The sequence below is a fragment of the Phaethon aethereus genome (assembly GCF_964289735.1).
Source record: "Phaethon aethereus genome assembly, chromosome: 9".
In the NCBI taxonomy this organism is placed as follows: Eukaryota; Metazoa; Chordata; class Aves; order Phaethontiformes; family Phaethontidae; genus Phaethon; species Phaethon aethereus.
The window spans coordinates 11,726,025-11,837,651 of record NC_138585.1 but is presented as its reverse complement, the minus strand read 5'-3'; the positions used below and the strand labels follow the sequence as shown (position 1 = coordinate 11,837,651).

General features: G+C 37.9%; 2 protein-coding genes across 2 annotated transcripts; both read right to left on the bottom strand.

The window, feature by feature from the left end:
• Positions 1-1,071: 1,071 nt before the first annotated feature.
• On the bottom strand, positions 1,072-44,869 carry RASA2 (RAS p21 protein activator 2; the record flags this gene model as incomplete). Its single annotated transcript, XM_082003671.1, has 24 exons — positions 1,072-1,102; positions 1,989-2,178; positions 2,764-2,867; positions 4,135-4,343; positions 5,255-5,337; positions 5,627-5,733; positions 6,999-7,072; positions 7,538-7,615; positions 7,697-7,783; positions 8,703-8,809; positions 10,184-10,307; positions 11,040-11,114; positions 11,556-11,670; positions 13,058-13,206; positions 14,359-14,515; positions 15,729-15,827; positions 17,178-17,254; positions 18,267-18,339; positions 20,207-20,290; positions 28,538-28,614; positions 33,034-33,128; positions 34,051-34,154; positions 38,079-38,184; positions 44,809-44,869. 24 exons carry the CDS (start codon positions 44,867-44,869, stop codon positions 1,072-1,074), a joined length of 2,466 nt encoding a protein of 821 aa, XP_081859797.1.
• A 5,099-nt stretch (positions 44,870-49,968) lies between these two features.
• Positions 49,969-53,830, bottom strand: ZBTB38 (zinc finger and BTB domain containing 38; the record flags this gene model as incomplete). Its single annotated transcript, XM_082003847.1, has 1 exon — positions 49,969-53,830. One exon carries the CDS (start codon positions 53,828-53,830, stop codon positions 50,252-50,254), a length of 3,579 nt encoding a protein of 1,192 aa, XP_081859973.1. The 3' UTR covers positions 49,969-50,251.
• Positions 53,831-111,627: the final 57,797 nt, after the last annotated feature.

Genomic DNA, 111,627 nt, shown 5'->3' with positions numbered 1-111,627 from the left:
GCATTGCTTAAAGACAAAACAATGGTTGATCATTCAACTGATCATAACAAGCAGATACTACAAAGTATCTAAAAATAATCTGGGATAGTCCAGATATCTAAAGTGCTTGAGTGATTACAATAGAGATTATTTATTAGATTTGTAGTCAAAAGGTGAGCTGGACCTAGTTATTACTTAAAGAAAAAAAAAAAGAAATAAAATCATACATGGGATGATGTAAATTGATCAGCACTTAACCACAATCTGTTCACATTTAAATTTTTCTATCTGTAGGCAAACTTATTTAAAAAGATTGTTGCTACCCTGCATTTCTTTAGATTAAGAAAAAAGTATGTACGTTAAAAAATCTTAAAGAAAATAGATAGTGGTCTAATGTCACTCCATATATTACTCACCCCAAATGTAAACAAGAGGTACAACATAAGTTCCCTGACTACTTCTTCTTTAGTACTTAAAAATATAACTAACACTGGTATCTGCTGTCCAGATTATTTGCAGCACACTGCATGATTTTGTAAGACTTCAGCTGTAGATAATCAAGTCCTGACAACACCTAATACAAGGAAAAAAGTCAAATGAATCGAGTGTGAAGATTCAGGTCCTTTCCATGTCATGTTATCTTGGGATTTCTGTTTCAAGATCCCTATCAGCAGGGCAGGCACCCATGGTAAACTCATGCAATTCTGCAGTGTATGTAGAGAGATGTAATCCAACCAACAAATGCCATGTGGATTTTCTTCCCTTAAAAAGCTTATTTGTTTAGAAAGTTCTTTCCAATAAGACAACAATGGCAAAACAACATTTACATTTATTCACACCTGTCACTTCAAGAACCTGGAACTTCAAGTTCTTCAGCAAAATGAGAATAAACCTTAAGACCAGATTTCCAAGTAGATATTTTTCTATTAAATATTAAATAGATTGTCAACATAACTAGCATTTATGTTCATTCTTAAATACTTTGTAAAAATCCACAATGAATTTTAAAAAAACCCACAAAACAAAAAACCGAAACACTCAACAACATTTCCAGTTTCTTTTTTCATCCAAGTGAGCCACAGTTTGTTTTGGTTAGGAAACTTTTCCAACAATTGGATTTTCTCTGGAAAAAAGAAAATATTACATGTAAATATTTTTAAGGTTAACATTTGCTTTCTAGTTCTCATCATACAATTTTAATTTATAAAGCAAACCTGTATTTTTTGCATAATCTCTACCATTACTTGTGAAATTTCATGATTTGTGGAAAACCTCACATACTTTCATGTGAGATCTCTAAATCAAAGTCAATTTTTCTAAACAACTTGGGTCAAATACTAAGCTAGACAAATCAAATCAGGGTTTGAGCATTCTTTTTTCTGGTGAATGAAGCCTTAGTGATGCAAAAAAAGAAATCAGAAAACTTGCTAGTGGCGTTCCATAGATATCAGCCCGGACTGGAGAGAACTGAAGGAGCCTGCTCTGGAACAACAATGTACGTCAAAGAAAAGATTTTTTTTTTAATTTCACCAGAAATAGTATTTATCATTGAGTAGGGCAAGTGAATTACAAACAGGAAATATACTGCATGGAATATAAGTTTCTGCAGTGCAATATTTACAGTTATATAACTTGATATTTTAATTATTTCTCAACTGAAATTTGAAAAATAAAAAAAAATTACAAGGTAGGCAGACAGTCGAGGGTAAATTTGGTGTGCACTTCAGATACTAAGTTGCAAGGAAATGACAGAGTCATTGCACCCACTTATGGGACTCTCAACAGGAACACAGATGAATCTCACACCAGAAGAACTTCTTGTATCCTCTAACAACTCCTAAAAAGCTGCATTGCTCCAAATGATGTACCTTATTTTCTCCACGTCTTTGTGTTGTCTAAATCTACCTTTAGCTTAATTATTTCTACTTCAACAAGCCTGGCCCTGCTCTGTGATTTAGTTTTTTAAAAATACACATTTTATGTATGTCAAAATTACATAAGATACTTACTCACTACCATATTTAGCACTAGATGATCTCTTCTTTCGGTATTTTTCATGCGATTCATTCAGCTTTTCTACTATATCTATTATCTGTTTAAGTGTATGAAAAGTTGCTACAGAATCTTCAATTGTGAAGTTAGAATAATCATCTGGTTCTTTCCGTGGACCTTGATAGACTGCTATACTTCCGCAAGCCTCTACAAAAATTACCACAATTACCCCAATTAGATTTTTGATAATTAACAAACGGATCTAACTCTTATGGTGACTCCGAAATTCTGAAATGTAAAGTTACTCTAGCTTATACATAAAATAGGTTAAGGCAAAAGCAGAAGACAGTATCAACTAGACGAATTTACAGTTCTGTGGCTTATTCTCCGCTGGTTGTGTTCAGCATCTTGCGCATCCAGCTCTCTCCTGTTCTCATTAACAGAAGACCAATGCTTTCCTGCAACTCCACCATGTTCAAAATTCACTCCATAGTCAGGAAAAGGAGAGCAAAGACAGAAGAGCAACCTGCTATAGTTGCGGTCTCTGTTTTAAGACTATTAAAGATATTTCATGTATGCAAATTGTATTAGAACAATGTGCATGCCTCATGTCTACTGTAAAAAAAGACTGAAGAATGTCTGATACCAGAACACTAAGACAACAAAAATATAATCTGTGTCTCTCCTCTCTATTATTTTCAAGTAAACTGTTAAGACATGAAAATGATGTTATGGGCCTAAAGAATTAAGAGTTGAATAATATCAGTATAATTCTGCTGAATTATTGAGTACCTTCCAACTTCTGTAGTTTAGACATGTTGATAGTGAAAAGTGAGTAAATTCTTTCTGCCTCTCTGTCTCCGTCAATCTCAATTTGAGTATCAGCAGGAACATCTCTAAAAGACAAAAAAAACGAGACAGGTAGTCAATATAAGTAATTCCTGAAAGGTTGGAAAGCAAGTAAAAACTGATTCTGTTTCAATATAGTTAGCCTTTTAACATGTCTATATTAGCCTTTTAATATGTCTAATATGTCTCAAACAGCTTCACAATTGCTACACAAAACAGCATTCATTGCAAGTGTTCTATGGAAACAGGCATATACAGTTTGGAGGGCACTGAATACAGCAATACTAAAAATTGCTCTTTTCCATAGAATTTATTATTCAGTATGTCAAGAGAAAAATATTTTTTAAAATATCAAAGTAAGGATAATTTGTTGTTAAATAACAATTAAACATTAACCAGAACAGAAGGACAAGATACATTCCTAAACCAGAAAGTTAAAAAACCCAGAAAGACAAAACCAACCAGAAGTTATTTAGTAACGGGAATCTTTAGCACTGCTGAGAAACCTAATACAGGAATGAACTGAGTAATACAAAAGTAGTATTTTTTTTTTTTTTTTTTTTTTTCTCAGAAAGTTATCTTGTAGGACTTGCACTGAGTTTTAGAAGACTGACTGAGACCTTTACTCTGTAAATTATGCAACCTATCCAGTTAAGGATAAATTTTTTAAAAATATCAGAGCATTTGGTTTTTGTTTGTTTTTTTTTTTTTCAGAAATCAGCAGCTTAATGCATTAGTGCTTTTTAAGATGTTATTCGTTTTCCTGACATACCTACAAAACCCAAATGATTTGTTAGAATCTACATCCAAGATTATTTAGCTGATGTTCTTAGTACACTGTGTTTTAAAATATGTGAGGTTAAAATAAAAGAAGTGAATGTATAAAACAAGACAATGTCATTAGGGAAAGAGATACACTTCCGGGCTGAGCAGTCCGCAGCAAGGTATTTCAATTATTCCATATAGATGACCTAGGCATGTCATATTTCTGCATTCAGCTTGGCATCTGAATAAATGTGAGCTATTAAATCTGTTATTCAGTGTGGAAAGAAATCAACCATTCAATATTTCTGGTTTACATGCTGAATTGGTTACATTCATTTCATATGGTGGCTGACAAAGTAATAGACTTAGTAAAATCCAGTACTTCAGGCCTTATTAGTATGGCATGTTTTTAGTAGCATAACTTGCTGAAGTAGACAGGGAAAGCCTTGCCTTCAGAGTCTCAAGTTGTATAGGAAATCATACATTATTTGTCCTACAAAACACACGTATTTTCATTTGAGAACAATTCATTTTGAGAACACAACTTACGCAGTGCAACGAGCACAGCCCACTGTGTTCTCTATCGTAGCCTTGCAGCAAAGCCAGTTCCCATTCAGAAAAGCAGAAGGATGGTAAAAACTAAGCCTCTTCTGGTTGCATCTCGTTACCCGGCAAAGAGCTTCTATCCACTCACTAGCTTCTACACAGTTATTTGCTTGGATATATAGTGGCTTTTCTCCATGTAGTATTTGAAACATCTGTAGAAGGAACACAACATTATTCTGCTCAGTAAGAAAAAAAAAAGATCCAGTTACTGAGCAACTTTGGATATGTCAAAATAGATTTCAGAGGCTCAGACAATTCAACAAAGCCAAATTAAGACAGAAAGTAAGACAAGGGAGGAAAGAAGCTTTTTCATCTCTTTCACATTACTACACAGCTCTATTTAGGAGGGGAAGAAAAAAAAGCCAAAACAGCTCCCTGTGTTACATCTACACCATTTCCTCATCCAAAAAAGAAACCTTAAAGAGTTAGAACATGATGCATTTTCTGTCCTCTTCATTCATGTATCTTTAAATATGACCTCAGAACTTCATGCTTCATACCCTGAGAATAACAGAAGATTCCCAGAAGTCTCTCCTTTAGCCATTCTCAGCCTAAGTAACAGCTGTGCTTTTATCACTGCCTCAGAATTTTTAATTGAGATAACAGAAATACTGATGTGTTACAGGTCCAGAATAAGGCTGTGAGCAGACAACTGTCTCAGCTGATGAAGGTATTGTAGGAAGTTCTCATCAAAAGGAATAAATACAAGTTTGGTAATAATGTATTTCTAATAGAACATAATATAATACATACTACTAATACCTTACATAAAAGCGGTTTGTAATAAGGTCACAGTAGTTTTAACCTTCATTCCAGAAATTTGGAAAGGGGTGCAGAAGTCACAAAATCAGTCAAAAACATTGATAGAGAGATCCAAATCTCCAGGTTAAGTTCCATGTTCAGAGTACTTGGAAATACTGTATACAGCTTTTTATTCCTGATCCAAAAAAGGATTTTTTTCTGAAATTTTTAGTAATGGGGTTTCAGTAACTCTATAGGCTAATTATAATCTTTTATCTAAAGAACTCATCAAGAATTACATATAACCTATCTTTTGACTCACATTTTTCTTGTTGAAGGAACTCTCATCAAGTTTCTCCACTGCAAGGATGTTTTTGATTGGAATAGTGAAAATTGGTTCTTTATCTGTAAAAAATTGTAAACAGATGAGTGAAGTAATTTTTTAAAAACTGGGTTTTTTTAACCTCAGTGCACTGATACTGTAGGTTAAATTCTCAAAATGTGTATTCTTATTATTGAGGAAAATGTACATGAATCAGACAGAAGCATTTGGTAATCAGGGCAACAGTAACTAAAACATATCATATGCACTTCAGGAAAAGAAAAAAATTATGCATTTTAAAAAGCACCAGATGCAAACACTTAGATAATATTGAGGACATATAAATAACTATAAAAAATAAACATAATTTACCTTGCTGTTTGTGGTAGGTGAATTCTCTACTCGTTAGACAGAACCACCGCTTCTTGAAATTCTTTTTACCAATCCGAGTTCTTCCTTGAGCTCTTTTGTACATTTCTCTGTAAAGACAGAATCAAATGAAATGCAACCATTAGACTCCTGAAGAGCTTTCAAAACAATTTTTAACACATTATTGTTTATCATGCAGCCACATAAAAACCTACTTCATTGTAGATTAAAAAAAAAAATCTACTAGTTGTTCAAAACAGATCTTCAGGATTACCTCCCAATAGGATGATTGTGTACAGAGTTCCGTAAACAGGAAAGGACTTTGAAAAATACATAATCCAGACTCGTGTTTGTAGCAGTAAATTTGGAGTGGGTACTTACTTATTTGGATCCAGAACTCAAAATTTTCACAAAAGGGAGTAAGGTGTATTCAACTATAAGATTCTCTCTCTCCTGCCACTTTCTACATGTCAATGTACTTGGCCTTACCCAGATCAGAAACTGGATATAAATGAAATGATGCTGAACAACTCAATAGCAAGAGTAGACACAAACTGTAGTCAGGACTCTTTAAGTGTACTCATTGGCAACTATTTTTTTTTCAGCTAACAGCCATCAATACAGCTTAGCTTCCAAATTGCTGTAACTAAGTGTTGATCCACTACAATTGTCTCCTCCGTTTCTATTTAGTATTTTAGTAAGAGGTACATTTCTTCCTTGTTTGAAATCTGGATGCTTGTTTCACAGAAGCATCTTTACTTGTTATGAATCTGATTCTCGGGTAAATACAAATATTTTTTCCCTCATAAATGTTGTTCAAATTAATTCATCAGCTACTCTTGATCAATGTCAAAAAAAGACAGTTCATTTCTTAGAAAGAGTTATTATCACGTAAATTTTTATTAAAGCATTCTATCATTTACTGTTAGGTATTCCAATTACAGGGTAATTTTTCACTGTACTTTAAAGGCAGAACATTTAGCTTCCTAGCCTTAAACAGCATGCAAAGTAATTCTAAAATAAATTAATAAGTTCTTTTAAAATACACTTTCACAATCCTGAATAAGCCATCACAGAACACACATTGAATTTTAACAGAAATGCAGACAGGCTTTAATACATTTTAAGCTGCTTTGAAGTATTTTTTCCAAAGTATTTAAGAGATGAATTATGAAAGTTTACAGCTGTTAAACTAATTCTGCAAACTAACAAAGAATTATCACAGATTACAAATACCATAATTTCTACAGTGTATCAAACATTTTAATGAGTATTAATCTGACATTAATAGCAGATTTTTTTTATTAATTGGCATTAATAAAAAACCAGTAAAGTCAATTCTGGTTTGCACAATATAGACTCAAGATGTATTTACCCTTCTTTTAGATGTACTGGCTCACTCAGACCACTGGGCTCTTTACTTTCAGTAGAGGACAAATCATCTAGAAACTTAAGGAAAAATACAGGGAATATATACTATTCAGAAACACAGAACAATCAAAAACTATTTCAGTAATATACATGTACAGCTTCTTCTGGAACATAGCAATTACTTTATGCAACAGATGAAATTTAAATGTATTGCAGGGACTTGGAACAATGTAACAAGGAATGCCCGTAAGCCACACAAGATTTCTTTAATTAGTTCCTAAACAGCAGATCTAATAAAGTCTGTTTCAAAAAATTTATATATATATATTTTAAACTAAATTAGCTCAGTCCATTATGTATAAGTCTTTTGTATTCAATTGTGTGGATGTTTGGTTTTTGTTTTTTTTTTTAAAAAAGTCTGAAATGGACCACAACTTTTCTTTTTCTGTCTAGTAGAAAACTGAACAACACCACAACCTTCTAATAATGAAGACTGATCAGATACATCAACCATTAAAAAAAAAAAAACTAGTCAAAAGGTACCTTTTTAACAGATTCAGTAAATTTTTCTTCTTGAAATGTTTTGAAAAACTCACACATAAACGTCTCCTTGAAACTTGACTGAAAGAAAAGGTATATTGACATAAATAAACTTTCATAGAATGCTGTCTATGAAAACAGAAAGATTTTTAGTAGCCTTACAAGTTTGCTTTTGGTCAAACTTCCCCAACTCCCCAAAGTCTGGATGGCTTTTGATATAAGAGTTAATGTTCTAGAAGTCTGTGCATCCTAAAATAAAGAAACAAAATTCAGAAGTCACATTTTTTCACAATTCCACGTAAAACCTTGATTAAAATGAAAATGTCACTAACAATATTATATCACAATGTAGTAAACCTGACACATCTTCATTCCTTTTTTTCTTCGCCCAAAGAGAAGAAATGTGTATGCAGTATTGTCCTCTATTAGCGCTTCTGCTTTGTGAATATATGTATATTTTATAAGCTACTCCACAGTGTTTAATACTTCCCTCACTACAACTAGAATTTAATATTAGTACTTGGAAAAAATATTTTTACCTATAAAACATCTCAAACACCTCAAATCCTGTAATTGTTACTACACATCTAATGTTTCTCAACTATTCAAAACTTAACACTAAACATAATGAAGTACTGCTGGACCAATGGTAGAAATTTTCATAATACAAAGTGAACTTAAAACTGTTTTTAAGGGTTTTGCCTAATTTGTTTGCTACCTCACTGCTTGTATTTTAGTACAAGATTATAAACACAGCCACAGAAAGGGGTCTTGCTGTTCCTTTTAAAATGTTTAACCCTCAAGTGATAAAACCGTGTAATCTTTTTACTCAATGAACTGGATAATGTCAAAAGGAATGAATTTGAGTAAGTAGATTTTTTCTGTTCAAAGTACAACACCATTAAGTAGATAAAATAAGCTAATAAAGATAATCTCTGGAGCAGAAAATTTCATACTTATGTATTTTATGTGAAAATAACACAGTATTTTTTCTAATCTCCATATCCCTGTCTTGTGAAGATTTTTTTTTAAATGCATATCTACCTGACAATCTGAAAACTGAAATCTTATTTCCCAGTTACGGACCCACCAAAAGTAACTTATGCCTTCCCAGATAAAAAGATCTGACCGTTATGAATAAAACAGAACAAAGCTTCACAAAACTTACTGGATGGTGAGGTCGTAAATGAAAAGTATGAGGTGAGACTACGGCTACAGCAAAGAAACGAAGAAACACAAAGCTGCTCACTGCAGAATACTGTACATGAGGGTCATCTGCAGAGAAAAACCATGAAATGTAACATGCACTAAACTTAATAGGAAATAATGAAGACAGTCAACATAAAAATCCTTAAGAAGATAACATCAGAGGAGACGTTTTAAAAGAGAATAGAAAAATCAATGAAGCGCATGAAATGAGAAAGGTGATCATGGTAAGAAATGTTCTACTTATAACGGAGGGTTTATTTCTCTGAAAAGAAGTTCTGTTCTCATAAAACGGGCTCATCAGCTCTACTACTAGGAACAATGAAATTATTGCAAACATTTATATACACAGTGTTGATTAGGTACGGCTGTATGCATGTTGAACCAAAAGCTAAAGCAGTTAGCAGTTGCCTTTAAACACTAGGGCTATTGGGTTCATTCACTTGCAAAGCTCATCATTGATCAACTCTACATAAACGCTGCACAACGAATGCAGTCACCATGCAGAAACAACTTTAACTCCAATTCTAAGTTGCATCATAAAACCATGGTGTTACATAATTTTGATGCTGTAAATGCGGGTTTTCTCATTTAATATTCTGGGTATATTTACACCTTTATACTGGGAAATATAGTGAGATCACATTCTTACTCCAATGATCACGTCAATCTCACCTGCCTGGGAAGTTAGCTATTCTGAAAGGACTCTCACAACTAGAGGAATTTATGGCGTCAGTTCCAGTCACAAACATGAATCAGAGAAAGGCTCCAGATTATGAGAAGTATATTCTTCCTTTGTAGCTTATTATTGATTTCAGATTTTAAGTGACTGAAGTATAAGAATATTTCAGACCTACCACATTATTCCTATATTAAAACCATTCAGAAAGAATAAAACTGTTCTAATATTGTTCACATTACAGACGCATTAAGTATTTTACGTTACCCACCCTCCCCAAAACTACCCCTAAGTAGTAAAGCTGGACATTTAAGTTACAGATGTGCTAGTGATAGTTAATGTAGTTGCAGTTCATGTAGTTAAGATGTAAACTTGAAAATAAATTCGGTATTTACATCTCTCTTCTTTAGAAGCAATAGAGAGATCAGTTCTTCCAAATTTCACATATCTTTCAACTAAATCACTTCCTGTATTACTTGTGCTTTTCTTCTAGTATCTCACACTTTTGTTGGTGACTTCTTTTTTGCAGCTGTCTTGCTGTGTTTCTGCTCGTTACATTTTTGTATCAGAAAATACAAAATTCTTGCTGTTTGACCACAAGACTTTACTATAACTTGCAGACTGACAAACAAATGCTTGATTGTCAAGGTTAGAAGTTCAGCTTGGAACAAGGCAAGAATTTTAACAATTCCCGTAAGGTAAACTGCAGAAGTTAAGTATTTCACTCTGAACACCATTTCCAAAAGTTTTTAGAGAACACTTACTTGGAAATCTTTTTGCAGCCAGATGCCTCAAAGAATAAAAAACATCACACATTAAGGTAGGACAACTTATACTTGACCGTACAATTTCACGGAATACTTTGTCTACATAATAGCGTAGATTTTCCTGCAATTATGAAAAAAAGGGTATTTTCTTCAGACCATTAACATTTGCATTTCTATGTTTTTTTCCTGAACACAAACATAACACTACAATTGCTTTTTTCAAAACACTGCCGAACTATTCAATTATGTATTTTATTACAGTGTGTATTTTTAAAGCCTCATAATATTTATATGGGATTACTAGTGTTAAAAGATAGTTTAACGATATTCATTTGCATTAAATTATATGCGCAGTGGCTGGCAATATACAACTATCTATCAAAACCCATTTTTGTAATTTGACAACAACATGTTACAAAGCAGGAGCACTTCCCATGCATACATGGTGAATGTTAATTTACCTTGTTGCAGCTACTATTGCCTTAAATGTAAAAGGCAAGTGGCATGCAAAACTTCAATGAAAAGTGATAAAGTAGTCCTAATTAGCTACTTCTTCATCTAGATGCTAAGTACAGAACATGAGGAATCACAACACCCAAAAAATTGGTAAGGAAGACTGTAATCCTCTTTAGTTTCTCCTCCCCATCCCATTTTCTGTTGGACTCTTCCTTTGCTCTTTCCATAAAGAGGAGTAAGTAAACACAACTTTTCCTTTTTTTTTTACTCTGGAATCAGAGAATTATATTGCTACGGTAAGTTACTCATTTTCCATTACAGAGATCTGCTTTTAAAAGTGTTTTTCTATCAGATTTTGAGAAAGTTTTAATTCAGAAAGAGAGATTAGGAAACTTACCATATTAATTTCTACATTATCACCTTCTCTTAATTTGATGGGATCTATTTCACAGGGTTTAGGAGACTCACATATCTGAAACAAACAAACAAAACTGTACGAGTTCAATTTAAAGCATGGAAAATGGACCTACTTAGAACCAGATTCTGTCCTAGATTTAGCAGTAAAACTCTAAACAGGTTCTAACGAACCATAACAGCACGCAAGAATCATTCTCGCTTATTGTGTGCCTTTTTACATGTATCAGTTACAAAGCATCATGTAGGTAAATTCTGCAGTGTGTTAGAGGCTGGAGCAACTGTCATTGTTTATTTTCAAGCATATGGAACACAAGGAACAAAAAGCAGCTCCTCCCATTAAATTTGACCATTTATTGCTCAATTTAACTTTCCGCCAGAATTTCCCCAACTGAATGATTACTACCACACAGGGAGCTCCAAGAAGAATGCCTATCAAAGAGACAGGATACCCCAGGGGGCTAAGAGTCCTGAAAACAGTTTCAGTAGGATAACCTACCTCATCAATAACAGATTTCAAAGTAACCTTTAGGTAGTGCTTCCCCACTATTTTCATCATTTCATCTACACACCGAGTTGCTAACGAGTTGCCTCTGAAGATTGTGTTTGCTTCTCTGTAAGAAAAGAACTGATTTTTAATGAACAAGAAAAAATAAGCAGCTCAGTTACAAAATCCAATTAATATTCTATCTTGACATTACATAATTAATTTTTTTAAAACTGCCCCCCACCCCGCTTATATTTCAGTCAGGAATTCCAGAACCTAGACACCCAGCTTGCAATGGTACTGAGGAACAGAACGAGAATAAACAAGAATATTATTACAGGTATTGCCAAAACCAAGAACAGTAAATAAAACCGCAAGGAAAAGCTTAAGAAACGTTAGGCAAAGGAAGTTATAATCTAGTGCCAAATGCGAGAAAGAACAATTGTAGAAAATTCCAAAATAATGAAGACTTGTACCTCACCAATATACAATTCTTCCTCCAGTAGTCCTGGTGAAAAAAATCTCAGAGCTACAATAAATAGCATACTGCTACGCTACACTGACAGACTCAGACACTTTAACCAAAACATATTTAATCTAGGCTTATGCTTTTATTCATTACAGCTGTTGAAGAAAACTGAGAGCCAGCTGTGCAAAGTAAATCTGTCTAACTGTAGAGATTTAGTTTAACCTTTGTTACAGTTCAATTATAATGGAAATTGTGTGTACTAAAAAGCAGTTTAGACAATTATTTTCCAAGAATCACCTTCTTCTACACCGTTAAATTGTCTCACTTTAAGTCTGGAAGAAGTCAGTTTTGAAATGAACCATCCTGTGGTGACAAAATCCCTTCCACATCTCCACAGAACGTGACTCGGAACCTCAGTGGCCACTACTCAGGTCTACTTCACTTCTCTCCTAACCATAGAGCTGCAAATTTACAGGTCATACATCGCTACTTGGAAAAACTCCTGTGCTTGCTGCTTTCAAGGCATGCAGGAGGCATGTAATGTATGTGTATGTATGGCATATGTATGCATACACACCTTACAAGGCATGTACTTACAAGACATCTTTGCAGAAAACGAGTATCCCTCACTTAAGTCACATACTAAAGGAAACAGGATAAGATTCTCAGCATTTTTAAAAATGTTAAATACCAATCTAAGGCCCAGTAAAATTTGACAAGTGGCCAAATTATGACATCTTAAAATAGAAACTATGTGCTCTTAGACACAACTCTAGGCTGCTAGCTTTCATGTTTTCTTCAGCCTTTCTAGAATGAGAAAATTTACCAAACAGCACACAATCATTAACTCTGACTCTCAGCTTCAATATGATTTTAAGGAATGTTTTTATAAACTAGTATTAGAAGAAGAATTCATTTAGTCAGTTTTACATAATGAGAGAAAGAAATGTGACACGCTTACTTATCAATGTTGTACCATGAAGCCCTTTGAAACTCTTAAGAGTAATTTAAAAAGGCATGACATCACTAAACATGAAATACATACTGGGTGTCCTTCAGGTCTAGTTCTGCCACTGCAGCAACAAATGGAACTAGCTTATGGTGGTGTAGCAATAATCGTACAAGAGGCAGAACAGCATCATATTTGTCTCGACAAACTTCACTCAGTATATAGGCAGCGGATGCAGAAATCGGCTGTGAGAAAGCAGAATATGAAATCACGAGTGAAGCAGTTAAATGTTCTTCATGTATTTGGCAAAGTACAGATCAAATCTAACAAGACTATAGACATAGCTTCTTAAAAGAAAGTGTCAGTATTTGCTGTATAACATGGCAATTAAAAGTTTCCATTCTATAGAAATACTTAATTGAAAACTGGTATTATCTGCTCTATAATTGACATTTAAGAATGAAATTCAGCATCTGTTCACTCTTCTCATTCTCCCTAAAGGGTTAGGGTATGGCTTTGTCACAAATCCAAGTAAGAGGCAGTAACCAATTGCTTTACGATAGTGTCATACATCTTTATGAGACTTTTAGAGGTATAATCAGAGCACTTCAAAATACAGTTCTCACTTCTAAAGTGTCTGTCGCCATCCTACAGTTGGGAATTTCAATAAAAAACTGATCAAGTTATTTTATTTAAGTAAAAAAGACAACTGCTGACTGCTGCTAGTTACATACGCAGCTCTTCCTGAATTCCAGTTAAGTAGAATTTGAATAAAGGCTAGCAAAAATGCTAGTCACAACCTGCTTCCTCTTTACCTTTCTCCCCTTCCGCCAGTACTTCACTGTAAGAGACCTAGGAATATAAAGCCTAGTTACTATAATTTGATTCCTGTCTCAATGCTATATTAACCATGTACCACACTTCCCTCTTTGTCACCACGTCCACGTGAGAAATCCAGTCATGCTGATTAACATACTGGGGAACACAGAAGCAGTTCAGAAGAAGTGGAATTAGAAATAAATTCTCAAGCAGACCATTTTTGGTAAAGGTGATTATCTGCCCCTTCAGTGCAAATAATGCTCCGGAAACCTGCTAAATCCAGGGAGCCAAAAGACAATGTTGAAAAGAGCAACCAACGAGAAGAAAGTATTTATCTCTTCCAGTCACACAGCACACATTATTTCACTGTCTTTGCTCGTTCTTCTAAAATAAGAAGAAAATCTTGGTATTTGGAGCGGAAGTAAATGCTCTACAAGCTGCTCATCTGGTTATAACAGATGTAATTCATGTAAAAGAACAAAAAAATTCTCTAAATATGCATAATTCACACTGCCTCGTATAGGACTGCATAATTAATTTTACATTTTCATTTTAAAATAAATTTTCAATAAAAGTACCTGAACATCTGATGATTTTAGCAGCAAGTTTCTTAGAGAAGCATAGTATTCAGATGGAAGTACACAGTCTTCCGTATAACAAATATTTAATCTAAGTGATCCCAAATCATCAGTTTTTGAAGTCTTGTTTCCATTTTCTCTTGGTTGAAGTAAGTACCTGAAAGCAACAGGGCAATTGTAAAATACTAGACTCACATTTCATCAATTTGACTAATTTACAATAAAGCAAAGTATCACTTTTAATTATTTCAAAAACTGAGTCTGAAAACTGGCAACAAAATTCACATAAAAGAAGCTTGAGACACAAAAGAAAAAAAAAAAACAAACAGCATTTGATGCACCTTTAGCACATAATGAGACATGTCTTTATTTTCTCATATCTTTCCAAACAGTGAAATAGGATATATTTCTTGTAGTTCAACTAGGATAGCAGGAATAGTTAGAAATGATGTTGAACCTTCTCATTTTACATCTATGGTATTTAAGTTGTTGGACATTGCAGATAGAACAGCTAGTGCCAAGAATGTAAATGATCTAGTCTGAAACCAGTAAAAGTACATAATATTAAGAGGCTACATTCTTGAGACACAAGCAAGATTAAAGGGAAAAAAATCATGCTTTTTTCCTACTCTCATTACAAAAGACATTAAGCAATTCTTCATTGGCTTTTGCTGTAGTTCAACTGTATTCCAACAGGAGGCGCAGCCCTACCAAAATTTTAACAGCTTTTGAGTAGTGTCGCAGTATAGCTTCAACATTCAGCCTGACAAACTGAAATCATATCTTCAAATATTCTTTTACAATTGTTTATATTCGTATTTCTACAATCAGGCAATCAGACATGTTTTAATAATCAGATGCATTGCCCATGAAGGCATGCTAATATAAAGTAAAACAGATTTACAAGAAGAACCTGTACACAGAAGAACTTGACAGCATGACTCCTAGGCTTATTTTCCCAATATTTAGTACTAGTGAGTTGGTTTCATTTGCTGTACTTCAGCTGTATTCAAAAACATTTACTGTAAATTAGTAATAGTATTAAAAATCCATTGCAGTCATCACTTCCTGCTGCTAAGCATTTGGGACAGTAGAGATAGTTAACGCTCAGTCTTCCCTTTCCCACTCTCTGCGCTTTCCCCTGAACGGCATGAACTATTCTGTGGGAGTGGGCAGACTGAGGGAAGAGAAGAGCGAATTGACCTCTGGCAAGGTCAATTCATTGAGCAGGGAAACTCTCTAGAAAGACATTTTACCTAGACTAGAACAGGAAGACATTATTTTAATGGATAGTTAGAATAAAACATCTCCTCTGCAAGGCAAGATCTGCAAGATAAAAGCAAATTCACTTCTGAGCCACCATTTCTCACCATGCTTGAAAAGAATCATTTCTTAACACCTTCACAGGAACTTTAATTTCTCCTAGAAAGACATCTTGCACCAAATTTCCATTATTCCATAGGTCAACCCTGAAAATAAGAACATTGCTTTATTTTTTTTTCTCCCAGAGAGAAATAAAAAACTTCAGTTAACAGTAACTGCCTTACAGCACTAATCCACATGCATGCAGGCAGGAAATGTTAGAACACTCCATTCTAATTAAATCAAGAAGAATCAAACGAGTGGCTTATTAACCCATAAAGAACAGATAAAGAAACAAACAGTGAGAGTTAGACTCGCAGACCTTGCATCAGTAAAAAAAAGTGATATTGGCAACATATATGTATTGAGCAGTCTCCACCCCCAAAACTGTGCACATTTCTTCTCAGGTAATTCAAGTGACCTTTTCAAACTAAGATATTTACGTACCCCTATCTAATTGCTAAGATTTGGCACACTGCAATGCCACACCAACACATGCGCTTCTTTTCCAAACAGCAGCTCATATGCTTACAACCTCAAAAGGAATCACAGACTCCAGACATGCACCTTGGGTTTTTTCTATTACTTCTTACCTCTCTGACATTTCTGACAGACAGCAGTTGTTAAGAAGAATAAAAACAATTAATACTAGATTTGTTGGGGCATGACTATTTTTCTAAATATATTTGCATCTATAATGAAATACACAATTCTAATTAAGGTATTCATGAAGCTAATAGTTAAAAAGGCACATACCAAGTTAGTTCTATAATGGCTATAAAAGCTAACTACTAAATTCTTCTTCTGATGCCTGTTAGGAAACATATGCTAGCCTTGAAGACTTTTTGTCATTCAGCAGATTTGGCGCATGTGTGTGCACGAGCACCATGTTCTAACTACAACTTCAACTATTCCAACTACATAGCACAGACAGACCTGCTCTAAGGGTAAAGGAGCAGAAAAGGGGAATATACCTTGAAGTATTCTTTGCATTTGCAAGGAAAAGATGCAACACAAATGTTCTTCTAAGCAGCAATGCAAAACCGTAAGAATCTCATAAAAGAGGCTTTTCCCTCTGTTTTTACTAAAACAGCCAACTACAGCTGAAAACACGGACTAGCATCAGGTATGCTGTTATCCTTCAGTCCAAGTTCTAGTATCAATAATCTGCCCAGACTAATACCTATTGATAGAAGGTCCTCGTGCCTCTTTACTCACAGGCACAGGAAACAGGTTTAGGCTGCTAGATACACTCTACCACTATTCAGTTAAAAACAAAAAAACTAATCTTCAGTAATCTTTTATCTCAGAAGGATCTTTTCTACATCTTTTCTACAAGTCTAACGAGTAATTATCTGGAGTAACACTAAAATAAAACCTTTCTTTATTGTCTTGATGAGAAAATATTATGATTTATTAAAGATAAAATAAATCACTTTCTAATCTACATAACTTACCTGACTTCTAGTTTCTCAATATCTTCTTCTTCCACCTGAAACTGGGACTTTTTGGTGTAACTGCTGGACCTGGTTACCTGCAAGTAAATTCCTCCTGTTCACACAGTTTTTACTGCTGTATTATGGATGTCAAAAACAAGTGAAAATCCTGCATCTTTAACATTGGTAAATAGTTACTGTTCCTTTTAATAAAGGAAAAAGTTCAGTTCACCAACCTGCCTGTTGACAGAAAGGCATGTGAAAAATGGGTCAAGAAGGGTTCATGGTGGAATCCCTCAAAGTTATCAGACTGGTTTGGATCACATTTTTATCCTAGTATCTTACTTCTTAAAAGATTACATTCAGTTATCTTGAGCAGCTCAACAGAAACACATGCCATATGTAGATACTCTATACGTAAGTATGGAACAATTTCTCACTGAGGTCCCACAGGAGGGCCACTATCTATATAAACACAGTCAAATATAGTACATTTGAGGCATGTGTAATAGTTGAGCTACTTCCAACTCTCAGCTGAACAGTATAGTATACTGACATGCAAATGTATTTTTAATACAGAGACAAATCAGATCAAAAATCAAACTCATAATGTGGTTATTGTAAGGTAGCTCACGTAGAATTGAAATGAAATCCTAAATATCAGAAAAGTTAACTTTTTTAAAGAAAACAGGAATATTAGCCTTTAATGGGTATAATTGCTACATTGTTTTATTAAAGTAGTAAGTTATGGGGTTTTCTTAGCTCAATGTTCTTGAAAATATTTAAATTGAATTCCACAGGATAGGTTAAAGTTCTCCCAGAACTCCTGATGGCAACAGATGCTATATGAAGTGATTCAAAGCACAAATTACCTTCACACACGTGCTTGTGAGAAAGTCATTTTTCACACAGCAATTGAAGGGGAACGCTATTGTCTGGCAGGCCCCAGAAATTTAAGTATGTCATTCCCTTATATTTGAGAGGCTAGTAAAAGCTCCAATTTACTTGGAGAGAACTTTCTGCATTACGTACTGTTATGCAGCTAGCTTAAGAACAGTTGAAGGGTTGCATAAAACAGATAAGCAGGCAGAATACCACACAAAAAGTTACCTCAAAATAAAATGTTTCATTAAACTGCGGATTGCTTGTTTTCTTCTTTACTTTGGTCTTCTTTTGGTCATTCCTGTTCCAATGTGGTAAAATTTTTACCATAGACAACTTAAACACACAATTATAAAGACATTCTATTGTCAAGAAGGACCCATGCATTTAAGTTAAAACATTTTTTATTTTAGAGATCACTTTGATCAATGAAGAAAATCTTAAAACAAAATGAGTTCATTTTCACAATATAGTTTGAAAAGCTAAATTTTCAAGTGCCATACCTAGTTAATTGTGCATCTGTCCAGCCCAAAGCTTCTATTTCATTTCACAAACGAGTAGAACTTACACGTATCAAGTAAAAAATATCAACAATTTCTAAAGCATTTCAAACTTAAGTCTGCAGACAATTTCTTTACCACTGCTTGCAGGTTATGAGCACAGTTCTCCTCATCTTGTTCAACTGACAGTTTCTGCTTTTCCCACCCTCTTGTTGGAGAAATACCCACTACTTCTTTACACAGAGGCTTACACCAAGCCACTGAATGTTTTCTTTGGAAAGAATCACTGCTAATACTCTATGCTAAACAGCATAGGGTCGGACAAAACAATTGCTCCCCACTCCCTTATGTTTTATATATTTTTTTTTTATTTTCCACATTTTATAAAATAATAGAGTCTTATTTAGTTAGTAAAGTTCTACGATAGTATAGAAAATGCTTTCTAAACAAAACAAATATAAAATGTGGAAGAAAAATTGCCGTAGACATCAACTAACTGTTTTCAGGCACTGGCCATGTAAATATTCCAGTCACAGTACATGAGTCACACATGCATGAGATTGGAAAACGTTAACCAGGAACTTCTGTCAGATTTGCACATATATTCCCGTACCAACAGGGCAAATATTGTGTGGGACCGACATTCACCCAGTTCCATCTGTATCACAGGGCTCAAACAGGAAATATATGTTGATTTACCTTCTTTGGCAATCAACACCACGCTTCCTAGGTATAATGCTTGAATCTCCCTAGCCCTCTTAAAAAAAAAAAACCCAACCAACCAAACCACAACAAAAAAACACCCACCAAAAACCCCCAACCCAAACCTAAAAAAATGTGATTGTGTATTACCAAGGAGGGAAAAAACGCCCCATTCACTCAGAGCTTACTTGGTGACAATCCTCTCAAAGTCTTTAAAACACACAAGTTTGAGAGAAGATATTCTGGTACTATGCTCACAGTGGCAATTCTTCAAGTACTGGGGAAAGTAGATGGACTTAGGTTTGATGTTGCAAAAAAGAAACAGCAGAAACCTAGCCTACTTTAGATGTTATTGGGCAAGGACTTCCTGATAATGCATATGTGGGATATGGGATTTTTCTTACATTATAAACCCCAACAGTTACTCAGGATTACTGGTCCAGGATTATCGATCCCAAAAAAGGACACTGTTGAACTCTGGGGACTTTGGATGTAGCATCCTGAAGGTGCTGGCATTAGAGAGGTCTCACCAGAACCTCCACTCTCTTGCTTCCTCCCAATTGCTAAACATTTGCTGCCAAGAAACTCATGCATTATGAAAAACGGGGAATAGAGGAAGGTGGATGAGCAATTGACTATATCGTTCCATGCAGGAATTTGACAAAAAATTAATAGGAAGTACAGTGCAGATATCAAGAGGCCAGTATAAAACCTGAGAAGACAGACAGAACTGAGTGACAAGTGGTTCTTAGCTAGTGCAGGCCATTGAGACAGACCAAACACCTTCCCAATCTTGAAGGTATGGTAGGGAAGGGGAGAGTACAGTAACAATGGAAGATGTGATGTATGCAGAAAACATTTCAAGATTTTTCTGTATTTTAAAGATTTTGCTTATAACTTATGACTTTCTTTCCCAGTTTGAGATCACAGCATTTAAGATTCATTAATTTTATACTAAAATGTTACCTGGAAGGCCCCACAAGAGAGACTGTTGCATAAGGGTCACAATTCTGTCCATTTATAAGAGGCAACCCATGGCACTCCTTTATGCTAAAACGAAAAGGCAATCAGTAGATCAGTGAGTCAATGTCTTTGTCTTAAAAAAAAAAAAAAACAAACACACAAACCCAAACAACCTTTTCTTTTTTAAAAGATTTTCTTAAGTCCTTCTGTATTACACAATGATATATACATTGATCTAATGTAATGTATGTACATGAAGTAGATGGTAACTACAGATCTCTGGATGGTAATACTCAAGTGTAGAGTCAGGGGATTCCATGAGAACAAAATTCTCAGAATTGCTCCAATAAAGGACATTGCAATATCACACATGCATTGCAAAATCTTAACTAAAATGAACTGCTATGTTAGTGGAAACTGCAAACTTCATTAACTTCTAAATTTGATTTCTCAAGGCCCACAGAAAGCTATTTGGCCTCATCCACATGTCAGCGACTACATATGGAAGGCATTAAAATGCATTTAAATATTTTGTTTCGGCTAAACTACATTCTGAATTGAGTAAGCTGAGAAATGCAAAGTCGTATCCTGAAATGCTATTTAAAATTAAGCATCCAAAACCATTAGCATGTAGTCCTAGCATGTCTAGGTTCCATTCATACTATTCATCCAAAAAGAGAAAATCAGTTTACCTTTGAAATAGTGTTTAAAGTTCATTTTCAGACTCTTTTCACAATAGTACATGACCAGGGTTAAACAGCCCTTTTCAAAACACTGTTTTCTTCCATAATTCGTACAGTAAGTTGTAAGCTGGTGTTTAACAGGTACATATGCACACTGTTTACCACTCCTGATGCAAAAGGGATGGGATGGTTAGAAAGTAATGCTCATGGGGACAGAGACATTTTCTGGACTTTTTTCTGAAGGCTTGCAATCTTTTTGAATCACCACAGCAACAACACTACTGGAAACAGACCTGGGTCTGCAAGCTGACTAACCTTCAGATGCTGCCCACATATGAGTATTAACTAAAACCAGTTGGAATAACAGAAGTAAAGCAAAACAGTTTGTAAATTTACAGCAGAAACCAGACTTTCTATCTAAATGATGCTCTAATGTAGCCATGCACATTGTAGTATTTATTAAGTCCAGAAACATTCAGCAGATTACAAAATTTCATAAACAAGTAAGAAACAAACGAGATCCGAGTGTTACACTCCTGCTTTCTCTTTTTAATATTATCTATTTTTAAATAATGTATTGCAGGTATTTAACTAAATTAATGCAAGTAAGTTTTGGTTGCCTTAATTAGGCAGTTTGAATAAAATCCAAAACCTACGTAACTTAAGGAGAAAATAGACTTTTCTGCTCTAAGTTCATATAAACAATCAAGTACATGTTCTAATACTATAATGTGGAACAGTAAGTTGTGCATATCAAGTTAAAGTTACATAGCAGCAACAGTAGCTACACGCTGTTGTTAAGAAAATGCTTTCTGTACTGCAGAAAAACAGTGTTAAAAGAAGAACAAGAATTGCAAACTCAAACACAAGTGGGGAAACAACAGACACTAACAGTCCTGAGCTGCCTCAAAACTCCAGACTCTTTAGAGTATGCATCATTATAAACCAGATGGTATTTTCCCCAAAAAAAGTCCCTTTGTCTTAGTCAGTTCAGAGAACATTTAGTGCTGAACCACTGCACAATCATTTATTTTTCTTCCAGTTTTCAAGCACGTGGCCTTCAGCATTTCAATAATTTTTGAATCACAATAAACCCTATAGTGATTTCAAACCCACCATTTGTTGTTTCATAAGCATTAAATGATTCTTCCTCCAACACACACAACATAGAAGAGTGGTGACAAAATTAAACTGTCTAGACTTTTCAGTCATTTGGGGTATCTGATTTGAGGCAGATAGGACTTGGTTCTTTCAGACGATCAGACATTTTGTAGCACTAAACATTCTGTCTCTGTAGCTCCCAGGGATTTTCAGTTTCAGGTGCGAGTGCTGAGTGTACCTGTAAGTTAACTGCAACTCGAATCTCATAGGAAATTCATAGCAGATGGATCAAGTCCAACTTATCTGGATAGAAATCAATTATTTTCACAAGAAAACCACAATTTCTCTTCCTACAGCCTGTGTCATGTTCACCAAGCTCCTGGATTTCTCCAGCAAACATATATAAGTCCTACAGAAAGCAGTTTCTTTCCCTATGTACAAAGTTTCTAACTCCTTCCCTGATCACTGTATGAATGACCTGCATACTTGACATAATGATCCTGTGGGAAAACATGCATTATCATATCAAGAAAAACTGATCACAATGCCCTACTTTTGGTTACAGAAACAGCTTGTTCCAGCCTCCCCTGTCTTCTTACAGTTTGACTGCACCACACACAAACTAAAGGAAGGCTTGTTTGTGATTTCCCGCAAGTTGAAAAACATTTTACTGACAACTACACAGCCTTGCAGCAGAACTAGAATCTCCGGATTCATCATACAGATCTGTCACTTCAGACTGATTTCATGCTCAATCCAGTCAGTCTCCCTGTGTAGGCAGTTCTAGAATTCCCTTCTCATCTGCCCAAGTCCCAGTTCTGTTGCCAGCAAGTAAGGTCTGCCTAGCTTAGACAGCCTACCCTGTTACAACATCTCTAAAAACAAACAATACCCCAGTCCCCCAACCATCAACTCCTAATATTCCCAAATCCTTCCTTTTCAGACCCATCAGGCTCAAGAATGTGTTTCAAATTTATCTCACCCCCTCCCCTTCCATCTCTCACTCCACGCTAGCCAGTCATAACAATCCCTTAACACTCCAGTTACTGCCTGGAGTCTGCTTTAGATATATTATCTGACAGCACAAAGTCAACTAAACTGCACCAAAATGGTGGATCCTCCTCCTCCTCTTACACTCCTGCCTAGCATCTGTCACCCATGGTGATTCTGTTTACTAACCTTACAGAAAGCTATTTAGGTTTTGAGCCAGTTTTCAGTCTGTTTGGTGACCTGAATTCTCACAAGCTCCAAAGACAGTGCAAGGCAAGTAGCCATTAAGGGTAGGAAACCATTAAATCAACTCAGCACTATCAAACTGGATTGTTACTCCCTAGGGACTGAATACACAAGACTGAATTATTGTAGATAGTTTTAAGCTACTAAACAAACAGCCTCTGGTAAAATGTTTAAAAATTGTTGAAGATGTTTGAAGTGGCTCAATTAGAGTAGACAACAGAAATGCAAAAGTGCAACCTCAACAATTTACCAGCTAGCAAATCTCACAGGAATACTGCCTTTCCCCAAAGAATCAGGCCAAGTGCTAGAACCACAACCTTCTACATCAGGAAAAAACAAAAAGCCTCCACCAAATAAACAACAAAAACACACCCCAAACACTTTCACCAGTCAAAAAAGAAAGTAACACTAAATATACATTCCTATTCTGACAACCATAATAAATTTATTTCCACCAGATGGTAAACATTTCAGCTTTGACAAATGGTTTCATCTATCTAGGCTGGCACAAGCAATTTTCATTCAAAAGGTATAAATATGCATAGTTTGAAGAAGTAGACAGGAACTTAAAACCCTTTTATTTTATATTTTGAACTACTACATCTTTATGTAAAGTCTAGGCAATAGCTAACAAAAGGACTTTTGTTCTTTTCTCAAACTACTGATCAGTTACGGTACAGTGTAAGAGATCTTCAGTTTACATTAATTCTTGCTTCACATCTCAGTAGTTTGTTCTGCAAGAGGAGTTTCATACAGGAAATATGAGCCTTTCAGATACAACTGGCATATATTCAGCTCATAAGGTGGAAATAAATCCTTAAAAAGACAGCCCACAATAAATCCCCTCAGTGGCTGAGGGACTCTACCTCCACCATTCAAATCACAACTGAAGTCCTCCAAGTGTAGAAGCTAAATAACTGCAGCCATTAGGATTTGTACACTTCATAAAAATTGTTGTGTTCCCTTAGAGTGACTTCCTGCAAGCAGATAAAACAGAACAGTAACAAACTGGATAGTATAGTGTGTAATTTATTTAGAAAAGTAAGTGCAAAAAAAGACAAAATCTAACTGTAATAAGCCATTTCTGGGCTTTCAAGTATTCACATTGTAAATACATAAAACTTTCTTTCAGAGTTGAAATCACGCCAAACACAGAGAAGGCAATTACTACCATCCAATAGCCTAATTTGGCAAGAAACCATTCAAGTTATCATCCGTTTCAGCAGCTGCAAATATGCAAGCAATGGTCACGCAAACTTGTTTTAACAGACTCCCAGAAAGGAGAGCTGCAAGCATATATTTTTGAAATGTGCTACTATACATGCCATTGTGGTTTTGAAAAAAGTGCTCACACTGAGTCAGCAGCTTATCTATTGCATTATCTTTTTCCCCTCCTCATTCACACATCTGAAAAGGAAACAACTAGAATCAGAGACAAAACAAAATTCTAATTCAGAAACGGACTGTGGGTGTATCTGCATGAAATTTAACAGCAAGTTTCCAATTAATACAAAAATTGTATGTAAAAATCAGGGCTTAGCCCACTGTCGGTGGTCTCCAAGACAGCCCTTCACCAAAGGAAGATTAACTTTAAGCTTGTATTTCAAAAAAAGTGCAAGAGCTTCATTGATATAAGATAAGCAATTACAAGTCTTAGTTTGACTTTCTCCAGGGAAAACTGCATTTCAATATGATGTTTTTACAGTGCTTATACAACCTGAAAGCCCTAGCTGGCTTCAGAAAGTTACACCTTAAGAAAATTGGCCAATATTTCTTCCCCCCGGCCCCCAGCATCAAGCAAGACCAGATCAGTCAGTTGTGATGTATCTTGTACATGACCACTTTTTGTCAACTTGAGGAAGAGAAGGAAACTTTCAGTTTTTAACAAAGGGGAGAGGGGTGGTGTGACTGTTACCCACAGCTTCGCCAATATAAACATAGTTTGCAATATATTAATATTTATCCTTCTCCAAGCTTACTTTCCTTACATAAAGTTGGGGATTAGAACCTTAATGAAGATCTAAATCAAAAAACAAAAACAGAAGGGGGCAGGCAGAGGGACAGAGGACAAAAAGAAAGAAACATGAGGAAGCCCATTCCTGGTTGCATTATGCAACAACTGACCATCATCATATGCAGCAACACTTATCTTTCTAAAAATCACACGCTCTTTTCCCAACAACTTCTTGTTTGGAAAAGTTGGCTTTACTGTAGACACCAGCATGAAAAGTGATGCCTGCCTTCCTCCCACATTAGCTGTAAGAGACTAACATCATCAGCAGCTCTCTGTTGTCCACATTTAAAAACTACTGCCTACTGGAATCACCTTCAGTTTTTAAATCAATCTTCATCATAAAGCCCATCTAGAATACCAGCAAAAAAGGGTTCTACAACCATACCTACAGAACCAAAATAATATGAATCCATCTCAGGACATCAGGTGTAATCCTATCGCTTTGGTTCAGCCACAAACAACAAGGTAACGGGGGACTCCAGGTAATGCTCAGAATCACAGCCCTTGAATTACTTGCTGTTGTCTGTGCACTTAACACAATCTTTAAACTTGTGTTGTGGAAGTTATAGCTACTGTTTTTCATCTTTGTAGAATTTCTGGACTGTCAGGGAATATATGGTGGAAATCCATTAGAGACTTACCTATGCACAGAAGCCAGCATAAGTGTCTAGAATTCTCTATCCTACAAAATGTGGAACCAGTGAAAGTTTAAAAGGTTCCCTGTCTGACTACATTAAGAGACTACTAATTTCGACATGAAGTAAAACATGGCTCTCAAAGGCAAGTATTATAGCCTGTATTTTAAGAACTGTTTTTTCCCTTTTTTTTTTTTTCTCCTTTGGCTGATACTTTTTTAGTTTTGGACAGATCAAGAAGAGGCAGGGACAGAAATATACATATATACCCATTCTTTGGGTTTTTTTTACTCAATTGCAGCCCTGCTACTTCATAACTTTCAGCTTTGTTAAAGGAGTTACTAATACAATGATTTCTCAGGGCCTGGTGACTAAGAAGACATAGCAACAAGTGCATCCCTGACTTAATTATCCTTGGGAACTTACAAAATAAACAGGCTTTAAAAGAGTTGACATTTTCTATTAAATAATCTCACGTGTATTTCCTGAAAGTTCCTCATGCTTTAAGATCAAAAGGGTCTCAAAAATGCCCTCAACATCCATTTCTATAATACTCTATCTGGTGAGAGATTTCTTATTTCTCATACTCTCACATGTACATCCAAAAATATATCTATGTACTACTTATACAGAAAATTATTTCAAGGCTATCAGCATGTGTGATAAAATACTACTAAACATTTTTAGTTTAAGGAACTCTAGTGCATTTCATAATCTCAGATGTAGACAAAAGTACTGATGTAATACTGCAGTGTTTAACACACAATCCTCTTGCACATGTCAGTGAGTGGATGAGTACAGCAACCACCAGAGAACCCTGACTTCCTTTCAATCATTTATGTGTGTCATAAAGAGATCCTAAGAGAGGGCACAGCAAGTAACCCACTTCCTATTCAAAACTGCAATCTGCAACAGTAACTTTCTTAAGCAACTTTTCTTCACCATATGAAAAACCCAATTTTTTTATTTTTAAAACATGTTTAACTTAGACTAAAGTGCATGGATATATAAAAAATTGAATTTAAAAAGTTAACATCTATCAGAAAGTTAAGTCGGGAATAAAACAAAGTCATAAAGCTCCAGCCAGCTTTTGGTGGTGAACAGTCCATGGGGGAAAAGCTGTTCTAATTCTGCTCCCAATGAACGACACTGCCACCCACTATACAAGTAGAAACACATTCAGAATTATCTTTAAGTTACAAATATACATTGATGTACAGCAAATTCCCGTACCTCACCTGAATTATCAGCCTACAATAGCCACTAAAGCATTACCAGTTTCACAGAACTAGCTTCACTTTTTATACCAAGTAAGTAATAGAAAAGCAAAGAGATTATTTTGCTAGGTCTTGCTACAATTAAACTACCCATCTTGGTTTAGATAGTTGATTAAGACAGAAAAAAAAGTAATTCAAACTTCATAATGAAAACTACATTAGCAAAATTGACAGTATAATGGTCTCCCCCTGCCCCCCTGAGCTGATCTGACCATGAAGTCACTGAGACAAACGGAAGACCACACACCATTTCCTCAATAGTTTTGTAATACAACCCTTTCTTTCATACTTTCATAGCTTTTTCAGAGAAGATTTTAAAAACAAACAAAAAAACCCCAAACCCTCACTCGCTAAATAAATATGTCAGTTAATGAACGATGTTGGAAAGCAAAATTAAAGAATCTTACTATCTTTTGAGTTTTCAATTTTAATTTCCCCTTAGTCTTTATAATCCTTGTCTGTACCCTTTTCTTCACATGGCCTATCTCACAGCCTGTTAGGAGACAAGTGCAGAAAAGCCTTTATTTCTGAAGCTTTAAAAATAAAAACCATCAGTAAGACTGGCTTGTTCCCATGAACCTTACTCACGCTGAGAACGCAAAGAAGAGTCACAAGAGAATGCTGTCAATCTCACTGAGTTTCTGCAAGTCATTGGTTTCCACTGGTCTGTTCAATGAAAGGAAACTTGTCTCCCACAGGCAAGTAACACAGAAGGCTGTCAGCCTTCTTCCAAAATAAAGGCTAGGATTAGTTTCTAGAAAGACCGGTATCTTCCTGTAATGTGCCCTGAACAGACAAACTTTTTATGAGAGTGTCAAAACATTTTGTATAGCTATACTTGCGTTAGCTTCTTACCAATTTCTAGCCCTAAATGTACTGCTTAATAACAAATAATGAGTAAGAAGAAACAGAATGACCAGTACATGGAGAATTTTTAAAATTGTACACGTAACATAAAATGAAAATTGTACATGTCGAATGAAGACATTTCACACTGTTCGCAACACCACCAGCAGCAGCTCAACTCCATCGGTAACAGCAGTACTGCAAGTTCTGCCTGTCAGCTGCAGTGGGCATTTCTAGGTTTCTCACCAGACCCAATTCAGTTGGAATTACAAGATGCTGAACTACTGATACCGGATGGCCATGCTGAGTCCTAATAGAAGTGAGTGCTTTGGGAGCAACAGGGATGAGCAGCTGTGAAAAACTTCTGCAGGAGTTCCTTAAACATACACCCATTCCCTCAGCAAGGTAGGCTCCAAAGAAAGTCATATAAAAAGAAAAATGTTATTGGTACCAGGATGTGCAGACATTCAGTATTAAGACAGACAAATCATACCACGTTCTAACAAACAACTAAATATTCAAGGATTAATGTATTTTCTTACTGTACTACTAGTTGCTGGCACACAGATCCATTATCTGTTATCAGTTCATTCAGTTTTAATTCAAGGTGAACTTTCCCCTGAAAAAAAGAGAAACACAAAAAGTTTTAAAAGCCTTTCTTTTAGAAGTAGTAATTAGAACAATAATACAATTTAGAGTTAGAAGCTATTTAAGGTAATTCCAATATACCCACTTCAAGCAAATATGTATTCTAAAGCATGTATCCTACAAATAGATTATAATGAATGCATTTGAACTTGGACAGACAATGATAAAGAGAAGTATTATCATCAACTGCAGACAGCACACGAATTGGTCAAGCCTCCATAGACCTAACACGCACAATATTTCCTCCAGCATGAGGAAGTACCAAGACCAGAAGTCCCTCTCAGCCTTTTTGTCCTAAGCATGGGATGAACCCTTGAGCAAGCAAACAGCGAACTTATGAGCGAGCATTTCAGGAGCAAGTTCTAAAATGATCTTGTACTCTGAAGGCAGTTAGGTGTATTTAGAAAAATAGAATAGCATGCAGTGGCCATAATCAGTAACATTTAATATCCAGCTGTGAAATCCTGTCCATCCCACCAGACTGAAGATCATTTGGAAATTTATTATGCATCCCAGTGTAGATTTCAACTAATCTCATTAAGTACTCATGGAACTGTATGCACAAGGAGAGGAAAAGGTGGCAATAATTGCTAAACCTGGCTTACTCCTTTTTCTGCTATGGTAGGATGTACTAAGAAAAAGAATCCATAAACGATGGCACAGCATCTATTAACTTCAGAACTCAGCAAGAGCCAGGCTACTCTACCCTCTCAATAAAAGGCTCCAAAACCTCTAAACCATGATGTGCAACTTTCTTGGGATGACCAAGATTTGGTACTGTAACTTTGCTCCAGACCTCTACTGCCTGAACAATACTGCTATTCCCTTCAGTGCCTGGCTATTCATGCTGGCTTTCACATCTAAGATAACCAGACACTGACACAGTCTTTCCTCTAACCCATATTCTCCTTAGTATTCTTGGAATTTGTCTATTTGCTAAATGGATCATCAGATGACACTGGTCTGACCACAATTGATTCTTAGGGAAGGGACCTGGAAGGTCATTTTAAAGTGTGGCAAAGGAAGCAAGCTACAATTTGAACTATAGTTTTGCTGTACAGCAGTAAAATGGAGGTAAAACCCTTAGACGACCTTGCACACATTTCTAAAGCACTTATGTTTTGACATAAAACTGAAATGTTTTTATTGTAAATCCCCTGGGGCAAGGGCTGTGTTTCTCTCTCTGTACGTCACATGGGAGGAGAAATGAAGTTTCTTTTATAAGGAAGTTTTAAACGTAACTATTTTGGGATGCTTGCCAAGTGTTTTGCAAACTGTTACTACATGCATTGGAACACAGGTACATTAAGAAAGTATTTGTCAAGCAGAGAAACTCAATTACAAAAATAGATTTACTGGATAAAAACAGGATACTGAGGAGCATGTCAACAGCCTTACAAGGCAAAGGTTTTGAATAAAAAAAATGAAAGGACAACATTAGTAGTTATTTATTGTAATAATTGACTTAACTAGTGTTAGTAGGCAGACAATGTGAATGGCCTAAACATCTTCCTTTTACTTTTGTAAAAAAAAAAAAAAAAGTAAACACAAATCATGTGTTCTACACTGATGTTCTACACCGTAATGGCTACAGTAACATGGTTTTAATTATTTCCCTGACATGGATGGAGAGTTTCAGGTACATTTTTGCTGTTTTGTTTGTTGAGAGCAGCGTGATGATTTCCTAAAGTGATTGATCTCAAGATCTCTATCAGACCTTTTGACATAATACGCAACCAGGTTTTAGACGTGGTTGTACAGATTGGTTTCAGATCAAACCAAAGATAAATCAGCCATTCTTACACAATAAATAAGCAGCTCACTTTATGTGAACACAATTTTTGTCTGTAGATCTCAGGGTTTTTCAAAGGCAGGTAGGTACCATTTTAGAGTTACAAATGGATTAACAATCAGTTTGCAGATACTGACTAAAGGAAGATGGAGCTCTTGATTATGTGGCCAAGATTGACGTAGGAACAATGGAGTCAAAGTCAGAATGTCCAAATCACCAACCTGAACTTCAGAACTACAAAAACAATTTAGGTAAACAGTTTTGTTTTTTAGAATGGCTACTGCATTTTAAAACTTTTTTTTCCCCCTCCCCAAAGTTTTGATATTTTGATCATTTCCACATTATGAAATATTACAAGTATCTATAGTAAATAGAAGTTTTCTAGTTTTCTAAAGCTCTTAAGGGGAAACTGGGCTAGCAAACATATTTTAAATACTTACGCCAATAAGCACTCATATACTGTGCTTCAAGATATGCTTATTAGTAAAGAAGATGACAACCAGTGCAAAAGCACTTATGACTTGGTATGGATTTTGTACATTTACAAGCTGTATACCACAATACTCAATATGCATCTCCACCACTAATGTACCTGATATACAGGCTGCTCATGACACCAAAGTTAGCCTGCATGAAAAACAGATTACTGGTACAAAGGAAGTACGGTTTTCTTTAAGGGGAAAAAAAAAAAAAAAACCCCAACCAAGCAAACTGCAGTATGTCCTCCATATAGCCAAGGAACACAAAATACTTCTAAGCAATCCTAGTGCCTTGTGCCCATCATAAATTCTGGAAAATACTCACATGGCGGGAACTAGAGGAAAAAACATCAACTACATGTATGGTGCCATAAGGAGAAGAGCACATCTGAAAGCATTTTTTTTTCTCCAAACTGTTATCTAGCTTTATAAACATCCGTGAACTTTTTCTGCACATATACTATGTAAAAGCCTGCTATTTTCAGCCATGTCCCCACCAATAATCTTGGGAGTCTCCTAGGAATACATTTCACTATAGTATGGCACATCCAAACCAACAAGATTTCAGACAAATCTGGCAGTTAATTCAGTTAGAATAGAATATAGAACTGGTCTCAGCTTGGCTCTTACAAATTTAATGGAAAAAGGAAGCAGGACAGAGGAGAAACTTACACAAATGCCCTAACTCAAGGAAAGATTAACATGAGGAGCACACACCTCAGCAGCAAAGTTCATCCTTTAATGGAAATGTCATGCAGGAGAACGCTTTACACATGTCCCAGCCATAGCCTAGTATCAGTAAGAGCTTACATTCCACTGTGAGCTACAAACCCATGGAAAATTAAAAACTTTTTATTTCCGATATGTAAGAAATTGCTAAATTCCATTAATGGAATTTTGTAATTGAATTTTCATACTTACTCATATAGTATTATGACAAAAAGTAATCTTTCATTCAGTACAGTTTTATGACTCAAAAAACATAGCATGCATGACAATTTTTAAGTCAAAGCAGAAACTGCATTTCAGTTTATATTTGGAGAGGACTTCTAGAATGTTCAGAGTGATTAGATGGAAGAATTGGAAGAAGAATAAGACAACTGGCAGTTGGACTAGATGACCTGTAGGTCCCTTCCAGCTTAACTGTTCTACTATATTCTATTCTAACTGAATTAGTACTGATTTTCAACAAACAACAGAAAGTGGTATTCAGATGTTTTGAAAAATCTGTCTTCATCTAAAGCAATCATACGCCCTCCTATATACCCAACTGCTGCATGCTAAGTTTACAGCTCATAGGTGATTAATCCTGGAAAATAATGTGGTTTGTTGTTCCCCCTGCCCCCTCGAGAATGCTGTATGCATTCACCTCCTGTAAAAGTAGACAGTATTCTCCCTACCCAGAGGGACTTCCAAGTTACTAGAAAAATACAAACATTGACAAATCCAAGACTTTTACCCTCAGGCAAATCTGAAAAAAATATTAAAATCTAATAAAATGGTAATCACAGCATCAAGACTAAGAGACTCCCAAGAATACTTTTCTGTTTTCTTCCTCAAACCAAAAAGAGGATTGCTAAAACTTCTAGAGCCATCTCATTTTTACATATTACTAGAACAATCTTGTCAGAAGAGCCTGAACCTGAGAACAAAATACAAATCTGAAGTGCAAATTATTTGATGCTGAATGCATAAAGTATTTCAAAATAAGGTAAATGAGCACAGCACAAGTACCTCCAGTTTTGAAAACTTTAACAATTTCAGGTAACACCAAAACTGACTAAAAAAAAAAGATTCAGTAGTTTCCTAAATCATTCACCTGTCTAAGTACATAGCTCCTCTTGCATCAAAGATTTGAGACATCAAAATACCTTTAAGATATTTCCCAAACAGTTGCTTCAAGTCTTCTGCCAGTTTTAAGTATCATGAGGAACAATATAGCCAGTTTAGAAATACAGAATATGCATTATTCTCTAAGCAAGCTGAAAGACACAACTGTTTCACAAGAATTAAGACAGATGCTAATCTCTGTCTACCACAGCTCAACATAAACTTCTACCATTACATGCACTTATCTGTATTTAATTTTAAAAAGGTAAATGTGCAATTTAATAGTTACCTGAACCTCTGAATTAGAATCAACAGGTTGAAGCATAAACCAATTCTCTTTTCCTGTGTAGTTACATAAATCTTCTTTTTTGATTGACACCTTTCCTGGGGAATGGGAACAGGGATAGGTAAGCATAAATACCACTTTCATCTGAATGGGACAAATGTTTAATAAATTTTGTTTAAACTCTCTTTTAGCCTTTTAAGCTCATGATACTCTATGAAAAGCTTATGGAAACAAGGAACATGAAGCATAAGTAATCAGAAAAATAGTTTATATAAAGTCAAATTAAGCTAACTATGATGTGTTATCTTGGATATCACTAATAACAAAATTAGGTAAAATCAGGAACACACTCGTGGCTGGAAATAACAAAATAGAGATTTGAGAGAACAGTAACGGTGCTGAAGAATGTTTAAATAGGAAACTGAGGGTAGATGCCTTTTGCTCTTCTGATTGCTGTTTGGAAAGCTGTTATTATACCAAATTATCTGGCATCCGGGTGCAAATTATTTCCTTCCTCAATTCAAGTAATGTGAAGCCTACTTCCACAGCAGACTGTTAGAGCTTTATAGCTACTATAACGAAACAGCAGCTGCAGCACAGCCATTATGCAGTAGAAAAAATAAATTCACCTCCTGTAATTTTTCACTTAAGCTACACAAAGCATTCTGCAGCAACATCTAAGTCACTAAGTTACAGGTTGCACTGACAGAGGAAAAAATTATCTATAAGTAGCTTTAAGAATTATTCCACAATTGCAATTATTGTGGAATTAATCCACAATTCATCCTTTAAAGGCCTACAGGTAGTGACTATTATTCAAATATTCCAATGAAACAGAAGTGGAGAAAAAACAAATAGGATTTTTAAAATGTATTGAGCCTATAATTATAAGACTATAAAATGTCAGACTATCCTAAAAGATAAACATACTTTAGTATAATTGAATGAAGCAAGGAAACAAAATCCTGCTTTTCAAACTTTAAATGTTATGCAAGATGTAGATGGTATCCCAGAACTTACCTATACGCAGGTCTTTTTGTAAAACACTTTTGTCATAAATGTAGAAGGACAACCACTGGAATGTTCTTGGAATTTCAAAGTAAAACTCTTCCCCAAAATACGGGCTGAAAAGAAAGACTGAAAGTTAAAACAGAAAAACCCTTTATGTCATTTATACAGAAGACAAACACTAAAATGCTACCTTTTTACTGCAGTCACAGACCTTGGCCTTCAGCACTATACTTATCTATCAAAGCCATCCAGAACCATTTAATTACAAGAACATACAACAACCCTGTAAGTTAAAACTTCATGAGAATGCTTCAGGTATGTTCAAAAAAAGAAAAAAAATCAGAGTGCACACAGAGAAAGCATTGTCTTCCCTGCAATTTCAATTCTATTTTTCTGTCTTGAAATTATTGCAGTGGGTTCTCCACCAACCCAAAAGACCTCCTGAGACACAAGTTTTGTTTCTTTTTTTCCATTCTGTGATTAAGTTACATTGAAACACAATTTAGGAATTCTCTCACTAACTGACAACACTTGCTTAGCTCTAAGTTCTGTGTCAGATGTGATGGTCACATTCAGACCTGTAAAAAGAAGCCATAAGCATTAGCAACTATAAACAGAACAGTGGAAAAGAAAAGCGTTGATTTCAAATATACATGTTCTCCTGCACGCTGAAATGGTCACCACATTTCTCCATCTAATGAGGTCCAACATACCATTTACAGTTCACCCTACTTAACGGCCACTTGCAGAGCCCTCTACATAAAGAGACTCTGGGTTCCTCTATGTTACAGTCATTTCACACAAGGTGTTGGTATCTTCACTCAAGAGATTTAAATATTTAATTTAAAGAAAATATTTTTCATTACCTAAATTAACACCACTGCCTTATGAATCAGTTGTTGATTATTCTTTAGCAAAGTATGAGGCACAGAGAGAAAATTTAAGGTGGAGAATACAAAGGATTAGTAAAGAAATTCTTATGTGGATACAGAACTGGCTGAAGGGGTACAATAGATTATACCAATGAGGAATAATTAAAATGGAGAACTTACTCAACCTGTTCCTCAGGGATTCAGTCAGTTTAGTACTTTCATTTGTGACTTTGATGCAAGAACTTTAAAGACTGTGACAGATACAAAATTAGAAGATAGTCCTAATTCAAAGGAAGGCCAGACTGTCATACAGGAAGAACTGGATTACAGTAATACAGGAGATCTAAATTTAAATGTGTGACATTACTTGTTTGCTCTTCCCTTCCTTGTTACATTAAACTGCCAGTTCTATGATGGAACCTGACGAATGCCCCTAGATCTGTCACTCAATAAAAGCAGCAGTTATATCAGCAAGAGAATTAATTTTTGCTATAACCTTGCCTTCACACAAAGTTCAGTTTGAAAAAAAGAAACTGAATTTAGTTTAAATAAAAAAATGCAACACATACCACAACCCCTCCTCTCCCCAATTCCTCATATTAGACCATGGATATTTGAGGAGGCTCACAGATGTTCTTTAAACTTTCCAAGGGAAAAAAAATTATGTTTCTCCAGAACATACAGAAATCCCACACAGTGTCAGAAAATATTTCTTGAGTCCTTAGTCAAAATATCCTTCTTCCACTTCAATATTAATTCATGTTTTTCTAACTTTGAAAAGTTATTTGTTTCATATCTGCACTCTAACAATAGTCCCAGTGCTGGCCAAAGCCCAAACCTATTTGCACATTTAAAAAATAGATTTCTTCATTAGTTTTCAATCACTGTAATCAAAGATCATTTTAATTCTAGTGATAATTACGTCCACAGATATTTAACTAGTGGATATTCGCAAAATACGATTTAGATTACAGCTAGTATAAATTTGCAACCCAGAATACGGTGACAAAAACAGACTGAATTATAAATGTGTGAGAAAAAGCAAATACAAAACAAAACAATTAAATTCAAAGTCATACTTATGACTAAAATTATACTGTACTACACCTTACTGAAAAGCAATTTATAAAGTTTTCAGACTAATAAGAGATCAGAGCTTTCATCTTCCTTTCCAGTACCTCTACGTTAGTACAGGTATTCTAGCTTAACACAGTAATAAGCAACAAAATGGTATAATTAAGTTTCCAGAACAAGTGTCAGCCTCCATAACTGCATACACACTAGTAATTAAGCGTAAGCATCCAACTCTGGTTGGTGCTAATAGAAGATGACTTATTTTCCTATTTTCATCAGTTTGTATGGAACCCTACTACGCTTTGAATCTAACAACGCAGCCATAATTCAGAGGATGAAGGAGTTCCCTACACAGTCTGTGGAGCCAGAAAGGCACGTAGGGACAAAGAGTGATTCAGAACACTGACTTCTAACTCCTAATAAAGTGTTCTCAACATAGAAGTATTAATTTCCTATCACCTGAAAAATTCTCAGTTGGGAAGGAGTGGGGGGAGGTGTCACTTAAGACCCTCCCCAAGTTGTTATTTTGTTCTAGTGAGATTTTGCTTCCTTTCCTCTGTAAAGTACTAATGTCATTGTTTTCATTTAATCACGTTTCAGTTAAAACTTCAGTACTATTTAAAAATTTTTGATGGATCTAAGGTGATTTATTTTATCAAATAATTTACTATGCAGTTAATACTTCTTTTATTATCACGGGATTAAAATATATATAAATTTAATAATTCTTAAACAAAATATAATAAAAATGTCTGCATAAACACTAAATGTAACAGGTCTTGTTTCTAAGCATAGCAGTAACTTTAAGGGTTTCAATTACTAACATATCAAAAAAGGGCAGCAAAGTCTTCCTTTTTAAAAGATATGCTGGGTTCCCTTTTACCATCAAACTGCTGTCCATTTGAAAAGGAAATTTGAAATTTCTGCTTTATCAGTACAGTCTCTTTAACATTCTTCTCTGAAGGATTACTCAGTTCAGTTTGTTTTCGTAATCAATCTCAATTGCAGCCAGTTAAATTCTGAAAATTTTCTGGATCTGACTACAGCAGTTACAGCATACTCAGAAGAGTATGAGTAAAATATTTGTTCCTGATTGCATGTATGTGACGTTTACTTTTCATGCAAAAGCATAAGGAGGCTTTAAAATGATGTTTTGAAAAAGTAATATTCCCTATTTAAATTTGCCTATGAGCAGTATGCTGTTCCTCACCTGGGAACATCTAGACAGATAGCTTGAAGAACAAACTAACAATAAAACCACCAGAAACAGCAAGAATTAAGAAAATTTTCAAGTGTTTGAACAGGCTTTCTGAGTTTTAAGAGGAGTGTTTAGTATCTCCTCCAGATAACTGAAGCTATCACTCAGATATTCTGAACAATGCAGCTGCAATGATGCTTCAGTATTGGTCATCAGTGAACTTAAGAGTTTTGAGATGTAAAAGCACCTACACTATTGCAGCTATGATCATGACTTTTTTGTTTGATTGCTTTAAGGTTCCAAGACAGTAGCAGAATCGACAGCTAAGCACTACTCAGGGAGGCAAAGCAAGCTATTCTATGCAAGTACAGGTTATAGTCCCCAAAAGAAGAATTGCCGGAGAGAAAGAGGCCTATTGAGAAGGACATCCCACAGCACAAAAAAACTCACACCTGGAAAAGTTCCGGTCTCTTCATTCTAGAAACAGGTTTTACAAGACAGACACTAAAAAGCGGAATTCCATCCACCAACTGCATGTCAGAAATAGAGAATGACATGGAGAGTAAGCATCAAGCAGATTGCTTTCCCTTGAAAACAACTTGACAAGAAAAAGAATGTCATGCTGCCCAAAGGAACAGAATAAAGTAACAGTGAAATGCTTTAGCATGCCTCATTTTAAAAGGACTGTACTACTCATCAGCCTCAATTTTGTCTTCTTTCAACTACTTTCAGCACAATTTATACATTGCTACAACATTTCTGAGTAGTCACCGCAAGTCAGCTCTCATCTTAAAGAGGTACAAGCAAAAGCACAGGCACGTTGATACATATCTTGTTTTTATTCTGAACTGAGGCAGTCTTGCTTATCATCTCCATTTAAAAATTAAGCTTACCTTAAAGATTTTTCAACTACCTGTGTACGAAAAACTTCTTCTTGGTCCAAGTTTATGGTACAGAAAAAGTCTCTCATTTTGTTGGGTACTAAGTGTTTGGCATCATCTGTAAATAAAAATTGACTGTAAATATTGAGGGGAAAAAGCCCACAAGACATTAGGCACAAGAATTTTACAGTTTTAATGTGTGCCCAAAATTTACTTTTCCATTCAGTTAGCATGCATTTCCATATTAATTTTCAATCCGTAAGATCAAATAGCGCACAGAAATTGCCACATCCAGCTTCACATGGAACGAGAGTCGACAGGAAGAAGACAGCACACTGACTCATGACCACCACCACTTCCTGCAGCACCTGCACTTTCCCCCGAGAGGTCTCATCTCAGGCCTGACCCTGTGTAGCTTGCTAAATCCGAAAAGCTTGCAGCCTGAGGTGATACGGCATTAGGTCATAAGACCGAGACATGATCTGGCTCAGCTATTGTTCACTTGGTATTTTCTCCAAAAGTATTTTGGCTAAAGGAAGCCGATTAATAAGAACTTGCCCATCAAACCTTTATTGCATTTTCCACAATGAACAGTTGATTTTATGTTGACTGATACATTTTTCAAAGGTTCAGCTACGAGCACTGTTTATTTTTTCTCAAATGTCTGGTCTAGTAGAAGGGGGAAAATCATCTACTGACTAAATGCAACATGGATAAGAACAAGTTAAAAAGGAAGTTTCTAATGAGACAGAGTAATCGTCAACAGAGGAATACAAAGATTTCCTGCGTATTGAGTCTAGGCCCCTGCAGTAACACATGCTGGACATCAGGCAGCCCTTTTCGGAGATGGCTAAGTCTCAGTAGTTACAGCTAAAACCAGTTCCCAATGCTCAAATTGGAAAGCTCTTCCAAAATCTGAATGCTGCAGACATCTACATTTATTTATGGCAACACTGTCCTTTAGCTTAAACAGTTATTTCCCCCGGATGTTTCCTTCCCCTCTGAATGTCTTTGAAGACAGCAAACAGACCCTTTTCACCTGCTGAAAAAAAATAAATCTGCTTTTCTGGTACTCTCTCCTATTGGTCTCCTAACCAGTGAGTAGCCACTCTCTGTCCCTGTTCCACTTTAATTCTTATCTTAAACACAGGCAACCAGAATTGTATTCCACATGAGCTCTTAACCAGGACCTTTTACAAGAAATATTCTCCCAATGAATTGTGGAATCAACATTATCTAAACTTTATATCAGGTATTAAAAAGTAATAGGATGAAAACTACATCAAAATATTGTTTTTTAATTACTTATCGTGTCTGAATAACGTTATCACCTCCACTTTCAAAGACCACAGCTAGAAACTAGATTTGAAGTGTCATACACATGTTCCTTTTTAAAAAATTGTAGCTATGAAGCACGCTGGAGTAAGCTTTATTGTCTATGCTGTTAAGATGTAAAAATCAGCATTTTGTTTTCTCTCTCTCCCGCCCCTGCAGCCTTTTTTTTTTTTGTTAAATACATTATTACAGTCTTGAAAGGTAAGTAATGCCTGGCATTGAAAAGGCTACCACGACTGTATACGAGCAGAGAACATGACAGTTCGACAGGAACAGAGACTGAACTTCATGCATGATGTTTTCCAAATGAAAGGTATGTATGCTGACGGAAGCATGAACACTTAAGTAACTTCCACAGTTAAAACTTGTGCTCTCAGAAGCATCAATGATCTTTTCACCAACTTGGGTGTGGGAGAGCAGGAAGTATACATATTATTTTTAAACACCACACAATGTTGACAGATTGAGAGACATGAACAGAACCGGTTTTCAATGCCATTACACTCCAAAAAGAGACTAAACTCAAAATTACTCTTAAGTGAGATATTGCAGAAGAACCAAGAAAAGCATCAAAGACTAAACATTGCCTTAAAAAAAACAACCAAAACCCAAACTGTTATTTTAATAAAACATATGAAAGAAAACATATAAATTCATGAAAGGCTGGTAATCCCCAGAGAGCTTCTGATGGTGTACTTTGTAATTAATAAGCATGAAATGTATGTGTCAGTTGTTTCTGATAAGAACACTTATTTTTAAATTAATGCTGTGTAGCTTCACCATCCTATTTTTACATAAAATATTTGAGATATAACATTATTTAATCAGCACTGTAAAGGCTGTACAGTGGACTTTGAAAGGAAATGACAATTATTATATTTTGTACTCTTTTAAGAAAATATGCAATTAAGTATTTCCATGTAATTCACAATTTTTATGTCTACTATACTGCAGTCTTCCAGTATTAAAAGAAACTTTCTATGCAAGGGAGTAGAAGAAATATAACTTTTCATTTTCTAATGAGATAAAATACTTTATTTTGTAGCTGAAGTGTTTAGCTTTAAGGCATGGACAAATTTACTGAGGTTTTTGGGAGGCAGGGGGGATGATTCTCAGTTCTGAATTAAAAATAACCTCAGAGCACTTCTCGGGTCAAGTACAGAGCATGAGATTTCACATCTTTTCAAACACCTCTTAATATCTGTGATTGTGGAAGACTTTTCAGCCATATAGTGGTCCAACTATTCCAAGGAGCTTACTTTCTTTAAAAAAAAAAAAAAAAGCAAAAGTCTTTGAATGATTACTCTGCTAAGTCTTACTTTTTCCTCAAAAAACTAAGATTATAAATGGTTGCATAAAAATCAAGTATGAACAACACCAGATATCTGCTTAAATGTTTAGATTTCCAGTGCATTCATCAAGCATGCAATTCTGAAGACCACACACATTTCACTATTCAAAGGATGCACAGGAAGAAAGGTGAGAAACGTATATTGAGGAAATATACACCAGTGTTTCCAAGGGTTTGTTTAGAATGTGTAGGTGGTGTGAATGGTCAGCCAGAAACACCAAATTAAGTCGTTTTGGGGAGAAGGGAGAAATTAAACCAATTTTAGATCTAGCTGTGGAACTGTATTTCAAGTCTCTTCACTGTCACCTAAAACTATGTAGTGATACTTAAGCTTGCAGCTCAAGTGGTGAAACGTGCAAGTGATGAAACAGCAGCAGTAAGAGACTTCTTTATTTTGTATCATATCAATTCACCAGTTTCGGTCACCAGGCTAACTTAAACCAGAAATTATTTTCACATGATACATTCAGTACCCTAATTCAATAGGAAAACCATGAAAAGCCTCACTAAAATAATAAACATCAATATTTGTATTTTGAAAAGATGCGAGTTCATAATTGCTGCTAGTTACCTGATTTTTAGACTATCTTTCTTCATTGCCACTCTGCTACTTTAGGAAAACAGCAAAAAATAATAGTAGTAATAACAAAAAAACCCCACCATTCCACACTTTGGCCAATTATGCATATTGGTTTGGATTTTAAAACACTTAGAAAACATTGTTTAGGTTCTCTATATAAATATGTAGTAAAACTTCAAAATAAGATTAGATCAAACCCGAGTGAAAGGAAAAAGCTGCACTGCTCATAAAAACTCAAGTGTTAGAGCAATAGGAATTCAAGTATACATCATCTAACAAATTCAGACTGTCCACAGTACTTTAATGTTGAGTTAGTAACGACAGTGTTAGTAGCAACAGCAATGGAGCAACCTACCAAATTCAACAGTTCTGTCAAACTCCCTTGTCCTGCACATAATTTGTTAAATACAGACACTACAGGAAAACATCAAGTTAAAGCTTTTTCACTGTTAACAGTGCATCAAAAACTAAGCAAAAGCAGGAGGTGGGACAGATAAATGCGATTCACTCTGTTGAGTGGAAGTGTGCAGTTAGTGTACATCCTCTGACAGGGACGCGGAACAAAGACATTTAGAAGCCATTTATACACATGAACTCCAAAGTATTCATTTCACAGGACTAAACATATTACATAGCAATGACTAAATCCACTCCAGCAGCATAATCAGAGATAACCACACAGTGTTGAAAACCATGCAGTGTTAACAACTTGGTGCTAGAAGTCTGAAAAAGACCACATCCGAAATTTTGTCAAATGAGCTCTGGGAGACAACAGAGAGATTCTCTGAGTGCTCCACTAAGACAGGTTTCAGTAAAACACACCAAAAATCAGAGCAACTAAAATCACTTACCACCTAAAAATGTACTACTGTATGTCATAAAATGAAAACAGAAGCTAGCTACAAAGCTTAAAACACTACACTGTGAGATATGTCTAAAACTACCCGATATCCATGTACCCTTGTAAAGTGCTTTTGCCATTATTATGATGCACAGAATAGAGCCACCAACACAAAAGGGTCATCATAAAGAAAAGACAGACCTTCAGTGGATTTCCGATGGCAGCCTGCTGAAGTGTATGTAATACCATGTTTTAAAAAAATAGTATGGGGTCTTAAACTGCTAAGACCAGTTCATCTTGCCTCTGGTTTTCAAGCAAGAGACAGTAGACTGGCTGCAAACACCGGTATCCCACAAAACAGAAAGAGTACCAGGGACTGCAAAAGTGTTCCTACTCTTTTTTTCACTGCTAGGTATGTAATAGCTACATAAGCCACCTTCAAGTATATGCCTCAATTCTAAATCTGCTGTGATGATTTGTATAACATCACTGACTTTATATTTTACCACTAATTTGTGTATTGTAAAACAACAGTATAAGTAAGAACTTACTGCAGATGGTGTTTTCTATATATGCAGAATTACAGAGAACTGACATTACCTCATTAAAACTACCACCCTCTCTCATGCAACACACACATAAAATGAGTCAGTGTCAAGTCTTGTAGTAGTTTAAATGCCAACAAAGCTTAGGCACCAAAATGTATTCCACATCTAAGAAACACGTTTCAAGGAATTCTTACAAACTGTGAACATCAACTTTCCAAACTGAGGTCTGCTACTGCTAATCCCTCCAGATCAAGGGGAATTACCTTATTACATCTGTTTATTATTGTTCATTCAGAGGGTTTTCCCCTAAAAAACACATTAGTAAAATACTAGCAAGAAGTGAAAATAAAACAGTATGGGCTGTACAAAGAAGCCAAAGAGCATCTAGAGATTTGAGGGTTCACAAGCTTCCACAGCTTATTTAACTCATACCAGTTTTTTTGACAGTGTTACTGCTTTGTTAGAAGAAACAAGTGTATTTGCAAAGTGATTTTCACACTGTTTCAAGGCATGTCTTTTATTACAGCTACTACTTCCACTCATTTTCCAAATGGGCTCCTACAGTTCTTACAGGTCCACGTTTGGCAACTAACTTTTTATGTATTTATTCCCTAGGAAGCGGGTCATAGTCCTCACATTACTTTTGCCAGATAACTGAACATTCCAAGTTATGATACAACTGCAGGCTCAATCCAGAATACATATATGGGACAATAAAACTAGTTTCAACATAAGTCTCAAAATGTTTTGGGTTTTGTCTTTTAATGCTTAATGAAAAACTTGTATCAGGCTCAAGTATCGCAAAACGTAAAACTCCTTGAATGTTGTGTTGCCCAGCACTGACAAAAACCTTATGATAAAAGTCAGGAAGCAGAATGGTGTCAATAAGTAAATCAGCTTCAGTAATCAGTGCCTCAGCCCCAAAACTAACAGTATTCTTTTTAAAGGCAGGCTGACATGTATTATTTCTGTGGTAATTGCTAGCAACCCAGGATCTCAGTGTGTGTTCAGCCTTGTCTACTCAACCAGCACTCACTCTCTATCGCCAACGTGTCTCCTATTTTCATGACCTAGTCTTCTATTTACTGAGGACGTATTCGAGTCTATACTGCATGACAATATTTAAGTAAACGCGACTCCATTCCTCCACCAAACCTAATTCTTCAAAAGATTTTCACAGCCAGTTCTCAGTCCCAGCGCCATGCCCAATTCAACTTGTTTCGCTTCATTCTCAAAAAAGGCGATCGACTGCGTGAGAAAGGAAATAAACGGGTTGCATCTGAACCGTATGAATGTATGTCGATACCCCTTCAGGAAGCCGCCGCACATCCTGTTTCTCCTACTTGCTTTGAAGTCCTCCCCAGCCGCACCACACTATCTGTTTTCCTCCCCAGCTCATCCTTTGGTTTCCCACGTTGCTGAATATATAGGTATTTTTAGTCAGCACTTCCTAACCACCAAAATAAAGTCACAAGCCTCTCCCCTCTGCCTCCCTCTCACTCGCACACACGCTACACAAAGAAACAGCATCACTAATGACCGTTTCCAGAGCAGCCCTCTACCACCAGCTTCCTGCACATCAATAATTTCGCAATTTCTGCCTGACAAACAGACTCCGAGGCCCGAGGTCGGGACGGGAGGGGGCATTTCTGCCCGCCCGCTGCCTGAAGGCAGCTCTCGGAGCAACGGGTGCTTCCCAGCCGCTCCGGGTCTCCAACGGCCCCGCCGCATCCCGCCCGCCCGGCCCGGTCCCGGGGCTGCGCAGACCCCGGCCCCGCCCGCCCCCGCCAGCACGTGCCGGCCGCGCCCGCCACAAAGCCCCTTCGCGGCGCCGCCGCAGCGCGGCCCGGCGGGGCGGCTTCGCCCCGGCGCCCGGCCACAGGGGCACGGCGGTGAGGAGCCGCTGCCCCCTCAGCGCCGCCCCCGCCCCGCGGCCTCAAGGGCCGCCGCGCGAGCGCCCGCCCCGCCACGGGGAAGGAGCGAGAGTGGCGGCGGCCCGCGCCGCGGAGCCAGGGCAGGAGCAGGCAGCCGAGCGCGGCGGCCCCGGGCGGTCGCCCAGCCCAGCCCCACCGCAGCGCCGCACTTACAGATCTTCCCCCGGAGGTTCTGCAGCACCCGCACCTCGTCGCCGCCGTCCCCGGCCGCCATCGCACCAGCGCCGCCGCCTGCGCAGTACAGTGCGCCGCGGGGGGGGGAAGGGAGCGGCCCGGCCCGGCCCGGCCCCGCCACACGCCCGCGAGCCGCCCCGCGCGCCGCTGCCGCCCCGCCCCCGCTGGCCGCCGCCCTCGGGGGGCACCAGAGACCGAAGCGGGGCGGGGGGCGGCGGGGCGCATGCGCGCTGGCGTCCGTCTCCCAGCTGGCCTTTGCGCGGCGGCTCCGCCCTCGCTGCGGCTCCCGCCGGCGGCGGCGGCCGCCCCCGACCCAGGGGGTATTGCTGCTCCGTCTCCGCTCCGCTGGGCGCCCGGCGGTCTCGGCCGCGTCCGCAGCTTGCCCTGTGCCTTCATGTACCTCCTGCAGGGGCAGAGGGGCTCTGGCTGCGAGGCGCGTTCAACGCCTACACTTAGCAAATTCGTTTCGTCGCATTAAACGGACGAACCGAGTGACGGAGCTTGTTCCTTTGGTTTCTGGTATGCCGAGTGCCTGTCTGTGGAAGGCATAACATGGCTTCTGTTGAATCCTCCTCTGCTGTCACCTGTTTACGCTTGCCGGCTCGGCCACGTAAGAAATGCCATAAAACAGTAGGAAATGGTTCCGCTTCCAGTGCTGCCTGAGAAAGCAGGTGTAGTGCCGCCGGCCAGCTGCAACCCGCCACGCTTCACCCACTGGAGCCCCAGAACCCCTGAAGGTGCAGGTAGACTGCAGATAAAGTGGCGCCGCAGCCTGCCTTCATCGAGAATTAAAGGGCCTTTGCATCATGTGTTATACCAACGTTTCTGTAAGATGCAGACCCTAATGTGAAGCTCCCTGGGATCTTACACCTGGAGCTCGCCCCAGTCCCACATGGGTGGTGGGTGCTTTTCTTGGGTCTGCAAATCCAGCCAGCCGTCAGCTGCAGGTGGCATGTCCAGTTTGGTGACACTCGGGTGCGTGCTGAGGGGACGTCTCAGGTAGCAGGCCCTGTAGGCACACAGTCTGGTGAAGGCCTAATTTAATGACTGATGTATCCTAAAACAGAGGTAGTTCAGTGGGTTAAAGCTGTTTTAGAAAGCAGTAGAGGACTGGGATTCTTCACTTTACTCCTAGAAAGGCCTCTTCAGTCTGTCTTTCTGTTAAAGGGAAGTTTGGAAGGTTTCAGGCCAGCATCTGTCACTTGTCTCTAATTGAAGTCCTCTGCCGTGGTGCTCTGACCATTTTTTATTTCTCCTGCGCAAATCTTGCCATTAGTATTATGATAGGGCATCGAGCCATATAATCTGACAGTCAGGCACTGCTGTGCCTCATTCCCTGGTGGCTTTTCCGGCATCCAGCTTCTCCCCTGCTGCTCCTTCGGCAGCGGTGAGGTTCCTTCCTCATCCCCACGCTCCACACTGTGGCTGGGGGCGGACAGGTATGTGTTTAAAGGTGGAAGGCAGGGGGTTGGTGGGAAATAGGCTGCTTCATCACACCAGTAACGGGTGTATTTGTATACATGTAAACCCCAAATCAGCACAAAGACAAGACTTTGCATAAGCTGAATTTTAACCTGTTGGAAATGAGAGGTTCCTCTACAGAATAAATTAAAAGATTTGGTTACCTACAGTTGGCTATGTAGGCTGGCTGCCCTGTCTGACCGGTGGCTGGTGAACTGAGTCTAACCCGGGCAGAGTGAGAGTTTTCATCTGAGAAACGGAGCAGGGAAGCACTCCCGAGAATGAAGATGTGTGCTTGAACTGTGGGTTGCAACATTTTAAAAGTTAGATCGTGTGACTCTTGTTCTTCCACACTCTCTCAAAAGTTATTAGTTGGAGTTTACTGTTTTAACTTAGCTTTAGCTTCCTTCGAAGCACAGACCTCCTATCAACATTATCAATGCAACTTTTAGTTTTGCCATTATCTAATTCCTGACACTCCGTTTTATTTTAAAAGTGCCTTGTTTTAATCTAACATACTGTTTCAATTGCATAATGTTCATTTTCGGCCTCTCTTTATGTTACCCTTTAGGAGCATCTCTAGGACAGGTAGGTCTGTTCACCTAAGGACATAGTTCAGACAAAGTGTGCTCAATTGCAAACTTAGGGGAAAGATCTCTTCATTCAACAATGAGGATGTAAAGCAGGGGGTTCTTCTTGGCTCCTTTATATGTCAGCCAAGGTATTGAATTGTCAGTGATAGCTGCTATACTAAGGAAGTTTAGAACAAATAAAAGTGATGATGACACTGGCTTACTTCATATGCTTCTGCCTGCAGTTTAGCTGTGTCACCTCATTTCACAGAGGACAGCAATATCATTCAGTATATTTGTTCTAATTTTGGGTATATCATAAATCAGGATTGACTGACATTTTGTTTAGCTGCACAAACTTTGGGATGATCCACTTGTCTTTTTCATTAGCACTTGAAGTAAGAGAAAAATGTATTTGTTACATGTAGCAAACTTCTGAATTTTTGTTAGTTATACATCCCTCCAGAAGACCTTCCCAAAATGACCTGCATAATTCAGCTTAAATTAATGCAAGTTATAGACTAGTGACACCTAGCTGAAGGAGGAAGTACTTTGAATATGTGTAATGTTCTATTTTGTATGCAACTTTGTATTTCCTTAGGCAATTAGATATTTGCATTCTGTACTATGTTTCTTGACAGGAAGTACAGTGTGTAAAATACACAATCTACACTGCAAGGTAAGTATCAGAATTGAAAAGAAAAGAATTTTTAAAGTTTCGGTTCCTTGGGAAAACATGTGTAAGATGTTGCAAAGTATTAAACACAGTTCACCTGTCTTCCAATTCCTTTAAAATACTGAGCAGGTAGATTCTGTTCACCTCAGCATTGCATTCACCCTTAATGGTACAATGCCAGGAGATACCATCACTTCCCTTAAGCTCTGGCGTGTTCTCAATTCACTGTTCTGACCTTAACGAAGGGAACGTTTGGTAACCATGTTGCTTAATCTTCTAACGAAATAACTATTAGAAGATACATATCTTTGCATCTTATAGATTATGTAAGTATTAACGTAACTTAAAAAATTGAGACTTACAGAAAAATAGGAAGATGTTATTTTAATTAAGCAAAATCAGAGTTATAATCACTCTTTCTAAAAATAAAATTAGACTCTTTATCAATCCTTAACATCTGCATTTAATATTTTCTTCTAAACAAAAATACAGATGTGATTATGTAGCAAATTACAGTCTTTGACAACAGTATAGTATTTACCTTCTCTTACACTTACATTAATTCTAATTTGGTCATTAATACTTGACTCATTACTGCAACGTGTTACTTGTAGTAAAAGTGCCACAATTGAACTATAAACATGACATTGCCATCTTAAAACTGCTTTGCTATAAACTGTTGAGAATATACAGAGTTACAAAGTCATTGTGTTTTTATCAAAATATACAAACCCCCCCCAACCTAACACAAGCTGTCAATGGTCTTCTTATGAACTATACAGTTATATAAAATATTTGTAAAATTATCTTTATATTTATAAATATTCTACCTTATTTGCTTTGGTCTATAATTATCAGTGTACCAGTCCACTTAAAAGTTAGCTTTGTGTACTTTCTTTGAAACATCATCGTACTTCTGTATGTTTATTCTTCTGTTATCCTTATTTAAATGGAACCAAAGCTGCCATGAAACCAAAATTTCTCAAGGGGTTCACAGCATTCACCAATGATAGAATAAATGAGTGGACTATATTATTACTTCAATCAATACTGTATTATCATTTCAATTGTAGTTTTATTGTACCCAAGCTATAGTTTCTTTTAAAATGATCAAGAAGACGAAGCAAGTAAACTGTGTACCATATTTGCATGTAGAATGAAGTTGAGGTTCACTAACCTTTGTCCTCCCTTAATTTTTTAACACTTCATAGAGATGAACATACATTACTAATTGGATATATGTTCATATACAGTACAACACAGCCCTATCATATAAACTGCAACTTGTACACATACACCCTCTTGGACTTTTTAAAAATCTCTTCATCTCAGTTAAAATTAATCCCATTTTCACAAAATAGTATTAATTGTAATATTTGGGTAACGTCTTTCAGAAGCCTATTCTCCCGATTCTGAGCAAACCGTGAAGCCGTAAGGCTCACTATAACCCTTCGGTGGGACAGGATGAGGGAGGCGGAAAGGCCAATGCTTCTTCTTCCAGCAACCCGTGCCAGGCACCTCTCTGCTGTTGGGCCCATTTGCTGGCCAAGGGACACGGCGACAAAGCTAGCCTGGTGCGAGATGCTGGTATGGTTAGGGGGATCACTGAGAAGGGACATCCGAAGGCTAGCGGTTGTATTTAAGGCATGGGGATGACAGGGAACTCCACAAACTGTCCCTGTTTATACACAGGGACCGCCTCAGGGGATAGATGTGGAAGCAAGATCTGAGTATTTACCTACTCCTCTCAAAATCAAAGTATTTATGGGGAGTTGCTCTGTTGTCTGTTTTCCAGGAGGTATTCCAGGACAAGGAGGAAGACTGTCTAAATCTCCTCTTCTGCTGCTAAGAATGGTATTTCTAAAAGACAGGAGTTGCAGACCCAGGAGGAGGTGAATGTTTATGTACAGGATTTCTTTAAGCTGGGCTGTTTCATGAGAACAATTTTCTTTAGACATTGGGATTTATGCAGTTCGGAAGACTGGCTATTACAAGTTCCACTGAATCTTTATTAAATGTCTCAGAGATATCATAAATCTGGAATACTTTCCACACAAGCACTCAGACTTAACTTATTACGGTAACTACAAAACTGAATATGGAAAGGAAAAGAGGTTTAAACTCCTGAATATGTTTTGTAAATGTTGAGTTACAGAAAAGCACGCCAGAACTCAGCTGTACTTCAGCATACCCAAGTTCATGAAACATTTCCCACCTCCACTTTAGAATACACTAAATTACAATTATTTTGTTTATAAACACATTACTTTTGCTTAAAAAAAATGCAATATATGGTTTCTGCAGCAAAAATTCCTTCTACAGAATACACTGAAGAACCTACATATTTATTTTGCCTAGAATGATTCTGACTCAAAAACAGCACTGTAAAATAGTTCAGTGACTAGTTTCTGGTAATGCTAAGCAGAAGGATTTTGGTTGGTCTTTTTTTTTCTTTTTTCTTTCTCTCTCTGTTAGAAGTCTATTGTGGCAAAAGTATTTTGGATCTTTCTCATTAAGTTTGTATTATTGCAAATACTAGTTTTTCTTTAATGTGTTATTTTTCTTTCTTTTGCATATATTGACACATTTAGATGAAGAAACTTGATCTCAGTAAGTGATACTAATTTCGGTGGAGACGTTTCCCCATTAAATGCATCCATATTTTCTCCAATATATAGTTTTTGATTTTTCTTCTCATTTGCACAACTGTCACTCAGAGTATAACTTCTGGAGTTACGTTTTGTATACTTTTTACTTCACTTCCTTCTGAGACAAGGAAATGTGGATTTTCCAAAAGTTTAGTGCTTTCATTGCTAAACTGTTCTTTTCTATCTTGTGGACCTGGACTTTTGAATAGATGTTTCTTCTGGTGCATTCCCAGAGCAGCTGCTGTCTTGCAAATTTTGGGGCACTGAAAGCAAGCGTATCCTTTTCCATTATGCTCACGTACATGTCTTTGCTCATGGTTCCTTTTGGTAGAAAGGTACAAGAAGCTCTGAAAGCAGAACTGGCAGTGGTAGCGTTTTTCTCCAGTATGAATTCTTTCATGTATTTTGAGCGTTTCATTTAAAGTGAATGCCTTATTACAGTATTGACAGACAAAGTCTTTGACACCCAAGTGAATACGTTCGTGTTTCTGTAGATTTCCAGGAACTGAGAAACATTTACCACAGGTTTTGCAAGTGTAGGGCTTTTCCCCAGTGTGACACCTCATATGCATTTTTAAAGTGGATGGACTTTGAAATTGTTTTTGGCATAATTCACAAATGTAAGGCTTTGAAGCAGCTACATGCCAGTGTACATGTTCTTGAATTTCTGCAGTGGAAGACTGATCTCTTTCACAGAGCTCACAATTAAGATTAGGCATTTCTGTGTTCTCTTCTTGATTGATCGCCTTTTCCTCAGGAGCATTCCTGAGTGCATATTCTCGACTGCATGTGTTGTGGCTTTCCATAATGGTGTTCTTACTTACGTGCTTTTTCCTCCATTTGGTCTTTTTCATTTTCCTTAGCTGTTTGGATTTCTTTTTTGGTTTGTAATTATAATAGGGTCTCCAGGGTTTGTCACTGGAGTCCTGGTCACTTACGTCGTCACACATTTCTGTCAGCTCCAAGCATTCTGAGCTATAGAGCCTAGATGGGCTTCTTTCTTTTATCTCCATTTCTGATTCCTCAATTAGATTGTCCTGTTTGGACTCATGTTTAGATTTTCGGCCCCTTTTACAAAATAGCTTAGATCCCAATATATGTCTTTTTACAATAGCCTCATTACCAATTTTTACTGTTATTTGACAAAGAGGCGCAACATTGCTATCAGTAGACGTTCCAGGTAAGGCAGGCTTTGCAATGTACGTTTCAGTTTTACTCGATTCTTGGGCCGTATTTGCTGTTTTGCTAGATGAACTTCCAGATCCTGTGGTGTGCTGCGTATCCTCAGTTGCTTCTGCTCTGTTGTTCATCAGTGTTTTCTTTTTTTCCTTAATAGTTTTTGATTTTGTAATGCATTTCCCATAATTATCTGACCCATATTTACAATCATCACTTATAGACTGACTAGGTAGACTATTTGAAGATTCTGTCTTACTGTTTTCTACAGAAGTGACTGTTTTACTGTGCATTATTACTGATGAAACTCTGCTACTATGCATTATAACAGAGGGTGCAGAACTGCTGTAACTGATAACAGAAGTTGAATTTTCATTCACATTAGTTAAAGACACAACTGAGGAATCACAATCCTGAGAACCAGTCTCATTTGCAGCAGTGGAAACTCTTTTTTCAGCTGTGAAAAAGTCCCTTTGCAGGTCAGAATTTAAGATACCTACTCCCCAAGAGGAAGAATTCTGAGTATTTGTGGAAGATGCTGTATCATTACATGAAGATGTATTCAAGGCAAGAGTTCTGTTGGTTGCTATTATATTACTTTGAAAATTCAGTGGTGGTAGCTCAGAGCTAAGAGAACTTGGAATGAAACAGTTAGTAGAAGCAGTTTCATTAACCTGGCTACTTGTTTGAACATTTTCATATGAAGAATTTCGGTAGGACTTATAAGGCAGTCGCCTGCATTTCATAGGTAAAAGTCGATAAAGTTTGTATGGGTACATACTCGGTTTTAAGCCTCCATTGGCTGTCTTCTTATTTACCGAGAGACGATGGTCAATTGCATGGAAAGACTTCTGATGATTTTTTAGTATATAGTAAGTCATAAAAGTCTCCAGACAGAAAATGCACTGATATCGTCTTTCTCCAGTGTGCCAGATCTCATGTCTGGTGCGATACTCCGCTAACGCGAACACTTTATTGCAGTAGTGACAAGGATATGTTCTTCTCCATGAATGCACGTTTGCATGTCTTCGAAGGCTAGACAACGTTACATAACTACGCTTACAAACAATGCAGGTATATAATATCTGCCCATCAACGACTTTAACCAAATGATCTGTTTCTGGTAAAGTGCAGTTTGCATTAGAATAATCAGTGATGCTGTTTTCAGACAACAGAGGCTCTGCATTTGCATATGAACTTCCATTCCTTCCGTCCGTAGCAGTATAGCTATCTGCAAAATTTTGTTCGTTCCCATTGTGAACCGATAAGCTACTTGATCTCACGCAGACTTGTTCATGACTCTCCAGTATATTTAGATTTGCAAATTGTTTGCTGCAGTATTTGCATGTGAAAGTTTCCTGATGCTCTGAATGGAGCTGAAGATGGGTACTGAGCAATGCCCGATCACTGAATGATTTTGCACAACAGTTACAATTGTAAGCAGGTGGAACTACAGTTGCCACGGATCCAGAGACATTAGCAGAATTGTTTTCCTCTTCTCTGGATAAATGGAAATCTCCTGCTCTATTTTGAGGTTTTGGAAAGGAAGTAATTGTCTGATCAGTAACTGCTTCACGTTGGGCTTCTGTAGTGGTTGCTGTAGGGGCTGGTACTTTTGCTATAGCCAGACCAGTAGCCTGGGGCTTAAAGGCTGTCTTAGGAGTACTACACACTTGTTTTCCTGGCTGCACGAGTGGTGTGGCTTGGAGATTTTCATAGTGGTCTTCGCCCATCTTGTATGTAGGGCTGCTGTCCTGTTCAGGAAAAGGTGTTCCTTGAAAAGTATCTCCCCCAGAAGAAACCGCATAGGAGTGTTCAGCCAGTGTACTGGCTGGCTCAGCATCTTTGCAAACGTCGCTTCTGTCAAGGCTGATGGTGGGAGCTTGTATTGTTTCAGATACCTTTTTAAAGCTTGCCCTCAAGTCAAGCGGAGAAAACAAACTGTTTTCCGTTTCAAAAATTGAGAATGCATTTGTAATTCGTGGTCCATTTGTCACAGCAGAATCTTCATGTCTCTTTTCATGTTTTTCCTCTTTGACGGTCCCTTTTTCATTAATACAGTATCCATAGGGGCAGGGGGAACTTGAAAAATTAACATCTGTAAGGTCTTCTAGAAATGATATTCCCAGCTTTTTCCCTGCAGCTGCAAGGTCCGTTACAGTCTCCTGCCTCTTAACAACTACTGTGGAACTGTATATGTAATTCAGAATTTCTGTAAACACTTCAGCTTTGAGATCATCTAACTCCAGTACATGACCTGAAATACAGATAGTGCGACTCCAAAAAATGTTTTTAAAGTAAAGGCTTGAAGCTGCCAGCACGTTACTATGGGCTTTAAATTTGGTATCTTCCACAATTATGGTGACATCACATAAAATACCCCGAATGCGCTGTTCATTTAAAATGGAAAGTACAGTGTCACTGTGGAAGTCATCCTTGAGATCCTTTGAGTGGGACATGACTGTCATCTACAAGGAAAAAAAAAAGTATGTAAATATATTTAGAAGGTGTTTTTCATACATTTCGGTTACAGATCAAGTTTATAGTTCTGTATTTATTATACATCTTTTTAATTTAATTAATTTTAATTTCATTTAAATTTATTACTTTTACATTTTAAGAATGAGTAAAATTTTGTCATAGCATTTCGCACTGAAGTCACCTTAGGTTCACTCATGCCAACAATACCGAAGGTAAGCTATATACAGAACACGGATGCAGGAACACCAGCAGCTCCTCAACAGCAAACAGAGGATCATCTTCCCCACACGGGTCGGTCGCCCACCCCCTGCCTTTTGCTGGGGACCACAGCCGCCAGCTTTCTGTTATGCCAGTGGGTGCATCTGCTGAGGTTCACACCGAATGACTCACGGCACCCTTGAGGTCATTCCCCCAGCATGTGGTTGAGGTATTTGGTAGACATTATGGGAAGGCCGAATCCCTGCGGTTCTGTGGATACTGAGTGGATACTGAGGACTTTGTTTTCTGTTTGTCAGACAATGACTTCACAGCACAACTGCGTTTGATCCCCTTAGTAAACTGATACATAAAACAGGGATCAGCAATCCCATGCAATAAAGTTTCAGTTACAGGATAAGGCTTTATAAATGAATTAAAAGCAACACAATTTTGTTAACAATAGCGGAGTATGTATAATGCTATTTATGTAAACAGAATATTATTTTTTAAACAGTGATCAAATTTTAATAGTTCACACACTTTAAAATGACTGAAAATTTATAAGTAACTGAATTTATATGTTCAGTGCGTAAAACAAGAGTAATAGAATATTTTTTCTTCAGTTATAGTTGAGATTCATAGTGTTCACACTTTGTAAGTGTGTTCTTAATTTCTACCAAATAATACTTAATTGCAATAGTAAATACCATTAAATAACTGGCAATTTATAATAATGAGGTTTAAATCTGACAAAAAAAAAGTTTAGATTAGCCAGGCTGTTGCTATGAATATACTGGTTTATTTAACTCAGATAAAAGATGCACAATATGAAAGAAAAATAGACTGAAAAAATGGATGAATTTGACAGTATGCATCTGGAGAAAGTCTCTGATTTAACCAGATAATTTTTTTGTTTTGTTTTGTTCAAATTCAGATCTGTACCATATGATGAGGTTTGTTCTTTTTTTTTCCATCTCTGAGTATTCTTTTCAACTACTACTACCCATTCCTTAAAAATCATAAAGAAATAGTTGTCCTACTAGCACTTACCAGGTATCACTAAGAAAGGCCCTTTTCTTTCAGCTTGTGGAATCAAAATGCACCTTAAAGGAGGTGACCAACTACAGGTATTTTGTAAGCTAGGTTCAAATAGTACCACACTGTGGTGCTCTAGTAAGTCAGGAATACTTTCTAAACATTCCACCTACTGTGCCAAACTTAAATGTTAAGCTTGAAAATTTTTATGACTACCCTTACCCTCAAATAGTTCACATTAAAAATGCCAATATATTTTTTAAGATGGGTTTGATTCAAATGGTGAAATAAAGGCTTTATCCGTATCCACTAAGGAAACAGCAGTGGCCAACATAGGCTCTCTCACCCAGGCTATTTGGAAGTAATCCTTTCTTGAAAATAGGGTCTTTATCACAGCGTAAGCAGTATGGGACACACACCCTTGCTCTAGCTAATCGAGTTAGGCTTTGGGCACTTTATCACAAATCTACCCACTACATCACTGCAAATCAAATTATGCAAAAAACAATTACAACCTTACTGTGGAGACAAACACAATGTACTATGAAAAAGATCATAATTTGGTACGTTATGGATGAAGCTTGGAAGTAAAATTTGTACCTTGCAGCATGGCCACTGTTTCTATTGTCTATGTATTGTCTATGCAAATGTCCAGAACTTCTAATACAGTTTAATGGCTGAGAATTTTCAATGCACAGAATTCAGAAAAAAAAAATCAAAATTGTGATTCACAAAAAATACCTCTGATGCTTATATATGCCACGGATGTCAAGAAATTAATTCATCAGTATAACTGTAACAGAAACGTAGACATGTATTATCTTGTCACTCACAGCAGCAGCAAATTTAGATGCATTGTTTTTTGCCTTTAAATCTTAAAATCACAGTTTATCATGTATTTATTACACTTACTTGGCTTACAATAAGAGATATTTATTCATTTGGAATGATAACCATAACCTGAAATTCACAGTAGGTATCTGCTTTGGTTTGGTATCTGAACACACATATATAATTGTAGATATTTTCTAGCATACCAAGTCTTCTACAGAAAGAATACCGACAAGAAGACTTTTCTTCAAGCAAGCAGCCACCATCCCATAACCGGTTCTTTTTTCTCACTGACACTGTCTGAGATTACATCCGACTTGCTCATGTGATGTGGTATTACAAACCAATTGTCAAACAGCAAAAATATTTCACAACAGGAGCTATTGATTGAGTTATTTCCTGAATATGTCACCGAAATCAGGAACAAACTCCTTAGCACCAATGTAGCATTAAGAAGATGGCATTCTTTTATTGCAGTGCTGGATGCACGAGGGATTGCCCCACCTAACATGCATGCCCTAAAACAAAAGTTCATCCTTTATATACCTTACACACATGACTATTCACACATTCTCCGAGAAATCTCCGCCTCCCTGCCTATCTACCACATTTACGTAATGCTGGCATTGCAAAACTATACCACGCATGCACAGGGGTCTCGGGTGGTCGTTGGTGGTTGGTTGGGGAGTTAGCCCCCCACTCATTTTTCCCCTTTTATGGTCACAAGTCTCCTAAGGATAGTTTCTTCTCCTTGGGTGTTTTCCAATTCTGCTGTTCAGCCAAGCAGTTCTTTCTTATCATTATCAACCTTGTTTGAGCACTCCTGCCAAGATGTTTCTATTCTCAAGGTTAAGATATCTTCTCCGTACGCATTAATCACTCATTGGTCTTGTTAAATTCAAAGTTAATCACTGTTTGGTAAAAAAGTTTCTCAACATTTCCCCCCTTTGAGACTTCCAATGTAAAATCTCTTTGGGAGTCTCACCTAGATTGCCATAATTAAGGGCAGACATACATCGTAAAACACATTAAGTGTTTCATCATAATCCAGAGCTTGAATACAACTAAGAGCTAGAGAGACATTATTTTGGGTTGTGCCAACTGCATCTGTAATTAACTGGTGGTCCTCCTCATTTATTCCTCCCCACTGAGATAATATGTCTGACAAAAGCCACTGCTTAGTTCCTAGAGCTGAAAGAGAGGATTGTAAAGGGTGTTTCAGCCATTTCAGGTCATTGGTCACTGTGATCAGTTTATTAGCAAGCACCTCAGCATCTATGCTGTTTAAGACTCCCAGCTGCGTTCCCAAGATGCCAGTTACATCTCTCTTGGATCACTGTGGAGAGATCAAAGTCCGCCCATGTAACCATGCCAACCATCCTGTGTGAGACATACTTAAGAATGGGGAACAGGTAGGTTTAATCACAGAAATATTGATCTGCGTTGGTAATTCTACACATTTGAGAAAGTAAGATGGGTCAAACAGTACTTCTTGTTGACCTGTGGTTTTAATTATGTAAGGACCAGCGCCGACGATACAAGGGGTTAGACCATTAGGAGGTTGTGTCACAGTTGCCATTATTGTCAAGGTAGGTATTGTGCTAGACTTGATACTGTTTATCTTCAATTTAAATGTTAGTCCTACTTTACGACGAGCCCAGGAGCAAATTACAAACACGGGTTGTACCGAAGTAAAGTTGTGACAATACTCTTAATTTTTCAGACTACATAATTTCTTAATTCCACCTCTTGGCCATGATATAACATTATATACAGAAATCTGAGTTGTCTTCTCATATGCAGACCCACTTATCTGACACCCTATCTTAATTTCCTTTCCAGCTCTTCCCCAAATTAGGGGAACTCTGCCAGAAACGTTATTCTGATCCTAGCTCCATTCATTTTCTAAATACACTTCAGTTCCATGCATAACCACGGTGGATAAATTTACATTTCCCTTTACTAAAGTGTATTTCCATGCTTCCTGTATATTTGAGACATGACCATGAGACCATGGCCATGCTAGGATTCCCTGTCCACAAATCAAAGGGAGTTATATCAAAATCAAGGAGGACCTCATACTGATTTTTGAATCTTTGTCCAGAGAGAATTTTCATCTGATGAAATGATCTTCCACTGAGGTTCTTTCAACACCAATGCTGGTTTCACTCAATTGTAAATGGATCCAGGGTTCATTTCTCCTACCTTGATTGCAGTGTAGGTTGTTAGGAGTACCTGGAAGAGTCCTTCCCACTTTTCTCGTAGAGGTTCGGAGTTCCACATTTTTATGTATACGAAGTCTCACGGTTGATACTGGTGGACAGGAGCATCTGAGTGGCCCGGTTTAGTTCCAGACTTTAAAACAACTTTAACTGGTTTCGCTGATTTGGACCGACCTGGGATTCCACTAGCCCATACCAAGGGTGTTACTGCATCCTCTACTTCTGCAGGAATTTCTTCCTCTGGTCTTTGCATGTCCTGTAACATAAAAATTCTTGCTTCCACAGCTTTTGATTCAGGTATTAGTAGTTGCACCTCTCCATCCTTAAAGGTTATCTGTGCATCTAATTTGCTTAATAAATCTCCTCCCATCAAAGGTATCGGGCACTCAGGCATATATAAAAATTGGTGAGTCACCCATTGTTTTCCTAACTTAAATTAACCACTGCAAAAAGGGCCAATTTTCTTGTTTCCCTGTAGCACCAACAACACTTACAGTTTCATGGCTAAAATTTCCCTTACAAGTATTAAGTACAGAATAAGTGGCTCCTGTATCAACTAAGAATTCTACCTCATCATTCCCCAGCCTTAGTGTAACCAGGCGTTCAGCTGGGGATGATTGCCCTGGTCTCCTTCAGGATTCACCATTCAATGTCATTGGCTTAATGGCTTGCAGAGCTGGGTCCACATTCCCAGCTTGAGGACATTTCCTTTTCCAGTGTTCCCTTTCTTTGCAGATTGTGCACTGATCTTCTGCAAGATGGGGTTGCACAAAAGGAAGTGATTTTCCCATTCCCCTACTTCTTCCCCCCTCCCACGCCTCCCCTTCCTCTATAGGCTCCTCCAGGAGTCCCTGTTAAAGCCGCAATCAACCTCCCTTCTCTTAAGATCTTCCCTCTGAACCTGTCATCTCTTTTTCCTTCTCCCTATTATTAAAAACCATCCACACTACCTCTAACATCTTTCCTAAATCTCTTGAGTCTGCCCCTTCTAATTTTTTAAGCTTCTTTCTTGTATCTGAGGCCGACTGTCTCAAAGACAGAAGCCAACTGAACAGCCTCTTCTGGCTTTTCAGAGTGCAGATTAGTGTAGTGCCTGGCAGTGACTTTTAACTGCTCCATGAAGGCGGACAGAGATTCATTTGGTTCTTGTTTAACCTCACATAATTTGGACCAATTCATTGCTTTTGGCATTGCATGCCTTATGCCAAACAGTATCTCTCTCTGGTATCTTGTTAAAGGCCCCCGGGATCCCAGCTGGTTGGGATCCCACTCTGGGTCTGCAGCAGGAAAATTCTGATCTATTGTTCCCTGCAAATCCCCATTAGCATGTGCCCCTTCTATCTGTTTCCCAGACACCTTTAATACCATCTAGCAATGTGTCTAATATTACCTGTAAATCATTCCAATCAGGATCTTGGGTCCAGATTATAGTTTCAAACACTTTAGCCACCCTTTCTGGGTCTTCCCTAAAAATATCCGCTGTTTCTTTCCAGGATCTTAGATCTGTTACCGAAAACAGCACCTTAATTGTTACTGGCCCATTATTTCCAACTCCTTGCTGGAGAGGAGCCTGAATAACTCCCCTTGTCTCTTCTTGTCTCTCCCTTGTTCTTCCTGCAATTGGGCTAAATCCTTCTGCCCCACTAAATCACCTTCCCCGTTCATAACTACTTTCCCCTGATCCACCTGTGCCACCACCAGCCTTATCGGTTTGCCTATGGCCACTTTCTCCCGCGTCGCTCACACCATTAGCACCATCCTCATCATGAGGACTCTCACCCAGCCTCTACTGGGGAACAACCATTAGTTCCAAGTCTCTCCCTCCTCCCATCCACATTTCGAACACCTCTTTCCAATACTACAAGCAGAACATCTTTTCAAATTCCTGGCTCCCCCTTTCCCTTTCCAGGGCTAAAACCATAGGGTCTTGCAGAGTAAGTCCGCAATCCTTTTGCCAATCCAGATGATTTCTTAACATAAAGAATGTGTCTACATACGGTACTTAATTCCACTTATTTTCTCTTCTACAAAAGAACATTAATTGTAACAGGCATTATATTTTAAAGCTCCATTCTTTGGCCATTTTCCTTGATCATCCAAAGTATACAATGGCCACCAGATGTTACAATATTCCACAAGCTGCCACCAGGTGAGAGGATCTCCCCCCGTCTTTCTCCAACGTTTCAATATACATCTAGGGGAGATTTTTTCAGAGTTCCCCTTTCCACTGAGGATTTATTACTTGTTATAAAGCAACACAAGAACACAAAAACAATGACTTAACACAAGATAAGAAGGGACTGGGGACTCGAACCCCTGTACCCCTTTCAGTGGGACTCTAACCCACTCCTTTCCAAACCCGGGTGTCCTACGGACTTTCGTCCAACAAGATCAAATCCTGCCCTCAGGTACCTTCATAGGCCAACCCTGCAAGGCCTTGCTGTTGCGCCTTACAGGCAGGCAACATTTAATGTCCCTTAAAGAAAAGAATGCCTTTACCTTCCCAGGGGTCTTCCTCAGAGCTCTTCAGCCTGGGGATCGGAGGCTCTCCCTGAGAATCCGTCGGTGCCAGCTGGAGGTCCTACGATCCCACAGATCTGTCGAGATTCAGAAGCAACGTCCCACCTGGGGTACCAAAACTGCCACCGAAATCAGGAACAAACTCCTTAGCACCAATGTAGCATTAAGAAGATGGCATTCTTTTATTGCAGTGCTGGATGCATGGGGGATTGCCCCACCTAACATGCATGCCCTAAAACAAAAGTTCATCCTTTATATACCTTACACACATGACTATCCACACATTCTCCGAGAAATCTCCGCCTCCCTGCCTATCTACCACATTTACATAATGCTGGCATTGCAAACTACACCACACATGTGCTGGGGTCTCGAGTGGTCATCGGTCGTTGTTTGGGGAGTTAGCCCCCCCCTCATTTTTCCCCTTTCATGGTCACGAGTCTCCTGAGGATAGTTTCTTCTCCTTGTACGTTTTCCAATTCTGTTGCTTGGCCTAGCGGTTCTTTCTTATCAACCTTGTTTGAGCACTCCTGCCAGGATGTTTCTGTTCTCAAGGTTAAGATATCTTTTCCGTACGCATTAATCACTCATTGGTCTTGTTAAATTCAAAGTTAATCACTGTTTGGTAAAAAAGTTTCTCAACAAATATAGGAAATAAATGATGTCAACTCTACCTCCCGGTGAACTGCCCCATGGGAACTTGCCTGTGATTTGTTTCCTCATTGGAGATAGCTGGTTTTCGTTCAAAGACACATCACCTGACACGCTGTTTGCTAAATATATCAGACTGCTGCTTCTATACTGAGAGGTATTTATAAGCAAGGCCTACAAACCCAAGTGTTTTTAGAAGATGTCTTATTATTCAACCAGTTATTTCAAAATGTATCCTCCTAAGGAGAAAAGTGAGTATTTTCAATTTATACTTGCACATACACAGATTGCCAGTTTTTGTAGTCCTGGATATTTTGGTATGCTCAGTGAAACACCAAACTAGATATAGTATAGTATAAAGATAGTAGAAACTACCACTTTCTATTTGGCCATTTAATTTTTTTGCTGTGTCCTAAACCATCTGTTATATATTTAATTGGAAAGTTATACAGAAAAATACCAGAGCAAACTGATTTTCAGAACCAACACCTTTCACTTCTCTGTCTCAACCTATGCATTCCCCAAATATTCCAGTTATTCATGTGTGTAATGATTCTCTACTGCCTTTTATTTTACCTGTCTTCTTACAGTCGTGAAGAATGCGTCTGAAGTGCTACAAAATCAAAATACTCTACCTAGGACACACATAAGTGGAATATTTTAGGAATATTTTACATTCCATTTGCAGTTCATACTGCAAAAGGAAAACCTGCTCTTCAGTTTCCAAGGAAGCTCTACGGTGACCAAGATACACAGAGATCAAACTTTTCCGATGTATTATTATGAAATATTTTTGATTAAAACAGTGGAAAGACCATTTGGAATGTCACTATTCTTCTGTATGCTTTTTATTATAGAATTACAAAGACATTATAGTAGTATTTCTAAATGTTGCCCAAAACGTATGTAAATACTATTTGACCTATTAAAGGTCAACAAAACTCTTCAGCCTACTAAGCCATCCTTTTTTGATACAAAAAGGTGTGTTATTTTGATACTTTTTACTCTCAATCCAGACATAAGTAATTTCTTAGGAATCTGAACAGTACCTTTGTAGTATAATTTAATTCTCTTCAGTGCACCTACAGACAACTTCAGCTTTTGAGCAGCAAAATTTTTGATTGGGAGTTACCTTACTATTTGCAGATTTTCTGTGAAAACAGTAACGGACTTAACAGGTCATTAAAAGTTGTTGAATCACTTTGAGAAATAAGATTTAAATTTTCATCTGAAACTTAAATATAATGGTCAGTAGATCGATTAAGCTGTAATGCTACTTTTCTGCCATCAACAGAATACCAACTCCAGGACAACAGTCATAAGCGAAAATAAGTAATATTAAAATTTAATGGTAAGATCAGAGATTGATGCATCCAAACACAAATTTGACTATTATGCCTTACAGATGACACTGCTAATTATAAATATTAGAGCAGCCAGCCGTACATGGACACTGCAGAGGATAGAAGCTCCCGTTAATTTTTATATCACTATTACTTTGAAGTAAACAGAGAGATCACAAGAAGTTTTACAGGCTCATGAATACCAAATATAACAAATATAAAGTTTTTTACTACCAAAAAGAACTGTTGTAATCTAGGAATATTGTTTCTAACTTTTGAAATCCACTGCCAGGCAAGTGTATCCCATTACATATGAGGAGAGAGTCTTCTATTCCACTCTGGTCACCTAAATTTGAAAGACAAGCTAGTAGCATCAACAAAAACCCCACAAAATTTAGGGTCTGTTGCTAGTACTCAGGCAAAATAAAAACCAGCAAGATACTTCATAAATTGTAATAACAGTTCTCTCTCAGTTTTCTTATTCCACACATCTCTACTGGGATTTTAAAGATGCTAGTATTTTCTGGTACTTGCCAACACAACACTACAGAAACATGTTCACTCCATAATTTTCTTATGCCCAGTTTCATTCCACTCTATTAACATACTCTGGAGGCTACCTCCGTTTTGTTTCCAGCCCGTTCCCCCAATGGAGAAGGAACATTCATCTCTAACTCTCCTAAAGGACACTACTTTGTTCTAGAGCAGAAATAGGGCTAGGCACCACAAACAAAAGAAAAAACAACAAGCACACACGCACCCCACATCCCCCTCAGCTCCACTATCCTGATCCTTGCCCACCTGGAAACCTACTGCCCAGCCATCACTTTTATGATGGCAGCTCAGTTTTTCATAGAAGCGCTTCACCAGTCCCATCTGGGCAGCACAGCCACACAGGGCTGCCTCGACCAGGGTCCCTTCGGTCTCCTTACCACCTCAGGCACACAGAGAAATTTTAATGATGTCTAATTATGTTTAATAGCTTGCAGTGGCATGTAGCTTAGTGCTCCGGTCTATGTGGCTACACTTCATTTCTACAAATACCTTCATACTTTTTCCTTTTAGACTCTCGCTGCTCACATCCTTCCCTATTAATATAGAATATTTACCTTTTCTATCTGTTATAGACTTTAAATAATTTTTTTCAGCCTCACACTGTTTCCTCTAACTTTTCCTTCCGACAGCTGGGGGTGCAGCATGTGGAATTTAGCATATTACGTTAGTATCAGCCGATCTCCGAAGCCACCAGACGAACCAGAGTTGTAATTGTTTCCTATTATTAGCATCCCTAACTCATTCTCTCACTTCCTACTTTACACTTTCCTATCACCGTTTCTCATCACATGGAAAACAGCCGTTAAAATCTTATCAGTGCCCAGAGCAGGCTTACGCTTTCTATTCAACCAAAGCGAGCCCCGTCTCTGCAGCAGGGCATGCTGTAACTGATCTGGCTTTCAAAATAATAATAATAATAAAAATCTCCCGCGGCAGGTCCGGTTCTTTTTGCTATCAAAAGGTTTCATCCTCTGCCCGTGCCCTCGCCGCGGTGACCCGCTCGCAGGCGCAGGCCGGCGGCCACTCGCCCACACGGTGGAGCTGGGCGCGCGCAGCCCGAGCCCCGGCCCCTTCCTCAGGGCAGCAGGGTAGGAAAGAAAAGCTTTTACAGCTCACGTTAAACGTCAGCGGCTACTGCAGACTTCAGGTGCGAGCGTCTCGTAATCCTGCACGAACTACAGAAAACAGAAGCTCCCGACGCGGCATGTTAACGTCGGTATATTCGCCCGCCTTAAAACGCAGCCTCTGCAGACACTAAGCACTTGGCAACCCGTCAGCTGCCCATAACTTGAAGACACTTCCTGTTTATGGGTAATAACTCCATTCTGAACGAAATTAAACCTCTAGCCGAGGAAGCAACGCACATCGACCTGCAATACGATTTTTTCCTAGCAGTAACAGAAACGCTTACGTAATTTTACGCTCGAATGTCGAACAACTCACTGTTTTTGGGCTACCTGGCGATTAAAACCATGTCTTTGGGGTTTTCTCTAGCAGGGCGGAAGACGAAAGCAGCAGCTCAGCGGGACGGCGCGCTGGGTGCGCGGGCGCGGCGTGACGTGACAGGTGCCATCTTCCTGGCGGCGCGCGGCCCGCGGCGCCCGCCAGCCCTGCCGCGGCGCGGGGCCCGCTGATGGCGCAGCGGCCATTTTGCTCTGATAATCCTCGGTAATCAGCTTTGCCTGTGGTTTGTGAAATACAGGCTGACTCCGGCGTCCCGGCCTCGGCTGCTAACCGCTGCGTGACTTTCCCTGTGTTTATTTTGCAGCAAATGCCTTGCGCTTAATTAACACAGCCAGCTGGGGCATTTAGCCTATCGGCCAAGTTGTTTATACGCAAGGACTGTAAATTTAGCAAGATGAGGAAATGGCAGCGTTCCCTACATCCAGCCCCTTGCTCCATGGTCATCAATGCAGTTTTGTCCACATCATGTAGAATTCCTCTTAAACCTAACAAAGGCTTTTGATCGCCTTACTCTCTGTCAGAGCCTTTCTCATATAAAGAAAGAGCCTTTATGGAGGTGTGTAGCTCTGTGCCTTCCCACTAAAAAGAAGAAATTACATATTTCCTTGAAAAAACAATACCTGAAATAAGTTACATTTGGTTACTGAAGTAGTGTCACATTCACCTTATTTTCCCTATCTGATTATATTATCTTTTTTTTTAAGCACATACAGAATCTCATACCGTACCACGAGGATGTTTATTTTAAGCAGTGGTCTTACTCCCTAATTTTTGTTTCTTCAGATTATTTACTGCCTCAGGAAGCAAGTGCAACAAAGCTATTAGTGCTTGATAAGTGCTAACAAATGCTTACCTAGATAAAGAAGGAAGTAGCTTGATTTCATTTAGCCAGATACTCCAATATATTTGGTAGTCTTCCTATGTATTCTCTCTCTCTCTCTCTCTCTCTGCCTCCCGCTTCAAATAGTCAGCAAAACCTGTTTTCCCAGGTACTTGGAATCATGAAGCTCAGAGAAAAAGTGGGCTTTGAGACAAGTAGAAATCATTGTTATAAAAATGGACAATTTGCTTTTGTCTTAAAGCTTGCTTGAAAATACTAATTTTGCCCAAGGCTCATCTGGGTTTATTTTTACAAGCTATTGTGTACGAGCTTTTACTGGACAGTTACTCCGTTTTCAAATTTCAAGCCTATGCATTAGAAGCACTGAATAGTAGGAACGGATTAATTTTAGACAAAAAAAAAAAAAATACAGAAGTACAAATCATTTCATCATTGTCACCTTTGATGGGCCTGGAAGTTAGAACTTTGCTAGAGCCCCTTCATGATAAATGCTGCTTATCATTTGCGGAAACTATTTAATATCAACATAAGATATACAAAGAGGGAACGTCTTTTTTCCAGCATTCTGTCTTGGAACTATCATATGCTTTGCTGGTTGTTTAAAAGATATGGAAAGAAATGTGTTCTTGTCAGGGAATGGTCATAATTTCAGTGACTGATCTATACGTCACTCTTCTTTCACTATTTTCCACAATCCACATTACAAGATCATCTCAGAAGTACTGGACATCTCTGTGGAGAGCTTAATTACTGCTTCTGGATCACTGTGATTATTGTAAATTAAGTTCACCTACTGAAGCAACGAGTATCTTTTTAGCTTAGGACTCTCTGCTACCAAAAATAACCATCTTTCATTTGATGACAAACTGAGCTGTTGTTATCAGTAATAAACTTTTTACCAACAGCTGTAGGAGGTGGAACAAACAGTTGAAGAACACAGCAGTACTGACAGCAAAAGCAAAATACGTCCCAAAATTTGCACAACCTTCTTTTTTATTCCAACCTACATAACTGAGAAGCAAAGTTTTATACTCACATGTAGGGTATTTTTAATCTTGGACTTTGTCTATTGCTCATTTACTATTGTTTCTTTATTATTGTTTTAGGTGCATATATACATATTAATATGTATTAGTGAAGATTTCTGACACAAGTGCCAGAAGAAGTATTTGTTGCAAATGTGTTGTCCGTAACAATACAATAATAAGGATTAAATTAAACCTGTGGTAATCATTTAAAAGAAATAAATGTATTACTGAAAAACAATAAATACAAGCATCTTTTTAGATTACATTAAACAAATTTAAGGAAGATTAGGTTATGAATTCCCCCAAAATCTTAATGGATTATTTTAAACTGGAAAACCAGATGCATAACCATCATTTGTATAGCAGATACCCCCAACTTAGAGACATTAATTTATTTGTACTTGACCATTTGATGCTCTGACAGTCTTGATATCTATAAACAATAGAATAGATTTGGAGAAAACTGACTCGTGGCTTTTTGGTAGTTTGGTTTTTTTAATTTATACGGTGTTTTCCTAAGGCAACTTCAGCTCATCCACTAGAAAAAGAATCACCTTTTCTGTGACTAGTAATGTAATGAAGGTACTAATTTCCATACATATATATATCTATATATATATAATTTGAGGTATTTAGGATTCACAGTCCCATCTGCTCCTTGTGTATTAAAAATGTTCTTCAGAGTAAGAAATTCTTCATAAGGCTGTCTTGGGTGCACCCAAGATTCTATATTCTCATTATAATGTTTCCTGTTAAACCAAAAAGAAAATGGAGGAACTGGTGCTGCAGTTAGACCTGTGTGAATGGACTACACTGATATCTGTGAGAAGTTGCACAACATTTATCTATACCTGCAGTCCTGATTTCAGGGTGTAAGCCACAACATAAATTATATACTTTAAAAATCGCAATCTTGCTAGTGTATGTGTACCAATTCCCATTAAACATATAAATGATTGCACATAACATCACACAAATATTACATTCTTTTTAAATCAAAGTCCAAGTAGTTTAGTAGTGGATTACTTCTTATATAGCAAAATTGCAAGCTATAGGGAAAATTGTCAGCAAACTTTTGCTTTTTTAAAATCTATAAAAAAGTTCCAAGGTTACTGAAGTGGTGGTGTTCAGATGCTTTGCTGAAGTCTGATAATCTCACTTTTGCAACTTATGGCACATGATACTCTTTCCTTAAGAATATTTCAGGAAAAATACTAGGAAAAAAGTGTTCCAATGCTCCTCTCTAGTCAAGCAGTTCCAGTTTTTAAACAACAGCAGGAAACAACATATATAGCATTACCAACTCTAGTAAATTCCTCATGAGTGACAGGATTTTGGCCAGGGCTTGACTGGTTTCCTTCTCAGTGCCTAGACCAGGCCAGCCTATCCATAAGAAAAATGCTTGGACAGACAGGCATCTTCATTTTCTCACTGCTGAGGTCAAAGCAGCCAGTGATGCTGCTGAGGAGGAAAATACAGCTCCTCTTCCACCCTCAGGCAGACCAACACATCACTCAGAAGTGAAGTGCAAGAAGGACCCAGCAGCCCAAAGTTCTTCACTCCCCTTGCTGTTACATGAGCAAAGGAAAGAGTTCTTTTTTGTAACCCTCCTCCTCAAGCATCAAGTGCAGGGAGAGGAAGGGAGAAGGAGCACAGTTATGGAGACCTGCAGCAGCTGCCTGCTCCTCCAAATGTGGCTGAGGGAGCCTGGAGGAACTCAACCTGGCTCTCAAACGGTATGAGCTATGCAAGTGCACCAAAGGAGGTCTTTCTCCAAGGCATGTTGCCTTCTTACAATTTAGGCATGGCCTAATCTGAGTCACATTAACACTAAACAGAACACATAGAAGCAATTTTTAAAGGTATAACTATAGCTTTGTATCTCTACCAGTCTAAAAAAGAAAATGAAGCAACAGCAATAACGGACATAAATCCAAATTCTTCTTTTGCACAAAACAGAAAAGTACTGCTACTAAGAATCAGCTGACTTTACATCTTGCTATTTCTGAACAATCTCAGTATTATTTTCCATTTAAGTCTTTCTTTTTTTTATGTGCTGCTGACAAGCCACTTTCTAGCCTCCTACACTTCTGGGACGTATCACAGTCCTTAGCTAGTATAGATAACTGCCATCATGAAGCTATGTTTACAGAGTGACAACAGACATTTTTCTGTTGTTGACTTTGTCAAATGTAGTAATTTATATATTTTAATAGCTTTAAACAAAAGTAGCAAATTAAACATTTAATTTTTGTTCATTTTGGACAATGAATATGTGGTATTTTGTTGCCCATTCAGTTGTAAGAAAGACAAAAGTAGCCAAACTACTTTTTTCAGAGGAAACATCCTTTGAATATCTGAGCCAACATCCACAAGAGCAGCCGGAGCCACTGTTATTCTCAGTCAGGTGTGCTGGGGGCCAGGCCAATGCAGCCACTCTTGCCCTTTACTGCAGCTGATGTAGCAAATCGTGCTAGACTGAAAACGGAGCTAAATCCCTTCCCCTGGAAACACCTGATTTAGCTGGTCTGCTAGATGGCTGGACACAGCCATTTTGAAAGCTAGAATTGGTCTTCAAGCTATTAACTGGCCACCACTGATGTCCAATGTTCCTTAAAATATTGCAAAATATTTTTTATGTTTTATTGGTAAACTTTAGCATGCCAAAACCAATGCACAAGCGATAGCTATGACTCTGAATCATCACTGAAGTACGGCCATTTATTATGACAACTTAGTTGACACACAGTAACTTTGGCTATATGCGCTTAAATATTCTTATGCTCCATTTTGTGCTGACCTAAGTGGCCCAGCCTAAACCCTACTTTTCCCCTTCCACCCTGATGCACATTTCCTACCTAAAACTGTAGCAGGGCCTCTGCTCGTGCAATGGAGGAGGACTGCAGCAAAAGCAGGTAGCAGCTGGCAGTAAGAAGAAAATCTGGATGGCTCCGGCTCTGGTTTGTGCTGTGTGCTCTGCCACCAACGTGAATTGCCCCAGGCACAAATCCCAGCCCGACTGTGAGCTCAGGTCAGAGGGGGAGCAACAAATAATAAAAAAACAGTTGACCTGCATCTCCCTAATAATTTCCTGAACTCTTATTTGCTCAAAGGCCTCAACAGTATAGTAGCACACGATGGCATATAACAACATCGTTTATGGTTAGGATCGTTAGGATCATAAAAAGATTCATGTGATGGCGTTCAAATGACCTGGAATTATAGATTCTGGTACACCTGACTGCTGAGAGTTATGAAAATGTTTAACATTGCCAAGATAATCTTTATTTGCTAAATCTCATGATGTATGAAGCCTTCTCTCTTATTGCACACTCCAAATCTTTTCACTGATTTCAGGGGAGTTTTAGTTACGCTACTGGTCACACACACAACTTCTCAGATTACAGCAACTGAATTTAAGCTCAAGATTTGCAGATTCCCATTCTTCCTGTCTTTTCAATGATTAGCATTTTAGATTTACGTCGTAAAGATCTATCATCTTGGGATAACATAGTTAACCTGAAGGGTTGTATACACTCTTCATTTTATATACAAATGAATACTTTAAGAAGGAAGGTCAAAAATAACCTGTACATAAATTTGCTGAAGTCAGTAAACAAATTTGTCAAAACTGATCTTATATATCTGAGCTTCTTTTAAATCCAGGAATACAAAACAAAATACTGTTATGCAAACACTTGCACAGAAAGCATGAGTATTGCCTAAATGCTACATCCAAATCTTAGTCTGAAAGTCTATGAACAGCTGCCATTTTGACGACTTCTACAGCTTTTCCTCCCCACCTTGCCCCGCCGCTGCCTTCTGTTGTTGGCTGTTAGAAGACAACACTTGGTCATATTTCTTTGCCTGGATACACTGGATAGAATGAGAGTGCTACCAGCAAAACCAGTTTCATTTTTATTTAGTGGCTTTAGTTTGTCACTGTGTAAAACAGTATAATAATCACACTTGCTCCTGAGTGCTGGTGCAAGAGTCAAATTTAGAATGCCTGAGCATTTCTGAAAGACACTGTAAGCCTTCATTTCCATCCATATTTTGTTGTCTTAAAGCAGTGGTATAAGTGTTCAGACTCTTGGAGAAAGGTTTCAATTTGCATACCAAGCCTACCATGCCAAATTTGTCCAGTAATTGCAAGTCCGATTTAAAGCACAATTAAAAAAATCACAAGAGATATTTCCATGGAAAACATGAGGTTTTTAGGTTAAAACCTTTGAGTATTAAGAATCCACATTGGGCTATGCCCAGAAATCTTTTTATATGGTGATTTTTAAGATGCATGCATTACTATGAGCACATGGTATGTAAATGCATTGGGCTGCTTAATAAGCATTCACTGGCACACATCTGCAGCTTTGCTAATGTACCTTTTATTCGTATGTGGTTGCCAAGGAAACAGGTTATGGCCCAGTATTCTACCTAAAATATACTGAGCAAGTGTTCTGTGATAATTTACTTAAAATAGGTACAACTTAGATTTTGTAGCCCATTGCTTCTGTAAATCTAGGTAACGTGAATTTAACTAATTTTAATGTTTCACTGATTAGTTTAAACCATCAATGCCATCTTATTGTCTCTGAAAATCCATTACCATTTTCGGTGTCATACAACATTGTGTATGAAAAGTAAACTTAACTACAGAAAGCATTTTGAGATATTCTAGGAATTTAAAAGGGGTTTTGTTTTGTTTTAAACTTGGTTGCTTATCTTACATTTTGCCTGGTAGCCTTACTTATTCCTACTTAGAAGGTATCACAGCATTAATGACTGTGATGCAACAAATCGTTTCCTACAGAAATCTGTGCAAATAGTGACACTGAAATCAATGAAACTACTCCCTTTCTATAAAACAAACTGTACGCTATGATACAAAGAATCACGTTCAAAACTAATTAATTAATCAGGGTTTCACCGATTCTTTCATTGAGTACACACACATCTCAAATCTAAAGCAGAAATACCAGACATCTTTATTTTAACCAAGATGATTATTCCACATTCACAGTAAGAACAAAGGAAACTGCTAATATTTGAAAAAGCCATGCAAAATATTAAAATCTTATTTTGAAATATCCTGATTATTTATTAGACTACTACACTTGAATTTACAAAGTGCTCTTTGCAGCTCACGATTCAGGAGGTTTTTTACTACCCCTGGGTACAGTCATGTATAAAGGTAAAGGTTAGTTAGTTTTAGATGTAACCAAAACAACAATATTAGAGATGGGCATTGGCACTAGGAGAATTCATCTACCTTTATTGTATGGCACAGATTTGTAATGAGCACTAGTGACTGAGATCCAGAGTTAACATTCTGCCAAGCTCAGGAGGCTTGCCTGCTTGTCAATATGTTTGGTTTGTACAGATCATGGGAGGCTATAAAAACTCATTCCAAAGATCTATTCTGCCTGATTTTGTCCAAACTCTATGGCAATGAAAATCCAGCAGAAGCTGGAAAAACCCAACAATACTGACATGAGAATAGAGCAATGAGCTACCATAGTAAGAACAACTCTTAATTAAGACAGAACTTTAACTGGGAAAAAAAAAATCATGTAATGAAATGGTTTTAAAATGTTAAATATTTTAGTACTATTTCTATGTGAGTTTTAAAGAGATTTCAGCTTGCTATAATCACCCCATAAACTTACCTACCTAAAATCAGGTTGTTCTTCTGTTAGAGTCTTTTAAAAGTGGTGTCAACAGGTATTTTCAGCAAAAGCATCTCAGTAATTTTGTGAACTCTGTGGCTACTGTGTATCACCCTGCAAAGAGGAAAACCCAAATTTAATTACTAAATTTTTAGACAAGTACTAATTTCCAGATACATTGTGTAACTCATCTAAATGTTCCCTGGAATGCTGTAGGACTCCAAAGCTACATCTGGGAGGCTTACAACATACCAGCAATAAAACAGTACCGTTAACCAAACTAATGGGAATACTACTGCTGCCTGTATTGTTTTATTATGGTTTAACCTGTGTAGTGCAAACTGGACATAATGTTTCATAATATATTCTAGACAGAAATGTAAGGACATTTTAAAGTTTAAAATGAATCATTGGGATCACTGGAAAAATTAGACAAAAAATAATCCTTGGCTCTACTTCCCTTTCCCATCTCAACTATGTCCAATTTATTCCTCACAGATTTACCTAATAAGACATCAAATAATGGAGTCTTCACAGCTTCCTCAGTCTGGTCCTAAGTTTCACATGGCAAAGTCAATAGAAAACAAGTGTATTTTCAGATTAGCTTCACAGTTTGCCGTTTTAGAAGACACATCATGGTACAGGGAGAAACCATCATTACTAGTCAACTCCCTTGGCTCCATATAAAGTGCTGAAACCAATTACAAGTTATTCTTTATCTTAAAAGCCTCCATGTTTTTCTGCAGTTTTTCAAAAGGCCTTTTCTTTTTCTTCTTCCCATTCTGCCACTTTTCTTTTGGTCGCTTTTGTCACAGATATCATCACAGTATCTGTGATAATGACATTTCTAGGCAGCTCTTGTTCTCTGGAATACACTTCCTGTGTATCTCTCTTCAAATGATTATTCACCGTAGTCAAACATCCTGACTTTATGTTATTATGTATCAAACATCCTAATAAGGTTATCATGTAATAGTGTAAGAATTATTCAGAACGGGGCTTTGTTTCAAAGATACAAAACAAAATTAAACTGTGCCATAGAGCAACTGCAAAATCTTACGCATAAGGCCTTATGACTCAGCTAATAGGCATTTATATAGCAGCAATTAAGAATACCTAGATCCAGCTTCCATTTGCAAATATACCGCAGACTTTTATAAATAACATTACACAGGAACTACAGGATCCGTTACTTTGGTTTTAAAAGGTAAGAAGGTGAGCTAATTTTTTTTTGTTGGTTTAGCTGAGTACATTTTTAGCCTTATCTTGATGTGAGCAAGTATTCTATAGCTCACATCGACCCGTAACAAAGGCCAGAATGAAAGAAAACGGCATTAAGCCATTATTATTGTTATTTCTAATACCAATAAAGTAATATTCACTAATGACCGTGAAATATTATGGTGAATGGGAAACATCACATTTGGAGGAATCCAGCAGTAAAAGATCTTACCAAAACTAAAGATTTCCCAAATTTGATAATACTAGAATTCAAATGTAATACTAGACATAATAAAGCCCTTTTAAAACATAATAAAGCAATTCACATGATAAAGTGCAACAGACGCTGGATGCCCCAAAAGGGTTAATTGGTACCTGTTTTTACTACCAGAGTCTGTCTAATAGTCTGACAAATATTATCTGAACACAGATAGTTTCACATTGAGAGACCTGCAGCTTCAAATCAAAATTAAGTTTAGAGGCAGAAGTAACCTTAATCAGAAAGGTCACTGACAAACAAGTGGGATAGTGTCCGAATGAATGATTTTTAGTTTGATTTCATTTTTAATCATGCTTTCTATAGATTTTCTGTTAGGCAGAAATGGAATTTGCATGGATAAAAGAACACATTTCAATTATAAAAGGGAGGACTGAGTATCAACAATTAGAATTATGTGTGAAAACTGAAAAAAACCCCAAGCCCCCCCAACAATAACATTTGCAGGCTGTGCTGCAGGTGTGAAAAACTGCACCTGCTTACGTGCCCCGGTTAGCCCCCCCTTAGCCGAAGAGAATAAAATGGAAGAAGTTTACACAAGATTTCTTGTGCACCTCTGGTTATAACGTTATGACACTCTGCATTAGCTAGATGCAACTACCATTAAAAGACCTACAGCAACCCACGTATAATAGTCAAACTGGAAACAGCTTGCTAATTACTAGATTCCTCCTTAATAAGTAAACCAGTTTCTTTAGGTGGAAGAAATTACTGTTCACAGGCTGCCAATGAGTTTTTCCAGACTCATGAAAGCACTTGAGTTCAGTGATATTAATTACAAGAGGGCTTGCACCCCCTAACAAAAGAGCAAATTTGCTAATGGACTTAAAACAGCCATAGCGAAGCATGCTCATGTAACGGAGCTATGCTTTTTTTAAATGCCTTGAGTGGTTATGTTTGAACAAAAAGATGTAATAAAAACAGTTTATCGCTAAGTGCCCCATCTTTTCTAAAGATAAATATCAACGGCAATAAATAGATTGTTTCTATATAGCATTTGCTCAGCAACTTCCTTCAAAAATAGCCACACAAGAAATAAACAAAGAAATGCAATTTTGACAACTACATGTAATGGCGCACTCCGTATTAACATTTAAGACAGGAAAATAATCAGCAGAAGCAAGCTACTGGAAATAAATCAAATTACAAAAAATGTAAACTTCAATACGTCACTTGAGAGATGCTGTTTATTACGTTTTCAGTTCTGCCTCTTTAGGTGGAACAGGGGAATATTGCACTGCGTCAAACTAATCTCATAATTATGAATCAAATGGCTTTATTTCCATTATTAAGCACTGGCCTATCAAGGCAGACGACAAGTCATAATCCTGACCAGTTATACTCTGTTTATTTGGAATGCACTGAACTGATATATTTAGAAATAAATGAGAATGTTTGATATTACCGACACTGTCAAGGCTATTATTGATAATTGGCTGTGCTTCTAAATCCCTCCTCTACATTAGTTTTCAGTGCTGGGTCCTGATCCACACAGAATATACTTAGTCATTTTAAAGTCAAGGACGTGAAAGTAAAATGGCTACCCTGCTGCAAAAGTCTCATTGCAATAGTGAGAATTTCTCACGTCATGTACAAAGGAGATTCACAAGGAGATAACACTACGTTACAAGCTCCATGGAGACATTTAGTAACATCTGATTCTGTATAAGCAGTTACCTGTGGTACGCATAAGATTTAACTTCACTGATACTGTTAAAAATATTAGCTAAAAATAGAAATAAGGACTTAGAATAATTAAACTTGTCAAAATCTACAAGGTCTGCAAATTACCGCAGACCCAAGTGAGCTTATTCTTAAAGGCTTGCTTAAGATCCGACAGAAGTTCTTTTCCAGTATGCTTAAACACAGTTCTTTACCTGAACTTCAGAATGGTCCGCTATTTAAAGAAAGGTTTATTAGCATTACTGTGGCTGAATTCAGCAAAGGTGAAGGAAGGTTTACACATACTTCTGAGTCTCTACATTTCTCAGTTGCTAAATATTTCAGTGATACTTTTATACTTGTGATAATGAAACTATCACTTTATATACACACAGTACAAACCTTGACCTACATGCAAGACTAGGCTAAATTAAAAAAAGAAACCGGGGTACGTTTCTGGAAACAACCAATGCAAAACAGGAATAAAACAGTTTTTTGTTGTGTACACCTTTATAAACATGGCATCATTTAAGAAATGATAGCCGCATGGAACCATAAAATGAGATCAGATTCTCATTTAGAACCGAAAGAAAATAACTGCAAAATTTCCATTTGCATTGTGATTTTGCTAATAAAGGGAATAACATCTTTCTACATCTCTACTATTGCACCTTTTAAAAGGATTTGGTTGCCAAGGAAACTGGTTCTGGCCCAGTATTAATCTGAAACAAATATGTCACAAAAGTTGGTGTAAGTAATACAGTACTCATATTTCTTTTTATTCTTAATGCTCAAATTCAGGTTTTTGTACCTCAGGTTGTTAAGTTTTTATTTCATAACCTTTTTTGTCTGAAGTAAAACACACTTCAGTGAACTGATACTCAGTTCAAGCTGACAGGGCCACCTATATCAATCTCTCTCTTTAAAGTCCTTCTACCTTAAAATAAAAAGAAATACTGCAGGTTTATGTTTGTAGCTAATACCGAAAATATAAGTATTAAAGCATATTAATCTTTATTTAAGATTTCGCACAAAACACAAAACCGCTTACGACAGAATTTAAATATTTTTCATTTTTCTTATCTACCTCAATTTTTATTTTTGCATTTTAACTGCAAGCTTAGTAATGCTTATAGCCAGCTTTAAAATGTAGTTGAATCAATAGGATTTCAAAAAATTCTTTTGTTGCATAAGCGTTGCCACGCCCTTAGTACATATGATTATTTTAACAGACATGATTGCTCTACTTTCACAATAGATTTTTTACAAACAGGCAAAAACAATTGTCATGACAATATGTGAAGCCAACAATTTAATATTAGGTTGTTTTCATTAATAGTTTAATACATTTTTAAACTGAAAGCTACATTCTAAAGTCCATTTCATGTTCTTGCAACACTGACCAAGAAATCAGTAAAACATGCAAATCTCAACCTACCTGTGTGTACCACTTAGTGCAGTGTTAGCATGGCAGTGCACCCAGCCATTTTTATGTAAAGCGATGGAGATAAGTTCTGTTCTTGGTCTTCTTGATGATTTTTTAGAAGCAGTTGTCAAAAATCAGATGGCAAGCAGCTTGAATAGACCGTGATCAGGAGAACCGAGTTTATCAATAGGGAAAGCAGGAGTGGGGAAAAAAAAAATGTCCTCATCCAAGGTTTTCCGAAACTGCAACACAAGGTTGTTCTTTTTTTTTTTCTCCTCCTCAGAGGGTTCAAAGCTTGAAGCTGACCACTGCAAAGGCCACTTGTCACATTTACTGAAAATCAGCCTATTGATATCACAGCTGAAAATATAAACTCGACAACCAAAGCCCATTGCACAACGTGGACTGCGTAAGAGTTAAAAATAGATTCGACGTGCCTCCTACCTGCATAATAAATATGTAAGTTTCAAGTGCTTTAATTCGATATTCACATTAATTAACAATACAATATACATTATTTAAACTACAGTAAACGCAAGAAGAAAAAGGGTGACACCATCTGGAAGCACAGTTTGCTTTTTTTTTTCATTCCCTTTCCAAGGGCTAATAATGTAGTTTGAATGTGATGACGAGCTAACAGCTCACCACATTGCAAATGAAAAAAGAATTCTTAAGGTGATGCTCAAATATCTAAGCCTGTAATGAAGCACAAACCAGTCTTTGCTACTGCATGACATGGCACACAGACCATTTACATACATTTGAGATACTAGGCACAGTATAATGGATTCAATACACAGCATGCACACAGCACAAGCAACGTTAATCCTGCCTGCCATTTTAGGCTTGCAGGAGTAAGATACATACTGCAGCACAGCTCTGGTAAGGGAGGAGGCAAGGGACAGCTCACCTTAAATGCAGTATCTGATTAATGTTGTAAGTGACATTGCGTATCAGCTACAGAGTCTTGGTTCAACTGGATGGGAGGGAACAAAGAAAATTGTCATCAACTGGTGATGCAAGATGAGCTCCAGTCACTAACAGTGTTAGCAAACTCCAAATTCTATAACGATACAGTAGTAGGCATTTCAAACTCTTATCAAAATCTGCCTGTGCAATGGCTGAGTCCGCCTGCTGAGGAAAACAAAACAATCTTCTTGCTTATTGGAGAAACGCTGGATTGACTACAGTAACATCCTCTCGATGCAGAAAGATTTCCCGTTGCACGTATTAAATCCTGGATGCATTTGCTGTGCTTTCCTAATTTCTAAGTCTCAGAATTAAAAAATAAAAAGACAACAATAGCAAAAATAGCATAACTAAATGTCTAATGTTCATACAAATAAAACATTTCTTTTTCTTTCCTTTCTGTTTTCTCTTTTTTACAGTCCATCAAAATGCTGAGCAGTATTGACAAACCACACGAGCACAGGGTCTGACTGCATGATCAGCTGTCTGTGTCTACGCTACACCCTGTTAACCACAAGCAGTGTTAGAGCTAAATATATCTGCAATGCAGAAACGGTAGGTGCTATGTGGTATCCAATTCTGATTATTTATAAAATATTTTTCTATCCTCAGATACAATAAATAAAAGAAAATTTGGTGCTGATCTCTGTCAGGCACGGTATCTGCCAGACTTACAGAACATAAAAGCTATTCTAAGTACACTGACCTAGATAGCACTAAGAAGACTTAAGCAGCGTATAAGCATACTCACTGTCAAAGCAAGGAAAACGAAACAACGATTGTCTTAATCAAACTGAAAGCAACAACTCACTAACACAGTATGAATTCCAAAATGCTACGTACTGTATATGCACATCTCATGTTATTGGAAGATGCAAAGCTCCTTTGTTTTTTTTTCTCAGTGGCTTTTCTTAGCTACGGTTGCACAATGACATTCTGACATCATGGAGGTCAATGCAGATACTAAAGTGCTGTCGTCTTTAAGAAAATAATAATTTGGAAATATTAAACCACAGCTGCAAAAATAATAATAATAATAATAATAATACTTTAACATTTCACATCACCTACTTAACATCTTTATGTTACCTTCCAAGATTAATAGCATGGACATTGTTCAGCCGCATACATTAAATTGGTATCACCCTCTGCAGAGACTGCAAGAGTAATTGTGGGAATTAGATTTTTATAAATAAGTGTTAAAAAAGGTTTATTTTCTGGAAAACCTCAAAATACAATAAAATATTTTGCATATATAATGAAAAATATACAGAGAAAAAAGTATCAAAAACTGCCAATCTGAAAATTTTTTTAAATGCCTAATAAGCAAAACTGGTTGTATTTTCACTGTCACTGCGTTTACAAAGGGAGAATGAGAACCATGCCGCAGTTTACTATAATCTGAATTACCTTCCCAGAAGGCTAAACCATCAGGTGAGGTAAAACAAACTGTAAGATCTACCTGTTCAGAGAGCAGAATCCCACACACACTATTTCAGTGACTTCTCACAGCTTATCTCTCCACTCGCAAGTACCACAACACATGAACGGAATTGTGAAGATTAACATGTTAGCTCTGAAAATATCTCACTGAAAGATTTCTTTAGGTAAATATTGTTTACTATATCAGTGTATAAGTGAATATAAATGGTTTCTGGCCAACTGCTGAAATAAACAGATCCGTGTGAGGCCAGATTTGTACAGAGAAGTGCTATCGTTCATTCGACCTGCCCATACAGCGGAGAAAGCAAGCAGCCAAATTTTCAGCCACATATTCTTTCTAGGAACCTGTGTACCCTATGATTTTTTTTTTTCTAAAAGAGCACCTGTTTGTAAAAGTGAAAACTAATATGAAGTATTGTGTTAAATCAGAATGCTGCACAGCAACGAGACTGCTGTATGTATGTATTCGCTTCTTGTAAAAACCAGGCAATCTGATTTTGCTTTTTTTTCCCTCTTCTTTGTTTTTTAATGATTAAATAGGTATCTGTTTAACTTGGAGGTTTTTCTTTGGGAAGTTATTTGGCATTTTGTTCTCTTTCATTTTAGAGGCTGGGAATGAGATGATCCTAACAGTCAGTGCTTTAAAATATTCAGAATCCCCTTCCATAAATAGCACATCTGTCACACAGAAAGGGAACCCAGCCAGCAGAAAGGCAGACCAGACCAGCAAAAACAACTGCTATTCCAATACATGATTACAAAATAAGTTTGGATTTTAGCAACCTTTTATTTGAATTTTTTTTGTTTGTTTTGAAATTTTTAAACTAAGAGCTGTCTGATTACATACATGCCAACATATATCAACTTTAAATTAAGTATGTTAAACATGGATTAATTTTGATTTTTTTGTTAATGTTCCTCTTTTAGTCAAATGTATACTATCAAGCTAGTCGTGCCCTGTTTAAAACCATGGCAAAGTTCCTATAGATTTCAAGAAGGGAAGATTTGGGCCTTATACAGCAGTCTGTTAGCTTTATGAGAAATTATGATACTACAATTATGATACTACAAAGGGATATGTTTGTTTAAAGACAATGATTTTCAGCAAAAGACAGATTTCAGTGGAGTCTCACAACAAATATATCCGTCCCTGCATTCCTGAGGTTAGCATTCTCATTCTCCCAGCAAACTACTGTTTCTGGGAGAGACACAGCAAGGTGTTTTGGGTTGTGTGATTTAGGAAACAATTAAAAGCCTACTGGCAGTGAACACAGCAGAGGAGTAAACATTTCACATGAACAGGGGAGTGACCTTGTCCAAATCTTTATGCATACTTCTTGCTTTAATAGGCCTAGTAATAGGCTTAGTAATAATTTCCCAGGCTTAGATTTGCAATGATTTTCCTTCAGACTCAACATAGTTTCAGTTTAAAAATCAGATTCTAGGCCCTTCTACAGCCGCATGATACATGGCATGGTAAATTAATAAATACAATTTTAAAATTGCACTTGTAGGTTGCACAAAGTAGGCCCAAATTTTCAAGGTAGAGATATATTCACCCTGTATGCTATTACTTGGTTAGAAACTTAGATTTAAGCTCTAACCTGATTTGTGCCAAAACTGGTGTAATCCCAAGGCACTGGCCCTCCTGATTCTTGACTACAAAATTGCCTGCCTCTGCTGCGTCAGGACTATCTCAGCCCATGCTATGAGCTTGTGTCAGTTCTTTATTCAGTCAGCTTAAAGTGAGGCTATTTCAGGTATCCTCGCTGGATCTCACACGCTGGTTGTGCTGTAACCTTTCCTACTTTCAAGCTTCCTACTTGCAAACATGCTTCCTCTTCCTCTATTTATCACCACTCAAGGGTAACAACATCTAATCTCTCCTCACATACTACAGCTTATCAGCATTGGTGAGGAATGAGAAGTCCCAAAGTCCCTTTGTATGGCAGCCTCCACCTTGTGGCATATGATTTCTTAAAGGAAAAGTCCTAGTCCTCCAGACTGATCATTTGGAGAGCAGAAGCAAAAGGAGATAGGCTGTGGAAAGAAAGACTCACATAAGGTCCCTAAAACTGTACTGATTTCTGTCTGAAAGTATTGCCACACCTTGTCATCCTAAGAAGGAAATACATGGGGGCAGTCTGGTAGACTGGGAACTCTGCCAAGGACCAACCTTGTAGCAGTAAATATCTGGAAGACTAGCAGAGTTTGAGAAAAAAGTGACAAACACTTCCAGTTTTATATGGACCAGCTCACTTCTGTCTTTATTCAGCACAGACCGAAGCTGGACCAAGAGAATAAATTGTTCCTCTAGCTATAGACGACACCCTAGATGTAGGAGTTATGCTTAATAATATATAAATGAATGAACAGACATACATACACTTGGGTTTATTCCCACCTCAGTACTCTTTTTTTTTTTTAAACTGTTTGTCAAGTAAACGAGCAACATACAGAAAACAAAGGATAAAATCAATCCCAGCCCTCAAGAAACTGTAGTCAACTGTTCTGTACCATCTCTGCAAAGCAATGACAAGGGGACATGAAGCACAGCTGGGAATCCAGGGTGGGTGTTTCCAAAAGTGCATACCAGCACTGGGTACAGCCTTTCACAAACCTGCTCTTCAAACGACTGCTTTAGCCTCTGAATTTAGCTGCATCAATAATATTTTGTCTCTTCATTCCAGTAGTGCCATTGCAAAAAACACCTTGTTGATGAATACTCACTTTGAAATTACAGTTATTTTGGGAAAGAAAAAAACACACCCTTGACCATGAACTAAATTCACTGCCTTAATACTCACATTCAGGAAAGCATCCATATACCCAGACATTCAGGCCAGCAATGAACTTCCTGGTTAAATGCCTTCCATCCAAAATCCTACTGCTCACTACCTGACTTAGAAGCTACTTTCTTCAGTACTGAAACCTGAACTAGTTGTTGTTGGGCTGTAAAAAACAAGGCACGGGGGGGGTGGGGGGGTGGGGGGAAGAGGACTGAAGATTGAAACTCAACACTTTGCCTTTCTAGAGCCAAAGTAAAGCACTTTTACACCTGATCCAGCTAACATGCCCTGGGCTTCCATTTGTGTACACATCTAGCTCAAGTTGCCCCAACAATACAGATCAATTCACCTGAGTGCTGACAGTTTTCCCAGGCTTTCCCACAACTCCTTCTGTGTCTCGGTATGGCTAAGGAAGATCTTCCATTATTTGCTGGGACTGAAAACAGTTGTTCTTAGTTATTCCTATACATTATTTACACAGCTTTATTCTTAATTGCCACACTCACATAAACAGGCCATCAAAAATAATATCTAGAGGGTCTAAGATGCAAGTTCAACTCCTGCTATTCCCGTTAGATGATGACGTATTTCAGCACTACTGAATTAAAAGCAGAGCGGCATTTAAAGGCAATTCCTCTTATAAAAGGCAAATACTGAGATTCTACAAAAATAGAAAATACCTGAATATCACAAAATGTCTTCTGATATACAGCATTATATCAATGTGTTATGAATCTTCATTATGAAAAAGCATGGGCTTGCCTAAGCTGAAGAATCACAAACAAGCCATGTATTAAGATATATTGAGGTGCTGTATATGCTTTCTTGTGATACACTTCTAACAGCCACTTACAGTCTAGAACTCTATAAACTATAGAATCTTTAAAGATTAGAACACCTGGGATTCACTGTAAACAAATGGCAAAGTGAGTTTCTTTAAAAACTGTAAATCCATCCATAGAATCTGAAGAAAGTGATGCCTTTATAGATATTTGCACTCACCTTTACTGGTTGTGTTTCTGTATTTTCTGTGTAACATGACACTCAAAATAGTTAGCAATAACAAGTGGCTTTGTCTTGCTTTTTCTCTGCATAGTGCTTTAATTACTGATGAGCATGGTCTTTCCCTCTCATTATCTCCTAAGGCCCTATGTGCTTTCTAAACTACTGCCAGACACTATGCCAAAGGTTTCAAATTTCTGTCTCCTATCACTCCTGGCTAATTTGCCTAATTAGTGAACTTAGGTATTGCATTTTTACTCTGTTCTTATCGATTTTTATTTTCTCTGTACTAAATGGCACAACTTGCTTGACACACATACCTACACTTTTCCTGTTCTTCCCTTGTGTTGATCAGCACTTCCATGTTCACATCACCTGTTTCTTCTCCTCCAGTTTTAAGGGACAGACTTTTCATTTAGAGAGTAACAGACTCAAAGATTTGATATGGAAAGAGGCTTCACTTAGTCACAAAATCCTGGAGAGAGATACAGATGTTTTAGCCAAATCATTCTTATTAACACTAGACAGTAGACAAGAAGGGTGATAAGAATTTGGTTGACAAAAAGGAAGTTTCTTACAGCAGTCAACATAAAATCTATTCTTTGCAAAAGAAAGTTCAGCCATTTTACATCTTAGAAGTAAATCAGCAGAAAATTCCCTTTTATGAACTCCTGATTAAAGTTATTTCTGAAGCATATGACTTTAAGCAGGATCAGTTTTGTGGACATGGCCTGTCTCAATTATTGATTTTTTTTTCCATAAAGTTTGAGTAGGGGCTACTTAGCTATTTTGAAGAACAGACAGGATGAGAATAACATGCATTTATCATCATTAAAAATATTAAGAAATGAATTGAGTTATACAAGTATGAGAACAAGCTGAAGTATGTCAGCAGAAGAGAAAAATGTTTTGGAAGTTCCAATAAAACTATTTAGCTTCAAATGTCACATAATACAGGACAGAGAAATCTCACTTCCTAAAACCCCTGTGTATAGATGACTGTCTCACAGCTCCAAACAGTCTAACAAATGTAGAACCAAAGCAACAAAAAAATCCATTTCAAGCTTACTTGCTCAAGCTCAGCTATCCATTTTGCTAAGTGTGGGCTGCTCTTTGAGGCCAGTAGATCTGCTCAAACCATTTCTCCCAACCAGTCCAGCTGTGAAGCTTTTTCCTTCATTTTTCATCTGCTCCTGACAAATGGGTGGGGCATTATAAGCCTTTGTCTTCCAACTGTTAACGTGGCGTATGTAACGAAAACCAAAGAGCATTAACTACGAACCCCAGACTACTGATCTTTTCCCCCAATGGTACAGATTGAGATTTGCCTCCTACCACTCTCTTACAGTGCCATCATTTCCATGGTTAAGGACGAGTTATATTCCAGCCTACACAGGTACCTCATTTTAAGAAAGATGTTCTACAAATTGCAGCTCTCTAAAGCCTGAACTAGTTCAGACAGAACTGAGGTCAGTGTAAACAAGGCCTTGTTTAAAAAGCTTTCAGTCCTAGATCTCTTATGAAATGACATCATTTCTTTTTGCACAAACTCCGCAGCTCTTCCATGTTTCAGAACTGAAACCATTCTTCTGATGGTATGAATGAGTCAGGAAGAGAAATGGACACACTAACAGAAAGTTGTATCCCATTAAGTCCTTGGAAATTTCAATGAAATTTTAGGACTAAAGCTAGTGAGCAATGGTAGTGCTTTGTTACAGTGCAGTTGTACAAAAGGCTCTATTAACAATAATAATACACTTTTACAGCATGTTTTATCCAACAATCTCAGAGATCATTACAAACATTAATTGAGCCTAACTATAGCCTGTGATAAATCAGCATTATTATGCTAATTTTATGGATGGAAAGAGAAAAAACCAGAGAGGTTAAGTGAATCACTCAGGAACAGAACCCAGAACCACGTGCACAAGTGAGTTATCCCAAGGAAGAAGATTTTTTGTCAGCAAATGGTAGTGGTATGTCAGACACAAATGTCATAAAAGGCTTCCAAAACCATGATATAATTATGCTGAGGAAGTGCTCACCAGCCAAGGAAATAGTGTTGCTGTGGACTAACATCAGGTAAGTTTCTTTCATTTGTTCTTTTATTTTGTAATTCTCACTGGACCTTTCCAGGATCATTCATAAGCACCGAGAATTTCTTACTGGTTATGTTAGTTTACTCAGCTGCAAATCTAAAAGTGGAGGATATTTTAAGTAATGGCCATTAGGCCTGAATCAATCAGCTGTGTTATTCACATTATTTATGACTTCAAAGAAAAGGACAGCATGACTGTATCCACGTCTCTTTAAACATCAAGCTGGACATAGAAAGAAGGGCAAAACAGTTATAACAACGTCTCTCCAAGAACCATTCCAATCTCCTTCAATACTTTCAGCTCCTGGAAAAAACCAAACATTTAACAGCTGTTTTGGCTTCCTTTCCGTACTGAATATCCTGGAAAATGCTTAATTTGGCACTCATTAAGATTAATGTGATTTAATATAGCTCACAACAACATGTACAACAGTTTCATATTTACCAAGCACCAGGGACTCTATTCCAGACAAAAATAATCCTTAGTCTTTCTTCCACCCTTGATACTATTCATCACTTGCTCCTTCCTTACACTGGCAGTTTTGTTTCAGGTGCCTGCTTGGTTTTACTACCCTTTAGACTGCCTTTGCAGTGATTCCTAATATGTCCATGATATTTGATAAATTCTGGAACTTCAGAAGTTTCTAGAATACCACAATCTTTATGCAAATGTATCTTGTTAGTGCCAAAGCAAATAATTTTAATTACGTTCTTAACAGATTCTTCAATATTAATGGCAGAAGAAAGCAACTGTTCTCTTATGAATATCCAACGAGTAATAAGTCATTTATGAAATGTATTTTTCCCCTACAACATACTGAATAAATTCTTGATGATTACCATTTTCTCTCTTCATTAATCTTCTTAAGGGTTTCTTACATGCTTATGTCAAAGATACCTTTTATTTGCTGGGCAGTTCTGGCTTTACCAGTTCTTAAGAAAACTTTCCCTCCTTGCTCATTTAATAAAAATTAAGTTAGCATATTATAAGAGCTGGATGCTAAAGACATTAAACAGATCCAGAGTAATCAACTGCAGCGCGAGCTTCTTCAGCATGCCTAAATCCAGATCTGGAGAGAACACCTTAATCATCTTAGTCTCCCTTTCCAACTAATCACTATCTTCCCTGCTACAAGTATGGTCAACGGTGGGAGCTTTTTTGTGGAAATTTCACTTAGTGTGTTAAAGATTTCAGAAGTTAAAACATCTTCTGAACATTGCTGGTTGAGATACATACCAGTCATGACATTATTTCCATGCTGATTCTGACAGAAGGCATTTAAAAAGAACAACAGATAGACTAGGCAGTAGAAAAACCCAAAACAACTAATCAGTACAAAACAGGCTGATCCTCACACAACTAAGTTCACAGAATCAAGCACAGAACACTGAGGTTTTGATCCTCTCCTCATTCACTATGAACTGAAAGTAAACCCTACGCCCAGCACCTTTGGGTCTAGATGAATTTGTTTGCTACTTTGTTTACTTACGTAAGAAAGGCCTAAACAACCACAGCTGTATCTACATTGCCTGTATCTACATCCTAGTTGCAGGATGTAACTGCAGCAGCACCTTCGTGCCTGAGCTACTTTGGGTAGTGACAGAAAGGAAGACATGGCATCACTCACTTCAGCCTAGCCCAATCACAGAAACGCCCAGGATCCTCGACAGACCTGGTGCGATAACAGCACAACCCCTAACCTTGGTGATCTTTCAGCCGGACTTCCACAAACACTTGAGGCTGAAGCTGGGTCAGCTGCTCTTCTCAACACTAGATGCTTGTTCCTGCCCTGGGTAAATCTGTGTCTTGTCTTCTTCAAGAATCATCTTGATTACTTTTGTTTTTCTGGTTCATTGCCTTGCTGCACAAATGCTTGTGCTGGCACAAGGAACAGGGGTGGGAACGAGTACCTGTGGTTGGGGAAGAGGCAGTACTGGTTCTTTTGGGAAGCAGCTCCTGGAAGAACTAACATCATCCTCATTGTTACTGCCACCTCTTAACACCGTCCCTTACAACTGAAATATTCTTCTATTCTATTCTACAGACACAGCTATGGATGTACTTACATCTGCCTAAAAGTGCTAGAGGACACTCACTGTCTCAAAGAGCATAGTCTGGAGAAGAAACATTAAAATAAAGGAGAATCAGGCACGAGGAAGAAGAAAGGGAAAAGGAAACGATGTTTTGGTTTTTTTTTTTTTAATCAGAACTTGCTTTTTCTTTCCACACCCTGTGTAATAACCCAGCAATGGAATGGAAATGAACATTCATGTTTTTCTAAACAATACCCTTTGTGTTCCAAACCACACTGACAAAAGCAGAACAATCCAAGCGAAAACATGCTCACAAAATCTTTTTCCAGCAATGTACTAACCAGCTTTGTTGGAAACATCTAATGCTGCGAGTGAATCTGTTTTGGAAAGTAATTGTGTAAGTTCAACTTCTCTTTACTCAGCTGAGAATCTATTTCCTTCTTTCTCAAGCTGAATTTCAATGTTACATCACTGCAAATTCAGTGAAGTCAAACGGTCCTACTACAAGCGCTACTGAAGCCCTAGGCCTAGGAAGCCAGGCTGAACATACACCAGTAAGGACAAAACTTGATTTCCAGGAGCTGTTCTCAGGCACTGAAAAGCACCCTGCTTCACTGCCAGGGACCACACTACCGACTGTTCTTGTGAATACAGAAAACAAAACGTATCACTAAAACCTATCGCCTTTTGATTTGAAGACACTGAGAAAGAATACCCATGATATACATGATGCCAGCTTTACTTCAGAGCAGAAACACTGAAAGGTTAAAATATATATAAAAGCATGCTTTCTCCTGAAATAGAGAAGATTTGGAAAACTAATCCCATGACTGCAGTTACCTCCGACAGACATCAGCTCCTGTGGAAGAGAATTTATTTGCTGGTCTATTAAACTGCTGTCTAGCCTCCACCCTGTTTAGACCCAAGGACTGTTTTCAATCGGAACATGTAAAATCTCCCAACCTATCTTCACATGTGGCAAAACCACATTTCCTGAGAGAGCTTCCTGGAACTAGTGGTGTAAAGCTTTGCAGGACAGTAGAACATTTGTAGTGAAGGCAAGCTTGAAGATACACTCCAAGGTGTTTTTCTATCTACATTCTCTGAAATGGTAACCCATCAACACCTGTTATCACTCTGAAATCTCTTTATAAATCATCAGAAGACATCCTCTCCATTAACAATTGAGAATATATGAATGTATCATAACCAGCAATGACAATCATAATCCACTGAAGGGAAAAGGATCAGGACAATCAGTCTCTCCCTGTCTTTTTTCAGCGTGGCATATAGTTTTCAGCCATTTCAAGCCTGTGGTTACTCACTGTGGGAAAGCAGGTAGGCTGCTTCTGCTGTTTGAGCTTCTCTGCTGCTGTAAAATGGACCAATGTCTGGACAAATGCAGAGGAAGAGCAGGGACAAAATAGCTAAAGCATAAAATTACAACAAAGCAAAAGTAGCAATTTTAGAACTCTCATATGGGATAAGGGTAAAAAATTTTTTGACAAAAATTCCACTGGCATTACCACTTACTTTCGTTAGGAGGAGCTCTATTGGAGAAAAGGATTTGATGCTTCTGGAATGTTTACCATCTTGTTAAATATAACTTGCTGAGCATATTTGTTTGAAAAGGTCTGTGGTTGCATTAGCCTGTGGTCTATAACCACGTTATTAATGATTAAACTATGCAAAAATCTGGTATTACGTAACAGTTTATCAACTGAAATTTAATTTAATTGTAAATTCTGCCTTTAAAAGATACTGAAATTACTATGGTTTTAACAGCCACCATAAATCTGCAGTAGTGACTGAACTTAGGACCATCTGCTCCTACGGCTATAACACCAAAGAAGCCATAGAAAGGGAAAACTGAGAACTGCTTCCTGGTATCTAGGACATAAAAGACTCTTTGCCAGAACAAGTGCTTGTGAACAAGACACTCTGAAGAGACACCCTCTGGATCACTCTACTCATGTTACCAAAATTCTGTAGAGATGACCACTTCCACCACTATTCAGGTTTCAATTTGCAGTTTTTCTAAATCTGGTACTGTATTTGCAATGCAGTTCAGTAATACTCAGAACAGACTGCTTCATACTGTGTTACTCCAATCTTCAGACAGCACTTTTCTCCATCTATCAGCTTGGACTTTCCCCACCTCCCTATAGCAGGACTCTTCTCACCTTCTCTCCTCCCCTGTTTCAACACTGCATTAACAGGATGAAATAAGAATCACAGAATCATTTAGGTTGGAAAAGACCTTTAAGATCACCAAGTCCAACTGTTTACCTAGCACTGCGAAGTCCACCACTAAACTGTGTCCCTAAGCACCACATCTACACATCTTTCAAATACCTCCAGTGATGGTGACTCAACCACCTCCCTGGGCAGCGTGTTCCAGTGCTTGACAACTCTTTCAGTAAAGAATTTTTTCCTACTATCCAACACAGACCTCCCCTGGTGCAATTTGAGGCTGTTTCCTCTTGTCCTATCACTTGTTACTTAGGAGAAGAGACTGACACCCACCTTGCTAAAACCTCCTTTCATGTAGCTGTAGAGAGCAATAAGGTCTCCCCTCAGCTTCCTTTTCTTCAGACTAAACAACCTCAGCCACTCCTCATAAGACTTGTGCTCTAAACCCCTTCACCAGCTTCACTGCCCTTCCTTGGACGTGCTCGAGCAACTCAAAATTATTCTTGTAGTGAGGGGCCCAAAAGTGAACACAGTTCCCCGGATCCTCCTTCTGGCCCTTCTTGTAAAGCACGTCCACCAGCTCCCTCAGTACCCTTGGGTGCATCCCATCTGGCCCCAGAGACTTGCGTCTAAGTGGTGTAGCAGGTCACTAACAATTCCCCCTTGGCTTATGGGGGCTTCATTCTGCTCCCCCTCTCTGTCTTCCAGCTCAGGGGGCTGGGTACCTGGAGAACAACTGGTCTAACTATTAAAGACTGAAGGAAAGAAGGCATTAAATACCTCAGCCTTTTCCTCATCCTTTGTCATTATGTTTCCCCTTGCATCCAATAAAGGATAGAGATTCTCCTCAGACCTCCTTTTGTTGCTAATCTATTTACAGAAACATTTTTTGTCTTTTATGGCAGTAGCCAGATTAAGGTCTAGTTAGGCTTTGGCCCTTCTAATTTTCTCCCTGCATAACCTCATGACGTCCTTGTAGTCCTCCTGAGTTGCCTGCCCCTTCTTGCAAAGGTCATGAACTCTCCTTTTTTTCCATGAGTTCCAGCCAAAGCTCTCTGTTCAGCCACGCCAGTCATCTTCCCCGCTGGCTCGTCTTTCGGCACATGGGGACAGCCTGCTCCTGCACCTTTAAGATTAAGAAAAGCAGCAGGTTTTCAATTTTTTTATGGTGAAAAAAATACTAATAATTAAAAACGCATCTTTGTTGTTTTATTTTCCACTATTTGTCTGACAGAATCTCAAACTTCCATTGTTTCCATTCCAACATGGACCTGTGGTATCATATAGCTTGTTTTCCTATTTTTACATAGCATTTCAGCGATGCTGAAATGTGTATGTCTCTGCAAGACATGTATAGTAGGTGTGAATGTACACTTCAGAGTTCATGTGTTGTTTCTGACATCCTGTGATGTTTTCTTCACTGAACTCCAGGTTTAAACAAGCACTCATGAAAGCACCTTCCCACAGCAGTCCGACAGGCTCCGCGGAGCCGCTCAGCCCACGTCCCTGCGTGGTGGCTGTACGAGGGCACTGCGTGAGCAGCACTGAGCTGGCAGCTCCAGGCAGGTGCCTGCCAGGCAGCAGGCAGCACCAGCCTCCAAGCTGGGCTCAGCTTACACACAGACCTCAGGCCATTCTTTTCCAAGTCATTCCTTGGATACCTTTCCCTCTGTTTTTGCTATACTGTGAGGCAGGAAACTCTTTCCCCATCATACCTAAAATTCAGGGCTCATTTCAACCACCAAACTGGAGCTCGTTATCAGCTGGCTTTAGTTTTCAGTTCCTGTGCAAACTGTGCTTACGATGATACTAAGTGAAAATAAGTGCCAAGTTGAAAACTCTTATTTGCTGCCTGATCACGGAAGAAATTGGCAAGTGGTTGGGCACACACTTCCTCTTTTTTTTTTTTTGTACTTTAGGTTTCAGTGGAGGATCTCATTGGTTCTTCTAAATTCACTGCTAAATAAGCAGTTTTCCTCTTCTCTTTTTCATCTGCTTGTTAGATCTGCAAAAGTAAGATCACATACTCTCAGGCCACTGCTTTCCAATTTAAATGTCACAAGTTAAGCATATAAATATGTAGTGAATCATACAGTAATGCAGCAGTTACTGAAATTTTATGCTGAAGTACAGTGTAACTTTTTTCCTCATCACAGAATCATGGGACAGGATTCTGGGATCCTATCATTAGGAAGAATATTAACTTTTATTTTTAAATGTATTTATTTTAAATAATTTTTAGTTTTCACAGGTGTATATCAAAGCTAAAAGGAAGCATACCCTAAAAGGTTAAACATTAGAAGGCAAGTGAACACCAGATTCGCTTTTCTTTAGTTTTATAATCATTTAAAAGCTGATAATTCATTTTCTGGTGTACATACTCATGAATGGGTCTCGGGGTTGACAATGCTGGAAAATTTTTCAACAAAAATTAGTCTAGTTTTTCAATTTTCTACGTCTAAGTAGCCTCCCTGAAAAGAAAAACCTAAAGATTTTATTAGCTTTACCTTACTCCAAAAGGCAACCCCTAGACTTTTCAGAGTATCATGTATCAAGAACTCATTGCTTTAAATAAACAAATAAATAAATAAACAAACAAACAAATAAATAAGGATTTGTGTTCCTAATTTTGACCTATTTCAGAATTCAACAGTAAAAGGGACAAATTCACAAAAAAAAAGGTAGTTCACTAAAATAATAATAAAACTGCGTTGTTTTAAATCTAATGAGTAAAGACAAAATAGTGTACATCTTTTCAAATTTTAGAAACAATTCTGATATTTGATTCTGCAAGTTGATTTTGCAAATTTGGAAAGGCGGTGATCCCAACTTACTTTACTGCTTTTACTTTCCTATCTAACAATAGTCACCTGCAGCTGAATTCCACTGTATTCTCTGTAATCATCACTTTTACTACAGCCCAGTGAAAACTGCTGAAGTCAAACAGTTCAACTTCCTCTAAGTTCCAGCCAGTGTTGTAAAAACATTTTCTGCAGGAGTATCTGGGGCTTTCTTCTTTATTTTACAGTGCTGATGATCATACTTTCTTAGAAGGTGGAAGAGCTAGAGTTTTACATCTAGGATCAGTCACCTAGCTCAGTAAACTAAATAGCTGCTATGTCATTGCTGTTTGTCATGTGGTGAGTAAGTGCACCAAGTCTTGGCCTGTTGAATAGCTTGGTTTGCAGCTCTTTGTTTCGCTGATCATAAACCACAGGGTTAAAGCATAGTGCAAACAACAAAACAAGAAAAGCTGATAAATGTAAAATAGTGTTATCAGGGTGTCTTCCAACAGCTGTTATCAGAAGTAACAGAAGATGCAAACTCATTTGCAGCCCAGGAATAATGATAGCTTTTCTGTCCTTTTTATTTGAGCTATTTAAATGGATAGCATGTTTTCTCTCTCTGCAGAAGAGGCAGTAGCTAATTACAATGTCGGTTATAAGAACTACAGTTAAAACAATTCCAGTTGTTATGGCAAAAGTAGCTCCAAGCACAGTTGGCCAAGGAGGTTCCATTTTGAATATATCTTCCAGTTTTTCTTTTATGCCTTCTATTAGTAATGGGCAAATAGCTTTAAGCTTTGTTGCAATCCAAGCACAAACAATAACTTGGTGTTTCACTGAGTGCACCAGTGGTAAATCTTGCAAAGGGCAGCATATGCAGCAAGACACTGGTTAAGTGCCATCAAAGTAAAAGTTCTTCTCCCACTTGCTACTTGTACTCCAAAGATTACCCAGATTACAAATTGTGGAGTTCTCGCATCAAGTACTTGCACTGTATAACAGACGTCACCAAGGTCACAGAAGAGGAGACAATGGAGGTGATGGCACAGGAGAAAATATTTAACTTCTGTCTTCATTTGAAAGCATTTTCAAACTGTCTTTGGTATTATCAACCAAACTGAAGTAATAAAAATGAAATCAGCTGTACGAAGGGATGTTTTTTACTACATTTTCTATATGCAGTGACACTGAGCATTTTCCTTCAGATGAATTACTGAACATATTCATGATCTTTAAAGCCAGGCCCAAGTCCTGTAAAAAAAACCCAAAACAAAAACGCCAAAGATATCATAATTTGTACAGTGAGCTTGATGCTATTTTTCCCCACAACCACAAGCACAGTCAGCAGCTATTCACAGTAAGAGAGCTTTGTCTGCACACATTTGTTAGCTGATTTTACTGTAACCTTTATATGTGATATATTGGTTTCCATGGTTGAAAGGGCATCATACCAGAACCTGTAAAGCATATCCTTCACTGTCTCCTTTTGATGGCCATTTAGCAGAAAGATTAATATAGAGAGTATGGAAATGAAAAGTATCCTAATCATAAAAAGCACCATTTTTGATAGCTAGATTGATTCATTTGATCCTATTTCATAGGGCAAAGCAAGGAACAAACAAAAAAAGAGCATAAGCTGCTTGCTGAGCCTTCTGGATGGTCCCTCAGTTGGCTGATGCGTAGTGCAGAGAAATGAACTTGCAATACAATAAACCTAATGGCTAAAATATTTCGGCCTCCAAAACCATGACTCTAGAATCTTTCACAGGTACAACATTTACTAGGAAAATAAGGTCTATTCATGATAGTATCTGTCTGTCACCTAGTATGACATAATCCGCTCTGAATGTTTGCTTTCAAATATCCAAAATAGATGGCAGTTCTGAACATTATTTGAGTTACATTTTTTGTCAGCAGAATACGATTTTTCATTTAAAGACAAATTTGCTTTGCCAACTGTCACTAGCACGTGGCTTTACTCACCAATGTAAAAAAAAATTCCACATATAAAAATATATAAATAAAAAGGCTATGTGTACAAAGTCTTTGAAACTATTCTGTTGTAAGCACTGGTCTTCCACTGAAGTTTAGCTGTCTCAGGGTCTTGTATTTCTGATATTTCAATGCCTCTCCAATCTCTAATATTTTCTTAATTTTACTTAAATGCAGAATCTTTTAAATGCAGTCTTAAATGCTGCGTTTCCTTGAGGTAACTTGCAATTTATTTTGTGTTTCATTTTCAGGCATCTTTAATAAACACTCCCTGCATTTAACCAAAGTGCACATTACTGAGAAGACTGAATTTAATACTTGAGAACAGAGACAAGCACCCAAAAAAAGATACTTCAGAGGCAAGGAGGATACTGTAAATGATCTGGTGAGTCTCAGCTTATTTCGTGTGAGCATCAGTTAAGAAAGTATGTACGAACACAAATACTATAGCTTAAGCATTTCTGAAGCAGTTAGGTAATTTCAGAGCATAAGTCCTGTTTTCAAAAGTCATATAATAACTTTGATGCAAGCTTTCATTTTGCTCACAGCTGGCTGTCGCTCAACTGTTAGCCATCGGCCTACCACAGACAAGCAGGTTTCCAGGCTAATATGGCTGCTTTGGAGAACACAGTGGCCTAATTTTTATTACATCTACAACCAGCCTGTGGTTGGTTGTTAGGTAACAGTAAGCCATAAACACAGGTACTACGTATAGTTTCTGACTTGACAAAACTGTATAGCTAGAGTTTACATAATTTGCCTATAGTTACCTTCTTCAAGAATACTTCTGAACACAAACAGTATATGGACGGGACCCAGTCAACAGCTCCTCACTGAGCCTGCATGGTTCAAGAAAGTGACATACAGTCTCCATAGATACATGTGGCCTTTGAGCACGTGGAGAAGAGATAAGCATGCTTTAAACTGATCTACACATGCTGTAAAACGTTTTGGGGAAAAACACAAGAGTATAGGAAGTTTATTTTGATGAATGTATCAGGGACAGACATTGCATGTGCACTTGCTTTTCACAGAAAGAGAAACATTAACATTTTTTCTTTTATTTAAGCGGAAGGGAAAGCAGTGGCCAGCGACTACAGTTTCGCTGACAGGAGGCAGAGTCACCTCTTCCTGTCAACCTGTTAACACTAATGCATCACTTCAGAGTTATGGCCCCAAAGCTTCAAACTACTCCACACCGGCCAGCTTCTGTTTTTATCGGGGCTCTGTGCAGTCATACAGCTTCAGTTCAACAGCGTCAATACTGGCTTCTGGAGCTATTTTTAAAATGTACTGCATTGTCACAAACGGCCTTATGGCCTCCTAGTATAATCTGTTTAGCAAGTGGAGCGTTTAACTACTTCAGCCATAAATATATAAATATATACATATATATACACAGTAGGCACTCTATCTTCCATTTATTGTGTACAAGGATGAACTCATTGAAATTATGCACCAAATAAGCAGAAAACTGCTACTGTTTTTGCTAGAATATGCAGAATACACATGGTAAAATTAAATCACTGTCTCCTGTGGTTGTCAGAGGCCCTAGAAAGTCAACTTTATATGTGCATAAGTAACTAACGCTTTGCTTAGTCATTCATCTATCAGTTGGTCATTTCCTATGTTAGGGCAAAAGGAAACAGTAGCTTAAGGGTCTTATCTGCAGTTTAGATCTGCATGCTTAGATCAGTATGCAGGCATATTGTAAAATTTCAATTTATAAATTTTCACAGCTCTTGTAACAGAGTCATGGGGCCTGTTCATGCAAGTCCTTACCCACAACACATTCAAGCATGGCTTCACGCCCAGTGTGGGCAGCAGCTGCACACTGTCTGCAGTGTTCCTACTTGGCATTTAACAGGATCCTCAGGTCTGTGCTTACATGTAAGACGGCTATTAGGAGGCAGTCTGCAAAATCAGAAAGATCTTTAACAGGGAATGATCAAAATCAATGTGTCTTACTGCAGTGAATCTTTTGCGAACGATACAAACAGATTCAATACAGACATTCAGCATTATCATATTACAGCAAAACTTTGACACACTACATATCCTTATACTACCTGTCTGGTTAGAAATTCATAGAGTATTTTCACCGGTTGTATATATGTCACTCTTTGCAGAAGTGAAATTTTTTTTTTTTTTTAAAGCAAGATTAAATGCATGGTCTGGGATGGCAGAGCCTTCTTTAACATAGCATATCAGAGCTTCTCTGGGATTTTCACTGGAAACTAGAGAGCTGAGGCACTGGGATGGAAAGAAGATTTTGTTTTCATCAGCCGCAAAGGAAATCACTGTTTGTTGCTCTTATTTAGATTGGACTGGCTTTACACTAGCATGACTTATTAGCTTAATAGTAATTATGTGTTGGACAAAGCCCCACAGGTTTTACTTGTCTGGCTGAAGAAACAGGATTTCTGAGATTCTGAAATTTTATGCCACCTTTGAGCTGTCCTCATTTGGTAGACTATTCAACTACCAAAGTAACCAAGAGCAACACTGGGATCATCCTGCAGCGGGCACCAAGAGACAGATTACCCTAATTTAGCAGTTTCTCTAACTTTTCATAGGCTTCACCACAACAATTCCAGGACATCTTGTAAGGTCTAGATTGCATGTCACTCATTGCCACACTGATACCTTTCTATGATATTCTAGGAATTTTTTTCTAGGAATATTTCTGTTCTGCTAGGAAATTTTCTGTAGCCCTCTGCCATAGTTGAAGGAGTTTCCTGGTATAGAAGACAAGTCTTCATCTTGCAGATTTTCCAATTTTACAAAAACTTTTTAAATGTTAACACTGGATTTGATAGGAAATTAAACTTGTTTGTGCATCAGCAATGTTTATACATGAAGCTAAAGCTTCATTCTAAAAACATCACAGATTTAATTTGGAGTTTTTAATTAGACCATCCATAGAAGTAAAGCTCTTCTAATTTAGGACTTACACAAAATAATAAAGCCATGATATGCTAGTTGTATTATTTCAGGCACTACTAATGGGCATTACACTGATATTACACTGATAAGTGAATTAGGAAAGACTTAAAGGAAATTAAAATCAGATTACCACTCTAACCTGTCTTATACTGTATTTTATAATCGCTACGTCTGTTGACTGCAAAACTCTGTACTAATTTTGACTAAACACATTAGCAAATTTTTCATAGTTCGAATAACTGAAAATCTGAAAGCGATGTTTGGTCACTGTGGAAATAAATAGTTTTATAATACTTAAATATTTAGCTGCTGTGGTCTGGTAATGCAACACAAAAAGAACACACTCCCGGCAGAAGGAAACTCCACCCTCTCAAGAGAGGCAGGCCAATCTGACATTCAGGACCTAGTACTCACTAACCGCTTAGCCAGTATCATGGTGAAGTGTCTGTATGTAAGGAGACTATGTGGTTCTTCCTGCAGTCAGTGATGTTGCTATGTTGTGACACAAGAAGGAGCTCCCCTTTCAACAGTGGTGTTAGCTGTGACAGTACTGACTCTATACCGTCTGCTTGCTGACAGCACGGAGGGGATTTCACCTACCTAAAAATGGGCAGCTATAGTGTCCCACCTTTCAGCCACTTTGTGCTCCAGATGAATAAGGAACTCTTTACTCTGACAGCCCCGTCATATCTGACATCCCCATATGGATGTCTTACGCAACTCAGGGTGTTTTAAAAAGGCACTGGAAGCGCCTGTTGGGGAAACTGAATTTCAGCCCAAATAGCACTGTATGAACAGCTCCGATTCTGGCCTAATTCTAACTGTAATCCTAATATGGGAGAGATTTCAAACAAGAAAAAATGTGAATTACAATGCGAGATGCTACGAAGGCATCACTTGCAAACAGGTCACACCAATGTTCACATAAGGTATTTCTAAACTTTTTGTAATGTCATAAAGCTGACTGAATCTAATTTTCTATTCTGAAAAACTATCCACTTTTGCAATACGTCTGTAAGCTTCTCTGACACCTGTGTGATACAGTAACAACAAACTAGGAGGAACAATGTCTTGTTGCAATACAGGGCTAATACAACTACCATGTTATTTAAAGACAAGCATGTCTCTACAGTGCAAAAGTTCCTTATTTACTTACATCCTGATGACATCTTTCCTCTCAGAACTGTTATATAAGTACCCAGAATGTTCTATTATTTATGGTCTAAACTCCCAATCTCTGATTTTTCGTTTCCTCTTGCCTAGGACCACAGTGATCCTCATCATAACTAGGAACAAAGGAAAGCTAGATGCCTGGAAGGAGACTTTCTGATTTCTTTACTGTCCTTAGATGTAAATAACTACCAGAGACCAAAGTACATGATGCCAGAAAATTATGTATAATTCCCGCTAAAATAATGGGCTCTCTTCCACTGAAGAAAAAGGGTACTGCTGGTTTCAATGGGACAGGACTGGATCAAGATGGAAGCGTGGGAATTGATGATGAATACTTCCTAGTTTGTGTCGCAGTTTTATTCAGACTCATGGGAAAGAATGTTATTAACTATAGGTAAAAAGTCAGGAAGATGTGACACATTCAAAAGTATATTGGTTTTGTACCAATAATCTATTCTTATTCTGAAATTTAAGAATATCATTTGGAGTATAGGAACACAGTGAACTTAAACTATGAGAATGATGCATTAAAAATAATCCAGAAGTAGGAAAATTTTACAAGTTTGAACCTACTAAGGCAATACTTAAAGACATATGCATGCCCTCAAATCTTAGGGAGCAGACTCACTGAAGAATATAAAGAGTAATTTTCAAATATATCCTGCAGATTTAAATATAAAAGTACATTTTCCAGAAACAGTTTTTCTTACTACTGAGATGAATATTCTGGTGTATTCCCATTCTTTTGAAGTTGAGGCTACTGGCTATAGTTTTATTCTTTCAGTGCCACAGAAACTGTAGTTTTAAATTCATCACTTTATTGTTAAGAGTTTCATGCAGAGAATATCCACGCTTTTATTTGGAAAAAAATCATTTAAAAAAGAAATAATATCCATTTCAACAGTACACTCATGCGTATCAACACCTGATAATTAAAGGAATATGATGTAATTTGATTGTACAGTCGAAAAAGTTAACCTACCTTGTATTTTGTTGATGTTCAAACTGGAGTAGTTCATGCTTGTTTCCTTCTCTGTGTTGTTAAAATACTGCTCATTGTAAAAGAAGCAGCAAAAGAAATAAAAGAGAAGCTAAAATAAAGAAGTTACTTTAAAAACCAAAATGCCTAGGATGTCTTTATGTATTTATAATGTGAGTCTCTAGGCATTTACAGAGTTTTTATGCCAGCAGGGACTCAACCAAAACAGTAAAAGCAAGAGATACAAATATTTTAAGAAATACAATAACCTCGCAGCTATCATAGATTTACTGTGGTTGTTTGAAATTTTATAGAAACGGGAAAAGTAACAAAACTCAGATCCTCTTATGTGGAATGTAATTCTCTTAATTAATTAGTTGTGTTAAGTTGCTGTTAACAGCCTATGGCATATTATATACAGTTGAGCTGCTCTGATGATTCTTCACAGAAAAGGGAACATAAACACTCATTGTCCATTTGTTTTGGTTTCTGTTTGGGAGGACATTCTATCACTCTGTCAATACGTTTTCCAGGATTCCTCTCTGAAAATTTTATAAAAATCCCTCTTCCACCCAGGTGGAATGGAAAAAAAAAGCTTTTGCTATTTTTATTATGGCATGAATGATATAAACTATTTAACTGCATATAATTCACCTCACCTGTCCCTTCAGCCAGCTTAAACAGCTCAAAGACAAGCCTTCAAAGCTGTTTCAGTATTTTCTAAGAAACGCATAAAAAAATTTTAGAAATCCTCTTAAATAGCAGAATATTAAAAGTAATATGAGAAGGAATAGAGAAAAGAATAGCCCATGGAAAATAGGTTGATTGATTCTTACAAGGTCACGGCACTCAGTAAGGTAAGTACAGATGAACAAGATGAAAGGTGTGATTGAGCAAGCATGCCTCCTTCTACACCAGCACTACCCATTCTCACTGCTTATTACTTGGTTCTGCATCTAAGATTGGATCACTGCTGGTTTTACAGAGTACTATGACCTTCCATTTGTCCAGGAATGTTCAAGAGAGCATCTTCTAACTGCTGTAGAAATAAATACATATAAATAACAATATAACTGAAAAATTAACTCACCTTTAATGAAAATTCCTTCCTGGGACTCTCTTCATCACTTCTGAGAATTTCAAATGTACACAGTGGATTTTAACTGTGGATGAAAAACACAAGTGGCCTGGAAAATGTGGGTGAAACAAGCACAAAACCTCCACATTTTTGATCCAAATTTTGGTTTCAAGCCTTAGAATGACAACAGCCATTCCTCCAAAGCAGACATCTGTGAAAGTCATACGAAGTTAGCTGGAGCATGCGTTGCTTGGTTCATGTCCACTACCAGCTGCAAGCCATTATCCTGCACAGAAAACAGCATTCAGCAAGCAGGGGTATCTGCACCTGAGTATTACGTGTAATGACAAGGGCACTGGGTAAAACATGTCTACCATCCCCTCTGACTTGCCCTCGAAAGCTCCTCCTTTGCTCTAGCCACGAGAGATTTGCAAACAGACTTTCCTTTCGCTGGTTCCTCATGCTGAGCTATCCTTGTGGCTATCTCCATGCACAGTATGTGCTGAACCTGACTTACATTACTACAACACACTACATTTTGTTGATATTTCTCAGACAGGGCTTGTGACTTGAAAGGGGCTACAACATACTTTCAGGAAGATGCCAGCGCACTTGCCAGCTTTGGGCTTTTTTTGGATGTAAATATATGGAATTGGGGTCATGAAATTATTCTGGTTGATGGAACAGATGGAACACATCTGAGAAGCAGGTTTATTGCTATTTCTGAGAAAAAAACCACTAGGCAATATGCTGCTTATTACCACCATGAGTGGTATTGCATTACTAGTATTCCACCTATCAATATCAAGAGGTAAGGGCAGAGAGGATGGGCAACCTACATCTGTCAAGTTATTGTCCAACTGAAGACTATCAGGATACTGTTACTACAAGCTGTCCTCTCTGGGCGGCAGTGAGCAAAGACCACAAAACTGGTAAGGAGAACTGCAATGACACAAACCCTTCTTTCAGCTAACGTCCTACAAGAAGCTGCTACCAACATTAAAGTAGCAATGAGAAGCAACAACACACAAGTGAGATGAGTATGTGCTGAGGCAGTGAGCGGGTCTTTCAATGGCAGAGCACATTTGGGGTATGCTGTAATTGAGGTTTGTTAGGTGTGCTGCAAACTCAGGAAGTGCAATTTGCACCTCCTTGCGCCAGAAACTGAATGAGTCAGATCCTTAAAGCTTCAATTTTAGCTTTGCTTCTGCCTCCTCATTGTTCTGACTAATACGATGTTATCATAGACAGCTAAGTATGGTAAAAACCAGCTGCATGCCCTCTAGGTTAGAGCACGGCCAGGCTCACACTGGTGTCAAAGCTAAAAAACACCCACAGATTTCAGTGGAGCAGCTGTAGGCTGCTCCAGCTAACTGTATGCAAAGAAGTTATTAATTGCACTAAGAAACACATAAATCAAGGTATATGTAACAATGCAACATACTGTACTACCATCAAAGCATCAGAAATCATTAGCTTCTCAATTTTGAGGCATCAAATTTGAAACATCTTAAAGAGGCTAGAAGTTCACAAGGAACTAAGCAGATGGACATAAGACTTCTAAAATATTAAAAACCTAGTAACGCCCCCAAAACAAGAGACTTAAAATAGGCAGCAACCTGAAATGCAAATCTCTCTAAACATAAGGAAAAAAAAAATCCAGAAAAATACTCTGTACTGTTTAGACCCCAGATGAGGGCATCGCAGGATTACTGTCATACATGTTAAATTGTTATGGACTTGGTCCTGTGTGACAGGGAATAACGAAATCTCTGTCTTTCACAAGACTCTCTATATAAAGACTCTCTATATAAAGACTGGCAATTCTCACAGTCAGTGTGCATATTTACAGAATCCAGGCTTCTTTCCAATTTATTCTATCATTTACTATAAATAAAGTATTTAAGAAACCACTTTTTATCAGTGGGCAGGACTTTTTTTTCTTCTGTTTATAAATAAGTTTTAACAAACAGTGAATGAAACTGAGGGTAAAATTAGTTAAAATAATTTAACATTTTAAAGATTTAGTAGCAGTTTTCTTTCCCTGTGCTCTTCCACTAAAACCATGACTTGGCAATCGGTTGATGACTTTCTCCTTTCTGGTCTTGCGTAAGTCAAAACCTTGGTCTGACAAATTATATTGTAAGAACAGTTATCTAAAGCTGCCTGGAGCTCTCTGGCAGAATCAGGCCAAGGGACTTGATGCTAACTCTACAAAAGGTAATGAAGGTTTGCAGTTGGCTATTGACAGAGTAAGATTAGATTTGGTTCTGTAAAGCTGCTGTAACTACAGAAGATGAAGACTATTAAGACTCATTTAGTAGTCTTACTAGTTAGTCTACAACATTTTTTATCAAAAAGTAAGGATAAGCTCAATGGTGAGACCCAGAAGCTTACCCACCTCCCCTGAAGAACTGCAGGGAGAAAGATCAGGGTAATTTAACTTTGACACTAAGATCAGACATACCCTTTCTGTACTATATGCTATACTCTCAGAACACTGCAGCTGACAGCAAGGAACCCTCCTTTCTAACAGATGTCAGGTGTATTTCAATGAATGTTGAAACCCTGGATAGTTTTCTGCGCCTGATGTGAACATCAGCGACTTTAAGGTTTACTGCACGCAACTTGTACCTCCTTAGAGGCCCAGGATTATCAGCCTTACCCGCCTATCAAGTGCTACTCGTTTTTTGTGTCAAAGAGTCATCAAAATGGGGCCAGAGGACGAGCTCATTATTTCCAGTATTCTCAGCAGTCTGCTCCGAGTGTGTCTTTTGGCTCTCCGTGACGTAAATGTCATTGTTTGCAAAACAATATAATGTTTATAATGATTTGCAAAGCACTATGAATTGTGCATACTAAAGATACTCACCAAGCATTAACATCTGTTATTTAGTGCAACAAACTTTCATAAAATACCAAGGATATAGACTAATTATTTGTCGAACAATAAACCCACTTTTTCAATAATGGCCTTATTTAATCACCTACCAAAACGTCCATAAATTGGCAGTACCTATAAAATAAATCATCGGAATTAAATTTTTTTAAAATCCAATTGGCTACATCTGAGGTAGCAACATTTCCAGAGGAATTTTGGTTAAAATACGTATTAAAAAATAGTGTATCCTTACCAAATGATTCAGTAACACTTTCAGGCACGATAACGTGCCTGATTCCAGTGTGACCTGCTGCCACTCCACTGATTTAATTGGTATTACTCCCGATTCACACCCGATCGAAGAGTCTGGTATGTCACATCTGCATGTGACGTACCTTACTGAGCCGCTGTTTCTACCCGCGGCAGAGTAAGGCGAAAGATGTGCCAAATTCTAGCTCCCACAAAACCCAGCACGCAGCCGTGAACATAACCGCCGCCCGCTACCAGGCCCTGCGCCAGCTGCCGCGCGGCACCGCGGGGCCCCGCCGGGCCCCGCCGCTCCGGCACCCCGGCGGGCCGGGCGGGCCTGCCTGCGGCAGCGGCGCCCCCTGGCGTGGCGGGCGGGCGGCCGCTGTGCAAACAATCACAGAATCATTAAGGTTGGAAAAGAGTTTTAAGATCACCAAGTCCAACCACCAACCCAACACGACCATGCCCACTAAGCCATGTCCCGAAGTGCCACGTCTACACGTTTTTTGAACCCCTCCAGTGATGGTGACGCCGCTCGTCTTCCTCCCTGACAGGCCGGGGCCCGGCGGAGCCCGGCGCGGCCTGCCATGGCTGCCGTGCCGACAACCGCGAGAGGAAGCCGCTGCCTCCAGCCGGCGGCCCTGCAGGGCAGCGGTATCTCCCCACGGGTGTCGGGGGAAAGGAGAGACCGAGGCGCGGGAACCTGATTTCTTTTAGAGGCGGTAAAATGTAGTGGTGACTGTTCATTCTAGGAAGCCTCATTAATAGTAATTATAGCTTCTCATTACAGTCTCATTACATTTCTGTTCAGAAATAAATTTAAAAATACAAACTCAGGGAACTGTCTGCCAGGTCAGCAATGAAATGAGCTGAATAAAGCATGTGCCTTTTTAAGAAAATCTGGAGGAGTGGGTCTGCAATATTTAACCTTGAGGATGGCAGACCTGAAAATACTAAGAGGCCGAAATCATCATCAACTCAAAGTTAGGAACACATTAATTGGGTGAAAAATCATTTCAGAACACGGAACAAAAAGTGCTTCCAAAATGAAGCTTATAAAGGTTAACAATAATTTCCTTTCTTAACACATGAGAAATAAAGTTGTGTTAAAATTGTATTTGCATTCCCTATTAATGCAACTCCATAGATGATAGACTGAGTTAAACTAGAGAACATTTAGTAGTTTTTCTTTTTTTTTCATTTTCATTTTGTGTGTCTGGTGCCACTTGGGCTGTAGCCATTGCAGCAGCAGAAAGGGCATCTCCAAACGTCTGCCAGGGCCTTTGACAGCTACTGACCACTACAGGCTCCATTTTGAAGCTGGGGAAACGTTAACAATGGACTTTGAATGCCCCAGGAGCCAACGCTTGCTCTCTCTCTCAAATAATAATCTTTATTACGTTCTTATGACGCTAAAGGGAAAGGAATAGAGGATTTGTGAAAACGTAATCAACAAATACAGGCTGGTGCGTTTGATGATATGACTACGTTATCCCAGCCAGCGATCTGTTACTCCTCTCTCCCCATTTGATAATATGAACAGTGAGTGGACAAGTGTCCCTTTCTTTGCTCCACTTTGCTCCTCTGCTTTTTGTTCTCTGTCACCCGCCCTAAAACACCACACAAACTAATTGAGCCGTAAATAGTTTGTCAAATTCCAGAGCCTGGGATGCATTTACGCCAGCCTATCCCTATCTGGACAGCAGTGCAGAGCTGCTGCAGCAGCCACAAAAGCACTGTCTCTTACATCCCTCTGTCCTTCCATTACCTGTCCCTGCCAGAGGAGATTTTCAAGCGCAGATACTCAGGAGGCCATACTGGCATTTCTGAAGAGCATTCCACCATCGCTTCTGTATCATCTCTTAATGCACTGTTTCATCCCACTCTTTAAGTTTCTATGCTACTTACAGCAATTACAACTCGAGTGACTCACAGAATCACAGAATCACAGAATCACTAGGTTGGAAAGGACCTTTAAGATCATCAAGTCCAACCATTAATCCAGAACCACCATGTCCCCTAAACCATGTCCTGGTTTGCACTGCAGTCCTTGGAGTCATTCCCCCATACAAGAAAATAAAAGCTTTTCCTCCGTGCTAAGAGATCAGCTTTCTCCTGGTGCTTGAGACACTGGCAACCCAGAACTGTCACCCAACACTTCTTGTTAACTAGCTTTGTTACCCTTTAGTGACTTGGTAAGAACAACAAATACACAAACTCAAATTAATTTGAACTAAAATGCTCAGAGTGACACACGCAGTGCAGGGCAGTGACTTGCAGATGGAGAAAGCCCCTCTCTCTAAAAGCTGAAGACTGAAGTTACCTACATGCGCATCATCTTTCAGATGTCCTTGGATTGACAGCTTCTCCACCTACCTGTGTGAGTTTTGCATGGCAACAAGGAAGGGAAAGAAAAATACTAATAGAGAAAGTGAGATAATAAAAACACAAAATAGAAAAATATGCTAAAAAGAAGCTCAGCAGCAGAATAGAAAACAAACTTTCCACTGGAAAGAGTAATGGGAATTTAGCCAAGGAACAATGGTCTTGTTATATTTTGGAAACTAGAAGTAATTATAGGCACATCTTCTTTAATCAGTAATACGTAGGAAGTATTTTCTACTACCCTAATTATGGACTTGTTCCTGTAAATCATTACTTACATAAGCAGTTTGCACTTACAACAAATACTAAGTGCTTGAAAAATGTTTATGCTATTCTTCAAAAATTTGTTTATTGGAGACTGAAACAAAACAGTAGACTATAACATCTAATTTTGAAAAAGACATGGATACACATTGCATCCAAGTATTGTGGCAGTCTCCTCCTTCCCTTAAGGTAAACACTAGAAATGCTGAAAACATTTGTGTTAAAATAAAAAGTAGGCACATGCTTTTTAAACTGAGAATCAATCTGGCAAATACGAACATGCAAGCTGCTCCTGTGTTCAACATTAAGCATGCTGTGTTTTACTTTTGAGATTAGGAGTTATTTTTAATCTTAACTGCTGGGCCTTTATTGTTATTTTAAAATCTGTCTAGATATCTGTAAAGGATACACAGGAGTATTTTACAATTCCTATCACTAAGGATCACTTTCAAAACGGTGCACTTGCAGAAAAAAATACTAATATGGAAATATCCTTATTACACTGCTAGTCATATAACATTTATGTTATACATTAAACACAAATTATGATATATTCTTTTTCGGAAAAGCTTTCAACTCTGATAGTGTTATTTGATGGTTTACACATGCAAAAACTGAAGGAAAACTATTTTATTATACTCCACTAGAGGGAGAGAGAGCATCTTTGTTGCTAGGCAGATTCTGAAAACAATTTCATTCTGCATAATTTAAAGCAATAACATCAAATTTGAAAAAAAAAAAAGAAGAACTATTTAGTCCATTATATTACCAAATACGAAGTAATTTCTAAAATACTAAAGCTCTGAAATAAAAAATTTCATTGCTGCTAGGTTACTTTCTGTGATCATTAGGATTGCACAATGAACACAGATAATTTAATTTCATATGAACGATCAACCACAACTCAATTTTTTTTTACTTCTATTTATTACACTATGTTGATTTCTTTAGACATGGATGTTAACATATTTCTTAAAAAATCTAAAGTAAATAGTGAAAATAACAGAAATGGTAATATTGAAAAACAGTTACTAATTTGACAATGAAACAAAATGACCTATATTGTACTTTCCGTTCTGTATTAAATGGGAAACGTTCTTGCAGGTACTGCATGGTTTTCACTGCTTGCTTAGAAATCAGAGCCTGATTTCTTTCCACCCAACAGGTCACCCTCTATCTCAGAAGCTGAGAGAAGTCTTACATCCCCAAACACAGTAACTGCTCAGAATTTGTGGATGTTTCCTTTTCATATAAAAACCCTCATGATCTAGACTATGATATCCACACAAATGACCCCTCAGTTTTAGTCCTACACACTCTTGATCCTGTTGGTTTGCAGTTGTCATATGGCAAGAAAACGAGCGATAGTGATCTGTGTGCCCCACACAGCACGTGGGAACTGCTCCAGCTCACAGAAGCATGAGGCACTCAATCTAGCTTTAGAGACTACAGAACAAGACCAAGTTTCTGATGCACGTATGGTCTTTTGGAAAGTGGGCACAGGATGCCCAGTACCTGTAGGACTACCACGGATGACAGCATATAATCAAAGGTTGAAATGTTGACTTCACTTAGACCTCAGTGGAAAAATGTACTGCAGAAAGGGTAAGAAGAAATGTTCTGGGAGGGGTTCATATGTACATCAGCATAGCCATAACGTAGCACTGTAAGTTTAACTGACTTTGAAAAGTTGCAACTATTTCTTTATATACTGAGATACAGACAAACTAAGCACAAGGCAACTATTGTTTAGTTTGTGCTCGTAGTGATTTCAGACGAAGCCCTCTACTGCTCAAGAATGAAAACTTAATGAGGAAACACAACCCAGGCCTTAATATAAATGTTTGAATTTAATTTTGAAGTTTACATAATGCTACCAAATGGAAGAAGCATAAAATATATTTCTATTCTGCACTCCTGTTTGTATTTATTAAAATTTTCTGAAGATCTTGAGGCAGCTTAATAAAGATTGAAAAGTGATGGTCCAAGGATTACATTCCTTTTCCCTATCTCTGTTTAGGGAAAACTGAGGCTGTTGAAAATATGAGTGCTACATAGAAAAAGACTTTAAAAACCCCAACAAAACAAGCAAGTGACATTGGAACAGTTACTGAAAAGGAAGGAATGACTCTATCCTGGACACGTAATGTCAGCTTTTGTACAAATAGCTCTGGCTGAACTCTTACAGTGATCTCTGTTACAGGATCTTTGGGTTTTGTTGGCCTACTGCAAATCAGTCACACCCCGGCTCTCCGAGATGGCCCGTGCAGCTTCGGAGAGTACAACAGCAGCAAAATCCAAGAACAGTGAGGACACCCTGGCAGCTTCCCGCAACCTGAGAATATCTGGTTCAAGTACTGATGCAGGCAACCTAATGAGATTGGACCCACTAATCGCACAATGCAATGTAGCTGCAAACTGAATAAGTTACCTACTGTAACTTGGCTAAACTATTTACAGCTCTCATTCCTGTGAGGACAGTGTATGTCTCTCCTCCTGTCTCTAATCATTATTTACTTGCTCTGTTCTCATGAATCATACTATTATTGTAGTTCTTGTGTTTAAAAAATACCTTTTCTGAAAAGATATTGCTTTGGGATTTTATACACATCAAGTTACTAAAATTTTGATGTTAGTATTTAATAAAAGTTATGATATTTCATGAACTGTTTATCAAAAAAATGCAATATTTTGGCAATGGTGCTACAGAGAATAAAAAGAGAAACAGAAAAGAAAATCACACAGTCGAAATCCACCTCAGAAGAACTCAAAAGTTTACAAGCGCAAATACGGTTTTATATAACATTTTCAAAATGTTTACAGATCAGGAGATCCTTTTGACTTAACAATCTGTCAAGGTAAGCATAAAGCAAATTACAGAACAAGGCTAACAATATATTTTAAAAACTATGCTTAATCTGCAGTAAAACCAAACATATTGGTTTAGACAAGACATATGCAAAACATTTACTTCGTACACATTGGAGTAAAATATTTCAAAAGTGAATATTTAGAAAGCTACTGCACACAAATCGATACTGTGATTTGAATGCCACAGACTGAAGGACTAAACCCTGTTACTACTGAAATCAATACGTTAATTTATACTAACTGGTTGAGCGCTAATTTGACCTTACTAGACTCTGCAGTTAGTTTTGTATCTTTGCAAGAGGTGCAACCCATGACCAAGTCACACAGCTCTCAGTGAATGCTCCGAGGTTTCTTACATGCACAGGTTTGACCCAGAGGAGGAAGTGACTGCAGCGCAACTGTGAGTCATATCGGAGGACCCTGAGTTCTTTCTCCTAGTACGGTACTTCTCATGTTTAACCAACTGCAGCCACGCCCTTATGCTCACACGTTTTTAAACCAGAAAAGCGAGATACCAGCATGTGCAAAACATGTTAGTGTTACAATAGCACTTATGACTAATAGGATTTTTTTGATAACACAGTTTATTTTACCTTCTCAATATGCAGCTTGGATTGCTAATGTACAAGGCTGAAATTAAGTAACGCTGCAAAAAAGGACTGTTTTATCACGTCTATCTTTGTTTTGTGAGCAAGTGCCATTTCTCCTGTGCTGTGACTTTCTGAAGCAGGGAAATAACTATAAGGAGTCACAGAACAGCCATTTTCCTATGGGCTGCGTCATCTACAACCTGGAAACACAGGTTTGCTGCTGCTGCCACTGCCTCTGAAGGACTTAAAAATATGTGGGTGCCAGCAGTTCAGTTCAGAACCAGAAGACACTATAGATACTCCTGCCCATGCAATGTCCCCTACCAGCTCTCTAGGCTTCTTCTCCAGCTCAGTGTCCTTTTCAGGAAGAAAAGAAGGCAGGAAGAACCTGGCCCCAACTTCACATGTGTGGAATATTCAGTTTTGCTGGGGGTATCTCTAACATGAATCTTGGCAAGGCACTGAAGAAACAGCCATGCCATTCTGAGGCAGGACTGTTAGCCTCTTCAGCAACCCCATCTGCTGCGGACCATCCTTTTAATACACTCGAGGAAACCTTCACATCTCACAGGATACGCATAATAGTTTTTTGGATGTGATGTCCCTGAAGGATCTAAGAAAACTGGACAGAACCTCCTGATCCCTCCAATATCTGTAGCTGCTACAATGCATCAGCTCTTGGAGAGGGAAGAAAGAGAAACGACAAGTAGTTATTGTCCAAATGGAAATCTCCATGCCAGAAATGATAAAAATATTGTCTTTTCTTCCACTTTTGAATTCCATTGGTCTATTCTCAGTCTTTGGTGAACTTGAAGACAGCAAGTTAGTTCATTCTTTCCCATCTGGGTAAGACTCTGCAGCTGTCACAGGAGGAGGCAGGGGAATTGCTGAAAATTTTTCATACTTGTTTGGAGTATTCTTTGAGGATGTTGCTTTGTGGTAAATCCACCAAAGATAGCCAGGATCCTCTTCAGAAAGGCAGTGGGAAGAACAAGAAAATATGCATTATGTCTGTGTGGCAGTCTGGAGTTGCCAAAATGAAGAAGAACCACAAGCTTTTTGGGCATCATAAGAAAGCTGTACTACTGAGCAATCACTATGCCAAATTGAAATATTAAGTTTGGCTCATTTTCCTTTTTTTCCTTTTTAATCTAGGAGCAATGTAACATGCCCTTCCAAATATACAGCGTTCTTCAGTAACCTAAAGAGGTTACTGAAAGAAAGAGGAGGCAAAATCTTTAAATACCATAAATTACCTTTCTTTTTAACAATAACTGCGTAGCAAGAATTGACCAGGTTGTTTGGTGATACTTTGCACTGGTTAAAAGTTCAGGGATCAAACAAAACTGGGAGCAAGATGCTTTTTCTGTTCTCTATCTTGATGCTGCAGCAACCAAGCTGTTACTTCAAATTTTTACTTCCTTACCAATCACTGCAGTACTACCATTTCATGGGAAACAGGGTGGTGACTTCAAGAGAGCTTTAGGGAAGAGAGTAATCAGCACTGCAGCAGCAGTAGAGGAAAAGTGCTGGGAAGCTAAATCAGCACTTTATATTTTCATCAATACACGTTTTCAGAGGGCTGAACAGTCTGTAAGGTCTCCAGCACAGCTGCCATTTTGAGCAATGGGGATTAAGCAAGTGGTTGAAGCCCAAGGTGAGGAAAAAGCTGAGAAGTATGGTCTGGGTGAATGAACTGCTAGATGGGTTGAAACTGGATGGATTGCTGGGCTTGAAGGATGGTAGTCAATGGGCTGATGTTTAGTTGGTGGCCAGTGCAAGCAGGACACTCTGGGGTCAATATTGGGGCCAGTATTATTCATTACTTTCATTGTAACTTGGACGATGACACAGGACGCACCTGCAGCAGATTTTCAGACAATACTAACTTAGAAGGGGTGGTTCTCAAGCCAAACAGTGGAACTTCAGTTGAGAGAACTTTGAGAAACTTAAAAATTGGGTCAATGGAAACCTTATGAAGTTTAACAAGGAGTGCAAAGTTGTGCACATGGGGATGAATAGTGCCTGGCACGAGGGCAGGCTGCCTGAGCAGCTGAAAACAATGTGGCTATCACACTGGACACTAAGTTGAATATGAGCCAATGGGGTGTTTTCATTT